This window comes from Medicago truncatula, chromosome 1 (genome assembly GCF_003473485.1).
Source record: "Medicago truncatula cultivar Jemalong A17 chromosome 1, MtrunA17r5.0-ANR, whole genome shotgun sequence".
NCBI classification, from domain to species: Eukaryota; Viridiplantae; Streptophyta; class Magnoliopsida; order Fabales; family Fabaceae; genus Medicago; species Medicago truncatula.
In genome coordinates, this window is record NC_053042.1 from 12199257 (window position 1) to 12308796 (window position 109540).

Consider the following 109540-nt stretch of genomic DNA (forward strand, 5'->3'; position numbering starts at 1 on the left):
TGTAGTGGGAACATTAAACTAAGACTGCATTTTTCCCAACTTTCGGGCTCTGCTTGCGTATGATCTCGACGCTTAAAAGATGGGAAGGACGACAATTAGTAATTTGTTTTAGTTTTGTGCTTCTCTTTTTATTATTTAGTTGGTTTGATTTTGGAGCATTTAGACTCAAAGTAGTTTAAATTTTATTCAATTTAATTTGATTATTGCAATATTCGAATATGTAAGATGGGTGGTAAATTTATTTATTTTTTGAATTAAGATGGTGGTAATTAATGGTTCGTGTATATATTTTATTGCTTATTGCATTGCTTGATTTTTCTTCTTAAGTCACTATTACATAGAATTGACCGGCATTATCAAAAGCATAGAGCTGTCCGGTAAGATTCAATACAATTTACTTATGTTCCAATAATCAATGGTTAGTGTAACATGTTTTTATCGACTCTTTCCATCTATCTACTTATCAAAGGGAACTTAATTTTTTTGCAGAAAAAATGTTGATGATGGCAGGAAGATTGATAATGCACCAATCTCCTTGACTCCAATGGCATGATTTGGCATCATTTTTGACGAGTTTAACTATTGTGCATGTATTAATTTCTTTATTACAGTGTGCATTAATTTAACATATAAAAACGGGTAAAGAAAAATATAAGATTGAGAAAAGTGGATGATATATTTTTATACAAGCAAAGGACTGACGATATTATTACATATCACCCCATAGTTGCTAAGGTTAGTGCATTGATTCAACCTTCCTTCTATTTTTCAAATATTTTCATAAATAATTTTGATATGTGATAGGTTGACAAAACAAATAAAAAGAGAGATAAAGTAATGGAGAGAATAGTGTTATATATGTGACAAGTTAATGGTGTGATGAAACTAAAAATAAAGAAAAAAAACATTAAATAAGTGTTAGAAAAATAGGATGTACAACTACCATTATTGTTAAAACATCTCTATTTTCATGACAAAAAGAAAAATCGCTACGTATACCCAATCTTATTTTTCATGGCATATGATTTTCATTTTTCAAGAATGCGATGATGCTGATTAGAATGTCTGAAGACTTTGATAACATTGATGTTTAGTAAGGATTTTCAGAATAGTCAAAGATTATGTTAGTACTATGTTTTATTTCAATTTCAATTTTGTTGTTTTTCTACGTGGTGTTAATTAAATTATAATGTAGTATAGATACAGTAGTAAAAAAAACGCGGACAGGTGCCCGTCTGGACGATAGTAAAAATAGAATATTCATGGAGTATTATTTTATTTTTATTTTGTTTTCACATTCACCTTGTCCCATCCATACACGTGCACATACTCACAGCACCAACCAATCTTAGCCCCTAGCAAGCAACTACAAATTCTCACGTTAAAACTAAATATAAAAAAAACCACCGGCGCGTGTGCCCCAAACTCCGTCGATCGTTTCCACCATGACCAACAACACCACGACGGCGTCGGTGGCAGGCGCGGTGGTGAACGCAGTGGCAGCAATTGAACTCACCGATTCCTCAACCTGGTGGAACGACATCGACGATTCTCCGCTGTGGCAAGACCGCATCTTCTACACCCTCGCCGGCCTTTACGGCGTCGTTTCCGCCATAGCTTTGGTACCTTCCCGTCCTATTCAATCTTAGGGTTCTTCCCTATGCACTTGTAACTCAATTTACTATTATTATTTTTTCCAATTTAGGGTTTTGTTTACTTAATTTACTTTAATTTTTTTAATTATGAATTTTTATTTTAGATTCAACTTGTTAGAATACAATTGAGAGTTCCAGAATATGGTTGGACTACCCAGAAGGTGTTTCATTTTCTCAATTTTGTGGTGAATGCAGGTTTGTATCAATTGAGCTTTTTCTCAAATTTATGCATTTAAGTTAATTTTATGTGTTTAGCAATTTTATTAATCAGTATCAATTATTAATTAGTGGTATACAAACTTTTTGGTTTTGCAGTTCGATGTTTAGTTTTCATCTTCTTTCGAAATGTACAGAGGTTACAGCCAGAGGTACTATATACCATTGATTTTAGCATTTTATTTGAAGTATTTACTAGCATTTAATTCAGTGTACTTTTTTTTCGCACTTCGGGGTGGTTGAAATGGAGGAGGGCCTCTGGTGTTTAATGTTTTATTTGATACAAAAGTACATCTTAGGCTGTGGGAAATTTTATAGTAGAACCGTAAGATGGGCGATGTTGTAAGGGATGGAGTGTTGGGCGGTAAAGAAAGCAAAGTTGAGATTAGAATGTTGCATTGGATGTGTGGTAAGACCATTGTTATCAAATAGCGGCTATAGCGATGCAAAATTTGAACAAACCGCTATTATTTTGTGATATGCTACTACCTCCGTTCCTTTTTAATTGTCACATTTTGACATTTTACATAAACCAAGACAATCAACAATTGATACTACTTTTGATGCAATAAGCTGTACTTTTACTATAATGACCTTATTCATTTAATATCCCATTTCATATATTTCTCTCTCCACAATAAATAACTAAGGACAATATTGGTAAAACAACATTTAATGCTATAGCAATGTCACATAGTGGAATTTGTGCAGACGGCTATTTTCCTTGATCCGTGGTTGACAACATTGGGTAAGACTAGACATGATATAATTAGACATGGAGACATTAGAGGGAGATTGGGGTACCACCTATTGTAGAAAATATGGTAGAAACATAGTCTGGGTGGTTTGGGCATGCAAAGAGAAGACCTATACATTTTGTCGTAAGGAGAGTAGATCAAATTAAGGGTAGTCAAATCACTAAAGGTGGAGGAATACTTAGAAAAACTATAAGAGAGACTATTAAGAAAGATCTCGAGATTAATGAGTTGGATAGAGATATGATAGAATATTACGGTGACGATCAATCCATGTAGCCGACCCCACTTAGTAGGATAAGGCTTGGTTGTTGTTGTATTATATGATTTTTATTAGGATTTACTTCATATACGCCAGTGTAAAAAAATTATACCGTTAATCAATTGTAATCATCAAATCATTAAAAGCATTTGACTTTAATCACAATTGCTTCTAAAGTCACATGATTTGTTGACATTGTATTAAAATTAAACACATTTTTATTTTATTTGTAAAGAACAGGGTTTGATATGGTCATACACATATCATTCACAATTTCACACTACTTGTGTTTATGTATGTAGATTGCCCAACATATCTTACTTGATGTGCCGAGTCTTGCTTTCTTTACAACATATGCACTCCTGGTCTTGTTCTGGGCTGAGATTTATTACCAGGTAAGTTTGGTATTGGAGTATTTACTCTATCGTCTATTTTCTTCTTTTTTCTTGGTGTGTTTTGTAGTTTGGTTTTGATGGGATGATTATTGCCTTGGTGTTAAATGTTTTTGCAGGCACGTGCTGTATCCACTGATGGACTGAAGCCAAGTTTCTATATAATTAATGTTGTGGTTTATGCTGTTCAGGTGAAAATTCTTGTGTATGTTTTGTTGTTGTTTTACCTTTTTGAGATCATGGAAGTTGCACAGTTCGATTCATATTTGATTAGTATATGTTGAAATGTCAAGTAATATGTTCGGTACAATAGTGATAAGAAGACCCTTTTGCCATTGTAATATAATCAAATGTCAAGTAAATTTTTTGGAGCGTTTATACAATTTGGATGTAACAGCGTTTATTTGGCGACTGGATTGATATGGAATAGTTTGGCACTAGGCTCTAAAGTCAAGGTGTTTGCATGAATAAACGATTACAGATAATATTATTTCACATGGCACCATTCTCTTTTTACTGAATTGTGGGACATTTGGCTTAAAATTAATTAAAACCTTGTTGAGGATTCTAACATTTCACACTTCAAGAATCTTTCATATTTACCAACTGCATTTATCCGTTTGAAGATTTTAAGTTCTAACATTACATGTTTGAAAAATTTGAAAAATATGGAAATACCTTTAAACTCTTCATCAATATTAAGGTCATTCTTTTTTGTCACAAGGAAAAAGTGATTTTCTAAACAAAGATCTTACCTGGGTCACTGTTGTCAAGTAGAGGCCACGTGGACTGTGGTGGAATTTTTTTTGAAGGCTGGTGGCACAATGGCGGAAATGGCCTATTTTTGGCCTTCCACCATGGCCAGCCATCCACAATCATAACATCATTTCTATCAAAAGCATATTAATCTACCTTTAAATAACGCAATGACAGCAATTTCATGCTTGTATGCTTTTATTTTTTTTTATTTCAACATAGTAATGATCTGATCCTAGTGAAAGTAAAACTGCTGCTTTAAGTGCGAAACTGGATGGCGATGTGAAATTTCTACATCCCCTTTTTTATTTTTATAAAATCAAAATCAGAGCATAATTAGCTTGTGATGTTTGATAGAAGCCTTCAGATTAAATTCTAGCACTAAAAACTACCTGATGATTGCATATTACCACAAGTTAAATTTGGCTAGATATCTAATACTGTTCATTGCAAGATCATGATTGTAGAGACAAAAGAATAGCGTTTAGTATTTATATTTTTGTTTTGTTTTGACAAAAGCGTTTAGTATTTATATGTTACAAGCCTTTTCTAACAAAGCTAGATTCAAAATTTAGATACGACTCTTGAGAAGAGTTTATAAAGAGGAGGTACTCCTCACCTTACAAGCCGGTTTTATAAGGATGAGTAAGGCCCCAAATTACAACAATAACTACTAACGAACACATGTCTATAAAAATAAAAATAAAACTTGTGTGCCATTGGTTCTGATTTCAACATTTATTTTAAGTGTTAAATGGCTGTTACTTTTTTGTTCACGAGTTTTGAGTTTGTTGAATGAGCAATCTTGTTTTTTGTTTTGATTTGTCTATGTATGTCAGATCATTTTGTGGTTGATATTATGGTGGAAACCAGTCAGCGTATTAGTCATTCTGTCCAAGGTGTTCTTTGCAGGTTTGTCTGTTTGAAATTTTGTCTGTCCTTTACTTCTTTCAATTTATCAAGACTTTTACGGGTTTTTGCTAAGTAATGCTATACATGTTGCAACAGGGGTTTCTTTGTTTGCTGCCCTTGGCTTTCTTCTCTATGGTGGAAGGTATTATTTTTTTTTGTTGGATTTTCAACTCCCCTTGATGTAATTTGGAATGAAACTTATTGCATCTAGGTTACAAGATACCAATCTATCACATATTAGGCTCATGCAAGTCCTTGGAAGTTTATTTGTTAGGGCCTTAGGGGCTTATTTCTCTTACAGTGCTGGTATTGGTGTCTATTTATTTCTTTTATGAGTCCTCCAATGTTCTTCTCATGGTTTTTTAAGGGTGTGTTTGGATTGAGGGTTTAGGAGGGGAAGGGAGGGTAGGGCTTAATTTTCTTTTTTAAATTACGGACTATATAACATGTTTTTCTAAAATAAATCAAGTGTGATTGATGTATAATATGATCATATATTATGTTAATATGCTAACTTTATAAAAAACATTTCGTAGTGTCCGTAATTTAAAAATGAAAACTAAACCCTCCCCTCCCTTCCCCTCCTAAACCCTCCATCCAAACACACCATAAAGGGCTGATTGTCAGCTATGCAGCAAGATTGAAGTGCTTTATATTTTTGATCTTTTGTGACTTGCTATTTCATTTTATTTTTTTAACTGTAACTTATCATTCTTTTTCTATTATCTTGTTAATTTTTTTCTTTATCAAAAATTGAAAAATTTAAGGCAGATAGACTAAATCAAGTAACTACTGTTCATTTAAGTTAAATGTTGAATTTTATCTGTGTACGCAAATATTATATACCCACTTTTGTAGTATCACTGATTTCCCTATCTGGTTTTGTATAGACTATTCTTGATGCTGCAACGTTTTCCTGTTGAATCCAAAGGGCGTCGTAAGAAGCTGCAAGAGGTATGCAATCTGACAGAGGCTGAATATAGTATTACTAAAACAAGCTCAATCCCACTAATATAATCGAAATACTAACTATAACTATCTGCAGTTCTAATAATCGGCACACACTGCATCCTAACAACTCATAATGTTAATTTCCTAAATTACCCTCATCTGACATGTATATATTCAATTTAGTCTTATTTGCATTTGCATTTATCTTTTTACAATCCTATTAATCTTAATTACTCTCTTATTTTTTACTCCAAAATTATTCTCTCCTCAGTCCTCAAAATCCAAATACAATTCAAAAACCCACAGCTTGTAGCATAAAAATATATATGGGAAATGCTAACAAATGCCCTACAAGTTAAGAAGTTCAAAAAGGAAATTTTGTCTCGGAAATGGTGCACTCAACACCTTAAAACTCTAAATTTTCGACATAAAATTTATCATCTATTTCCTTTTTCTGAATTCTTAAGTTAGCATGACCCAATACATATTAACATCATTAAATCACCTGAATTTCAAAACACAAGGTCGTCTAATAATTATAGTTATGTCATGGTCCGAGAAATAGGAAATACAAAAAATAACTTGTTAAAGTTTGAATGTTGATCAATAATGTAATTAGAAAAAAGAGAGGTTATTTTAGAAATATGAATAAATGCACCAGAATAGTAGACACCTGATATTGTGGAACGTTGGTAGAAAAATATTGACATAAAAGACAATCGTAATAACTGCCACCATAGCAGGGTCTATAGAAGGGTTAAACCTCCTGTGGTTTGGTTGTATTCAGCCTTACCTTCTATTAGTAAGAGGTTGATTTTACAACTCAAACTTGTGATCTTTTAGTTTCACAGTCGGAATTCCAGCCATTAAGTGAACCGTGAAGGCTCCCTTTCCAAATATTAATATATCTCTAATAAGTAATTATTTGGGGTAAGAGTTCTTTGGAAAATGATAATTAAGAGCTGTTAGTGGGGTGCTGGAATAGGTAATTAAGTGGATCAACAGCCTCTCCCCCTATAAGGAAACTGGTGAAATCACACATCCACCAGGGATTTAGCCTAATTAGTCCTTCCAAGGGTTGAGAAATTCTGGCCCCTGAGCTAGCTTTCGAGATTGAGTTGGATCATGCACAGATTCTTAGATGGTATCAGAGCTCATCTTTTTGGACCACTCATATTTGTATACACTACAAATGTCGTGTTTTCGGTATTAGCGGCTGTGTTAAGATCTTTGTAATTGAGACACCCGCATTTCTACATACTCCAGTGACAGTAATGTAAATTTCCGCTTCGCAGCCGTGATCTAGGTTATATATCTCATCACACCACAGAATAGCGGCAAGACAAGATATATAGAAGACGGTGCTATTTTCTTCCCATGTTTAAGTTATAGGAATTATCTAGAGATAAAGGAGAGAGAGTGAAAAGGTAAATGAGAGAATAGTCACTTCAAATAATGGAATTTTATACTGATATTTTGTAGATAATATAAAGAAATTGTAAATATAATTAACAATAATTGATGTATTTTTTTCAGGTTGGCTATGTGACAACAATATGTTTTCTATGTTTCCTTATCAGAAGTGTTATGGTGAGCCTCCTCTATTTTTAAATCAAAATTGATTCCTATTGGTTGGTTTTTAAATTGAGTTTGATTATATTTTGTTGTGTCAGATGTGCTTTAATGCATTTGATAAAAACGCGAACCTTAATGTGATGGACCATCCTATTCTAAACTTCATATATTACCTGGTAAGGTTTTTTTGTGTTCTCAATTGTGGTTCTTTACTGCCAATACTTATTACTGTTTAATTTTTTGTTTTTGGTAAGATTGGTGACCCCTTTTGGATCTAGTTAGGATATTGGGTGTGGGTTCATGGAAGCGACCACCTTGAACACCACATCCCCCTTGGCAACCAACTGAGATGCCACTCGGCTTAAAGGCCGTTTAATCCATAAATCTCTGTTTGTCTGGCTTCGACTTTGTTGGTCTCTCCTACTATTCCTCTTACCCTTTTCACACTTTTGTTGCAGTTGGTGGAAATATTACCTTCTTCTTTGGTCCTATTCATTTTGAGGAAGCTTCCACCAAAGCGTGGTATCACACAATATCACCCAATTCGCTGAAAAGATTGAACATACCGAGAAAAAGGAGCAATCAGTGGTTGATTATTTATTTAGCTGATTCTCATAGTCCAAGGGTAATTTTTATAACAGAGAAAGTCAATCTTTTCTTTGGTCGGAGTGACAAAGCTTGTATCATGGGTTTTATAGTTCATTAAGGCTTGTAGATTTCAAAACGTAACATTTCATGCATTCTCAATCGTGTTGAGCTGTGTTATCACTGATATTTGCTTTGTAACTGTCTAATCGTCGGTTCTGATGTTTATGCAATTAAATGTAATGAGCAACCATAATTTGAACAGTGGAACAGTAATGTCTTGTATAAACAGAGTGTTAACATGTTCGTAAATTTATTCTCAACTTTCAGTGATGAATTTTCTCTCTTCAGCATATTCTATCTCTTTTTGTTTGATCTTTCAAATTAAGCATCCTTAAGCAGTTGATAATGGCCAATTTTAACGAAGGTTTCCTAGAATAAACTCAGTAGCCATTACCAACATTGTACTCGTTACTAAGATACAACCAAATGAAAAACAACAGAAGCAATAAAAACTCAGTACCTTAATCGACAAGGAAGGCATACCTTGTTCAGATTTGCTGGAATTGCAGAGTGATTAATGGACAATCTTCAACTTGGTTGTGACATCCAGTGGTTCTAGCTTGATGAATACTTTGTTTGAGATGTTGTGAACTAATTATTTCAACTTAAACCGATATTAGTATAAGCTACCAGCCGGTTAGTAATTAATTGACTATTTGGTTTGACTTATTGGCCGAATGGAAGGTATGAATTATCATGATACATATTTAGATAGAAGTTGATCGAGAGCAATTCACTTCTATTTCTATCATACCACTCATCTTTTCCTTTTTCCAGTCTGACTAATTGCAACATGGATTTTGCTAGTGCCAAACAACATTAAAACCTATTCAATATGAAATGTTGTCCTTCCTATGGGTAACTTGCAGGTGATCCTAGGTAATAGGTGGTGGCTCAAGTGTCTAGGGCTCTGATACGTACGGGATGTGATTACTTTATTATTTTTCATTCCTTATGTATCACATTTTTGGATTATGCCGATGTAGCCCTTTATGTTGATTGTTGAATTAATTGATGAGGCTTTTATGCCAAGATTATTTTATGGAGAATTAAACGGTTGATGTTGGTTGTTGTTTTAAATAAAAACATTCTGCTGCAATTTATTGAGGTTAAATTAAATAGTTTTATGATCTATTTAAGAAATTTTGGAAACGTTGTGTGACATGTCCGTTTCGGTGATATACTCTGATATTTATTTAATATTTAATTATTTTGGGATAACGGAGTGTTACAATTATTCATAAAATAATTTAGTTGGAAAGTCCACTTCTTATAAAGATAGGAGTAGTATAGCATAATAAAACTTGCATTTTACGTGGTTCTAATATGTATGTGTGATGTATATAGACTCGCACACACACACACTTAATAATCATATTATGAATGTGAAGTATTCATGGATTTCATCTATGTTTTATCTTTGTTGGGAAATTTGAGTGACTATATTTAGTGGATCTTCCCTTGACCTATATTTTGTTCGTTCACAACGTATGAACTTGAGACTTTATTTAAAGGTTAATGATTATTTTGATTCAAATACGTAATAAATAGTCACAATAGTCTTTCAATAAATTGACATTTTAAAATAGTGTTATGTTAGTCAAAATAGTCATTTGCGTTAAAATGTTTCGTTAATATTGTCATATTAGTCTCTCAATATACATTCATATTGTCATATCAGCCCTATAAGTACAAAATGTTATATCAGTCCCTATATGAAAAAGTTAATGTCAGCATTCATGGATTGTTTTAACATCATGAACTATTTTGGCTCATAAAATGCACAATCAATGACTATTTTAAAATTTCAATACGTTGAAGAATTATTGTGACTCAAATGATTATTACCCAAAATTTAAGTCCAACTTACTCAAATCAATATCATATTGGTTTGTAGTTATAATATCTATTTTGTTTGTGGACCGATTGAATAAAGATGTTATTTGAATAACAATATTTTAGACAATTTGCTTTCAAAAAAAAAAAAAAAATTAGATAATTTATGAGACAATCAAATATATACAATGAAATATAGATATTGATACAAAAATCAAATCAATAGAGGAAAGATAGTTATTCCAAAACTTGTGACAAAATGATTATACAAATGTCATTTCTCTATTAAATAATAAGGTGAATAGGTCAAAATTTATGGTGATGCTATCAACTTAAAAAGTTTATAACTGAAAAATCTTGTATTCGTCTCTATTTTTATGAACATTTAATACGATTTCATCTATTTCATGTTTTGAAGAAAAATAGATTATTTTTAATTTAACTTTTCAAAAGTGAAAAAAATTAAGAACATGTTATTTTGATAAATCATGATTTTAAACATCTTTAAAACCTTCCTTAAAAAAATAAAGCAAAAATGGCTTACATAACATCTTCAACAGTTGGATACAGAGTAACGTGGCTTACACACATAAGCCAAAAAAGCAAAAATGTCTACGATTTTTCCATGCCACATGTCACTCTTCTAATGGCTATATTAACTCCACATAGTTGAGATATCCTTAGTTTGGATAGAACTATGATTATGTCTCAACCACAATTTTCATTCAACAACAAACATATTCTTCTTCACTTCCAACAATTTGTGTAACTAACCAAACTTGTTATGGCTATTTCATGTTCTTCAGATTGGTCTCTAGCTTATACTAAATATTCCACAACAAGAACATTAAACTTGCATGCATTCATCATTCCCACGTGTCATTTCCCTTCTAATCCTAAGTTTTTCCATGCAAACTTCTCAGCTTCTTCTCACACCCCCATTTTAGAAGAAACTTCTTCCAACACCCCCTTGATCCATTTAGATGTTAACTTTTCTGACACTACAAAATATTCCAAGCCAGAAATTGATCAGAATTTGAATGATTTTCTATGTGGGTTGTTTGAGGATCCAAAGAAGCATGAACTAGCTTTTGATTATTATCAAAGACTCAAAGATAGACCAGAGTTTAGACCAATGAAATCAACCTTAAACCATGTGATAAGGTATTTGTTAAGATTCAAGAAATGGGAATTTTTTATATCAGTTTGTGAAGATTTTAAGGTTTATCATGTTTTACCTGATGCTGCTACTTGTTCTAAGTTGATTAGTTTTTGCATTAAGAATAGAAAATTCAAGATTGCTGAGACATTTCTTGATACTTTTAGTTCTGATAGTGAAATTGGTGTTTTGGCTTTTGGTTCTGCTTTTGGAAGTTATAATAAGCTTCATATGTTTAGGAAAACTGTTACGGTTTTTGAGAAAATGAAATCAAGTTGTGTTGCTATGGATTCAAAATGCTATTTACATGTTATGGAAGCTTATTTGAGACTTGATAACTGTGAGAGAGTTGTTGAATTGTTTAAGGAGTTTGAAAGTAGAAAATTAAGTGACTCTGATAGTTGTTTAGGTCAGATTTATGGTGTTCTATGTGAGTCATTAGGGAAATCTAAAAGGGCTTTTGAAGCATTAGAGTACTTTAGAGTGATGAACAAGAAAGGGATTTCTGAGTACTCTATATATTCTACATTGATATGTTCTTTCGCGAGATTACGCAAGGTTGAGGTTGTTGAGGAACTTGTAAGAGAAGCTAAAAGCAAAACGACGATAAAGGATCCCGAGGTGTACTTGAAGATTGTGATAATGTATATTGAAGAAGGTTTATTGGAGAAGACATTGGAAGTTGTTGAGGCAATGAAGGATGCCGATGTCAAGGTTTCGGATTGCATTTTATGTGCTATTATCAATGGTTGCAGCAAAAGAAGAGGGTTTTCGTCTACAGTTAAAATTTTCGAGAAGCTGATATTGAAAGGCTATGAACCCGGTCAAGTCACCTACGCTTCGATGATAAACGTGTATTGCCGCCTCGGACAAAATATCAAAGCAGAGAAAATTTTCGACGAGATGATGCAAAAGGGGTTTGATAAATGTGTTGTAGCGTATTCAAGCATGATTGTGATGTATGGAAGAACAGGTAGGTTGCGAAATGCAATGAAGTTGGTTGCTAAGATGAAAGAAAAAGGGTGCAAACCAAATGTATGGATTTACAATTCCTTGATAGACATGCATGGAAAAGAGAAGAATTTAAGACAGATTGAGAAATTGTGGAATGAAATGAAGAGAAGAAAAGTAGCACCTGATAAGATTACTTACACTAGCATCATTGGTGCTTATTGTAAAGCACAAGAGTTTGATAAATGTATTAAACTTTATAACGAGTATAGACTCAATAAGGGTGCGATCGATAAAGCTATGGCAGGTACAATGGTTGGTGTGTACTCAAAAGTCGGTATGGTCGATGAATTGGTGAAACTTTTACAAGACATGAAAATGGAAGGAACAAGGTTAGATCAGAGGTTGTATCAGTCTGCATGGAATGCTTTTACAGAAGCTGGAATGCAGTTACAGGTGAAGTGGATGAAAGAGAGTTTCATTGTAACATAGTGTACTCTTTCAATTGCAGACAGCGGAAAAAAAAATCTGAAGCCGAGTTGTTTTAAACTTGCGAGTAGAGTACATACTCAAATTGGCGATTGAAATTGTAGGGCTGTATCAATGTAGTCCCTCACATTATCGATATTTTAAAATGATTCTTGAAATTGCAAAATTTTAATCAAATTCATCCCTCTGTTGGTATCTATGAATGACATTAAGTTGGTAATATCGAGGGGCGACCAAACTTGATTAACAATTTGCAATATTAGAAATCAATTTGGAAGATTGATAATGTTGGAGCCTAGTTTGATACAGTCCTGCAATTTCAGGGATAATTAGGCTACTTACTCCCTGTGAGTAATTTGATGCTTGTTTATGCTATCAAATGGAAGTAAAAAAAGCTCTTGTTTGTACAATTTAGCAATTTGCCTTTGCGATCATATTCATTTGCTTCAAAATGTAAAATGTTTCAATTGTGACTTCCACAACCCAAGTGAAAGGCCATTAGTAGTGGCAGAAGATGGATTTTATGTTTCTAAGACAAACATGCAGCATACTAGTATAGCATCCATTGCAGAATATTTTTCAGGTGAGTAGGATCAGAGACGATTGTCTCACGGTTTAAAGAGTGCTTACCAATTTCATCGGGTATTACGGAAATTTTTAACTAAAAAATTAGCAGAATATGATTTTTCTTTTAACAAAACTTATACTAAGAAGAGAATATAAAGAGTATTCCAGCCCAAATGCAAGAGCAACCACAAAAGGAAAGATATGCAACAAATTCAAAACTGAAATAGAGACAACCGACCGTTTATAATATCTAGATGATGATTGCCATTTGCACTAGTCTAAAAGAACAACAAAATTATAAGTTTGTCATTCGCACGGGTCTAAGAGCTAGCGTATTAAACGAAGAACAAAATGAATGAAAAGCAAAGCAGGAAATGAATGAAAAGTAAAACCCTAAATATTAATCTGAATTAAATGCTTTGAGGATGCACCATAATAGCTGAGAGATGTAAAAGAGTGAGCCAGCCAAACTAATTCCACAAGCTAAGAAGACTCGAGTGCAATAAACACCAAATATGCTTTTGCTACACAAAGGAGCATGAGGGTTTCCATTACATTCCATTGTTGCAACTGCTAATGCTGCTGAGCAACTTGCAGCCAGAAACACTGTCAAAACCTAATCAATAAAAACATCAAACAATTAGAAAAATGAGAGATCACAAGTTCTAATTCTATGCTTTTCAATATTTTTTCACCTATGAAGCACGGACACCGGACACGACACGAACACCGACACAGCTAATAATCCGAGAGATTCACATAATTTCAGTATAATTATATGTGTCGGTGACCAACACGACATGTGTCACCGGAACATGCCTAATCCGAAAAGTGTTTGTGCTTCATAGTTTTACACTTATGGGTACATTTTTTTTAAGGTTTTATATGCTAAGTTCACTTGTTATGAGTTTTGACATGCCTAATATCTTGATGAAATATGTATAATTTTATGAAGTTAAAAGTATTATATATATATATAGGAAGAGTGAGAGGTCTTACGAAATCCACACCAACTGCAACTTGCCACAATTTACTTTTTTCTGGAAGACAATTTAGAAAAACGAGCAAAAGGGTGAAACCAGCAAGAACCAAATTTGCAATTATAAAGCACCTGCAGCAAAATTCTCACCAAAAGTGAACAACATGAAATCTATGAAAGATGGAAAAAAAAAAAATTTAAGAAAGAAAATAAGAGAGACAGAAACAAAATGTATAGTAACTCTTGTATTATTAATTTATTACCACTGTATAATGTATTCATGAGCAAAAATAATTAAGACAGTGTTAAATCTACAAATGACTATTGTTGTTAGAATTGTACATATTTAAAGTTTCTCATATTGGAATATACAAATTAACAAATTTTAAAAAAGAGGTCAAAATTATGAATAAGACTAAATATAGATATTGAAACTATATTTAAACCTAAAAATATGAAATGAATTTTAATTGTTACATCTTTCACATATCCTATCATTTTGAATTTCAACCTATAAAGCACATATACAAATACAGATAAGACACACACGCCGCACTACTAATAATTTAAAGAAAAAAAAAAATCACATAATTCAATTTAATTATATGTGTCGTATCAGGCATGATATATGTCCAACATCGAATCATGTTTAATTCGAAAAGTGTCGGATCTTTATAATCTAAAATGTATTTAAATATAAATTTGTTATTGCACTTGCCAATAAGCTGGCATGTCATTAAACTCCACATGGACATAAGAATCCCTATAATATCCTTTTTGACGTGAAGTGAGCATCAAAGTAGCACCAGTGATGGCCAAACCAGAAGCAACAAGCTTCAAAGCACGTGACCAAACACCACTACCATCTGCCATTATCTGTAATAAAAAAAAAAATTGTCAATGAATTTCAAGAAGGATCATAGATAAGGACAACATTGAAATAATATTCACAAGCATATTGTAGAGTACTTCATTGATTTATTCATGAATAAATTGAAAATAAACCACTTCTACTCTTGCTTAAATATTCCCTTTTAATTCACTTAAGTTTATTCTTTTTATCTTTTTGAGGGGTTAAAGCAAAAAGAGTATATATTAGACTCAAAGTGTAATGATCGATTTTTTTTTTACTGAAGTCTGAAAATAAAAAACCCTAAAATAGTAGTGATTTAATAATAAAAAGTAATTTTTTTTTATGATAAAAATAGGGTTGTGAGATGGTGATCCAAATCAAGGTTTGTGAAAACCTAAGAGATTAAAAAAATAATTTACAATTATTTACTTTTAAATTGCGTTTTACATATCAAGAATTAGTTAGGCATGAATAGAAGGCAACCATACAATAAGCTGCGCCACTAGGCCTTTTTGTACTTTCAAATCGAACTAGCAAAGCTCAAACCCTAAATTTTTCAGATCTAAAGGATCTATGTGTTACTCAACCCAAAAATTTAAAGCAAAAATTAAAGAACATTCACAAAATTATTTGTGTTTATCTATGTCCAATCGATTGAGAGCTCAAACTCTAAATTTCTAGATCCAAAGTTATCTACCGATCGACTTTTTTGAATTAAAAAAAAAAAACTGATTTCATAGAGAAAAATAACACAAAATAACAAGACAATTGTAAAGGTATATAGCAGCAACATTAGTAATAATAAAAAAAAAGGTATAGCAACAACGTTACAAGAGGAATGAAACTCACACATACACATAAACCTAGTCTAGCAACAACAACATCAACCACTAAGATTATGATATGAGCAAAAGTTTAGAGATGAATCTGAAAAAACTAACCTCTTTGAAAAAGGGTTACTGATTCCTTAAACAACGATATGATTATCACCAAATTTCTTCTCATTTTTCATTCTCAAGGTAGGTATTTATAGATTTTTAAGGTGTGCCATGGATATGGAAATGGAAATAACGAGTAAATAAAGGAGAAAATTGATTATTGAATCAATATTTACAATTGCAATTAATTTGATTGCCACCATTTTTTTCTCATGAAATTTTTTCCTTCCTTTTTTAGTTTATTTCCTTTTTAATTTGGCTTAATAGTTTTCATTTTTCTTGTAGCGTACAACAACTGCAGGCAGCTTCTAAAAACATGGTGCTTATATATGCTGGCTCTTTTTATTTTTATTTTTTTGATAGTAAGAGTTATTAAAAATCGTGTTGGACCTAACACAACCCCACAAAACCGGCTTGTGAGGTGAGGATTGCCCCCACTTATAAACAAATTGCCAGACCAACTCCTAATCGATGTAGGACTCTTAACAAGAGTGCTTATGCTGCCTCTTTTCTATGGAAGTATTTTGAACAATATTGTTTAATTGACAAGACCTATTGATGCTGCTTCTTTACTACATAAACTAGTTACAAACCCGTGCTTTGCACGGGTTCAATAATATATTCGATAAAAAAATTCTTCGAAAGAAGAGATATTAAAACGACGGAACATTGTGATTCATCATAAAATATGTATGAGCTGATTAAGAGAGTTAGTTTATGAGATTATAATTTGACATAATATTTATGATGAAAACAATTGGAACCAATAAAGGAAACAATGATGTGTGAATTATGATTACATATTATTCAAAATTATAAAAAAGAGTGTTGTTGTTATAGAGTTACCAAAAAAAGGATTGATACCCATATTTAAAACAGATGAAATCAAGCAAATAAGTAGCATCAGTGAGTGAAGATAATCTAGTATATGATTAGAATTAAGGTGATATGTTGAACGTGCGGATCATGAATACCAAATCTTTATTTGGGAATGACTTGAACGTGCATATTTTTAGGTGGCTTCTTTAGGTAAAAAATTAGCTTATCACCTACCTCATATGTTCTCGGCAAAAGTTGAACCATTGGCCGCCTAAGTATTTTTTCGTAACTTGCTCTCTTTGCCGACACTTATACCTTTTTTGAGTTTGTTTGTCGATGAGTGTGATTGTTTTTCGTGTTCCTTTTAGAAATGTCCTTGATATCTCATTTGGAAAGTGCTAGGTACAAAACAAATTGCAGTACCAAAGCATTATAAAGATTTGTTGGAGGAAAAGAGCATGTTCTATTTTATTCAAGAGATTGGAAAAACAACATTATAATTAACATGATACTAATTGAAACCAATGAAGGAACCAACAATGTGCATATTAACGTTACATAATAGTTAGGTTTATAAAAGAGAATGCAAGCGTCATAGACTAACCAAAAAGGGATTTTTGTCAATATTTACATCAGACAAAATGAAAAGAACAAATGGCATCCCAAAGTCAATATAGTTTACGATTACAGTCCAAAGCGATACGTCAAAATAGTAGATGTTCAAATAGTTAAGCACCAAAGATCTACTTTTGAACAACTCGAACGTGCAAGTTCTTCGGTGACTTTTCGAGATCAAAGATGAGCTTACCACCTTCTTCCATCACACCAATCAACTTTCGTACGGCTCAATGATATAGGAAAGAATAAACCAAATATAAAAACTGTTACAACTTTAGGATTACTAACAAAAACTAAAATAACCCACATGCATAAAAAAAAAAATATATATATATATATATATCAACTACACTACCAGAACCTAAAATAACAATTGTGTCAAAACCTTACCATAACAAAGGAAGATTTTTCTACAGCTATGCAACACAATAATTTCTGGTACATAATTCACTAACAATTGAAAAAAAAAAAACCCCTTAAAATGCAGAATCGTGAAAAAATAATAAAACTATATATTATGAAGCAAAAACTAAAACAGTTTCGAAAAGTGAACCCCTCAAGCCATAAAAATCAGTCAACTCAAGTCATGCATGGTCTAAGTGCTTGTTTGGTTACACGTTTTCTGCAGCCAAAAGCACGTTTTGCTACTCAAACGCAGTTTGAACCAAAAGTGTGTTGTTTGGGTAACTTGAAAATCGATTATGGGAAACGTGATTCTACCGCCAAACGCACTGCCAAAGCTACAAATTGAAGCTTCCACGGCAAAGCAAAATCAAGTTGGGATTTTAACTTTCTGTGATTGGTGTTATTTACCAAATTACCCATTACCCATAACTTTGTTCTTCACTTCACCCAGATTCAACACTCACACCAACTACTTGTTGAATTTTACTTCTGAAACTTATAACAACACAGATCCGAATTTCCTTATCTAAATTGAAGGCCATAACAGAAGTACTAAATGATGAAGAAATTGTAGAATGGAAGAAAATTATGGAGGGATGCAGGAAAAAGAAACTATTGAGAGATAAAGGGTGTGAACCATTGTAGAAGTTGTGGAAAAACGGAAGAGATACACAGTAGAGGGTATAAATCATGATAAATTATTTTTGAGTTAATTGGGTTGCAGTTATTTCTTTCTGTTTCTTTTTTATTGGGTTGGGTCATAGTTAAGTTTCTTTTGTTGTTAAAAAAAAAAGTCATTTTTTTTTTGTTGAAAGTTGGGTTGGTCGTAGCTTATTTTTATTATCAGTGTTTCAAAAGTTAAATTGTCTTAATGAATTCTTCAAAAAAGAATTAACTTAATGAAAAAAGAAATAAAATAATGTTAAAAAAGGGTTATAATTAAATACAATTAAAAGGGTAATTTGGTCATTTAATGTTCAAAATCAATTTTGATTCAAATTCTCCAAACAACATCAACTCATAAAAATCACTTTTAAACAAGTGTATCCAAACATAATTAATTTACATCCAACTCACTTTTAACCAGAATCAATTCTCTTAAACTCAATTCTATTAAAATCAATTTTCATCACCGCTATACCAAACACACACTAAGAACCATGAAAAAATAAAGAAAATGACCTCTTATGAAGAAGAAAGTGAAACACTGTTCCCAGCTGAACTTAGATACGGCAAATGTTTTTTACGATCTAAAAGTTACTTTAAAACAAAGTTAAAATAAAGGCCTTTAAGAAAGAAACTAAAGTTGTTTGTTTTCTTTATTTTTTTAGTTTTAAAGCTACTTTTAAGTTAAATGTTGTTTGGAAAAATATTGTACAAACTTTGATTTTTATTTTTTTTTATGGTGTCCGGGGTTCGAACCCCGGACTTGGCATATATTTATGAATTGTTCTTATCATCTGAGCTAAACTCACGAGGGCAAAACTTTGAATTTATTATGAATGAAAATAATAAATAAAAAAAAATGTTTAAAATATTTTCTGAAGGCTAAAAATGTTAAAACATAAAAGATATTTTTTTTTACAAAGACTGCATTTACGCAATAACGTTTATTTTGTGTAACATGAATACAAATCTGTATCATCATATAAATGACTTGTTAAATATATTTTTTTTTTTTGTGGTGGCCAGAGTTTAAACCCCGGACCTTGCATATATTATGCATTGTCCCTATCAACTGGGCCAAGCTCACGAGGATACTTGTTAAATATTTGAATAGGAGAAACAATTTAAGGAGTCTGAAATAATAACATAAATAATATCAAAATAGTTGGTTTTTTCTATTTCAATTATACTCTATAACTAATTTCATTATAAGAATATCATATTTTTTGGTGTCTTTCAAAAAGATTATAATTTATATTATATGATATTATATTTGTTACATTGTTGGTGTCATGGAAACATATGTTTGTTTTTTTGAATAAGAAAAATATATGCATAGTTTGTTAATTACAATATAAAGGTGATATATATATATATATATATATATATATATATATATATATATATAAGTATAATTTTTTTAGGTATCTAGACCTTTTTTGACGAAAAGACATCTACAATTTTACTTTTAATTAAAATCAAAATTTTATAAAAATAATCATACGCATTATGCAACACCAAAAAAAATTATACGCATTAGGGTAACAAAAAAACATACAAACATAAGGTATTACTCTAAACACTAATGTGTTCGTGTGTGTATTTGCGAGGTTTGAAAAGGAAAATAAAAATATTTGGTATCATTAGATGACAGCGTGAATAAAAATATTTGTGAGGTTGTGATGATTAAACTATAATAAAATTAAATATATAAGTGGTAAAAAGATAATAAAATTCTTTTGAAAAAAGATAATAAAATTAAATGGAACCTTTTTAAAAAATTAAATGGAACGGTATTAAAAAATAAAAAAAAGGTTCCGGCGTGAGTTGAAGAGAGGTGCTTGTGAAATAAATTATTGAGAAGTAGATTTTTAAAGTAACATTCAAGAAATTTTGGCCAAAGCTCATTCCATTCAATTTTATGCATTCAAAAATTTTTTTTTTTTAGTAAGTACTTAATTGATACTGTGTTTGACCTAACTTCTCCTTAAAGATATAGAGAAGTTGGAAAAAAGCCGGGTCAAACGATATTTTAATCTTCCACAACGACAATGTAGAAGCAACTGAATTCAGGAGAAAAAAATTGAAAAATAGTTAAAAACATAAAAATTGGAAAATAGTTAAAAGTTATTAAAAATATAAAATTATAAAATAATTTAAAAAAATTGGTGAGGGGCAAAATGGTAAAATGCACTCATAAAAAGGTGAGGTGGCAACAACCACATCCCACCAAATATGAAATTACAAAAATGCCCCTCTTAGGGGCAAAATGGTAAAATTATAGGGAATTAATTTTTATATATAGTAAGTAGATAGATAAATAATAGATTCAAACAAATTTAATCTATGGTTTTTTCCCGTATTCCGTCTACTAGCTAGTATACATGTGTCTGACCTATTGTTTTTTAATGCATTTTTTTAACAATTTTATTTTATAAAAAAATATGTTGCTGTTATTTATAAAAATAAAATTGACAGCAAATAAAATTGTGGTAAAACACAAGCTTATGAGACAAATCTGAATTATAATGAGTTATTTGGTCATTTCACTATAAATTATGTCTAACCGATTGATAAAAAAAAAAAAAAAAATTGCAAGTTGATGAGCTGGCGAATCGGCCCGTTCATCCATTTTTTTTCAACGAGTTATGTGAGATGAACTAACTCAACTCAACCCACCAAAAATAGCGGGATAAACAAACCGGCCCGGCAGGTTGAACATAGTTTGTCACCCCAACGTTCAACATGTTTGAAATACTTCAAATTCAAATACCGCAGAAGATAAAATGAAAGAATCAAACTAATTTGTGAACGAAATAAAAAAAATTGTCCCTGTTTCCTCTTATTTCAAATCCAAATGAGTCGACACTATATATAAAATGTATATTACAACATAACAATTCTCACAAAATGAAAATAGAAAACAATATAATTATCTTAATAATACTATAAACTAATTAGATCCGGAAGTTCATAATTTTGAACAGGATCATATGGTACACTGCTATAACATTCATCAACAAAAGGGTTATTAGTGTGAATAACGCATAATGTAGTAACATTAGGAACATGTTGTTGAACATCAACAATAACATCATCAACAAATACCTCCCATTGATCCGTAATCACTGTAGTCTTCAAACCATTCTTCAATTGTTCATAATCATTTCTAACAACAATAGCTTTCTCTTCATCTTTATTCTTGATTCTCTTGAGTTCTTCAATTTCCTCTTCATTAATTCTTAAAATATTTGGACATTCTGATTTATTAAGAACACCAATTTCTCTACAAAAATCAAAGTATAAAGATAATTTATCACCTTGCAATTGAGCTTTTCTTATAATATCAAGACCAATGCATGCTTCTTCTTTTCCACCAATATCACAAACCCTTAACAATACACGGTTAATCTCTTTGGAAAATTTACCATAAACTTCCAAAATCTCATCCATCACACAATCCATTGCTTCTAGAATAAGAACAATTTTCATACTCATTTCACTCTTAGGTTTTATTTGTAACAACATATCAATCAATTTTTGTAACTCCTCCAAATTCTTCAACTCTTCAATCAATGGAATTTCTTCACTTTCCTTTCCTTTTTTGTTTTGTAATTTATTTGCCTCCTCCCTCAAAATTACCGATCTTTGATCCAAATAAGCAAAGTAAGATCGAACAAAAGCGTTAAAAACCCAACCTTTCTCGGGACTTAAATGTCCGTCGCTAAAATGTGATAAATCAAATGGTAACCTTCCCATGCTTTGAACCATTGGTAAATCAAAACTATAAACTCCATGAGTTAACATCAAACCTTTAAGTGCTACAACCCAACTACGTGTCCTTTGAATTCTCATTGAAAGTCCACATAAAAGTGGTTTAAGGTATAAAGGTGATGTTCTTAGCCATTGAAAAACTCTTTGAACATTCTTATAATCCATACATTGTTCATCATGGCTTGTTGCTTTAATAATAAGAGTTTCAAGATCAGGATTTCTACATGGTCCATATGGTGAAACCTTTGCAACCCAAATTCTGTATCTATCCTTTAGAACTCCCGATGCCCTTTTCCATAGCCTCATTCTTTTCATATTTGTTTCTTTTAGGTCTTTTGAGATGTGTGTGAAATGTTTACGATTTGGAATTATGTTAAAATTCTAACATAACAAAAGTCATGTGCATTCTTATGTGTTGTTTATCTTAATCATAATGAGTTGTAATTGTAATTAGGATGAGTTAGAAAAGAAAAACAAGTTGTAATCATTGCTTATATGATTTGTCTCATCATGTATTTTTAGTATTGATGTGTTGGATTTTTCATATTGAGGGTATCGTCAAAGTTGTTATGACGCGTGTTACAATTATAGGTCATATCTTAGACGCGTTTTTCAATGATTTTTTTATACAAGTTTAGAACATTAAAAAATTTGTAACTATCTTTAAACTCTTAAAATTTTCAATGATTTTTTTATACAAGTTTATAACATTACTAAAGGTTCGTTTACTAAAATTTAGAATTTTTTAATATGAAATAAATTAAATATGGATTTTTTTAATAGACAAAAGTTCAAAATAAAAGTAACAAAATTCTGGACGCAGAAATAAAATTTTGAGATAATTTTTTGCAGATGAACTTTTCGTAATGTTCTTAACACTTGTGCAAAAAATTGTTCAAAATCTTAAAAGTTTAAGCATAATTAAACAAATTTAGATTTAGTACGGACTAAAACTGAGTGCATAATTTTTTTATATGGACTAAAAACACTAATTAAGTAAGGACTAAACTTAAAAGATCCCAATTTTATAGAGACCAAAAACATATGATGTCATTTACCACATGGCAGCCATGTCACTTGAAATGTCCACGTGGCATGTCTGAGTCAACATTCTGTTAGCCTAGTCAGCACAATTTGACGGCAAGGACCAAACTTACAAACGGAAAAAAACGTTGGGGATGAAAAATTTAATAAAATTTAAATAGGGACCAATGTTGGAAGCTCGCTTATTTATAGGGACTTTAAACATAATTAACCCTTTAATTTATGCATTAATAAGGATAAATTGATCAATTTAGCTCAATTTTTTAGTCAGAATTTTCTTTTTTGGAGCTTATGGACTCGATAGTCAATTGAAAATTATATCATGGATGTTAGTTCTTGTGAATATTTTTCTAATTTAGATGGGATTAGTGATCTTTCAAAAAAATTGGTAGAAATTATTAGAAGACGTATTGTTTATCCGACGGTGTACTTACTTTCGAAGTTATCATCATAATTGCATGTGACAACTGCAACGTTGAAAGAAGTTTCTCTATTATAAACTTTGTGAAGAATCAATTGCACGACCGTAAGGGAGATGAATTTTTTATGATTGTCGGGTAACATGGAGAATGATATATTTGATAGTGGTAAAAATGAAAAATATCTCACAACACATTCAAATTATGAAGCCATACATAGAGCAATTAATATTAATATAATATTGCAATTCTTCAATATTAAGTTGTCATCATTTTACATATATACAATGACATGATTTTTTTAATCTCTAATTTTTGGTTAATGATAATGATGTCATCGTTTTATTGGTTATAAATTTATATATTTTTGTATAAATATTTATGATAAACAATTTTGACCCCACTTATTGAAATTTCTGGATCCGTTCCTGGTGGGCACATGATTCAGTCTCTTTGTGATGGTGCACCGCGTAAAGAAAAATAAGTTTTTGATTTCTCTGTTTTTTATGGATAGTAGAATTACCACATGCTTATATTTTTGTGCAATGAGAAAATTCATATTTGGCATGATCATCCATTTCATTTATCTGGAGGTAGAGGCCCAACTCTATCAAGAGTCAGAGCACCATTCTTTGATCTCAGTGAGTGTGAATTTAAAAGAAACTCATTCAAAAAAAACTATTTTAAATGAAAAAGTTTTTGGAACCGTGTCTATATCAAGAGTGTGTGGATAATGGCTTGGTCAACAAAACTAACTCTTTTTTTTTTTTGTTCCTTGACCAGTTCAACCATTTGGACTAGGTTTTTCGACCCTAAATAATTAATGGACCGTTACACTTTATGCACCATTCTTCACACTTTATCCCCTATAAATAGCCACAATTCTCATCCCATCTCACTTTCGCTCATTCTCTTTTCTTCTATAATGTTCTACCGTTGGTCTTTCATAGAAAGGTATCTTTTATTTTTATCTAAGGATAATATGAATGGTCAAAGGGTAATGCCCCCCTTCGCAAATTGATGGCCTTTGTTTGGGTGTAAGTTTGCTCTGTCTGGGTGTAGGGTTGCACATCAGAGTTTCCTTTTTTTTTTTTTTTTTTCCACCAGGTTTAGCTTTACCCTTCTTCTTAGAATGGGAGAGAAAATACAACTTTACCCCAACCTCCTTCCTCCATTTTCTTCTACCTGAGATTTAGATTTAGGTATCAAATAGTTTATTGTAATAATGTTTCTGTTAATTAAATGTATTATGAAAATATTGACCTATTAATAAAATGAGAATTTGTATCATGTCTATCTCTTTACATTTATGTTTTTCTATATTGATTTTATTTTTTTTATCATTTTTAATTATGTCATCTACTGATTATATAATCCGAAGATTTAGGCAAAACAAAGTTTCAGTTTATACAATCTAAAAATCTCTATAAAAGAATTCATATTATATAATCCCAACAAAATGTATTTTTGAAAAAGTAAAATAAAATAGATGAAAAACACGTAGGATGAGATAAGCAACCTTAAGGGTAACCAACAAAAAAAGATAAGTAACCTTAAAAAAAGTACTGTTACAATTTTTCTATATATATAAGCACTTTAAACTTTTAATATAGAGTTGAATATACTCTTTAAGACGCATGTTAAGGAATTTTAAGTGAAAATTATATCTAAAAAATTGTGTCAATTTATTTTTTTTAAAGATTAAAAATTAATATTTTGCAATAAATACTTCTTGGTTTAACCAAATTATGTAATCATGAATAACAATGGATTGAGAAATGGAAGTTATACTACATTACTTCATAGAAGAACAAACATAATAGACATAATCATTGAGTTTTCCACAGTCTAGAATTTTTGTGGGTTGTTGAATCATCACATATGTGGATGCAATTGGTCAAGTTATGAATTTCTTTTGAGAAAATGTGCTGCTACTTGCCAGCTAGCCGTAATATGATGTTATAACGGGGCCTTTCGACTTATGTTCATGTTCTGTAGTAGCTGACTGTGATTACAAAGCTTGAAGTGTTTGAATACATAATTACGTAAGTACTTATAAGATGTTAAAGTTAAAAAAAAACTTAAGAATCACACCATAATTATAACTAATAATTATTTTTCCTAAAAACAAAAACTAATATTTTTTTTAAATACCACCCAACATATACTATAAAATCATTATTAAAAATGAAAAAATTCATCGATTATCATTCACCTTATATTACAAAGGTGAAGACCATGCTAATTTATGGTCTAAAAGCATATGTTAAAGAATCAGAATGTAAAAATATTCTCTTAAATTTTATGTATTTAATTTAAAAATTAAATTCGATGCACGGATTCAAACAAAATATTTGTGTATTTAATCCATTAACTTGTGTTTTTAGGATACAAGTCAACATTCCAACAATACATGTGTCGTGTGAAGCCATTATTAGCTTTTTCTTGTAATCTAGGTAGAGCTGTCAAAACGGGCGGCCCAACCTGTTTAGGGTCGGCCCTAACGGGCTTCGAACTTTATCGGGCCGGGCCAAAAAACCCGGTTGAAAAACGGGTTTGAAATATACTACTTGAGTCCGGCCCTACACGGGCCGCGGGTTAAACGGGTCATCCCGTATTAAAAATTACATTTTTTTTTTTAAAAAAAAGTACTATAAAATACTCCTATACATTTTTTATAAATAATATTTTTAATATGTATAAATAATGTCTAGCACAAAAATAAATTGTAAACATTTTCCTACGAACATCGTAAACCAAAAACTAAAACGGCGAGGAAAACAATTTTAAATAAACTAGATATGTTATAATTATAGATATTTATATATTCGATCTTCAAAATTATAAATAACGAAACGAGTAAATATAATTTTATATTACATTTATATTTGTGTTAATTAATTGAAATATCACTTTTATTTTTTACTTTGATAATCAACTAATTAAAGAATTATTTGAAAAACATATATAATTTATAGGATTTTTTTTGTTATGCGCGCTAATGAGCTACCTGCGACCTGTTCGGGCTAGCCCTAATGGGTACCGGGCTTTTTAGGGCCGGGTTAAAAAGCCCTTCGGGCTCAATATTTAAGGTCCAAGTCCTATACTTAATCGAGGTAAACGGGCCCGGCCGTACGGCCCGGCCCGTTTTGACATCTCTAAATCTAGGTATAGGTGTTGAAAAATTGTGCTGGATTATGGAGTATTTACCATGGTCTTTCAACAATCAAGCAACATGGTTCAGCAGATCATTATAGAGTGATTATCTTTGCCATTAGTTTAATTGAAGAGGATGTTAGTTGTTCAAATGCATTTTATCATCTCTTATCTCAAATTAAGGCGTTATGTCATTTTTTCTTCGATGTTCGTTGGTAACAAATTAAGGTTTCTAGTTTTGCCCATGGCTCATTTTATTCAAAACAAAAAATAAAGTTAAATATACTTGATATATAGAAAATGAGGACCTTGTAAATTTAGTCCTTATTTAATTTTTCAGTCACTATAAATATTCCTACATTCGTTTTTAATCCCCACTAACACTTAATTTGTTTGATTATCCTTGACCTTATAAATTTTTAATGATATTTTGGCGTGTTTAAAACGTTGTAAAATGTTCATTTATTAAAATTTATAAGTTTTTAACATGCGATGAATTAAATATGAACTTTTCAATTGCTAAAAGTTAAGGATAAAAGTAATAAAATTATAAACTTAAAAATCAAATTTTAAACTCGTTTTCTAAGGATAAACTTTTAATAATGTTTTAAACTTGCTAGCAAGAAAAATTATTTAAAAATACATATTGCCTTAACATCAAGGACTAAAATTGTATAAAAAAACAATAAAAGTTAAGTAAGACCTAAATTTAGAAGGTTCCCTTAAATTAGAAAGAAAAGCATAAAAAACAAGCAAAAGCACTTCCTCTTGCAACTTTACCTTTTCTTCTTTTGTCAGCGGTATAGCTTCTCTTTATTTCAACGGTTATTTGATCAAACGACCACATTATTCAAAACCATATGCTTAATAACAACAACGACACAAGTAAAAGAGTTTCCTTTGTCTTTCTCTTAATCTTTATGTCGTCATCTTTGTCAAAAAATAATATATATTGTCTTCGTTTGGCTGAATGCATCTCTTTATTTTCAACGGTAATTGTCTTAAAATTCGAATGATCACATTATCAACCAACTTGTAGTTCTTCTAGTTAACAACTCAACTTTATGCTAATATCAATAATATTAATATTAGGTTGATATGGTGCTAGACTTTTGAATTACTTTTATTTTTATTTCAAAAAGGTTATTGGCGAAACTCATACAGGTACAAACATGGAGAGTTGCAAGTTCAAAAATACACATTTGAGATATCAAACATTGTTATAGGGCCTATTTGTATTAGCTTATTTTAGAGCTTATGCAAAACAACTTATGTAAATAATTATGCTTTTATATATTATTTATAAGATTGTTGATGTAGTTTATGAAAAACAATTTATGAAGGTACAATTTTCGTTAGTAAGAACTTATGAATTAAAATAAAAATTTATTTATTTGTATAAGCTCAAAATAAGCTCAATCCAAATAATTTGAGTAGTAATTACGAGTTAGGATCATCTCATTTGCTAAAAGTAAATGGATAATATCATATGATAAGATATAAATATAAAAAAAGTATGTAGTGGGTCCTACCACTAAGTGAGTCACACTACTAATATTAATTATTTTTAAATTTCTTTGTGTCTTCCTCTCTTCAAATGGAATAAATGGAGAGAATTTTGACTCAGTAATTACGGGTGCAGATCCCCTCCGGTGAAATTTTCAATGGAGAAAGTGCACTGGACATCAATACCTTTCAATTACTTCAATAGTGAGGGCTCCGTATGAAATAGTGAAAAATAAATGGTTTAGATCTCATTGGCTTCTCCAATCACATGAGAGAATTAACTCCTAGTAATTACAATACTTTTGAATACAAACTTAACTTGAGTAACTACTTATTTGGAAAACACCAAAAATAAAGTAAAAAATCACGGTGAAGCAAAACTCTACATTCAAACTTCTAAAAGTAATGGTGAAAAAGTATAAACTATTAACTCCATTTTCAGCCAAACACTTGCAAGTATTTACTCCATCTTTTAATTTACTAAATGTGAGACCTAATGTTGCTTGCTAGAGACAATCTAATCTATAGTAGCGTGCAAATAACAAAATCAAAATCAATTATAATAAAAATGGTGGGCTCCTTTTGACCAACATTTTGTACCATAGTTAGATCTTGTCTCTTCCTTCCTTATCTTAGGATTTGCTTTGTCCTCTCTTTCCCTTTCATTCCACATATAAATACATATATATTAACCTTATAAATTATTGTAACCTATAGTTTTCTAAAGTAGAATTGAAATTGAAATTGGTAGCTACTAAACATATATGATGGAGAAGGAAGTCATGGTGGCACTACCTTCCATAGATTTCAATTTCAATTTCAATACTAACTTCTCTTCAACCCCTTACATCAAAGATATTGATGAACATGAACCCATCAACAACAATGATGAAAATGATTTTGAATTCAACTTCAATACTCATCTCCCAAGATCTTCTCTTTCTGCTGATGAACTTTTCCATGCTGGAAAAATTCTCCCTCTCAACCTCATTGATTCTGATATTCATCATCATCAACAAGAAACAAAGAAAAAGTTAGTAGAAGATTTAGCACAACAAGAAAAGAAGCTTGCATGTAAAGAAAGATCTTCATCATTTTCAATTCTATCTTGTCGTAGTAATAATACAAAATATTCCAAACTATCCCATGATGTTTTTTCACATGAAAAAGTCAAAGGTAGTTCCAACAACATTAAACAATCCGAAACTTCAACTTTTTCATCCTTTTTGTCAACAATTTCATTCACAAAAGGGTATAGAAAATGGAGATTCAAAGATTTTCTACTATTTCGAAGTGCTTCAGAAGGAAGAGGTTCAGACAAAGATCCTCTGAGGAAATATAGAGTGTTGTCTAAAACAACAGTGTACGAGGATGTCGGTAACTCTAGCTTCCGGTCTGTTGAGAATTCCGGTTCGGTTTCTAAACGGAGAAAACCGGTTTCGGCTCATGAGTTGCATTATACATTGAACCGGGCTGCTTCTGAGGAATTGAAGAGGAAAACTATGTTGCCTTATAAACAAGGTTTGTTGGGTTGTTTGGGTTTTAATCATGGTATGAGTGAGATTAGTGGAAGATTTGGGTCTTTTGAAAGATCATAAATCCAAGATAACTTCAAAATATTTTTTATATTGATTGATTTGTTGTTCTTTATTGACAATTTTTTTTTTTTTCTTCCAGAAAACTCGTCATTACGTTTCTCTTAAGTGTGTATCGAGAAGCTTTTCTTATCCTTTCGGAAAACTCATCAGGTTATGAGATTGGAATTCCTATAGTGAACATATTCTAATGCCTACAAAATCAACACTTTATTAAAAACAAAATCGGTGATGAAAATGTTTCATTTCATTCATTTCTTCCTTAAAGAAAAAATGTTTCATTTCTTTGTTAAAAAAAGTTGGAACTTAAAAAAAAAAAAAAAAAAAAAAACTGAACCAGATAACAGCAAGCATCGATTCCAGGAAGGGATCAACCGGTGCATGAACCAGAAAACATATTGACTCCGTGATGAAATCAACCGGAACCATTTGCATGCGTTTCCAAAAAACAATGGGAACGCTTCGCTTCGAATGCGATTTTCGGGAATCAATGATTCAAAGAAAGATTTTAATCAACCCAGAACATGATTCACGAATCCAAAACAACCATATGGCAAAACAATTCCGGTAACCCAAAAACCCTTTTTGTTGCAAGAGTTATGTCGGTAAAATAAAAATTAAATAGAAGGGTTAATGGTTATGTTCTGCTGAGAACGTTTCCTGGGAAAGTGGGGTGAACAAGTATGAACGCTTTCCATAGAGTGGGGGTGAAAGAGTGAGAGTTTTATTTTGAATTAAGGATAAATTTGATAGTTTATGTCAAATATTGGGGTCAAGGTATAAATGTAGGGGTGTGAGGTTTAACTTCCTAGTTTCAACCCACTTGGGTTGGCATAGTGATATTAACTTGGGATTTGGGAGTGTGCTCCTCCTCGAAGTCTCAAGTTCGATTCTCACCGATGTCAATTTGGGTGGTTTCTTAGGTTCAAATAATCAATTATTTTCTCATTTGACTCTTTTGGTCTCTTTCATTTGATTACTCCTACTGCTTCCTCGAGACCATATTGAAATTTGTTGAAATTACATCCAGCTACAAACCAGTTTAATCGACGACTCGGTACGGTAAGAATACTAGGTCATTGGATTACTGATTGAACCACATGATTAAACTGGATTAAATCGAATAATTCAATGAAATAATTTAGTCTCTATACTAAATTTGTATAGATATTAAATCAAGTTGAATTGGATAACTCGATCTCTACAAAAAAAAAAAAAAAAAAAGACCCGATACTTAAAATGCTTTGTTATGCTTCTTTTTTTTTTGAAGATACATTAAAGAATTATAAAAGATGCAATTGGTCCACATGTGATGAAAATAATATTCAAGTTAACAAAAAAAAAATCATGCACAAATCCATTGTTTATTTTCAATGAATAACCCTTATTCTAAAGAGAAATGATATATGTACAATTATTTTATTACAACTTTTGTGATAAATTCTTTCTCATACTCACATTATGTTTTGTTGTTTTTGGATTTCCACACTGTTATATTTGGATTTCCAATTCTATTTTGAAAAATAATATCTACTGAAGTTGTTACTTGGTTGAGACACGACCATGTCGCTCTCTTTAAGACGTTTCGTGACACTGCCCAAAATTGTGCAAGACAGACTATCAACCACGCCGTCTTTAGGATAAAACAAACACATGTACAACTATGCGGTTAACTACTGCATAATAGAAAACAATTTGAAAATTACACCTCCAATACTAAGACCACTCTTAATACTGAAACTATTATAATATGGTATTGTGACCACTCTATTATTGTGCTGAGACCACTCAAATATGGTGTTACCATCATTCTAAGTTTTAACTTCTCCAACTACGATACTATAACTACTCAAATATGGTTTTACCACCATTCTAACCTTCAACTTCTTCAAGAGAAGAAAATATCGAAAAGGAACTATACTCTTAAGATCGTTCATAATTCTGAAGGGGCATTATTCCTAAAAAAGGAACTACGAGCTTAAAAATATTTTTTTGTTCAGAAGGAACGTATATTATCGAAGGGTTATGCTTTTAAGACCATCCTTAATTCTGAAGGGACATTATACCGAAAATGGACTATGGTCTTAAAAACACTCTTAATTCCAAAGGGATGGGAATAAGGAGATGAAGAGAAGAATAACTCGTTAACACAAGCTGAAGGGAGAAGAGAGAAAGAGTTCTCAACAACTCAATAGAATTCTTTGGTGTGTTTCTTGAACTAGGTGAGCTCTCCTTTTATAGGAGAGTTTGTAACTAATTTGGAAAAACTTAAGAATTAAGTCAACTTCAAAATTAAGCAACTCACATATCAGCTCAAGTAACAAATTAATCGGATAAATTCAAAAAGAAACAAACCCACAAAATTATAAGAAACAAACTAATGAAAGAAACATAGAAATTTCAGTTGGATTCTCAATCTTATCACAACCAACATAAGCTAAAATTATGAGAAGTGATATCCATGAATAAAAAATAATAATTACTATTATTTTTATCATTATCAAGTATTTAAAATTAAATACCACTATTTAAACACTACTAATGAGTGTGTTCTATTTTATGTGGGACCCCACACTCTATTTTTTTATTAACACAATACTAGATCAAAGTTTTAATTAACTGGTATTTAATTTCCCAACCTTCCAATTTATTTTCAACTTCACACCATTGTTCCAACATATTTTTTACTTTATCTTTTTATTATTTTTATTTTCGTGTCAATACCTATTCGAAAAATAGTATTACTTTATCTTTTTATTCGAAAAATCGGCGAATTCATCTGGTTCCTACTGGGTTAAATGCATGATCGATATAATTTAATAAATCAAAATGTTGACACATTTTCAACATTAATTCTTTGATGTTTCCTCTACAATAACCGGTTGAACTTCAAGATGCATCACTTGATCAAGATATGAATTCAAACTAGCAAGATTGTCAACAATCATCTCATGATCATCTCCTAATTGTGGACTAGTTGAAGCTTGATTTGAATTTTCATTTTCACCGATGACATGGTCAGCCTCCTCTACATTAACATTCACCGGAACACCCTGACCCACTTCATCGTTTTCTTTTGTATCACTCATTTGAAAGTTTTAAAGCATTGAAAACACAATAACCTCCTACACCAACTTCATTATGTTAATTCAACATTCAAGAAAAAATTGGTAAAAAAAAAACATAAAAATGAAATCAAGGAAAAAAAAACATAACTTTAGTCTCCATCACTACCAACCCACACCAATAAAAAAAGCACAAGAATAACAACAACAACAATCAAGCCTACTCGCGATTAGTGGGGTCATCTACATGAATCAAACGACATCACAGCGTTCTATCAAAAACCATGTCTTTCTCCAACTAATTAATCCCTAATTTCTTCTTACTAGTTTCTCTTATAGTTTTTCTAGGTCTTACCCCACCTCTAGTGATTTGACTCTCCTCCATCAGATCTACCCTCATTACTACAAAATCCAAAAGTCTTCCCTCCACATGCCCAAACCACCTAAGTCTAGTTTATACCATAGATCATACTCTAACTCTCTCCTGAATGGTGTCATTTCTAAATCTATCTCGTCTAGTCTTACCACATATCAATGTAACATCCTCATCTCTAATACGCTTAACTATGTTCGTGTTGGTCCTTTACCACCCAACATGTTGGTCTTACCATTGTCAAATAAAATTTTCCCTTCAACTTAAGCGGCAACTTTAGCAAAATAGAGGAGTATTAGAACATTGCCTATGGTTTTCGGAGCACTTTTTAATGTTTTCTATTTGAGTTATGTAATTCTAGTTTTTCCCGAAAAATAGCAGCCATAGGATGTTTTGATGTAATTTAAGAAGAAATCATGAAAATTGGCAAAACAATACATCTTGAAGAGTTGCGAAGATCTTGGGAAAACCATGAATGAAGATTCAAAAGGCATCGGAAGATATTACAAAGGGAAGAATTATGTCCCAAGTCCCAAGACATCTTATATGGACGGAAACACCCAAAGGACGAAGAAACAGGCGATTACGCACAATAATGTTTCCCAACCTGAGAGAACCCAAGAGAACACTCAACCCTAATGTTACCCCCTTTGATTTCCCAAATTTATGTTTGTTGAAGCTCTAGTCAAAACATAAAGAGTGAAGCCTTAAATAGTCTAAAGGTCCTGTCAAAATCGTTACCTGATTTACGCACACCGTACCACAATTTCATGTTTGTAAAAATTACATTACTAACGTTATCCAGAAATCGCGTCACAATTTTATCCCCTTCGGACCACGAATTTTGTCGAGCCAAATCCTCTAAAACCTTGACCAAATCGTGCCACGACTTCTCCAAATCATGACACAATTTTTACCAAACTTCGATCATCATTTTTGAGTCAGTTCTCAAAACATCTCATTTTTCTTTTACATGCTTTTTTATCATTACAATCAAACTAAAGATTAGACCATCTTCATTCTTACAAGTCATGATTAAGATAGCTGATGTCCATCCCATTCAACACAAACCAAATACTTTCAAATAATCATTTAACTTCACAAAATAATTAATACTTTAAACTTATCTTCTTGGTGGTATTAATAGTAGTTTTACCACTTATTGTATCTCTTGCAAAGCCACCGGATCAACCTTATCATTCCTACAAATATCAGTAAGTGTTATACGAATTTCTTTTCTTTTCATAAGAACCTCAATAATAGCAAGAATTCAAGAACACACAAAATAAAGAATAGATTAATTTATTCTCAATTTTTTGTCATGAGTCGATACCAATTTGTCCTTTCCAATCAGGGGTGTGTGCGTTGCACCCTATCTTTCTATATAAAGACTGATAACATATCTATCTACTATTATATAATATAGGATTAATTATAGTTTTGGTCTCTGTATTTTCACTCATTCTCAAAACCGGTCCCTCCATTTTAAAATCACATAGAATTCGGCCCTACCTAAAATTTTTGAACTTAAAACATATTTAAATTGAAATTTTTAGGAGATTTTTTTGTAATTTCATTGGTGTTAATCATTTCACATCGTCAAGTAATTCTATGACACATTATTTAAAATAAGCCACGTGACCCTTTTTGAGTTAAATTTTTTTAAGGAATTGACAATAACGGTCTGATTTTAAAATGACTCCATCCATTTTGGGCAACAAACTCCAAAGCAAAGATAAACCCTTGAATCTCCGGAAAAAGAAAAAAAAAAACAGAGTCGATACCCAAATTACAAGTAAAAGCACCGAGGAATGTACCTAAATGATCCCGGAATAAACCATCGTAAGCCACGTGAAGGCGCCTTCCAATGCATGGAGATAATATCCTTGAGACACTTGTGGTGCTGAGCAATAGATAAAGAATCAAGGAGTGGGACATTCGTCTGCAAACAGTGACCAACCGATAGGTTCCCACTCATATAGACACAACGGCATGTAACCTGACTTTAGCAGCATGCAGAGACACAACATCCATAGAGAACCGTAACGAATTGCACGATATCCAAATGATATGTAAAGTATGGACCAAAACAGCCACAAAATATCAGAGACATGTGAAGAGCAGGGAGCAGGGATGCACGAAAGAAGGGTAACAACCGATGAAAGATCAAGCAAACAATTAGCTTACCACCAATCCAAACCCAGAGCTCCACCGCAAAGGGATAACGTATAAGAACAAATGCACTCACGATTCATCAGCCTTCATACAAAAACTACAAATAGAGACAAACACTCAGCCCCGAGCACGAAGGTTTTCATCTGTGGGCATCTTTCCATGAAACAGACGCAAAAAAAAAAAATGAAAGAATGCGATGGAGGGATGCAAGACCTCCATATCAGATCCGCCCAAGGTAACTCAGATAAAGCATCTCTTGCTTCACAGACAACTTACCATGCAGAAGGCGAAGACGACAGACCACGCAGGCCAAGAAAGGATTCACGTGGGGCAGCAAACAATATAACAAGCCTACAAATAATTCTAATATCTAAAAATTCTAATATCTAAAAATAATTCTTTGTGATAAAAAGCCTACAATTAATTAATTCAGATTTTTTAAGATGATTATATCAGCAAATTTTAAAAACTAGATTTAAACTATCTTATTTTTTTTACTCTTAAAAGTGTCTTTATAAATTATAGACTTCTGAATATAATATGCAATATCCCTACTAACTGTGTTATGCTCGAAAAGAAGGTTTATATGACTAATTGCATTTCTCGTGAAATCCTCTAAATCATTCCTTTATTAATATTCCAATTTACTTTTTATTTAAAATTATAATAACAGTTATTACATTAAATAAATATTATATATATTTAAACATTTTTGGATTTGCTTTTTCTCTTTCCAAAAATGCCCTCAATTTTGAATACAAATAACACATGTAACAAATAGTGTAATAAACTAACTATATGAGTATATTTATACTCACTTTTTCATTATATCAATTATACCCTTAAACAACTTTTACTATAATAAAGATTGTTGTTAGTGTCATTAAAAAGAGAATTTATATTTTTTTTTTTTTGTTATATTGTTGGTGTCATTGAAATAGATAATCATGGTTAGTTTGATTTCTTATAACTTGAAAGCAACAAACATTTATATTTTTAGTTTTAATCAAATTAAAATTTCATAAAAAAAACACCGTTCATAATTTTCAAACGTAAATGAAATAAAAATAGCAGAAAGACGGGCACGTTTCGCTAGTATATATGGAAATTGCCGCAAGAGTACTTGATGGAAAGAATTTTGTATGAGATTGTAGGGGTTGTTAGGACGCTTTTACTTATTGATAATGTTACTAAATATCAATTGTTCGGACACTATGTCAGGGTGTTGGTGGATTTGGACCTTTCCAAGGACATATTCTATGAGGTTATAGTCGAAAGGGAGGGTTTTGGCTTTCCGGTATCAATTGAATATGAACGGCTGCCATAATTTTGTACCCATTGCAAGAGCATTGGCCATATTGTCACATCTTGTCGATGGTTACATCCAAGGGAAGCGGATAAGGGTAAGAAACTGATGCACTCACAGAAACGGAAGCAAGGATGAAAGCCACAAGATAACCCTGAAGGTGTTGGTTCCTCTAAGGCTTTTGAAATTGTGGCGTTCCAACCTAAACATGACACATGCAGAGACCCTTCCGGTTGCCGCAATTCAACATGAGAATGTGGAGGTCGTTAACACTTTGGCTAGCAGTCAATGTCGCAAGAGGAGGTTGGTCCTACAGCTGCAGATGCGACACAGTTAGAAATACAACTTGTTGTATTTTCCCCAAACCATGGTGTGAAGTCTGGTATTACCTTTCACATGTCACTGCAAAATGTTTCTGATGAATTTGTCAGGCCCCCGCTTCCGAATAATGATGTGCAACCAGTTCTCTCATTGATCTCAGATTTTCAAGATATTCGCAAAATCATGGTTGATCCGGATGATCTGGTGTTTTACAAGAAGAAATGGATTTCGTGCAAGATTTACAATTGCGTAGTGCATTAACTGAAGTGGTTAATGGAGTGGAGCCATTGCAATTAGAATCTCAAGACGATAATGCTCAAGAGATTTCATTTGTGGCTATTTCACACCCGTCATTTTTAGAGCACGATAACGTGCATGAAATTTCTGATGCTGATATTGTAATTATTGGTAGGGAGAGAAGTCCATCACCATTGCCCCAACTGATTGATACCTAAACAATGGCGGAAATCGACAACTCAGAAGTGCAAACAGCAACAACATATGTCCATGACGATACAGAGGTGCAGATTGTGAAGGACCAACATATTCAGCCAGTTCAGATTAGTTCAACACTTGGTCAACATCAAGAGGTTCACAGTAACAAGAACATCCAGCATGATTTGGAATTATGGGCAAGAATTTGATAATATGATCAAAGGACTGCAGACGAGGGATTTACACAAGTCTTAACCAAGAAACAGAAGCAAACAATGAAAAAACTAGTCTTGGGAAAGTCGCCTTATAGAACCCGTGCGAGGGGTGATCCTCCTCCATCTGCCCAATGAATTTATTATAATTGAATGTTAGAGGTAGTGGCAATTCGGATACAAGAAATGTATTGAAAAATTTATTTTTGTCACATAAGCCGTTGTTAGTTTTTATTTTCTTATTTTTTGATAAGGCAAGGGCACACTAACATAGAAAAAGGAATGGAAGACACTCCAACTAAGTTGGAATGTCTTACAGATTACAGTCCTTGCGAGGTGCTCGTATATATAAACACACTATTTATATAAAGAAAATATCATATTTTGGCTCTTTTAGGCTGACTTTTTCTCTTTTCAAATCTACCCTCAACTTTTAATACAAATAACACATATAACAAATAGATAAGAGTAAACTTAAATATTAAAATAAAAACGTAACAAATTATATGAGTATATATATGTTCAGTTTTTTTTTCTTTCATTTATCCTTTAAAAATTGTAACGAATAAGATGAGTATATCTATATTTACTTTCTCATTATTTCAATTATACCCTTAAACAATTTTTTCTATAATAAAAATATATATGTCAAGTTTTTTTTTTTTCATTTATCCTTTAAAAAGTGTAACAAACTAGATGAGTATATCTATACTTAATTTTTCATTATTTCAATTATACCCTTAAACAACTTTTTCTATAATAAAGATTGTTGTTGGTGTCATTAAAAAAATATCAATTTAGATTATAATTTTTTGTTATATTGTTGGTGTCATTGAAATAGATAATCATGATTAGTTTGATTTGTTATAATTTAAAAGCGAAAAACGATTATATTTTTACTTTTAATCAAAATCAAAATTTCATAAAAAAAACACCGATCTTTCATAAAAATAAAAATAAAAACACTGATATAATTTATAAAAGAATGTCCGTCTTTTCACTAGTGGATAATAATATATATATATATATATATATATATATATATATATATATATATTGTAAAAGAGTTCAATTATTTCAAAAAAAATATTAGTAAAAGAATGCTTATGAAATTAATTACATTCAACGTAATATCCCTTTCATTAATTAGCAATTAATTTTTCAATTATTTTTTAAAATATTAAAATATCAATTATTAAATTAAATTAATATTTAATATTCCCTCTGTCCCAGTTTAACCGAGCCAATTTTTCGTTTCACAAAGATTAAGATAAGTGTATAAAGAAAAGAGAAAGAAAAATAGTTTTGAGTGCATTTTTCAAGTATTGGTACATTCTTCTTTATCATAAATGTAAAGTAGAATATATTGAATTGGGAGTTGTGAAAGTAGTATTAACTAGAGTTATAATTGGAAAAAAGTAATTAATGTCGTATTGAAAAGTGAAATGAGTCAAGATTTTTACCACAATATTTTTTTACAAATGGGTCTGTTAAACTGGGACGGAGGGAGTATAACATAAGAAATTTAATATATATATATATATATAATAAAGATATTTTTAATAAAAAAGTTGAAAACGGTATCCACTTATATTTCTACTTTTAATCAAAATAAAAAATTCATAAAAAAATACTGATATAATTTATAAAAGAGTGTTCGTCTTTTTGCTAGTGGATAATAATACATATTGTAAAAGAGTTCATTTATTTCAAAAAAAAAAAAAAATTTAGACCATCTGCAACAGAGAACTCCATTTTGGGAGCTTAAGTGGGTCATGCATGTACACATCATCTATTTTTTTAATTTTCAATTATATTACTTAATAAGCACTCAATCTCTCCAACATAGCACCTTAGAAAAAAGTGAATAAATAGATCCTATTAATAACTCAATGTCATTGTATTTCAAAAAAGTTTATTGGTTTGTGTACAATTTATTACGTATGGCCAGTAAAAATTAAAGAAAGAGAGGGAGCTTATATAGCCACCCTTCTCTATAAGCACCAAACATTTTCTCTCCACAATGAGGGTGCTTATTAATTCCGGTGCTAAATAGGTGATACACCCACCATTTTGATGCTCTAAAAGAATGTTTATGAAATTAATTACATTCAACATGACATCCCTTTCATTAATCAGCAATTAATATTACAATTAATTTTTTAAATATTATAATATCAATTATTAAATAAAATAAATATTTAATATAATATAAGAAATTTAATAAATATATCTATATTTTTAAAAAATATATTTTTATTAAAAAAGTTGAAAACAAAATCCTTAATATTAAAAAACTTTCTAATGAAAATATGTGAACATGTATCTAAGGAAAAAAAATTCCTCAAAAAATAAAGGAAAAAAGTTATAGTTTTTATTTAAAGAAAGAAATAAAGTTTTAGTTTTGAATAACATAAAATTAAAAAAATAATAATAATTAGGACTGACTAAAGAAAAATAGAAAAAGAAAGTAGGTTAAAAGTAAATCCAAAATATTAATTTAATTGATAAAAATTATGACTCTAAAAGAAACTAAATATTAAAATATACCAAAATTTGAAAGTCAAAGTTGCTCTACAAACATGCATGAATATTTCAATAACAATAATAATAATATATTTCAATAATAATAAAAATAATAATAGTGGTCGGGGTTTGAACCCCGGACCTTGCATATATTATGCATTGTTCCTACCAACTGACTTAAGCTCGCGATGACAAATGCCTTTAATTTTCAATACAAATAACACATGTAACAAATATATAATAATACATTTAAATATTAAAAAATGTAACAAACACGATATGAATATATATATATGTCTGATTTTTTTTCTTTATCATTTAAAAAGTGTAACAAACTAGATGATTATATTTATACTTACTTTTTCATTATTCCAATTATACCCTTAAACAATATTTTTTTATATATTCCTAAATACATGAATATACGTGAATAAAGGAAAAAAAATACGTAAATAATATATTCCTAAATATTTTCTTTTTAAAACCGAAAATAATATCTAGTGTCCAAACAAAAGACTTAATGACGTAGAAGATATAGTCCTATAAAAGCCATGCCGATCAATGGAAATAACACAAGAAAAAAATCTGAATTTTTGTTACTTTATTTTCAATTGTGTGTGATCATGACTGGAAGGAACGGAAAACATGTCGGTCCTAAGAGAAAGAAGGGTGGCTCAAAGAAGGTGAGAAATTCACAAATGTTTATGATATTTCAGTAATTGTTATAATTTTCAATATTTTTCCTAACAAATAGTCTCGCATGATCCACAGGTAGCCAACCAAGTGATTGAGGGGAATACGAGCTCATCTGTGATAGATGAAATGAATTATGTCAACCAACAGAATTTCATCCTCCAAAGGATTGCTGAAGCTATGAGTCAATTGGAAAAGAAAAGAAAAGAAAATCGTGAGAATGAGCTGAATCTCCTTATGATGGGGTGCATGCACAACCCAAATATGCTGGCCAACTTGAAGACTGCTGAAGATTCGAATGACTTTGCTGAGGTGGTGGATAAGAAACTGAATGAGGTTGATACTAAGATTGATGAACTCAATCGATCAGATGTTATTTGAAACTATCAAGTAGTTTTAATGCAATCTAAATGTAAGATGCATTTGAATAAAACTCATGGGTATGAATAAAACTCATAATAAACTTTTTTTTATATAACTCTTCTATCGAAAGCCGCTGCTAAAATTTGACAATTTGAAGCAATGGATATTATATGTACCATTAGAATTTTTATCGAAATATAAACCTAATACTAATTCTAATTTTACGAGAATCAAGTACTTTATCTATCTTAGGCTTCTCTCTTTTCTCATTCAACACCAAGTCGTTTTCCACCAAATCCACCACCCACTCTCCCCTTCAATCCAAACACTTTAGACCTGGTGTAGCCCATAGCCTTGTTAGTGTGCTTTACCTTAGTCGTCAAGGGTGCTTTGACCTCTCACACGTTTTCCACGTTGAGAGGTGGTTCCATTAACGAGTGTGTTTTGCGTTTGGGATCTGCTCATACGTGTTTCTTTGAGTTGTCAATGTGTGTTTCGATGATAATTGATGTTTTCGCAGAGGTTGTGTAACACCCCGTTTTCCCAACTTAAAAATTTCATAACATATATCAGAGTATTCAACACATGAACGGAATGCTACACTTCTTAAAATCATAAATAGAATAATTAACTAATTATCTTTCCAAAATTCATCAACATATTAGTTCAAAACTTCGCAGCGGATTTAGTTCAACATCATAAAATAGTCTTGACACGAAGGCCTCATCAAAACATCTCATAAAATTCCGTTAACAACTTATTCATAAAAATTCATAATCAAATACGCAAGGAATAGAAAATAGCCACAAAAGTTTTCATCCCGTTACGTATCAGAGCACCTAAAGACTCAATGAGGGGTAGCCACTCACGACAGCAAAGCAACATCAACTACTCTGGATCACCTGCAAGTTACTCATACGAAGAGCAACATTTCCAAGCAGAAGGGGTGAGATTTCACAAAACAAGAATATCAAGCATATAATTCATTAATTATATTTAACAACATAAATAACTTCATCTATTAGTAATAATAATTTTTCATGTAATAATTCTTAATAAGTCAACCAACATAGATCATCACATCATAAATATCATCTTTAACACATAGCATAATCATCATCTCATAATAATATAACAACAACATATTCATCATCTTATAATAATATAAGCAACAACATATTAATCATCTTATAATAACATAAGCAACAACATAATCATTAATATTCCATGTTTTGTCTTTATCAACAACTTCAACGGTTCATCAACGACAACGTCAACCTGACAACACCACTACGTGAGAATACACCACCTCTTATAATACGACCATGTAAGAGTACACCACCTCTTAAAGAATAACAACGTAAGAGTACACCACCTCTTAAAGATCAACAACGTAAGAGTACACCACCTCTTATAAAACAACAACTTCAACTACAACTTCAACAACTTAGACAACATTAACAACTTAAGATTCCAATACTTTGGAAAGACAACTTACAACTTTACAACTTAGACCAACACCTGCAACTTGATCAATGTGCAACAGCAACAGAAACAGTACAAGCAATTCACAGCATAACAAAATTAATGAAAAGTATCAACAACTTAAACATCATACATTTTCCACATAAGGCATATGAACATTTCACATAACCAACAACAGCAACATAGGCAGCACTTAAACATCTCAAGATATAACAATATCAAATGCAAGTCATCAACATCTCAATATTTACGTATAACTAAAGTAATATATATACAATTATATCACATTATAAATAACATCAACTCACAGTCTTACTGAAACAATAACAGCAGGATAAACAACTTAGTTTCTTACCTCTAAGATCAACTCACATCAACTCGTGCGACAAAGGTCACATTTAACCTAACAAGGCATTCTGTCTCACAAGGACTCGCGAGGCGAGAGCCTCTACTCGCTATGGCGAGTTCAGAAAAAATGGGCACTCGCTATGGCGAACTCACAACTCGCCATGGTGAACTGAAACAGGGTGTTGTCGGGAGTTTGACATTCTTCACTCAAAATTTCATCTTTAAACTTTCTCAGGTTCAATCTTAATCTAAAAACTTGTCTATCCATTAATATACATGTTCAGGCACTCAGAATCATCCAATTATCAACTTAAGGGTCAAAACTACAAAATCATGTTGACTCTCTGGTCACACTCGCTAGGCGAGCGAACTGCTCGCTGTGGCGAGCTGCAGGGCATGGCTCACGAGGTGAGAAGAAGTTGCTCACGAGGCGAGCGATGAAGTTCATCCCTCGCTATGGCGAGGATCATCACTCGGGAGGCGAGCGATGAATGTTGGCTCGGGCAGAAGTGGAGTTTTCACAAAAATTCACTTAATCACATGGTTTAAACCTTAAATCTGATTCCTGTAATCACCCTATGGATTATCTAAGGTCTGTAAACATTTTCTACATCAATCTATCAACTTTTCAGCAATTAATCATCAATTCCTCACTTTAACCTAATTCTCCAACTTCTCTAAATTAATCCTACACTTGTTAAATTAATCATCAGAAGAAAAAACTTAATAAGATTGAATGCTAGTCGCACTCTTACCTTAGCAAAATCGAAATCGCAGCTCTCTTGAAGGTTCTCCTCTCTTCTCTTGACTTTTCTCCTTTTCCAAAACTGGTCGTATGTACTAACTTTTCTAAACTAGGTCTTCTCCTATTTATATCTTATTTCTCTTTTCCCCCAAAACTCTCTAAAATATCAAAACAGCCCCACCACTTAATCTTATTCTATTATCAAAACTTATTCTAATAAATAATAAAATAATACTACTTAATAAAATAGCTACACACCACTTAATCAACATAATAATATAAAATCATATATAAAAAGACTTTAAATCAACCAATAATAATTAAATAAAATTGGGGCGTTACAGGTTGAGCGTCTACATTCACATTCCGATGAAATTTGTTTATGGATATATTGTTATTAATCTGAAAGGGTCTGCTTTTGGGCTTGTTTTTCACAGATTTGTGGTCTTATCCGGTGGTCATGGGTTTAAGTGTTGTTTGAAATTGTTTGATTCAAACCCATTGAAAAATGGGTCATGGTGGGTGGTTTTTCAAAATTTGTCACTACCTTCGTCTTAGAGGTGGTGGTGGTTTTGGTTGTTTCATGTGAAAACGATTTTGTTTGGCATTCCTAATCTATAATTCTCTAATGTTCTAGATCTTTAAAAATGATCTGCAGATCTCACGGCTGGAGGTAGGCTCCAATACACCAACACTGCCGTATTATCCGTCTCAGACCCTGTGACTTAATTGGACTATTATGCTCAAAAGGGCTTTTATGCTTATTGTTGATTAGGAAGTCATTGGTATGTGGATTCAATTCTGTGTTGGTGGTCAACCCATTCGTCAGTTTTGAACCCTAATTGATGCCTCTAGATAGTCACTCTTCATCTTTTTTTAACCTAATTTTATGGGTGTACGCAGGTTCACTGGGTTGCACTCGTAATGAGTGCTTGTTTGTTAAGATAGATTAGGGTTGGTCCACTTTCGTTGAATTATCACACACTGTAACCCATTTGGGTTGAACTCTCACAATAACCCAAAGACATAAATCTAATTTACTTGGTACTTGTGTCAGACATACCAAATGATGGTTGTTGGAAGAAATAAAGGGTTCATAAAAGAACTAAAATACCAACAAACCAAAGGATTCCTGGACATGTGAACCACATTGGTCGGAGGATGTGTTTCTATCATGTTTTCTTTGTTAGAGGATCTTCGTTTTTCAAAGTTAAATCTTGGGATTAGACTACAACTTGGAGGGTCTACTTTCACTTAAAATTAATTTCATCCACAATTAATTAGAGTCTTTTGTAACACCCTAAACTTCACATACAATTTTCTAATAAGAATACAATAATTAAATAAGTATGTAGAGTCTTTTGTCACACATCTTAATCAATTCAATAGTATTTCATTTTATATAAAAGAAAAAACGTCGCAGCAAAAATAGTTTTCAAGTACGATCTGGTTAAAGTTGATAACTTAGATTATTCCACATGTGATTCAATTAACCGAATCATGCCATCTTTGTATTACTTTTTTAGCATTTTTGAATTGTTATTAATTATGTTTTTATACATATAAGATTTAATGTATTATGTTGGACAATATTCTTACAATAATAAGGGCATAAATTATTTTTGTTTAATTTTTTTATAAAACAAATGCAATGTATTATTATGTCGCGACTATGTTAGACATAGTCGTGAGATTAACCCCGAACTCAAGAATATATTATAGATAAATCCTCTCAAAGCACAACTCTAGAATTTGAAAGTCTAAAACTACATTTATAGGTAGACTTTATTGGGATCACGATCAACTTTCACTAGAACCAAAAATTATTTGGTAATTTATGTGTGATAGTGATGTGAAATTATACAAAGAAAAGAACTCAGTGGTCATATTTAATCATATTTTTTGCATTATCTAAAATACTTACAATATAATAACTAATACTATCGATAACAATTCATGTTGTGACCAATTTTATTAATACACTAAATATTATTGATTAAATTATGGTGTAAAAGATGCATTTTCCCATTACATGAAATTTGAATGAATTGTTCAAACTTAGACAATTATATAAATTACGATGTATGTATAGATTTTTTAATAGGATTTTGACCGTTGATTTTTCTACAGTAATAAGAATTTTGTATTTAACCTTCGAAAGTGCACGTTGTTGATTGAATTAAAAAATGATATTACAATGCAAAATTTATTATAAATTACATGTATCTTTAAATACGGCTTTGACCGTTAACTTATTTACATTATCATTGCATACTGATTAAATTAAAAAAGATATTACTTCTATAAATACTCTCACAAAATTACTCTCTTCCTCATTGATTATATTTTCTAACAATGGTGAATAATAGACTTTCACCCTTCTCTCTATCCTCAAACTCTGAGAATGAATCTTCAGAGAACAATGTTGTGAATTTTGTCACACCGTTAAGTGTCTCTCTCCCCAATACCACCACCAACATTAACCATGAAAAAATGATTATGATAGTTTCTTATTAACTCTGTTCCTTGGATTTTTTTTGTCTCGTTTTTTTTTTTGCTGTTGATGTGATTCTGACCTTGATAAAGAAAACATTTTCAATGGTTTTTCACCTTTGAAAAATCCAAATAAATCTCGTTAAAATGAACAAAATGCTATTACATGCTGTATTGTAATGAAAAAAAAATCATTGTATTTTCATGTTAGTTTATTTTCAAGTTATATATGTTTTTAATCCTGTAATATGATCGAATATGGGAATTAGTCCCTGCAATATGACATTCATATGCTAACCGGACAAATACCAAGTCAATGTTAAAAGCACACATGGCAGTTGTCCAATGAATGTATGCATGCCATGGTAGCTTTTTTGAGTGACATTTTTAAATGAGGAAATAATCTATTAGAATGTGATGTTATACGATAAAACATAAGAACTTTTTTTAGGAATTAAAACCCAGACTTACTCATATTACAGCGACAACTAACATATACTTTCTTCATCCCTTAATACTCGTACTCCTAAAAAAAAGCACATGTATTAAGAAAAATTGTTAGAATAATAAATTTGTTTAACAAGTGTGTGATTATTACTAATCACTCTTTATGTATAAATTTATTCAATACTGATTTTTCATATTTTACGAGACAAATTTTTAGTATTGAACAAGGATGTATTTAAAAAAGGAGTAATAAATGCATCTCAATTATTTCGCAAACAGTCATATATTTAAAGATAATTAAATTTTTGTAAATGGTCTTATATGAAAAAATTAACTCATTACCCATGAACAATTTCAAAGTTCTTTTTAGGGTTTCCAAGTCGGCGACTGGTTTCCTGAATGTTCTCTTTTTTCTGCTTATCTATGGTCGACAAAACATTGTTCATTTGTGTTCTTTGTGGCTCTCTTAAACCCTTTTCGGTAGGTTCCATCAACTCCGGATTTTCCAGATCAAGTTTCTTGTTTTAAATTTGTTCTCAAATCTAGTTTGTCCTTTAGGGAATCTCCTTGCCTCCTTCATAACTCGCACCAATTTTGTGGTGGTGTAGGTCCTAGTTTTCTAGGTGACTAGTATGTGATTGTTGTTTACTCAAGCATGGTTTGTTGTTCCCAATCACAGTGAGTAGTTGGTTTTGGAACCGTGATTGTGTTGGCGAACGGGTTCACCGCCATTATGCAAAGAGTTAAGTTTGTATGAATTTGTCTTTGGTTCTTACTTGTGTATTTCTTGCGTCAATATTTTTAGCAATTTGGTTTCAGGTAATTAAACTTAAAATCAATTTTTTTGCGATAATTTTAAGTGCTAGCAATTGAGATAGAAGAAGGCAATGGAGCACTGTCCTGTTACAAAGCTACAACGCTGAAGAATTTCTTTTTGGTGCTAGCAATTGTACTTATGAATTTGTTCAGGCTGCACTTTGCCAAACTTTTAATCATCCATTTCCTTGTCTCATGTTGTTTCTTTGATTCTCCTCAAGTCCATCAGTCTCAATTTCTTGGCTTCTTTCCTATGAAAGTCTTCATGTAGGCGCCTAGCAACATGTCTGTCCATCACAAATTTTATGATGGTTCTTTGTAAATAATTAATGGAATGAACCAATTTGATTAAGTGAAGCACGATTAAGGGACCTAAGATAAGAGTAACAAAAATTGATTACTGAGACCAAAATAAAATCAACAAATTAGTTAATAGACAAAAAAGTAATTTAGCCAAAATCATTCCAAATCCATAGAGTATCATCACAAAGAACGCTTGCCTAGGAAGAGTCGTGAATAATAGCAAGTTTTTCCTTATTTAATTGTTGGTTTTATGGAAATTTATTTTGATTGAAAGTGAATTGAATATAAAGACTTCATATTTTTATTTTTTGATAATCAAACAACTTCATTAAACAACAGAAGTATTACAAGAGACAAACATCATTCAAAGGAAGGGGATATCCCAACCAAGACTTGTTCCCTACTTGCATAGCATAACCTACAATTCTATGGGCTAAAACATTCAAATCTCTACCAATAAAGTTAACAGAAACCTTACTAAAAGCATTCATAATAGTTTAACAATCTGCCACAATGTGTTCAATACTAGCAATAGAATTAGAGCCCCTAATGCATTCCACTACAGCCAACGCATCTGACTGCACAACAATTTCTTTAATTCTTGGGTTAATGGTGTTTTACCTCCTGTAATATAGGTCATTTTTGGTTTTCCCCCCTGTAATATAGGTCATTTTTGGTTTTCCGCCCTGTAAAATATTTTTTTTGATTTACCCCCTGTAAAAAAAAAAAAATTGGAATACCCCCCTAATAGGTCATAAAAAAACGAAAAAGTTATGCAAAAAAAATAATAAAGTCGTTTTTTTATGACCTATTAGGGGGGTATTCCAAAAAAAAAATATTTTACAGGGGGTAAATCAAAAAAAATATTTTACAGGGGAGAAAACCAAAAATGACCTATATTACAGGGGGGTAAAGCACCATTAACCCTTAATTCTTTGATCCTTCGCAAGCTGCATACACCATCGGATGCCAAGAGCTTCAGCAGTTTTAGGATCAGCTGTCATTTGTTCCTTTTTGCAAGCTGAGAATGTTGTTAAACTTGTATAGTCCTTGAACACGCAAACATACGCAGTATAGCCGTCCGAGAAACAACCTGCATCAACAGAAATCACATGAGCATGAGAAATTTGAACTTGGCTCCTGTTGTGCGCCATGCTTCCTACTCTTCGTCTTCTTTGGGACAGCTTCATTAAAATCCACAACAAAATCCCTTGCTGCATTAGCTATCTCAGGGGGAAAGGGATTAGCTTGATTGAAAATAATTTGATTTCTAGCATACAACAGTTTCCACATAATTGAACAAAAGATTTGGGCTCCTAAAGTATCCTTGCCCATGAGCCATTTGTGAAGCCATTGATTTAAGGTAGAGTCTAATGGAACATGGACCCCAAGGCTAGATGAGAACCATACAACCTGTGCAAAGTTACATCGCATGAAGAGGTGTTCTGATGTTTCCGGTTCAAGGTTGCAAAGCGGGCACACAGAGTCAATTTTAATTCCTTTTTTACACAGGTTTCCTCTTGTAGGTAAGATATTTTTTGCCGTTCTCCAAAGAAAATTATTGACCCTATTTGGGAGGTTGATACTCCAAATTCCTTTCCACGGTTTGTCATTTGTAGTAGATGAAGCTGGTAATTCTTTCCTTCTTTCCTCTCCCAACAGGTGGTAAGCTGACCGGACTGAGTACTTTCCATCTTTCTCTCCATCCCATATAAATGTATCTTCTGGGAGTCTGAAAGATAAAGGAATACTAGTAATTTGCCTTGCTTCAAAAGTGTTGAAAATAGAGAAAATCAAGTCTCTTTTCCATTGCTTGGTGTCCTGGTCAATGAGAGCACTCACAACAGCATCCTCATGGAGAATCTTCACTTGGCTCTGAACTCTCAAAGTGCTCAAGCTTGGGAGTCAGTTGTCCTTCCAAATTTTGGTTGTCTCGTCATTTCCAATCCACCATTTTCCCCCTTTTTCAATTACTACTCTGGCACTCATGATACTCCTCCAGGCATAGCTAGGCATGTAACCTACTTTTGCATCCATGAAACTCCCTCAAGGATGATAGCGGCTTTTGAATACTTTCCCCATCAAAGTATGCTCCCCAGTCTGCAATCTCCAAAAATGCTTACCAAGCAGTGCACTGTTAAAGTTGCTAAATCCTCATAACCCCAGACCCCCTTTGTTTTTTGTAGTAGACATACGTTCCCAGCTCATCCAGTGAATTTTCCAATTCATAAAGACTTCATATTTACTTCAAAATGAGTTGAATAATAAATTTAAAGTTAAAATTCATTGGTAAGGCTAAAAATATATCTCAGTTTCAAGTTAGAATCTACTGCGTAGAAGTAAAAACAAATCAACTCATAAACACTCGAACATGTTAAAACTCAGCCTTATATTTCTAGAATAAATTTTACCACACAAAAGTTAATTAAAACATCAGGTACAGCTTAATGATGAGAAATAAAATTATTTATTTATTTTTTCCAAAAGCTATCTTGGGAGGCTAGAATAAAAAAGAACATATTTTTCCAGAATAAGCTAATCCAAACATGCACTAGATAAGATATCAAGTTTAGACTTCCAATTCATAATTCAAACTACTATCTAACTCAAGTTTCCTGCATCACGAAATATGTATCGTGTTCAATTAGTTTTCTTGAAGAAAATATTTTTCTTCTAGTCATTACTATACCATCAGAGTAGCTGGACACATGATAAATGAAACCATTTATTTTGGGCTGGAAATCTACATACAGAAGTGTTTTGGGTTAATAACACAATATGGTTGGATTGCCAGCTATAAGATTTACGAAGGATGAACAAAAGGTAAAATCATGATTCATGGAGGCAAAAGAAGTACACAAGGTTTCAGTCCTAGTGAAGAGCAAAATAATGAAGTGCAATTAAGACATTGTTTTCAATAAAACAATATTCTGCAGACTATATAGCCGAAATAAAACGAGGTAATAAAGCAAGTGTGTGACATCCATGTTTTAAAACTCAATACCTATTGATAAAACAATTGATTTGAATCCATCTTGAGTTCTCTAATAAAGGGGTCCCTACTCCCTAGCAGCAATAAGTTGATCAGTAGATACAGAAAAGAAGAAAAAAAGTCGAAGACATTTGATTTTAGGCATCGGACAAACTGTTACTTTAGGAAAAAACAGTTAAACTTGTGGCAACAGAATCTGAAATCTGAATTGACAATACAAACTCCAAAGGATGCCAGGTATATACAAGCATCACAAATAAATCAATTGTCCATGTTAAGTCGCAAAACCTAATCCACTATCCCGAGTTTCACTCAGAATTGCAGGCAAAACGTCCCATTGTCCGTGCACACGTATTAATGCATGTGGAAAGATAACATGAACATGAGAGACATAGATGAGGGAGTTGTATTAACCTGGTCAATGTGGTTATTGACAATTGTGGAGTTCCATTAAAAGAATTGATAAATTACTTCCATATCGAGAATTTCATTTCCCCAAGCACAATCGTACTGGATGTTTGAAGTAAGTGTCCGTCCAAATTTTGAAGTAACTAAGTACAACATGCAACATAAGAAATTACAATGCACTTGCTGAAGCACATGAATAATCTCCACCGTCAGGTAACAGGCCATTGTTGGCCATTTCCGTTAGCAAGTTTAAAACGACATCCATGTGACCTTCTTTAAAATTAATTCGAACAAGTGCTTTAGATAACTCGGCATCATTGAGCGTACAGCTGTTCAATATATTTTGCATTACCGAACTCAGCTCATCATTCATCCCTTCCTTCGACAGAGCTTTGATGAGAGCAATTACAGTCACCATATGAGAAACAAAACCGCAATGCACCATCTCAGTATACATATTATATGCCTTACGAACATTACCATGTCTACAATGTCCGTGTATTATTAAATTATAAACTGTTCCGTCAGGCTTAAAATTCCTCTGATGCATTGTCTCAAAAACTCGATCCGCTTCATCCATTAAACCCTTCATGCAGAATCCTTTAACAAGACCTACCACACTCTTAAACTCGTTACCACTGCAGTTTTCGATCAGAGTTTCGTACGTCACATCATTCGGTACAGACTCGTCATAAAACAACTTCAGAAGAAGCTTCTTAGCTTCTCTTGTCCTAGCTTTCTTATTAAGTCCATTAATAAGTACACTATAAGTAACAACATCAGGCAAAAAACCCTTCTGCATCATTTCATCATGCAAATCAAGAGCCTTACTCAGTTCACCTTCAACACAATAACCATTCATCAAAGTAGTATAAGTAACCTCATCAGGCGATAAACCTCGGCCCAGCATCTCCTGGAAGAGATCAAAAGCTTCCGAAAGTTTTCTCTGGCAACATAAACCTTGTATGAGCGACGAATATGTCACGGCATCAGGCAAAATTCTCTTCTCAACCATCTCCAACTTCATTTGAAACGCTTTCCCAAGCTCCCCATTTCGGCAAAACAGGGATATAACAGTACTATAACTAACAACATCAGGAAACAAACCCCTCTCAACCATATCCTTCAAAACTCCAACAGCTTCCTCAACTCTCCCCAAACAACAAAACCCGTTAACAAGTGCATTGTAAGTAACAACCGAAGGCACAAATCCACTATCAACCATTTCACTCAAAACCTTATAAGCCTCATTCATCAACCCTTGTCTACAAAACCCATCAACTAAAGTAGTATAAGTTCTCTCATTAGGACTAAGTCCCCTATCACGCATAAGACTCAAAATCTCCATCGCACGACTCAAATTCTTAACCTTACACATACCATTAATCAAAGTAGTATAAGTAACAACATTTGGCGACAAACCCTTACCAGACATCTCATGAAGTAGAACAAGCGCCTGATGAAAATTCCCATCCTTGCAAAACCCATTCACAAGCGTGTTATACGTAACACAATCCGGACTCAACCCCTTCAAACTCATCTCCTCGATCACTTCCATTGTCTCATTCATCCTCCCTTGACCACACAAACCATTAATAACGGCATTATACGAAATCAAATTCGCCTCAACGCGTTTTCCACCCATAATTTTCAACAAACCGAACGCTTCATCTAACTTATTCTCCTTACAATAACCACTTATCATAGTATTATAAGTAACCACATTTGGTAAACAACCTTTCGTCTCCATCTCATTCATGAAATGGAGACCAGAATCAAATCTCCCCACGGAAACCATTCCGCGGATCATTACATTATAAGTGTATATATTCGGTGACACATTGTTTCTAACCATGTCACAAAAAACACGGTTAGCCTGTTGAATTGATAATAACGAATGGGGTCCGCTACGTATGATTGAATCGAGTATTGAATTGTAGGATAACACGCCCGGGGAGAAGCCATGGCGAGTAGCGAGGTGGAGGGTGTGAATAGCATTGTCAATGAGGTTTAATTGGGAGTATGATTTGATGAGTAAGTCGAAAACGGCGGAGGATGAGTTAGTGGTATGGTAGGTTTCTTTGATGTGATGGAAAAGGGTGGAAGATGTGGTGGTGTTAGTGGTGATAAGGTTGTGAGCGAGGGTTTGAGCGGTTTTGAAGAGATGGAAGCGAGTGAGGATGTGGAGGGTTAAGATTTTAATATGGGGAGTGAAAAAAATGTGGGGGTGTGCCCAGTAAAAGAATTTGAGAAGTAAGGGTTTGGTGAGTTGAGAAGTGAGGAGGAGGTGGGTGGCTGCGTCGGGAGTGAAGTGGGTGGCGAGTGATGGGAGGTTTTGTGGGTGGCGGGTTAGATATGTGATTGCTTTTGTGGCTAAAAGGGTGGGGTTGGGATTGGGGGGTGGCATTTTTGCGTGGTGGTGGTGATTGGAGTTTGTTTGAGTGGTCAATCACCGCGGCGGTGCTCACGGCGGAGGTTGGCGGGAGGGGCAGCAGAGGTGAGAAGAATGGAGGCGACCAAGAGAGAGGAACATAAAGATGTTTTTTTTAAATGTGTTTTTGGTCCTTTTAAATGATGGAGAAATGTTTTCTGAAAATCAATTTTGGAGAACCTAACAAATTTTTGTAGTATCTAGAAGTCCTAGTTCAACTGATAAAGTGTCGAAATTGTTAGGCTGGATGCCATGACCGGGGTTCGAACTCGGTACCTCCACTTATGTGTGTAAGTTTATAATGGCTTTGCCATTTCGTCTATCTACAAAAAACAAAACAAAAAAACAAATTTTTGGACTTGATTTTACCGAGAGCTAAACCATTTGGTCAAGATCGCACGATCCAAATTTTAATTTCGAATTTTATATATATAAAATCTAAACTTGAAATTTGAATCGTCCGATCAAAATTAAACACTCTAAATGTGTTGATTGTGTGTATTCAAACTCCACTCAATTCTTCAGTTTTCTTCCATGATTATTTCCCTTATTATGCATAGTCTCTCTTATACTTCGTTATCTTTTTTATGAAATGGCAACAAGACCGAGAACTTTTCACTCTCATGAGGTCTTAGATAAGGTGACCCTTTCTCCCCATATCTTTTTGTGCTTTGTATGGAGCGACCTCGGGAAATGACCCAAGAAGAGGTTAGAACTGGAAGTAGGATACCCCTTCAAGTTTCGGCTAGTGGCCCTAGCATCTCCCACCTCATTTTTGCAGATGATGTGTTGTTGTTTACCAAAGTCAAGCCATCCAAAGCAAGGAAAAATTAAGAGGGAAAACTTGTTAGAATTATGGACAAAGTCGCCAATAAACTGGCTTCTTGGAAGGGAAAACTTATCAACAAGCCAAGTCATGTGACTCTTGTTAATTCCATTTCATTTGCTATCCCTGTTTATAACATGCAAATCCATTGGCTTTTGTAGTATGTGTGTGACCATCTTGATAAAACAACTTGTAGTTTTATTTGGAAAGGATCGACAAACAAGGGTATGCATATGGTTGGTGGGGAAAAAATTACTAAGTAGAATATGGGTCTTGGAGTGAGAATAGCGAGCAACCAAAACATTCCACAATTTGGTAAATTGGTGTGGAATATGCTTACGCCTAATATGAAGGTGAGAAAAACACAAGAAGGATGTTGAATTGTGTTAGCTTTTTCTTCGTTTTCTCCTAAGCTGAAAACACTGTCATAAGCAAGTAGAGTTCTCCTTCTGAAATGATATTCAGGACTAAATGCAGCGGATAAAACAGAGAGAGAGAGAGAGAAGAAGAAGAAGAAGAAGAAGAAGAAGAAGAAGAAAGACACAAAACAATTATACAGGTTCCTTCCACAAACCGGAAGTAGTCATGTCCCCCTTGCACTTCCAAGGAGAGTTCACTAAAAATGTAATATTTGATTACAACTGCTCACTGCTAAACTTAGCAAGAGACTTCAAATTACCCAAGCACAACTGCAAGAGATTTCCTATGCTCCTGAACACAATCAAGAGACTTCTAATGCTCAAGCACAACTGCATGAGACTTCCAAATTCAAACAGATTTACAAAGAAAATTGTTTGAGTTTGAACACTTGATATACAATCAGTGGTATTCACAATACAAATCAGATACAAACTCTTAAAACTCTAGAATTTCTAAGATATGAACTTTGATAAGAAATTCTAAGTGAACTTTTGATGCAGAACAATTTCAGCAGAGTTTTGGCACTTTCAAATTGTTGTAGAGTCTTGCCATTCTCTAAGTCTTCACTTCTTTATATAGAGGTGTGAAAGAGACGTTGTGAATTGCCAACACATCAAAATAGAGTCGTTTCGAGCTTTGATCAATCACCAATGATCTTTTGCCTAATATGGTTATTGTCATATGAAGAATCAATTTCAAATCCTTTCCCAGTATGTAGGAACATTGTTGCAGGCAGATATATTATTCTTGTCTTGTAGCAGAGACACAAACTGATTAGTGGAGATAGTGTTTGTACACTTCGTACAATTGTACTATGTCAACGCTCTTCAAAGAACAAGCATCCAATGCTTTCAAATCCTTTCAAAATAGTCGTTGCTTCACTCCTCTGGTCTTTTGCAATGCTTGGACGAGATTGAATTCATTGAACAACCTTTGAAGCTCTAAGTCTTGCATCTTCTGATGAACTTCAGCTTCTGGTGATCTTGCTTCTGATGAACTTCAGCTTCTGGTGATCTTGCTTCTGATGAACTTGCTTCTGATGACGTCATCACTTCAGAAGCACTTTGACTTCAGGAGCACTTCTCTTCAGATGTTTCAAGCTTCCTTTTTGTTGATTCCTTAACTTTTAATTTGCTCTTTCAGAACCTAATAATGATATCAAATTTTTGTCTATGATCCTGTACACTTGAAAAAATATTAGCAAATCCAATTGACAATTTTTAATACCTTATTATCATCAAAACTCTTAAAAGGTAATGTTAAACACATTTTGTTCCAACATAATAATCATTTATGTCACAAATTCTTTCAGAAAAATACTTAAAAGGGTCAGATATCTTCCTTGCAAGAAATAGTAAAGGCTCCCTATTTAGAATGTTGTTGTAAAATTGCTTAAAATATTGGAAGATGGTTTTAAGTTTAAGTTTGGTAATGGTACAACTAATGTGCGGTAGGAACCATGGTTGCTAAAAGATCCCTTATGTTGTCTTGTGTCATTTGTTCATACGCAAGATGTTGATTTTGAAATAAAAGATGTTATTAATCAGGAGGGTGAAAACTTGCATTTGTTTACATTATTCTTTCCCAAGATGTTCGAAGTAGAATTTTGGAAACCAAAACTCTTTTGGTGGATAATGCCAATGATAATTGGATATGGAGTAATTGTACCTCATGTGTTTATTTGCCAAAATATGCATATACTTGGTTGAATCATCAGGAAATGAACCCTTTAATACCTACAATTTCTTGGAAATGGATATGGAAGATTAAAATTCCAGCAAACATCCAATTATTCTTTTGGCAAGTGATCCATCTCGCGATTTTCACGTGAGCTACCTTGAACCATATAACCATCCCTTTAGATTTTACATGTCTTATTTGTGAAAATGAACCTGAGACATTGATCCATTGTCTATTTAATTGTAATCGGGCAAAAGCTATTTGGAACTCGATTGTCTGTCCTAGCTGCAATCTCCCTAATGAGGATAGTTTGATCTTCATTTGGTCACATGACAATATTGAGATACCCGGTATTGTGATCCCTATTACCATGTGACTCATTTGATGTGCTAGAAATCCTAAGGTTTTTTTAGTGACACGTGATGTTGCTCATGCTTTTAATGATACACATGGGGAGAGTACAAAACATCAGGCTCGATTTATCACTTGGAAGAGAGGAGCATCTGACACATATATCCTGAATGTGGATGGTAATGCTCAATACAACTCGAGAATGACATATTTTGGTGGCTTAATTAGAGACTCCAATGGAGGTTTCATGTGTGAATTCTATGGTAATATTGGTTACTCGAATATTCTTCATGTTGAAATGTTGGCTTTGCTTCATGGGATTCAACTTTGTTGGAATGAAGTTTTGCGAAACATTATTTGCTACATTGATTCCATTAATACTATTCATCTCGTACATTATGCAAATGTCTTCATCCATCATTACGAAAATGATATAGCTACTATAAGAAAGTACATGAGTAAAGATTGGACTTTTCAACTTTGTCGCAATCTTAGGGAAGACAATATGTGTGCCATAATAAGTTTGAGGGTCAAATAATTTCACCTAAAAATAGAAAAGAAGAAAAGAAGATTTCATTTTTTATTTTCAATTTTTATTACTTTTTTGATGTGCCAGGTGGGACCATACCTAAACTTGTGCTTGTTGTGCTTCATGTTCCCAAGTTCAAAAATATTGAAGCCGAAGAAAACAAAAGCTAAAAAGAAAAAGAAAATCGTCTGAAACTGAAGGCAGCAGAATGGGTGTACCAAAGACGACGGCGCGTGCGATCTCACAAGAAGCATTTAACGATCTAGTCTTCGAAAACATCAACGACCTTGAAATGGACCCCACCGAAGCTCTTCAGGACGCCATCCAAACTCTCACTCTCCAAGGCGTCGATCTCTCAGGTCCGTACGTATCACTAACACATTTCATTACATTCAATTAATCTATTTTATCAAATCATTACTTGTATCAGTGTCGTATCCGGTGTCCGTGTCAGTGACTTACGATTCAGTCATTGTTTTAACAGGTATTGTGACGTCGCTTCCCGGAGAGAGTAATCCGGTGATAGAGTGTTTAGAGAAGCTGAAACAGTTTGAGAATGAAGATATTACATTGGATGAGATTGTGGAAGTGTTTGATAAACTTGTTGAGTTGTGTGGTGGTGAAGATGGGAATGGTAATGCTGCTATTGCAACGAAAAATGGGGGTGTTGAGTTGGTTTGTGGTGTTTTTGAAAAGATAAGGAGTAGTGATGGATCTCGAGTTGTTCTTGTTTCGGGTTTGAATGCTCTGGCGTTGTTGCTTCATGGTTAGTTTTTTGAATTTCTTCTTTCTCGAGTTGCTCATGTGTATTTCTTTGGTTTTTGCTTAGATCTTTTTAATTTGCTTCTTTTTCATGCTCAACTATGTTCATTGTGTTTCATTTTAACTAGAGAGCCATTTGCATTGGCTTATTTGAGATTATGAGTTTATTTTGTGAGACTGCTTGGGAGAACTTGTGAAAATAGTCTTATGGCATTTTCATAAGTTGTTTTCAGCTTATTTTTGTAAGTTCCATAAGATAGCTTAAGAAAACAACTTATAGCATATACAAAAACAATATGACTATCTCTAATTATTGAAATAGCTTATATATAAGGGCTTATGCTATAAGATGTAAATTAAGCTTGTAAATGATTATCTTTGCACCAAAATATCTATTTTGTAAACATTTGTCTAAACCAATTAAAGACATACATATTAACTTCAATAGTCTCTTGTTGCATCATGACAAACATAGAACCTTTAAATTGCAGTGCTTAATTTGGAAAAGGAATAAACTGGGGGACTAAATTGCTATTTAACAAATTTGAGGGATTAAATTAACCAACTCTTACAATTTTAAGGACTGAATGCTGATTTACTTAATGAAAATGAACTACTTTGCTACATCAACCCACTTTTTTAGTGTATTTTGAAATTGATGGTATGATAGGGTAAAATGAAGCTCTCTCATTGAACGTCAATGTAAAATTGATTTTCATATTGTATGTCCATTAAGGTTATTGTATTTATGTCACAAATTACCTAAATTCATTTTGATGACTTTAATGACTATGCGGTGACAGTTAAAAATGTTTTACACAGTCATCCAATCCAATGATATTTCTGTTAGTGGCCAACACTCGGTGGGATTTAGTCCCACATCGGATAGATAGGATTCTTGAAAAGAGGTTATAAAGAGGAGGCACTCCTCACCGTACAAGCTGGTTTTGTAAGGATGAGTTAGGCCTCGATATTCGTTACAATTTCAGCACATAAATATATGTTTAGATGTTTTAGGAAGTGATATTATGGTGATGTATGGTTGAATGAGTGTGTAAAACTCTTTTACATGTTGGTGTGTAGTCATTATACTCATGAGTTATAAGTCCCTACTCCCTACCATCTCGGTGAATGATAAAAACTTGGACCTATTTGTGCACTTAATAATGTTTTTGATTTGGTTGTTTAATAATCTTGAAAAGCATCGTAATGTTGCATAAATTGTACTTCTTTTCTTTTTCTATAATATTATAATGTTTGTACCTCTGTTGCTGCAGATGTTCAAAGTACAGGAACGTTCCAGAACAGTAATGGACCAAGGATTATAATTGGTATCATAAATGATAACAAGCAAAATATAGATGTCTTAAATAGTAGCTTCCGTGTGGTGGCTTCAGCTGCGACTGGTGATGAGATTGTTAAGGATTCATTTATGGAATTGAAAGTTGATGAGCTAATTGTGGAGATAATGTCCGTACATAAGAACCCTGGCATTCAGAGTTTATATGATGCTATTCGTGTACTTTTGACGCCTGATGATAATCGTGTTCTAGCTTCTCAAGTAAGTTAAAGTGGCTTGAATTTGCATGTGGTCTTCTAAATTGAAGAAATCTAGTGTCATGCACACACACACAAAAGTAGAAGAAACATATAAAGTGAACTTAATTTTGGTGAACAGGAGAGTCTTCCAATTTTGTATGAAATTTCTATCATTTCAGTTTTGTTTACATCACAACTTAAAACTATCCAATACATTCTATTTTCAGGTATATGGGTATGCACGAAAATTCGCTAAGATTGGCATTACAGATGCCCTTGTGGATTCTCTTCACACAGGACTTAGCTCACCTGACCTAGTTTCAGCATGCATTACTTTAAAGGCCACTGCAGTAAATGTAAGCGAAGTAAAATCTAAATCTACATCAAGAAAATCAGTATTTTAATTGTATAGTTTTTGGATTCTCTCTGTTCCTATATACACGCATTTTGCGGTTGTATTGCACAAGAAACAATTTTGATTAATATAATAAAATTTCAAATGTACTGTTACTTTTCCTTAGCTGACTCTCTCTCTCTCTCCCCCTCCCTCTCTCTCTCTCTCTCAAATCATTGCTTTCATCCTTGATTCTCTTATCTTAGAATAGCCATTGAAAGCCTAAAAGCTTTTCTGCTCTGTTTATCTCTGTCTATATGATGCCAAATGCTGAGTTACTGCAATGGTTGTCATTCATTTTCTTGAGTTGGATAACCTTGGTGGCAACTTTCTGAAGGCATCCTTCTAAGATCTACTTCTTCATGAAGAAACTGGTTGACAATGCAAGTGGTCATATTAATGGAAAAAACTAACTTAGGGCCAGTGATGGGTGACACTTGCCTATGTTAATTTATATTAGACAATGACTTGAAATTTTTAAGAGTTTTCAACGAGGGTGACTTGAACTCGAGCTTTGTTCTGTTCCCACCCTTAGACTTTTAATGTTTTTTAAGGTTTAGATTTAGTATGTTATGTTGTGTCAGGCTGTTATAATCATCAAATTGAAACACTTTAACAAGTATACATTGTCTCGTATTATGTCTGTTGAGTTTTTATATTCTGTCCGCAGGATGAAATATGTAAATCCATTGCTGAAAAAGGTGGTATTGATGTAGTCCTCAAATGTATAGATGACAGTGGTGAACAAGGCAACACAGATGTGGCCAAAGTTTGTTGCTCATTACTTTCAAAGGTATAAGTTGTAAATGCTTCTCTAGAAATGCCGCTTGGACCTTCTATTATTATTATTATTATTAGTGTCAAGATGGGCTCTAACATTTCTGCTCTTGTTGGCAAGAAATGATAAAATAGTAAAAAATAATTAAGTAAATGGTAAAATGGAAGAAAAAATGTTACATCAAAACACAATATTTTTTATACAAAGTCAAAATAAGGTTTTTTTTTTTATAATGTCCAATATTGTTCCTATTGTTGTGGATTGTTCTTATTTTAACGAGATTTAACTATTTTTTTATTGATCTCTTAAATAATATGATAAAATAGTTAAAATGAAGGGTAAAGATTGAAGAGATGGTCCAGCCCAAAAAAGCTGTATTCGCTTCATATACCATAAAATATTATTATCATAGTCGTGGTGGTCGTCGTCCTCGTCATCATCTATATTTATTTTTTAACAATTTCTAAGCAAAATAGTAGTGTTTTTCACAGCCATTGGTTGTTTGAAGCGATTGATTGAATTTTCTCCTTTTTAGCAGTTTAATGGTTATTCTGTCACCTTTTCTTCTTGAGCTGAAAGTTTTGGAATATTTATAGTTCACGTGTTTTAAATTTTTATCATCAGTACCAGAGTATGATTTAATATTTGTGTCTCAGATATCCTGTTCATCTTTTATTTGTTCACTCAATATGAAAATATGTATATTACCCATTCTTTGGGGAATATATAGCTGATAAGCTTGCATAAAAGCTAGAGTTAGAAGCCAACTATTACAGAATATAAAAAAGTAGTATATATACTGGATAAAACCAATTTCATACCAAACTATTAAACCAATAATTGTAACTCCCTCCCCTTCTTTCCTCACACAATCTGTTTCGTTCGTGATGCTCATATTTGCAACCTATCCTTTTAAACCATTCCACACCTCCCTAATTCTGCAGCAGAGACCAGACCCTTCATACATGTACACACAAACACAAATCAAAAAAGAAAAAAATGGTACTTCCTAATGGAAAAATCACACCACCACTCACTTCATGAACACTATATGTTGCTGCTCTAGAAAACCACGAAGTTAAGCCAATAAAAAATCCAATGATAAACACTATGGCGAAAACGATGATGACTTTGATATCCGACTCCAATTGACATATTATAGACATTGATATTGCAAAGGTAACTGAATATCATCAGCCACACACAATGATTGGAAAAAGCATCAAAATGGCCTAGCCCCAAGATATTGGTATAATCTTAGGCTCATGAAATGGACCCCTATAAGAGGAACTAGTGATACCATCACTGTAGTTGTGATACTAACTATTTCACAACGAAACTTTGCACTCATTTTGTCAGGACCGAAGCACGCTATGAACTGCTGAAAAAGCTCTAGTGCAATCCTAAAACCACCCTGTGAACCATGAAAATTAAAAAATGATATGAATTAGAACAAATAAAACAAGGTGTGTCACAATTCAATCATAAATCAAATAAAGTATAGCTAATTAATTTCTAGTGTCACTTACATTGTGGCCTGACAAAGTGGAACTAATTTGCTGAATATCACCCATTGAGAAGTGATAGAAATTAAACAATAAAGCTCCTTGATGAAGAAATAAGAAAGTAATTAGTGTTCAAAGCTTGACTGACTCTAAGTAACTCTCAATCATGTGTTAATACTAATACTAATGTAATTGTATTCTGTATTTTGAAATAGGAGAGTACATTATACACATACAACAATAGATATAAGTAACGTGCAGAATATTAAATTAATTTCAAACATTAATATGAGATATAAGAGATATGAACACATTTGTGCGGAGTGATTTTACAAGGAATAACAGTTTTAACAAAAAATAAAAAAGATTTGGCCACTATCATAAGGAGATTTTTGGTCCTTTTACCGGCCTCATCATCCAAAATTGGAAAATAAAAATCTCCTTATGGTAGTGGCCAAATCTTTTTCATTTTTTCTAAAACCGTTACTCCCTGTAAAATCACTCGGCACAAATGTGTTAATATCTCATATTAATGTTTGAAATTAATTTAATATTTTGCACATTACTTACATCTATTGTTGTATATATAATGTACTCTCCTATTTCAAAATACAGAATACAATTACATTAGTATTAACACATATGATTGATTATTACTTAGAGTCTGTCAAGCTTTGAGCACTGATTACTTTCTAATTTCGTCATCAAGGATATCAGAGACTCTCTAAGCTTTATTGTTTAATTTCTATCAATGAGTGATATTCAACAATTCAGTTCCACTTCGTCAGGCCACAATGTAAGTGACACTACAGATTAATTAGCTATACTTTATTTGATCTATGATTGAATTGTGACACACTTTATGTTTTATTGGTTCTAATTCATATCATTTTTTAATTTTCATGGTTCACAAGGTTGTTTTAGGATTGCACTGGAGCTTTTTTAGCGGTTCAAAGCGTGCTTCGGTCCTGACAAAATGAGTGCAAAGTTTTGTTGTAGAATAGTTAGTATCACTAGTTCCTCTTATAGGGGGTCCATTTCATGAGTCTAAGATTATACCAATATCGGGGCTGGGCCATTTTGATGCTTTTTCCTATCTTTGCGTGTGACTGATGATATTCATACTTACCTTTGCTGTATCGATGTCAATTGGAGTTGGATATCAAAGTCATCATCGTTTTCAAATTAGTGTTTATAATTGGATTTTTTATTGGCTTAACTTCGTGGTTTTCTAGAGCAGCGACATATGGTGTTCATGGAGTGAGTAGTGGTGTTGTTTTTCCATTAGGAAGTACTATTTTTTCTTTTTTGATTTGTGTTTGTGTGTATGGTCTGGTCCCTACTGCAGAATTAGGGAGGTGTGGAATGGTTTAAAAGGCAAATATGAGCATCAAGACGAAATAGATCTTGTGAGGAAAGAAGGGGAGGGAGTTACAATTAATGGTTTAATAGTTTGGTATGAAATTGATTTTTATTCGGTATATATACTCCTTTAAGGTAAGCGGTTAGTAAATATTGCTTATAGTCGGGATTTGACTCCTCTAAAGTAAGAATTTAAAGGTCACTATAGTGGAGTCTGATCCCAATAGTTGAAAGAGTAGGTCACTTTAGTGGTGTCTGATCCCAATAGTTGAAAGAGTTTCCTATTACTATTTAGTAGTGAATCTCTTATTGCAAGTGCATGTTTAGATTGATGATGAATTCGACAAAATCACGATATGCCATCGTGATTTTGGCAATAAATACTCGTCAGACTTTTAACTAAATCACATTGTGACCATATGATTTCACCAAACACGCCATAAAATCCAAACACACACTTAGAGTGTGTTTGGATGAGGTAATTGGGAAATCTCAAAGAATTTAGAATTCTAGGCAATTCAATTAAATTGCCTTCATTTGTAAATATTCTTGTTTGGATTGACTAATAAAACATTTCAATGTCATCATTTTTTAACAACTTTTATAAATCTTAATTTTTTTGGGCCAAATTGAAATTACGGGTCAATTTGCAACTTTCGAGGGACCAATTTGTAATTTCCAAAAAATTAGGGGTTGATTTGCAATTTTTGAAAATTTCTTGAATTGAATACCACTTTTATATGTTTAATTGATCAGCTAGCAGGAAGTGACGCAAACAAAAGTGCAATTGTCGGGAAAGGGGGTATGGATAAGCTAATCAAACTTTCAGCCAGATATGCTGACGATCCTACTGTTTTGCAAGAGGTAAGAACTAATGGAAATAGTTGCAATTAGTGTATTAGTTAGTACCGGATGTTGTAGCAATCATATTCAGATTCATATACCTAGCTAGTCATGTATCTAGGAAATATCATTCATGAACACAGGAATTAGGAAGTAGCATTATTATTAATCTCTTTGTAAATGTAAATTGTATTTATTTCTAGGAGTATACATAAATGAAGGATCAGCTGAGTGCATATCACTCAAGCATTTCACAGATCCCTTAGCCTGCTCACTAAGGCTTTGTTTGGGAGTTTGGAGGGGAGGAGAGGGGAGGGTTTTGGAAAAAAGGAAGGATCAAGTGGAAGAAATAGAAGAAACTGGGAGGAGAGGGCTATGGAGGTTAAATTTTTACTCATAATAAAAAATCCCCCTCATTTGGGGGAACTCAAAAATTGTATTGGGGGAGGGTTTTGGGGGGTTATGGAGGGTTTATATGAATTTTTTCAAATTCAATATATGTTGTTATAATATTCTTAAAATTAAAAGTATATTAATAATAAGTATTAGTTTATCATTCTCTAAAAAACTGTTCTTTCAAAAAATGTGAAATTTTTGTCCATTTTTCTATATATTTCCAACCCTCCAAACTCCCAAACAAAGCCTAAGTCTCTCAATATGGTAGTATATGTAAATAAATGATCGACTGAGTGCATATCACTCAAGCATTTCACAAATCTCTTCAACTTCCTCAATAAGAACCTTGAATAGTTCGAACCATCAGTCTTAAACTTCCTACTCAAAGTATAGTGATTTTCATTGGCAGATTGATTTCATGGTAGTTTATATACTGATCTTTTCTTCCATTTTAGGATGCTACTTACCTTTACTCATCCAAAATAAGAAGCTTTAATGAGGATTTACTTTGTAGTTAAACTGGATTGATATACTTGATCAAGTTATGGGTGTCAACACTTACAAAATTCAGTTATCTATACTAGATATAAAGAAAGTAGATCGTTTTGGGCTGACTTTTTCTCGTTCCATTTATACCCTTAAGCAAATTTGACCATCAGAATGTTATTTTGTTGTGTCATTTTAAAAGATAAGAATTTATATTATATTTGTTATATTTTTTATATTTTTTTCAAAGATATTATATTTGTTATATTGTTGGTATCATTGAAAAGAATTAGTATATTTGTTACAATATAAAAGTCCAAAAATCTATTATCTATACCTATAATTTTAATTAAGAATTTCAATCAAAATTTCATAAAAACTACCGTTCATAATTTATACGCATTTGCGCAATAAGAGTGAACAGACGGGCACAAAGTGCCCGTTTACCCGTCTAAACGCTAGTATACAATAATAAAAATAACCACGTTTTATTCCAAAAAATTGAGGCTATATCCACTTAGGGGTCCACAGTGATAATTGTTGAAATATATATTATTTCCTTTCGTTATTATTCTATTTTAATGGTTGTTTATTTTTCATTATGTAACTCCGTAAATTAAGGAGTTGATTAGTTGTATTCTCTCCTATAAAAGGAGCACCATTCACATTGAAATAAACTACTCTTAAGTTATAGAGTAATTTCAGCAATCATGTACATGATTGGGAAGATCATATTCTATCCACTCTAGTTTCTGTTGTTTTTTATTTACTGAACCAAAAACAATATTTTGGTGATGAGATAAAATAACAAGTAAGTGTTATTTTGACTATACAATATGTATCTAATTAGCGTTGATGTATCCTATTCAAAACAGGATCCACAATTTTTGACGGGTTTGTTTCAATTCGACATCATGTGCTGTATCTAATTATCTTTTTATGTTGTATTTGAATTTAGTTAAATAGTTTTGTTTGTACTGTTTTACAATTAGGATCTGGATAAAGATTTAGATGATCATATTTTTTTTATTTCAAGTTATATGTTATATTTTTATTCATTATTCACTGTAATGCCAGTACTCTAATAGTATTCATGTTCTATTTATTTGTGGTAAAAATGTTTTAGAGTAGACCATATTCAAGTTAACTAAAATGCAGGTGATAAAAGCCAAGGTGTAGGAGAAATAAAAATACTATTCATGTGGGTGTGAATCTATAGAGGAGTATGTTTTTAAAATGCAGTTATAGGAATCGATACTATATAATGTGATCAAGACCTATCCATGGCTATCATTATATCCAGCATATAATTTTTTTCTATAATCTGTACAATTTTTGATATACTTGTTATTATCCTTTAAGTTTGTATATGTGCGTCTTATATGTTTTTACTTTATTTGTGATACAGATCATGTCTATTATTTCTGTACTTTCGCTAAGATCCCCAGAAAATGCAGCCCGTGCCATTGAAGCTGGTGCTGGTGACCTTGCTATTCAAGCCATGCAGAAATTTCCTGCAGCGCACCAAATGCAAAGAAACTCCTGTCTTATGATCAGAAATCTAGTAGCGAGAAACCCAGAGAACAGGCAAGTTCATAATTTGTGATGTTTACAATGCAAGACACTTTTTAACAGTATAATCCGAGTTTTTGCTAGCCCCATGGCTCTATCTTATCACTTTAAATCTCTTGAGACACTTGCCAGCATTTGCATCACTCTTACAGTGACCCAAACCCATTCACAAGGGTACTGTACAAATTTAAGCATGAGTGCTACACTTTTTTTCGTCTCCCTGTATTATTATCCAATCCTTGTATTACAATGATGCCCGCTTACACTCTTTATGTTATACAGAACTATTCTGCTTAATAATGGAATTGAGAAACACATAAGGAAAGCAAAGCAAACACATGCCAACTGTAAGGAAGCTGCTACTGATGCCTTGAGGGATTTGGGGCTCGATAGTTACAACTTGTAGCTGATAAAATTTTCATCTCTGTTCTTTTTTCATGTAACACCATCGGTATGCTCTTGTTTCTGAAGAAAATGTGAGTGTGTGACTGCATATTTCTATCATCTCTATACCAAAATATATATATGTACCTTTTTGAACAGAAAAACCAAACATTAGAAGTCTGTGTGATATATTAGCGGGATAGTTGAACTCGTGACCTCTTTACTAAATCAGTGGATATGCGCGATATTTACTCTTCTATCTATCATATTGCTTTGTCCAAAACCATAATCCAATAGTTATAAGTGGTAAATATCATTTATGGGCAAATTATACATATTATATTGGGGAGTTCTAGGGTGCACAAGGTGTTTAGGTGGTGTATGTACAACACTGTTGCATTTTCAATCACCAAACCACATAGCAAATTAGGTGCATTGAATTTTTTTGCCTTCTCATTCTCAATCAGGACTTTGCGATGGTGGTGTTTAGTGCTTCTGTGAATGTTCTTTCAAAAAGAACATAATGCAGAAAGGGATTTTATTCATTCCAAGTTTGTCATGGTTGAGAAGTTGTCCAGATTTATAGTAGTGCTTCTGTGAATGTTCTTTCAAGAAGACTGTCATTAACATAAGATAAGCCATCTTCCGATAGTTATGTAGAACTGAAATGATTTGATAAAGAGTAAAATAACGACATTATATGATTTGAAGCTTTGCTCAAACTGCATTGGTTACGAATGAAACTTTGTTTGCCAACAGCATGATATAATAGTGTAGCACGGCCACTGCACAAGCACAAGGCTTTTCAACTCATAGAATTCCCTTCCATTGTATAAAACATCGATTTCAATTTGATTAAGAACATCATTGTTTACAGCTCTATCTACAACGAATGTAACTAATTTTAGTTTGTAGAAATAGAATTGTACGAGCTTGTTGTCACCATGTTTGCCACACGATATCTCTCTCTAGGATGAGTCAAACAATGCTATCATATCATTTCAGTGCTACTAATGCAGTTTGACCTCAGTTTTAGCCATATAAATCATATCATATCATTATTTTATCAGAGATATTACTAGCTTGGGGAATGCTTCAAACACCATAGATGCAGGTGGAAAGATATCGTGAGTATTGGAACACAACTTCCGATGGCTATGTATAGCTATATTTTTGGAATTTCAGTCGGAGGTTTAGCTCTATAAGCTTTGTTACAGGTAGGGACCCCCCATTGGAAAGAATAGGTAAGTGGTGCTTATGGTGTAGGCGAGCAATAATAAGCCCCTCTCTTTCCACTTATGCTTATTAATTTTAAGATATAATGATATGAAATTATTGACAGATGTTATATGACCTATGCGGTAACTTTTTGTGAGATGCTCAATTCTAAAGATATGATGTTTATCAAGTACCATACACACGAGCGCACGCACACACGGGTGTTCTCTATTGTGGATACGTAGAGATCACTTAAATACTTAAATATGATGTTCTCTATTGTGGATACTCTAAAGCTTATGACAAGATTGAATGACCCTTTCTCAACATTGTTTTACTCTACGGATTTTCCCATAAATATGACTTCTTTAATCGTGATATGTGTTAATTATATGTCTCATTCTCTTTCTTGCTTATTGGCTGTCTTTACGTTATTTTAATTACCAAAGGGGTTTTAGACAAAGGAGATACCTTGTGTCCTTACTCCTTACCTCTTTATTATTTGATTTTCACGTAGCGTAACATTGTATTTGTCCTGTTGTATATATTAAAAATATCTCTTTGAATAAAGAAAGTATTTGAACATTGGTTGATAATCTTGTGCAAAATAACATTTTTTTACTTAATCATTTTTCCGTATTTGTTTATCCTCAAAAAAATCTTATAGCCACCTAGGGGTGGGAATAGGCCAGGCCAGGCTAGGTTTTGATAGGCCTGAGTCTGGCCTACGAAAAAAATCACAAGCCTGAGCCTGGCCAATGGCCTATCATAGGCCGTTTTTCTAGGCCTGGCCTGGCCTATTTAAAAGCCTGGACTGGCCTGAAAGCCTACTTACAGGCCTACTTCACATTAAGGCCATCAAATAGTTCATTTGGCCTACTAAATAGGTTAAACATGTCTTAAAGCCTACTTAAAAACTTATTTAACTACAAGTAAATTTCAACTAGATTAAAGCCTACATAAAAGCCTATAACAACAAAGCCTATTAAGGGACTAATAGATAGAGAAAAAGATGTTTATATTTTTAATATAAGCAATTATTTTAATATAAAAAAAAATATTTTTTAATAAATAAGTATTAATAGGCTGGCCTATTAGGCTTAACAGTCTTTTTTTGAAGCCTAAGCTTGGCCTATTTAACTAAACAGACTTTCTAAAAAACCTAAGCCTAGGCCTATCTACTAAACAGTCCAGGCTAGGCCAGACCAAAACAGGCCAGGCCGTAGGCCCCTGTAGGCCGGCCTGACCTATTCCCAACCCTATAGCCACCCTTCCAGCAGGATTAATAAAATATATATTAAAACTCCAATAATGAGTTGATGTGTTTTTCGTCAGCTCCCTTAAAAAATATTTTTCGTCAGCTTCTAAAAAATTGTTGCTATAGTCATAGTACTTAAAGAGTCCGTCTCTAAATTAATTGCTATAGGAATAAACAAATTATATCTAAACCAATCAATAAACAACAAATTTGTAGTAAGTGGGAACTTCAAAAGAAAAAACTTGCAACAGAAAAAAAATCTAAACGAAAAAAAATGCATGTGTATTTAAAAAAATTGTGTAAAACTAGATCTTTGTGTATTTTAAATGTGTTACAAATAAAAGGAAATAGTTCAACAATGTCAAAAAAAAAATAGTCAGTTGTGAAAAAAATATATCAATCCTTTTTTTTTAATGAAAAAATGCATTCCAAAAATACAAATTTTTTAAGACCTAATTTATTAAGCTTTGTACTCTACATATCATGTTGCATGTCATCACTACATCCACACCATTCAATTTCAAAAGAACAAATCTAAGGTTAATAATGTGTTTGTGTATGGGTATATAAATTTAACAATTTGTGCACCCTAAAAGTCACCAGTTTGTTCATTTTAATTTCATTGAATTCACAAAAAAACACTTTGCAAATGGATACTCTCCATCCTTTTCTCTCTTATGCTCTATCATTTTTTCTTAAATTATTGCTCTTAAATATTTTTTCTCCATTTATTTTATTGCAAGTCATCTCTCTCTCTCTCTCTCTTTTATGGTGGAGATTTCAATCAACCTTTCATACCAAACAAGAATAAAGGCTTGTTAATTTTAAAGTATTTGTTGGGAGCTTAAATTTAACCACTAAATTAAGAGTTCAAAATTAATATTTAGCTAACACAATCATTAGAATCGATCAATATTATTCCTTAACTTCCAAAATCATCTTGATATTGAGACAAAGAACTTCAAATTTTTCAATAAATTTAACAGATAATAAAAAAAAATGGACAGAACTCAACTTTGTGATAATATAGCATGTTTTATTTCCTTATAATGAAATCTTAATAACTTATTCCATAAAATAAAATGAAACCTATGACTTATTCATAAACCATAATGTTTTCTTCAGATTAGAAGAAAAACTCCAAGTTCAAATTAATTTTTGTGGTACAACAGCACATTGAAACATTAGGTGCAGTTGGCTTGCATACCCCTCTCCATTATGCACCACTATGTGTGCAATAGGTTGAGCTTCATGCAATACATAGTTGGCTAGACAATTACTTGTTACACAGATTTTCTTCATTGTGTTGATATCCTGCATGTTCAAACACCAAAGTTTTACAAATATGTCACTTTGATCCAAGATATCAACTATTTTATTCATTGAGATTGACATGTTCGCATTATTCACACGCTGAGAGAAGATAATAGATGTCTAACCTTCCTTGCTAAGCTAAGAGCTTCTTCTAGCATTGATATCTTGGTTCACCCCTCCCCTCAAGCTGGCATTTTACACCTTCTTTCTTTCTATGGACACTATGAGAACTTGATTCTCAAGAGCTTAGTTGTCCCTTTCCACAAAAAAAAAAGTCCAAGTTATATATACTACATATATAGAAAATAGGTTAAATATGTTTTTGGTCCCTATAAATATACCAACTTTTCGTTTTAGTCCCTCTAAAATTTTCCTTCAAGTTTTAGTCCCTACAAAATTTTCAATCACTACTTTTGGTCCCTATTTTTAAGTAAACTTTTGTATTTTTTAATGAAATTGTGCAGAAATGTATGGAATACTGTAAAAATCACTCACAAAAAAAATTAGAATTTTTTAACAAAACATGAATTAAATATGAATTTTTTACCTCCAAACATATAAAAATTCATATTTAATTCATGTTTTGGTAAAAAATTCTAATTTTTTTTGGAGAGATACTTATAATATTATACATTTTTTTGCAAAATTTTATTTAAAAATATGAATTCTACATGAGTTTACTTTAAACGGGGGACCAAAAGTAAAGATTGAAAATTTTATAGGAACTAAAACTTGAAGGAAAATTTTAGAGGGACTAAAACGAAAAGTTAGTATATTTATAGGGACCAAAAATATATTTAACCCTAGAAAATATCATGTTTTGATTTTTTTGGGTTGACTTTTTTTCTTTTCAAAACTACCCTCGATTTTCAATGCAAATAGCACATATAACAAAGATATAAAAATAAATTCAAATATTAAAATAAAAGTGCAACAAACACTATATGAGTATACGTATGTCCAATTTTTTATTATCTCAATTATACTTTTAAACAACTTTTTCTATAATAAAAATTGTTGTTGGTGTCATTAAAAAAAAGAATTTAGATTATATCTTTTTGTTATGTTGTTGGTGTCATCGAAATAGATAATTATGGTTAGTTTGATTTTTTAAAATTTGAAAGCAAGAGATATTTATATTTTTACTTTTAATCAAAATCAAAACTTCATAAAAAAAATACTGTTCATAATTGTTAGGTTTTTATAATGTGTTGACCGCATTTTGTTAAAACAATATGTTCTAGCAAGATGTTGGACCAGATGTCTTGACATGTGAGTACGACATCATACATTCTTTGTTTCACAATCTTGGAAGATTTGTTTTATGTGTGAGATCACTGAAGATTTTATTGAAAATATGATTCACATAGCTTGTACTCCAAGAAGCGTGTGTTTTTAGAAGCTGCAGAAATTGATTTTTACCATGATCCACTTTTAAGTGCAAATATCATAATCTCTTCTTCTTTAATACACTCTAAACCACAACAGATTTGTGGATCACATATTCTGAGTGTGTTCATATCATCATACCCTCAAACACGAGTTAAGTATTAAATTGATCCCAAACAATCTTATCATAATCATTGTATCCATTTCTCAAGTCTATTTGGAATAGTAGTTTGAGAATAAGTGTACCAACCTTTCTAGAGTGAAAGCAAGAGAATTGTAAAGCATGTTAAGGTTAATAATACAAAGTGTAAGAAAACTGATCTAGTGCGATCAAGAAGAATAGTGTTGCTCAGGACGTTTTGGTAGTTGAATACTATTGTGAAAAATCTCACACAACGTGTGGGGAATAGCTCATATTAGGTGAACCAAGATAACTCTCTTGTGTGATTCTCTTACCCTTATCTTTTATTATCTATCTTAAACACAAATCACACACAATCACATTCATAATATTGTCTTTACACTATCGAGAACAATCAGATCCTTATTAGATTAATTGCATAACATTTATCCACAACATTTATCATTATACTATCCAGAAAGGTCTGATCCTTATTAATTTAAATTGCCTAATATTTATCATTATATTATCCAGAACAATATAGTCCTTATTAATTTAATCGCCTAATATCATTATACTATCCAGAACGATTTGGTCCTTAATAATTTAATTGCCTAATATTTATTAATATACTCTCAAGAACAATATGATCATTATTAACTTGTCTAACATCTACCAAGAATTTCTTGAGTACACGAGTTTTGTAAGTTCATGACTAAATTTTGTAACAGTCGCAATTCAAACTACCGTTTTGTTGTGATTATTTCTTCCACTTCGTAAACTTCACCAAAATTCACAACCTGCCTGTTGCGAATTCGATAAAAAAAAACACACCAATAACAAACTTGATGTGTGGAGCAAGTGATAATCAGGAAACCAAAATCAAAGTGTATGGAACAATTATAAACACAAGTCAAAAGTAGAAAACAACGAGAGAGAAAAGAAGAGAGAACACAAAAGAATTTGTTGACCCAGTTCGGTCCAAATTGACCTAATCTGGGGGAGAGAGCAGCCCTCCGTTTCACTATATGATGAGTAACGTTACAAAAGAGATGTCAATGAGTTATAAGAATAAGTCTCCCGCCTAATTCTACCTAAAGTCCCAATCTCTTCCCGTAACCAAGAGACTCAATCCTAATAGTGTTTCCCAAGGTGAATCAACCCTCAAACCCTAGTGTTTGTTGCCAAGAGACAAACTCTATACAAACCCTAGTTTTGTTGTTGCATTTCTAAACCCTTGTTTCAGCCCCCTCTATCTCTCTCAAGGTTTACATCTGATACAAGGTCTATATTTATAGTAAAAGTAATCCCTCATAAATTGGAACCAAATCAGGCCCATAAAAATACATTTTATTTTTATTCTTCTGCACGAAATCGTGCTCCGATTTTTTACAAATGAAAATGTTAATTCTGCTCTAGAAAATCGTGCTCCGCTTTTGACAACTTTAGCAAACTTCAATTTCTCCAATTTTGAATCACTTTCACAACACTGCCCATTCAACCAAACACCAACTAGCATAAAATGCTTTTAATGGATAAACATCATGAGAAACTAATTAAATACATAAAATACTTAAATAGACACATATAAGGAGAAATGAGTCATCTAATCATTCGAAGACCACTTAAATTAGGGATAAAATTAAAGGTAATAACTAACACTTTTTTATAGGTTACCAAGCACTTTATTACCATGTTACAAAAAAGAACATACTAAAGAAACTAAAACATTATCATTATTTATTCCTGAAATAAAAGAGATAATGATACATTATTAAATATTTGACATAAAGCTTATTCATCTCTAGGGATTACTCTATTATTTCTTCAAGTTTAACGTTTGAATATGCAATTTATAAAAGAGGTCGGAGTGTAATATTAAAAATTGCTAAGCGTAATGTAATGTTTTTTTTGTATCAAACAACAAATTTAAACAAACATGAGCTGCCTGAACCACATACAAAGGAATCAAGTTAAAGAGAGTATAGAAAAAGGTAACCTAATCTATCTCTATCATAAAGAGACAAAATAAAAGAAGGTGGTGCAATCCACCATATGCTCGAAATGTAAAAGTTAATACTTTTGAAAATTGATAATATAGATCACCGAACCTTTGGACTCATTGACCCTCTGGACATACGAAACTTTGGATAAAAGTGACCCTCTATAAAAGTGATCATAAGTGATGACTCAAATGAGGTTTGAAAAAATTTACTAACATCGTTAGACAAAACATTAGCAACTTGGTTAGATTCACTGTATAAAGAATGATATGTTGAGTTGTATAGACAAACTGAGATATTTCTACTTTGACGATTTGTGGCTCTCAACTTCTTGGAGAACAAACTTTGAGACTCTGTTGATATTTCTCTAAACAAGATCGGTCAATTGAAATAATATCGAGGTTGATCGGGTTTGAGCTTATGTAACTTACAAGATTTTCAGAGTATTATATGAAACCTTACCAACATCGAGAATGCAAAACAAGAGGCTATTAATGTTAAGAAAACGGCTAATCAAAAGAAAATGGAGTAACTCGGTTTCATTCTATTGTTACCATTTGGTTTTGTCGCCTTCATCATCCATAACTCAAAACACTTCGTAGTCTTTAGTTTCTTTCCTTCTTATTTGTTTTGAGACACAATGAAATTTTGGGAGACACGACATTTTGTTGGTTAGCTGCTTAATAGTATTTTTGTTTGATTTGACAATTAAATCAAACGATTTGATGTTTTTCCCCTAATTTTATCCTAACTTTGGTATAAGTTGGATCTCTAGAAGGAGAGTTCAACAATTGAAACCCAAAACTTAAACCCTGAATTGATTGGTAAACAAGTAAAATTTATACCTTAAAATTAAATTGAAAAAGAGAAGCATGGAAAACTCTAGAAATGAGTTAGGGGAGGAAATTGAGAAAGGTTTGTGGTAGAAAATGAGTTATTAGAGTGAGAAGGTATGAGGTTAAGAATTTGTTGTGATAATAGAATGGAAGAATGGTCACACAGAAAGTAGTATACATTATAGGAAAGTGGTGTCCCAGGATGGTCGACTGTCCAAGGCTCTGTACATAAAAGGGCATCAAATTTTTTAAATAATATATATGTATAAATGTTTAGAGACAACAAAATTATTTATGGTACTCATGCGCTCACATAAGTGTCTTTTATTTCACGCATTTGTGCAAAAAAAAAAAAAATGAAAACAAATGGAAGACTAAAATAATTAACGGCGTGGTGTTCGTATATAATTTCAAAGTGGTAAATAGTATAATTTATAATTTTTCCATAAAATAATAGAATGCTACACAATTTTATGACATTATTTATAAATAAATAAAATTTTTGATATTTGATTGATGATAGGTAGATAAATATAAGAGGGGTTAAAATTTACAATCATTTTGTATTTCTAACATATATATAATATTTACTTTCACACGACATTTATGAATCAAAGATTCATATCTAACACACAAAGAATGAAGGAGATATGTATCATTTACAAGATATATTTATTGGTGGGTTGTGCATATAGAAATGACTTAAAAAGTCATATTTAATACATGAAAAAATGAGGGAGATATTTATTCTTTGCGTATATGTTGGTTTGTGCATGCATGTAGTAGGGCAGTGTTGTTTTTTTATTGAAATAAATGACTCCAAGAGTCATGTTTAATTCATGAGAATGAGAAAAAAATGAATTGCATGTGATTTATCTAATATCCAAATTTGATTTTTTAATTTAAAATTAATCATATATTAATTGTGTTTTAATCTTTTCATTATTTAATAAAATACACATTCACCAAAGTTTGATAGATTTATAAAATGATTCTATTTGTTAATTGATTCAAACAAGTTGTGAATCAATTCACAACAACATCAAATATCGTAATGACTAGTTTCTTATGAGAATTAATTTGTTTACATTTTATTTGTCATGTAATTTAGTGGTTAGAAATTTACATTTTTGAGGTGAATAAGTGGAGTGTTTGTGGTTTGAACTATGACGATAGATATATCATACAATGTTCCTACCAACTAAGACAAACTCACAAAGACTAATTTGTTTACATTTTAGGTCATTCAAAACATCTAAATGAATAAATTAGGTTGTTTATTGAGATTGGCACTTCGACAATTTTAGAAAAATAATAGTTGGTGGTGATATCTTGTGTTGTTTGTTGTGATATTTTTTAAATTTATTTCTATGTTCAGCGAGATGTCTTTCTATGTTTTAAATGGTATTACATGTAGTCATACTAACGCTATTATACAGATAACTCTAAAGTTAACCTTCACTTATTATTATTATTTTTTTTATCAAACCTTCTTCTAGGCGAAATTACGCTTTTTCTTGAAAATTAAATATCTTTTAGTTTAACATTTTTCTGTTTCAAATTTTTTGATAACAATCTGATATTTTTTTTCAAATTTATTTAAAAACACATAAAATATAAATATGACAACATACAATAAAAATACAAATAAAATATCTATTTGTTTGACAAACTAATGAACAATCGTATTTTTACAAAGAAAATTATGTATTGGTACGAAAATCAAAGAAATAGATAAGAAAAAAGTAAAAATATAATGTAAGTATGAAAGAGAAAATTATCACAAAAATTGTTATAAAATAATTGTACAAATATCATTTCTCCATAAAAAAATAGTTTATACCTAAGGATTTTTATGATAAACATTTATACGAGAAAAACTAAATAACTAAATTATTGATCCAAACATATTTTGTGCTTCAAATTTTATTATATAATTATGATATATTGGTATAAAATATAACTGATTATAATAATATCAAGATTAATCCTTCAAAAAATATAAAGATTAATATAATAATTTAAATTAATAGCAATAACTAAATTTAAAAAACAATGTAGAATTTTATTTTAAAAATATTAAAAATTATAATATTTACAACAAAAAATCAAAATATTATACAAAAAATATCAAAGTATGAAAATTCATTTAAATATTTTAACAAATTAAATATGATTTTATCAAGGATATTTTTGTCATTTCATATATGTATATATATATCATTTATTTAATTTAAAATAAATAATATAATTCTTATTTAATTTGATAATTATATACTTTTTTAAAATATTTTATCAAAAATGTTAATTAGATGCCACAGATTTATAAAATGTGACTGAGCATGACAATAACACAACTCTTTTTTTTTTTTTTTATTTTTTATATATATATTTGTCTCATTATTTTCAATAAAGATAATCCAATTTAAAACACGGTCAAAGATTAAATGTGAGTGCATAATCTCTTCCAATACATCAAATTCTTCGTTAACTATTAATTAAAACTAAAATAAATTTAAACTATATCATATAAAGGGAAATGCTAACCGGTGCCTCTGGGGCTCTAGTTAATGATACGAAAAAGAAAATTATATGTAGTTAATACATTGAAATTGTGTAATTAATTTATAATAAAGTCAAAAACAGATTCCTTTTATGGTAATAATTCTCTTTTATGGTATGCTTAACCAGTGCTCCTAACAATGGCGGAGCCAGAAAAAATTGTTTGGAATAGCCGCCATAAAAATCGATCATTCAAAATTTAAAGTGCATAATACATAAAATCGATAATTAAATATTTAAAGTGAGGTCTTTTATCCCTCCTGTCATATTGATCCTTGCTTCTACCCCTAATGTCCTAGCAGTGTCCCAATTGTATTTACAGAATCATGACAAGAGATCATGCATAGTAATCACATTAGGTTCTATATACCATATAATCTTTGAAAATCCAATTATGCACTTTTTAAATGTATTTTTTTACTCAATATGTTACCAGATTTAATTCCAACCGTGAATATTCTAAAGCTAGCTATAATATTCAATGATACACATAGTCAAAAATCAAAACCGTGAATGTTCTTTGAAAATGACATTAGATTTAATTCCAACTATAAGCTAGCTATAATAGTCAAAAATAAAAAAATCCCCTTTTGTTTTGATTAGGGTTATGGGAAAATTTAAATTGAAAACCAAATCAAATATCAAATTCATTAACAAACAAAAAGAAATCAAAGAATCAGAGATACGCTTACAGTCGTTTAACAGTTTTAGGGTTTGTAGAAAGATTGAGACAAATGAAGAATCATAGTAGAGATCGATGTTGAGAGAGGAGATGGAGGCTTTGAGTTCAAAGGAGAGTTCGTCGGTCATGACCGATTGCCAGTGGATGAAGGTGATGTTGCCGCCGGTGGGTGACTGGGTGAGGATGAGAAAAGATGCGCTTCCTTTTCTTTCCCGTTCTGAGAAAGAAAAAAAATAATACCAATGAGAGTGGGAGAGTGGGTCAATGGTATGGTTGTAAAATTAAAATTATACCAAAGGTATTATAGTAATTTCACAGAACTAATGGGTAGGCCATGGCCATACCCTGTCCCCATGCGGCTCCGCCACTTACTCCGAAGGCACCGGTTAGCAGGACCTTATATAATTATACTAGAGAATTAATAAAAATAATCTAAAAATAGCTCATGATTATGTCATAAACTCTCAATAAATTTAAACAACTCAATCTAAAGAGTTCTCAATATGTAATAAAATATCTAGTGCCACATTTACATATACATACATGTATCTAGATTCTCTGGTTTTGGATAAAATCAAAAACATAAACATTGGAGTGAGTGAGAAACAAACTCAACAACCTTCTACACACACAACACAAACATAATAGAAAGAGAAAAAAAGATCAAAGTGTTGTTCACTTCACATTCACGAGCTAACTATCACACCGCCCATGTTCTTCTGCAACATCAACCACTTCTTCAGATTTTAGTTGGTGAACCTTTTTCACGTGTCTTAACAACAATAATAACATCAATAACAATCATAAAAACTTGTTTTTTTTTTCTTGTAAAAAAAAAAATTGTTCAGTTTTCTAAAACCATAATCTAACACCAACCCACGTTTTCTTTTTCAAAGATCTGATATGGGTTTTTGAAGTTTGAATGAGAGTTAAATTTTCTTATGTTGGTATGTTGATAAATTGAAAAAAGGTGATATTTTTGGTTTTTTAAAAAAAACAAAGTTGAAGAAAAATGGATCCTACTATGAACCATGTTGGACATGGAGGAATGGATATACAGATTATGCATGAGAGTGATAGATATGAGCTTGTACGTGATATTGGTTCTGGGAATTTTGGAGTGGCTAGGCTTATGAGAGATAAACACACTAATCAACTTGTTGCTGTCAAGTATATTGAGAGAGGTGATAAGGTTTGATCTTAATTTCTCTCTGCTTTTTCCCTTTTTCAATTTTTGTGTTATTCTTTTTACTTTCTCTATTTTGGTTTATGTATAATGAGTTGAAATTTGGTAACTTAGTTATTGGTTTTTTAACTTTTGATGTGAAATATCAATATTTTTGTTGAAAGTGATTAAAGCATAAAGTGAGAAAATCAAGAGTTGTTATTTTGGTAACTAAGTTATTAGCGGAGCCGAATCCGTGGAACGGAAGATTTTGATGGATGGTATATTAGTTTTGAGTTGGTTAGTGAAAAGATGTGTTAATGTAAAAAATGTTTTAGTGATTGCTTGAAATCTTTCAATTTCATTGGGATTTACATGCTTAGATTAGAGGTAGAGTGAATTGAATTTTTGGAAAGAATTAGATGTATATGATTTTCAATGTTTGATATTGATTTAACCATACCTATTTTTTAACAGATAGATGAAAATGTACAAAGGGAAATTATAAATCATAGATCACTGAGGCATCCCAATATTGTCAGGTTCAAGGAGGTTCGTACTCTGTTGACGTCCGGTGTCTTCTAAGCTCTAAGCTTATAGTTCTATCTATATTATAATCCGTACTCATACTCGTCAAATATAGGTCATACTTACCCCTACACATTTAGCTATTGTGATGGAATATGCTTCCGGAGGAGAGCTATTTGAGCGAATATGCAATGCAGGACGGTTCAGCGAGGATGAGGTTCTAATCATATTCAATTCATGGATTTTGAATGCAGTACCGCTGCTGCGGTTAACGTTAGTGACCGTTATTTGTGCTGCAGGCACGGTTTTTCTTCCAACAACTTATATCAGGGGTTAGCTACTGTCATGCAATGGTACATAATTTCGCCATACCTAGTCTTTACTTTCTCAATATTGCATTTGCTTCCCAAAACTATATAGAGAAATGGCTGAATCGAATATTTCTATCTGTCTCTTTTTTAATAAAGCAAGTATGCCATCGTGATTTGAAGTTGGAGAATACATTGCTTGATGGTAGTCCGGCTCCCCGTTTGAAGATTTGTGATTTTGGGTATTCAAAGGTATACTAAGATTAAGCAAATTAATTTGTCTTTCATTTATCTTTGGTGGATTGGTTGTTGATATTTACGATGAAAATCTTTACTGTCTTGCTTCTGCAGTCATCAGTGCTACATTCACAACCAAAATCTACGGTCGGTACCCCTGCTTATATCGCTCCTGAAGTTTTGCTCAAAAAGGAATACGATGGCAAGGTAATTTGTTATTCCAATCCCTAGAAGAAAAATCAATTAACCAATGACATTCTGAAAATCTCCGATTATGATGCTAAATCAATTGTACCTAATTAGACCTTTGTTGTTTTGCTGTAAGTTTCAGTTAGTTGACATTTGTTACTACAACCACCGGTAAATATACTCGGAATATGTATGATTTTTCTACACATGAAGATTTGTAAATACTAGATGTTATTGCAGAAACACTGCTTTCAAACCAGCTAGTTTTTTCTTGTTTAAGAATCCTTCTTACTGATGTTGTCTTGTCGCTATGGCTCAGATTGCAGATGTGTGGTCTTGCGGGGTGACCTTATATGTCATGTTGGTGGGTGCGTATCCTTTCGAGGATCCGGAGGAGCCTAAAAATTTCCGGAAGACTATTCATGTAACCTTTTGCAACTTCTTTTAGGTCAATGCAGCAATAATATTGAATCACTATTTTTTAAATTCTGGATTTTGATTGTAGAGGATTTTGAAAGTCCAATACTCAATACCTGATTATGTTCAAATATCTCCCGAGTGCCGTCATCTGATCTCAAGGATCTTCGTTGGAGACCCTGCACAGGTGAAACTTAAGTGCTTTTTACGTAGCTTAAATATGTTTTTGGTCCCTGTAATGTGTCTATTTTTTCGTTTTAGTCCTTGTAAATTTTGTTTTCAAAATGGTCCTTGTAATTTAGAAAGACTAATACAAAAAAAGCTTAAAGATGACCGCGTTATCTTTCAATAACATTGTTTTGAAACAGAGAATAAGCATGCCGGAGATTCGAAACCATGATTGGTTTTTGAAGAACCTTCCAGCTGATCTTATCGTGGGGAATACAACAAGCGAGCAGTTTCAGGAGCCTGAACAACCAATGCAAACAATTGAAGAAATAATGCAGATAATTAGCGAGGCTACTATTCCAGCAGCCGGAACTCATCAGTCTCTCACTCAGTATCTTACTGGTAGCTTGGACATCGATGACGAAATGGACGAGGATATAGATACTGATCCCGATCTTGATATCGATAGCAGTGGTGAAATAGTATATGCAATGTAAGCTGCTATAGAAAACTAACTTTTAGGGTCAGTGAGCTTTTGAAGTAGCTGGAAGAAAAAGATACATCTACAAGGAAGGATTCTGCAATGTTGTGTATATTTTCTAAGCTGTGAGAGGATCCTGTTTACATGATGCTTTGTATTTATTTATTGATGTGTGAATTTGTTATATTATATGAAGTGATTGTCTTTCCTTTTCACCCTTTTTTTTCTTCTTCTTGGAAGTACATTGTGTTTTTTTTCCTCTGTTGATCCTTCTTTGTTTTCATGCTTATTTTAATTTCCAGAAAGTATCTAAAAAGGAACTTAATTCAATGATACTTAAAAATTTTAGCTTATTAAGTCCATTGGCAGTCCACATATCAACTTGTAGCTTTGATAAATACCATAAGGTGCTTGTACCACTAATAATTGCTAGAAAAAGTTTTTCTATGAGATATATAAGTCTTTGCATCTTGTGGTATTTTGCTTTGTACTCACCCTGCAACAAATCATTGAGTCATTGCTTCAACCATTGCGCGATAATAAGATACAAGAATTATACCACTAACAAAAAAATGAAGAATCTGAGATTTGAATTCCGACCCTTACAAGTAATGTCTCATGGTTACCAACTGATGTGATAAAAAATTTTAAATACACAATATTGAAGTTTGAAATATGAACCATCAGATCTTTCGATTCAGTGATCTTGACAAACTGATTGTGTGAGTTTGATGAAGTTAATGACTACAATCATTTCTTGAAATTTAGAGTTATGTAAACCTTTATGGTTGAAACTTTGAGACGATGATTTGATGTATTCCCTTATGGTTGAAATTTTGAGACAATGATTTGATTCATCGTGACACAACATAAACAAAAATAAGAGAAAATAAATGTAAAAAATAAATGTCAGTTTGGTTTATTATTACAGTATCAAAAAAAATTATTGTTTTGCTGAATCATCACGGGTAGGGTTACCTCAATTGTAAGTAAACATTTATGTTCCTAGTTGTTTGTGTGACACCTATAACTTGTAAATTGGTCAGAACAGTAGTACTTGATGTACACTTCTATTCTATATGTGGGATGGGACCGTCTCTTATCCTGACACTACTGACAAAGTTGGAAATTGGAACAAAGAAAGCCAATGATGTCTAAACATAAACAAATCAAATAATGCCATCTATAGTAGGGGGACAAGGTAAGGTGGCATCTAGGACATGATTAAATTACTTTTTATGGAAATTCTAGATGCTATAGAGATTTGGATTGTCTACGGTTGGGAAATGTAGAATTTACTGTTTATCATGCATTTAGGAATGTTTGATCTTCTGACCAAAAGGTCTAAAATGCATGATTTCTCCATTGAAATGAAACGTGATCATTAAGTCCCTAAGCTTAACATCAACCGACAATGCTCAAAGGTTGGATATATTAATTTGGATTCAAATTCAAGATCTTCCGGTGTATGAGTTTCAACAATGTTTACTACTTACGTGATTTTTGAATGAAAATTTTAACAATATGATTTTATATGTTAGTGAAATTTAAATTGATCTCATTACTAATTTAAAAACGACCCACTAAAGTATGAAGGTTCAATATAAATTACTAAAACTCATAAACTTCAATCATATGGAGGAATAGTATTTCAACATTCATTTTTTAGACAACGATAGATAAAGTGGAAAAAAGGAGAGAGGAGAGACTAAGAATACAATTTAAATGGGAGAATTGTCTTAAAATTTGTCATAAAATGATTGTATATATAATTTCTCAAAATTGAATAGTGTGTAGACAAAAGTGTTACAAAGCATTTTTTTTTTAGTTTATCTTTATTCTTACATAGGCATCAAGAGTATTGATCATGGCAAATTAATGTAATGTAGAAGAAGCCTAGAATGTGATGTGCAAATATAAAACTGTTCATTATTGTGACCAGATATTTTATTTTATAATAAGCCAGTCTTTATCTATCTCATGATTATGAACAGACAATATTCATCTGTATACTTCTAATAAAAATTGTTGCACAAGTTGTTGTCACATAGTGTTAAAAAAGGCATACATATCAATTATCATTACCCATTTTTCAAAGTTAAAACTATATACTAAAAGACATATTACACCAGCGTATGAAAAGAAAAGAATTAAAAATGATATGCGAGAAAACTCCAGAAGAAAGAAATAAAAAACTTCCTTTTCAACCACTAAAGTTAAAAATTGTTTTCCATTCCAGTTACCTTTATCTATGTTTCTGTTACCAAACAAACCAATTTGATGCTTAGAAGTAACAATAATCTATGGTCATGATAATCTTATCAAAATGACAGTACTTTAAACAAACTTCACTAATTTGTTCATATCAGCTCAAAATTGTGTACATTCTTCAATGTGAACATGTTAATTGTCACATTAATAATAAAAAAAAAAAAAACCAAACAAACAACAAAAACATTTTGCCATTTTGCACTACAAGTTTGAGAAAAATGATAAGACCAAAAACATTTTCTTATACAAAAAGGATGATGTGTAACCATTGACATCTATGTAATGCTTATCCACTCCACCTGATTATCTGGATCATTCAACACAACCAGCCATTCCTATGACCAAAATCAAGCATAGCAGTCTACATCTTTACTCAACAAAGTGAATTATAATTTCTGTGAAATTCTTAATCTTGATTTTCCAAAAAGATCTTCAATAGTAAAAAGGTGTTTCCTGTATCAAAATGGAATCTGAAGTTAATGATATATTCATCAATAACAACATTCTAAAGAAAATATTAACAAGCCAAACTAAGTTAAACTGTAGAATAGAACTAAAATACATTGGTCAATTCATTGTCAACATGAGGTCAGCCTGAACAAATATTGACAAATACACTTATATTTCGGACTTCCCAACAAAAAAAAAAAAACTTGAAACGACGCATCGAAAAATACCAAATGTGACTGGCAGTTATCCATCACAGTTCAGTTCTTTTTGGTGCAGTTCAGTTTTTAATATTCTGTTTTGAACGGTCCTAGTGATAAATTAATGATAGCAATTTGGATTACAAAGAAGCAGTTTTGATATAAAAAAATAAAAAAAAAGTACAGTTTTGGTTCGGTTCGGAACCACATGATTGATGCACCGAACTCATACTAGTTGGGTTCGACAAGGGACGAACCATTAATGGTTCAATTCAGTTTTAACGAACTGTTGTGACACTGTGACAGTTTAGTTTAGTTTAGTTCGGTTTCCTTCATGAACCATACCATGAACTATCCCTACTTATAGTTGAGGGATTATATAAAGAGGAGGTAATCCTCATCTTACAGGCCGGTTTTGTAAGGATGAGTTAGGCCCTGAATTTCAACATGGTATCAGAGCTTGTCGAATTCAAGGGCCGCCTAAACCTATTCACGCACTAAGCCCAAAGAGTGTTGGGCGTGAGGGGGGTGTATTGGGAAAAATCCAAGTCCCACATCGGATAGACAAGACTCTTGAGAAGAGCATATAAAGAGAAGGTAATCCTCCTCTTACAAGCCGGTTTTGTAAGGATAAGTTAGGCCCCTTTCAACAGGGATAAAGAGAAAACTTCATTATGTTGGTGTATTACATTCTAGAACTATAATTATTCTTGTATTTTATCAGTCAAGTTTACAAGGGAAAAAGATCCAGCTCATGAAAGATCATGATATACTATGTTGAAGGTTCGAAGCTCATAAATAAAGCATATGAAACAATAGCAAGCTACAATAAAAAAGCAGAAACAAAACAGAGAAATAAATAAAAACCACAAAATCCAAATCAGAACCATTCTGAGTTACATTAGGATACTCACTGACCTATACTTCCATGACATAATCAGAATGGTCCCTATAATTTAAAAACCACAAAATTACAAAATAGCATTCTAAAATAGCATACCCAATAGCGGCAGAGCAACACCTGGTCGCTAAGGACAAATAGTAGCGGTCACAATAGAAGCTGTCGCAATGAGATAGGGACGCACCAAAAATGAGATTGAAAATTAAAAAAAAAAACTTTATATTAAAAAGTTAGGGCTTTTGGTTGGTGTATTTTAGGAATTTATCAATTAGAAAACACCAAAACAGCATTTGGGCTTCTCCTCTACCACTGTGTCTCACTCCTACTGTAATTTTTTACCCTCCTCACTACACTGGTCAGTCACAACTAGTTGTTGGGTCTTAATGTGTATGGTATAAACTGTATAAAACTTTAAAATAGTGGCCATTCTGCTATAGCGTTTTTAGGGTCGGCTATTAACCACGCTCCGCTGTTTGAAACTGATAGCATTGGCAAAATTATGTAAACATGTTTGAAATCTCAAACTATGGTGACCTATTTGACAGAGCACAATTGAATAAGCCCCTATAGACTATAGTTTACTGCTGGTGACAGTGGCACTTTGAGTGTGGTGCACCACTGCACTAAAATATAACTTAATAGACTTATAAAATTACAAATTTTTGACACACAAGATGTTCTACAAATATGATATTTGGGTTGAAACTCTCCAATGAAGCACATGAACCATTTGGCAGGACAAATTAAGGTCAATGTGACAATCGCAAAATTATTAAACAAAATATTGGGGTTAAGTTTTGAGATGTATTTTATTTAACGTATTGCATTTCAATTCTGGGATCTGTTGTCTGATTGAGAAAGGGGAAGATGCAGAAGAAATGTAATATCCTAACCTAACTCCTCTAAATAAACAAAAGAACACCACCCATCTCATTTCCATGACCACATCAAAACTATCTTCAACCTCTTGAAAGCACCATCTTTTTACTCTCCCCAAAATTTTTGGCAAAATAACCACCTCTCCAGCCGCAAGACACAAGAAATCTCATCCTGTCATCCATTAGCATCAACCATGAACACCTATACCTATCCATCACAAACCAAATACCCAGCCAACACGAGCAGCCACCCCCACTAGAAGTGTGACCTGCAGGCAGCAGTAATGAAGGGTGTTCTGGTTCCATAGTAAACCTTTGCCTTAGATGATAACAGGGAAATAACTCCGATACAAACACCCAGTAATAAAAGATAGCAACAAAACCTCGTATAGTGGCATCACAATAATGTGATGTGGCAAAATAAGCACACACATGATGGCGTCTTGTGCCATGACTAACTAAAGATACACGAGCGACAGAAGATTCAACTTGTTCAAATGACCACCAAGAGGGAATGAAGATGAAGACCATTACAAATGAAATAGAAGACCGAAAAAGGGAAACAGAGAAAGAAAGACTGGAGAAGAAAAGATGCATGTACAAGAACTTTTCAAGTGCCTAATTAGAATACTATTGTAGTACTTTTAACAGTTCTTTTGTTTCTGATTTTTTAAGGAAAAAATACATGTGTTTATTCTCATTATAGCTGTGTCCAAAGAGTGTCTGTTCTCAGTCACACGCCTAATCACAGCGATGTCCCTGCTTCGTAGGCCACAACTGAATTGAGACATCCATGCTAGGATTCGCGGCCACAACTAACTGTAGACAGGCACGCCACGGAGGAGTCACACCCAACATTGGATTGAGAACCCTCAATAGAGGATTTCCAGCCACAGCTGAATGCATGAAGGAAAGGGGGGTTAGGATTAGGGCTAACAACCTTTGTTTTTTATAAAGGGGTCATTTTGGAAGTTTAGCTCTTCCCACTTTTTCCTATCATAGGACTAAATTACAAATAAAAAAAACTCACAACATGCTAAAATAGTGGGTAAAATGGGAGTTCACCGTAGTCTTGAATCTTCATAATTCATCTAAGTTATCAAATGGATCTTTATAGTTTAGCAAAAGTTGATGACAGTATTGGACAATAAGGATTCATTACAAACTTTTTAATAATAAAACTATTTGAAAATTTAATGAAACTATTGGGGTTAATCCACACATTTATTTGAATGCAACTTGAGCTTTGACAAAACTAGATTTAGTTGAGCACATGCATTTCCGCTCAATTTCCACAATGCATAACATTTCATCGTAAACAAGAAAACAAATTATAGCCTTTGTGTAAACTACCAAGGGTATAAGTTGTAGGATCTAGAATGAGTTTATGGAACTTACTGCTGAAATGGAAAATGCAACCTTGTATCATAGCTCAGTGGGTTAACTAACTATCGGAATCTGTCATCTTCAATACTTTAGGTCTTCTATTCCAGAATATTGCAAACCATAGAGCCCTCAACAAAACCCCATTTGCAAAGTGAGGAATAAGTATACGTCCCCAATAAGGGTAATATGGACCTGGTAATTTGATCAATGTGAAGACAATTGCAATGGCAATTAAATGCCATGGAACTTGTGCATCCTGAAAATCAGACATGCATAAGATCAGTAAAAGCAGAAGACCAAATACAGTAAATAAATGGGGAGGGAGGAGTATCAAATTGAGTTTCTCATATCAATGAATCCCACCTATATTCTTAATGTTTGGATAACTGTATTGTAGTTATAATGCTGTCAATCCATTGTCAAATAATTGAAAAGTGAAATTCAAAACGGAAGTGGAGCAAGGTCCATTGTCAGCAACTCAAAAAAACATATATTTACAGAGCTCGAGCACCATTCCTGTTACTTTTGAGGTGAACTATTCATTTTAAAAAATAAAAAAGCTTGGCCAACTAATTTATCTTCTATCTAGATTACAAAACGAGGCATAGAGAATGATTTTACCCTTAGCCGTGGAGATAACTCTAATGCAGTATCTTTAAGGATGCCAGCAACAGCAGCTCCTAAGAGAACGGGAATAGGAACAACAAATAGCTTCCTTTGATGCGCACAGTAGGATAACTCGCTGATGCAGGTAACTGCGAATACAGGTACAGCTAGGTATTTGACAACAGCCAAAGTAAGATCAAGAACAAGTTGAATGAAGTTTCCCAGTGTTGTGTTCCATGGGAAATTCTTGACTGGCTCAGGAGAACTGTCCCAAAGCTTACGTGCTTTGTCTATTAATTGGGCAAGTTGTATTTTTCTATCATCATCTGATTGATGTGCAGACATATTCATAGCACATGAGATCTTGGGCCATGTCTTCTGAGAAGCACGAAATGGCTTAAGACCTAAACAGCAACCGCGCTTCTCAACAGAACACGATGTACCCTGCAATAGTAAAATCAGGAGTTTCAAGTTAATGAAACAAATCACTAAACCTAAATTCACTATGTTGTGAATTCGGTAGCTCCAAATCTCACATCAATGAAATTTGGATGCATGGGGCAAGTATCAATGGCAACCAATAACCAAAATAAGCACACGCAACAACAACAGATCTAGATTTAACCTAGCAACCAATTGTAAAGCAAAATCATAATTGAACCAAAGAATAAACAAGATAAAGGGAGTAAAGAAAAGAGAACAACACCAAAAAATTGTTTACCTAGTTCGGTCCAATAATGAACTACTATGGGGGAGAGAGATCTCTCTGCTTCAGTATCAATGAGTTCTTAAAGAAGACATACAAAATGGTTACAAGAAATTAGCTTCAACAAGCTCTCCATGAACAAACCTAATTTCTACCCATTTCCAAATCTCTACCCATGAACAAGAAACTCAATGATTTCACTCACCCCCAAAGAGAACCAACCCTTAGCCTTTGATTTCCAAAAGATTTTCTATTTTGGTCTCCCAAGACTCACCCAAGTTGCTCATAAAAACTCTCCTTTGATGTGTTTCTCAATCCTATGAACTTCTCCCCAAAAGGCACCAACCCTCTCCCAAGAGCCCTCTCATTTGGTTCAGATTCTATCAAATTGTGTCATGATTTGCACCAATCGTGTCATGATTTCACGTTGGTATACAGTACAATACTAAACGTTATCCAAAATCGTGCCACGATTTTTGGCGTGACAAACCTCCAAATTATTGAACCAAAACCGTGCCACTATTTCTCCAAACATCAAATTTTGAGTCAAAACTCAACACGCTATGTGATGTAAACAGAAAAACCCTTCTTAAATGAATGTAAAAGTATTCTACAATTCAACATTCGAAAAACACCAAAACAAATTAAAACTAGTAATTTTCAGATTGAGTAGTGCTATACATACATACATACATACAAAAATATTATTTAATAACATTTTGCACTGTTTATCAAAATTCTCTACACTAATACTATAACCGCTGTTTAATAGTATTAAACAATAATCAAAATTATAGAGGTTGAATTCAAGTAACAATACAATGATTCTCTATGGGTTTTATAACATTGAAAGAAAAAAAAAGAAAAAACATAAAAACTGTAAAAGAGAAAGTTGGAATAGTAGTACCTTGAATCCCAGCAAGGGAGGTTGAAAACAAACGGAAGTGGAAGATAAGAGTTGAGACATTTTTGTGAAACCCAACAAGCGCTTCCAACTCTGTAATGTCCTCAAAACTCATAGATAGATTCTCGCTGAATTTGCTTCATTTATTACTACTTTTTTTATTTTTTTTTATTTTAAGGGAGTAGGAAATATTTAATTTTTTTTTTTTTGAAAGAAAAGAAAGAAGAAAATATTGTTGTGTAGTTCTTATATCTCAATTGTATAAGCTTTTTCAAAATCTCTCAAAAAAAAAAAGTTTTTCAAAAGATTGCAACTTAAAAATAACTTTTTTTACAAATACTATTGACATCAAAAAAAAATCTAATTGAGTTCGTGCCTTCACACACATTAATTGTATATAAGTAAACTCAGATTACTTAATTTATGTAAACTCAGTTTATATAAGTTAATTAAACTAAGTTTACGTGTATATATAAATTGAGTTCACGTGTTCACGCTCATAAATTATGTATACGTAAATTGAATTTACATTTGTGTTACGTAAACTTAAATTGCACTACATACGTAAATAATATTTGCTTAATTTAAATACACGTCTACCTTATATGTCACACTCAAATTAAAACAAAACGAAAAAACGGCATCAAACAAACAATAAATATAAATCTTCGATGAAGCAATTCATGAAATTCACTTACTTACTTGTATGAATAGAGTATCGATCAATAAAAAAGATGTTGATTCAATCTTTAATTTTGGTAGGTACTGGTTGCACATCTATGGTTTTTATGGTGAAAAGGGATGAAGGTTCAAAGTGATAATGAAAAAAAGATTTTAAAAATTTACATTGAGAAGACAATTTTGATATTATTGTAAAATTTTAAGTAAATTTAAGTGTAACTAGAATTATATATTGCAGTTGTTAGTAACTCTATCTACTTTTGTTTTGGTAGACAATTCAAACTATTTTTCATATCGTAATATTTTTTAGTGAATCACTGATTTGGTCCTCAAATTTATAAGGATGGATCCCAAATTTACAAGATAAAAATTAATCCTTAAAAATGAAAGGGGTCTATCATTTTATAGAGGTGTGACCACCATGATTCCACAATTTTGTTATCTTACTCCAACTAGCTATATGCACAAATCCTATATATCGAGCTGATCGAAAACATATATTCAAAGTAAATTGATTTTATTGAATTTTCATTCCACATGATGGTATGGATGGACATGACTACAATATTAGCATGGGTGACCCATGCAGGTTTATTGAGCAAACAAACATTTCATTGAACTAAAACAGACTCTAATAAAACGAGGAGCGAGAAAATGAGGAGCATTTCAAAGAATGGAGTGGATAATATATTAACAAACATATTGAGAGAATAGAATATTTATTATAATGATTTCCTGTAATTATATTCTGTGGGTTGTATTAGATCTAACCACGATTTTTAAGATATGTAGAACAAAGTAAATCATTATAACAATTATATCATTTTTAGAAAAAACAAAAAAAAAAAACCATCAGAAACTGAAATTATTCATGAGCCAACAATGCCTCTTTATTTAAGATAATACATTTTGTTCAAGACTTGTTCATATAAGCCTTATTCATACAACTAGCTTGATGAAGCATATTACACATTTAATAATTCATGGCTCCTTTTCCAAACACAACATCATCTTGATCACAACATTATATAGCAAAATGTTGAATCTAATCAAATCCTGAAATGATGTATTTGGATGTTTTCAACATCAAGTTTCATGAAGTTGCTACGCTTTCTAGTAGCTAAAAACTTTCCCCAATTGTAAGGTCTATACTTGGGAGGGTTTTGATCATTTGTGAGCTCTTTCAAAGGTTCCACCATTGTGTAGTGTGAAGGAAAGAGAAAGAATGGATATGAAAGTCTTGCCTTCTCTGCGTTCAGTATCACTCTGTGTTCAACACTCTCATATGCATCGTTACTCCAAACCTAAAAAATAATTAATTAATTATATTTAGTTATAACTTGTTCCGGTCATATTTATATTATAAGCAAAAAAAATTACTTTTTAGGTTTATTAAAAATCTAATGTATTTGGTCTATAATATATATCAACTACATTAAACATTTAACAGTTTTTATTTATAAATGTAACCGGAGGGAGTATGTTGCACTTGTTTAGCACAGTAACATGTAACAAAAAAATGTTTAGTTATATATTTTTAATCCCTCTAATTTAGCTATGTGCAATTTTGATCTTTATAGTTTTTTTGTCTGATGAGTTTTGTTTCTCAATTTTTCAATTGCTACCTTTAAATCTCTCATTTTCTTTTCATCTAAAATAATTCATTTTTTATCCTTTCATAATCAATTAAAATAATTGCAAATCAAAGTTGAAAAATTGATTTAAACATTATTTGTTGTGAAGCTCATCAATTAAAATATATTAAACTTAAGTTAAAAATAAAAAGTCCTTAATTCTCTTAAAAATCCTAATATTACATCCTATAAAAAATCAAATTTAAGATAATAAAAAAAAGAGACATTTTGCTGAATATAGTGAAAGAAAATTGCACTCATGAAAAAAATCTTATTTTCATTTTTTAAGGACAAAAATATATTTCTTTTTTATTATAAAATTGATAAATATGTTTCTTTTTTATTATAAAATTGAGGCTTAAATATGAAAATGGTCTCTGTAAATATCTGACGTTTTGGTTTTAGTCCCTATAAAAATATTTTTTTGGTATTAGTCCCTACAAATATAGAATATTTGGTTTTGGTCCTAGGTATATTGTTTTAATCCTTGTAAAATCATTTCATATTGAAATTGGTCTCTATAATATTCATTTTAGTCCTCATTTTGATTTACTAAATTCAAATATTCTACATATTACAAGGACCAAATCTAATATGAATCAATTTTACAAGGACTAAAACAAAATATCAAGGACCAAAACCAAATTTTTTTAATTTGCAGGGACTAAAATCAAAAAAAATATTTTTACAGGGATTAAAACCAAAATTGTCAGATATTTACGGGGACTATTTTCATATTTAAGCTTAAAATTGATCACTTTTGGAAGCTTGCACTTGTTACTCATATAAGAATAAAAATCTGTAAAACAATCTAAAACTACTTCAAACGAAAAATTGTTTTGGGTAGCTCCACTTGAAAAAATCATTTTGGCTAAAATATGGTTTTGATCCCTGCAAATATGTTTCGTTTTGATTTTAGTCCTTGTAATTTTTTTGTTTTTGTTTTTTGTCTCTGCAAATATGCCTCGTTTTGATTTTGGTCTCTGACCCCACTTTTATGATGATTTGCACATGTGGCACATGATAATTGAACCAATTTATTAGAAAAATAGTCCCTGCAAAATCTTTTGATTTTTAAAAAGGTCCCTGCAAAATATTTTACTTTTGAAATTAGTCCCTCCAGGTACTATTTTCAAAAACAGAATATTTTGCAAGGACCAAAAACAACAACAAAAATTTACAGGGATTAAAACCAAAACGAGACATATTTGCAGGGACCAAAACCATATTTTAGCCAATCATTTTCTATAATTCATCTTTATTAAAAATAAAAAAAATAAAAAAATAAAACTTTTTCATTTTAGTAAACAAAAACAAAATAGTTTCTACTTTTTTGAAAAATCTCCAAGATTAATCATTAAATTTCTTAGCACCAAAGTTGAGGGTCCTAAGAAGTATATAGTACCTGAATTACATCTCCAGCATTGATAATATAAGCATTAGGTAAAGGCTTAACCAAAACCCATTCACCATCAGATTTTCTCCTCACTTCTAATCCACTAACTTCATCTTGAGCAAGAACAGTTAAAGCACCAGAATCTTTGTGGCGACCACAACCTAGAACAATGTCAGGGTTTGGACAAGGTGGATAATGGTTGAGTCTGATCCAACTTGTTTCATCTTTGAAGAAATCATCAAATCTTTTTGGGGGTAATCCTAAGCTTAGGGCGATGAGTTCCATTATCTTGAGTGCTAGTTTTTTCATGTGTTGAGCATATTCTTGGAATGTCTCTCTGCACAATATATATAATAAATTAATGGTATAAGCTTAGTTTATTTATAATTTAATTAGGATCGTATATGAATTATATTTAAGCACAAAATAATTAACAAATTTAATTACTATATGCCCTGAAGGCGCACTAATTATTTTGTGTCTACGACGCAGTTTGTTGTCCATTTGTCTTTTATTTCTCTATAGTTCATCAATACTGTTCAAGAATTATAGAGAAATACGGTTCAAATGTAACTCATCAATACTGTTCAAATGATAATTCATGATAGTCTCACCATTCTTGATGGGATTGTACCCAAAAAAAAAGAGCAACGGTGCCAAACTTATTTCTTTTTATACATATACCGAAGAAATGGTCATTTAATATATTTGATCGTAGTTTATTTATTTTTCGGTCGAACTCTGAATTATCATACAGGAGAATATAGTCAAGTTACCTCATCTCTAGTGGAAACTCTGGCCACTGATTATACCAATGAGTGACCTCTTTGTCATCAGGATCAATTGAAGCTGGAACCAAAGTAGATTCCTTAACAGTAAAATCAAACACTTCCTTCCAATCTCTAACATTCTTAGTATGCTCAGTTTCATAATATCCCATAACATTCACAATATCTCTCCTAACTTTCTTCTTCTCCTCCATTTTTTGACCAAAGAATTTCTTTCCAACAGATTCAATCCTTTGCCTACTTTCAAGAGGAGCTCCATGATTGATCACTTGGAAGAACCCCCATTCCTTGCATGCACTTCCTATTTTCCTCACAAGCTCATCAATAACTAAAGGGTTTTTAACATTATTGGAATCATCTAATATAGGTGATAGGTCTATTACTGGAATATTTTCAGCTTCTATGATACTTAGTTTTGGTCTATGCTCTGGGGGTTGAATGAAATCTTGATCAATCTCTACCATGGTGATGATTTTTTTAAAGAAATATTGATTATTCAATGACAGCAATATTAGTGGAAGAGTTGTTTTGGCTGTGACATATTTGTGTTGGTGTCCAATTATATATACACACACACATTGCAAATTTGACATATGTGTTTTTTGTTGTCGTTACTTGGTTATAAAACTAACGGTGATAATAATAAGGTTAAATATGCCATTGACGGAATACAATGTAAGTAATTCATTATTTTTACTAATTAAAAAAAGATCAAATTCAACGTCGCAAACACTAAAAAGGACTTAATCTACGGACAAATTCACATCACCAAAGGTAATAGCTTAAAACGGGACAATTTCTACAAATGTGACAAAATTAGAGTGACCAGAATATTTATGCATTTAAATCAGCAACGTTGACACTCAAGTCATTGGTTTAATTTTTAACCAAACGAACGCCACATAAGACAAGAAATCTAACAATGTCTCACCAAGACGGTGAATAAAACAACGTAGCTCTCAAACGACGAAAGAAAACACAAATGAGATCTTTGTGAAAAACACATATTTAGATGATGATGATGAAAAGGGTTAACACCGCTTTTGGTCATTGTAATATTGAGCTAATTAGGTTTTGGTCCTTATTAATATAAAAATAAAAAATTGTCATTGTTATTTCAGGGTCTGCCACTTTTAATCCCTCATTTGACCTTGTCAAAATAAATGATGCACGAGTGATTCAGACCCCATAAAAAAATAAAAATAAAAACTCTCCTTTTTTTGAACAAGCAAAAACCACTCTCTCCTTTGATGAAGAAGAAAGAGTGAAGTTAAAGAGAAGGTGAAGCCTCTCTCTCCTTTGATGAAGAAGAACGAGAGAAGTTAAAGAGAAGGTGAAGCCTCTCTCTAAAAACTAAGGCAGACTATGTAAGTAAATGTTAGATTTTGATATAGGGTCTAACTCATCCTAAAAAAACCGACTTGTGAAGTGAAGATTGCCCCCACTTATAAACACATGTTTATGTCAGCTTTTGTTTGATGTGAGACTCTTTAACACACACCCTCACGACCAACACTATTGGGCTTGGTTCGTGGACATAAATGGTAGGTGGCCCGATAACAGAACCTGATAGCAGGTGGCCCGATAACAGAACCTGATAGCAGGTGGCCCAATGGATCTTAACGGATGCTCTAATACCATGTTAGAAACTGTCGTTGGACCTAACTCAACCCCACAAAACTGGCTTGTGAGGTGAGGATTTGGCTGGTGTTTGAAGAGCAAAATTGAGAGAGAAGGGAGGGTTGAGGGAGATGGTGGTGCGGTGAATGAGAAACCGAGAGAGAAGAGAGGGTTGAGGGAGATGGCAGTGCAGTGAAACCGAGAGAAAGGAGATTAGGCAGTTGTGAGAGGAGGGAGGAGAAAGAAAGTCGGTGCTGCTATGGGGGTGGCAGCGTAGCTTTGAGTAGAAGAGGAAGATAAAAATAGGGTTGCTATAGGGTTTAGACTCGTGATACCATAATAAAATTACAATGACATCCCATTACATAACCACTTATAGACACATGTTTCGAACCATCTTTTGTCTGATGTAGAACTCTTTAACGGTAATCGATAAACATTGGTTTTATGATAATTAACATTATATTGTATTGGTTGAAACTAGGTTTAGATCACTTAAGTTTGATCTCAAATTCAATTTTCGTGAATGAAATAATTGTTAGATAATGAGTATTTTAATTAAGGGAGTTGCTAACCGGTGCCTCCGGAACACTAATTAAGGAGCAATAAATGAACATATTCTACTTATTTTACTTTAATTAAAGTGATAAATAAGGTAACTAATTAAAATAAAATAAAAAGTTGTATTTAATAGTCCGTCAAATTTCCTTTTTCATTTCATATTTACATTTCTCTATCATTTTCATTTCTTAACAAAAAAAAAAAATTCTTTTGGATTTTACTCAAACCAATTTTTCTTTCCGTACATTTTTTGTGAATCATATTTTTTTTTCAAACCAATTCACGGAAGCCTATGCATAATTAGCAACATTTTCAATTAAAATAAAATCTAAAATAAATTAACAATTCCAAAGATAAAACATAACCAATTAAAATATCAAAAACAACCTCTCAAAAAAAAATATCAAATTCAAAATCATCAAATTTGTAAAAATTACAAAATAGGATTCCATGCTTGTATCACAAAATAGAAAATTTGATAGAGTATTGAATACATATTTTTCTTCTTTTAATTAACTGCCTTATTTATCACTTTAATTAATCAATTATGAATTAAGATAATTAATTATTGATGAATTATTCTTTAGGCTTTTGTTTGATAATGAACCATTATGGAACGATTTAAACTAATTAAGGTATCTTACACGCGCAATTGTAAAGACTAATCATTTTGAAGTAACCGTGGAACAATATATTCTATTATACCTAATGAGAGGTTTATGTCAACAACTATTTACTCCCTCCGTCCCTCATTATAAGCACACATTACGGAAAAAAGTGTCCCTAAATATAAGCTCTCTTCCAACTTTCAAGATGCATTTATTATTATTTTTCTAAATACACCCCTAATTAATACTACCACTTTACCTTTGAATTTAAAAAGCCGATATTGAATACACTATAGACAAAGGATAATCTAGTTCACACAAAATAAACACATTAATTACACTATCAACAAAAGGCTTATATATAAGGACAAATGGAGTAATTATTTAAGGGCAGTGCTAAATATCACGAAAAAATCTTACGAAATTATCACAAACGAGAGGAGACGTTGTTAAAAGAACCCCACTAACCAACATAGCTAATTTGTGTTAAATAAAATTATTATTTTAAGAGTGCAACACTGCTCTCGTGAGCGGTTCAGGATGAAATCTCTCGCGATAACAAGCATTATCCATTATTTAATGAGAGTTGCTATATGCAGCGAAAGTTTTATCCCGAAATTCTCACGAATGGGAAAATACTTTGGCAACAAAAAAACAAATACCCACTTACCAAAAATGTAGTTTATGTAACGTCCTCTTTAATTATTTAATTATTTTATAGAGTTTAGGGTCCACTTTGATGAATTATGTGATTTTATATGATTATATGATGTGTTGATATTTTATTTAAAGACTTATTTTATTATTTACTAGAATAAGATTTGAAAATAAAATAAATATTGAGATGTGGGGCTGTTTTGGAATTTAGAAGAGTTTAGTGGAAATAGAGGAAATAAGATAAAGTGGATTGAGGAGAGATATAAGGAGGAAACTAGGTTTAGAAAAGTTTTTACGTGAAACTGCTTTTTGGAGAAAAAGAGAGAAAACAAGAGAAGAGGAGAACCAAGAGGGAGAGAGACCGCCGATCATCAATACTAAGGTAAGGGTGAGACTAACTTTCTCTAATTCTAAGTTGTATGATTCTGAAAATGGATTTAACAAGTAGAGGGATGTAATTTTGAGAGTTTGAGAATTAGGTTAAAAGATGGAGAATTGATGAATTAAGATGAATAATCGGTTAGATTGATGTAGAAATAGTATCCAGACCTTAGACTATTCAGAGAACAATGTTTAGAATCAGTTTTGAGGTTAGAACCAAGAGATTGAGTGAGTTTTGAGAAAATCTGCAATTCTGCCCGAACTGACATTCATCGCTCGCCCTGGCGAGTATGAGTAGTCGCCTCGCGAGTGATGAAGTTCATCACTCACCTAGCGAGTAAACCCCCTCGCCTCGCGAGTAAGCCCAAAACTTGCTCACCATTGCGAGTAGTTGCTCGCCATAGCGAGTTGACCAGTGAGTGAAACTTGATTTTTAAGTTGATGATAGAGACCAAGTTTTAGATGGTTTTGAGTGCCTTAACCTGTTTAAGAATGATTGGGCAAACTTTTAGATCAAGATTGGACGTGGAGAATTATGAAGTGAGGTTTTTGAGTGAAAAATGTCAAAACTCCCGAGAGCACCCTTTTTCAGTTCGCCATGCGAGTAGTGAGTTCGCCATAGCGAGTGCACCATTTTCCTGAACTCGCCATAGCGAGTAGAGAGCCTCGCTTCGCGAGTAACCCTGTGGCAGACAACCTTGTTTAGGTTTCTTGCGATCTTTTGTCGCACGTGATGTTATGAGTCGACCCTTGGGGTATGAATGAAGTTGTTAAAGATTATAATGAGGTGCTGAGAGGATGAATAAGATGATTAATATTGATGATTTACTTTGATGATTAAATTTGAAAATATTTATATATTGTGAAAGACGTTGATATGAAGATGTAATTGTTATATATGATGATTATTATTGATGGTGACTTGCTGTGTAACACCCCGTTTTCCCAATATACAAATTTCTTAAACATTTATCAGAGTAAAAACCATAAACAGGATATCACATAGTAATGTAATCCAAAAACAGTTAAATAATAATTTAACCTTCACAAAATATCTTAATATAGCAGCGGAATATTAATTCAGAAGTCATAAATCAGTTTGGCACGTAGGCCCCGTCAAAATATCTCAAATGAGTTAAATCAACTTAACAAAACATAATAATTGTTCAACATCATAAAACATAAACATGATAGTCACGTAAGAGAATGAAGCATGTATAACATTAAACCCCATTCCGTTACGTATCAGAGCGATCTAGACGACACAGTGAAGGCAAGGCCAACTCACGAAAGCAAACTGCACACTAAGCACGATCACCTGCAAGTTACCCATACGAAGGGCAACATTTTCAAGCAGAAGGGGTGAGATTTCATAATCAAATAACATTAATCAATGTAATTGCGAATCATAAATTAACATCATAATCATTCCTTAAATAACATTGCATAATTGCTAAACAGTTATAACATAATCATATATTCAATTATCATAAACAACATAACATATCTGATAAACATTTATCACATAATCACGTAATCAATCATTATCAACAAGGCATCTTAATCATGACAATGCGACAATGCTCTTAGACTCCTTATATGCATGTGGTACCAATCGTCATCATAAGTATTAATATACTTTAATCGTGCGGAGGACAAAGCTCCTATAAAACGTGCGGAGGACAAAGCTCCTAATAAACGTGGTGAGGACTAAGCTCAATGATATGCTATGCATGGACTCTTAACAACAAAACACGTAATCATCGTAATCAACATGCATCCAATAATTTGGAGCTAAATGTCATCTTATTCATTACATACAATCATCATGCACTTAGTTAAATAACAGCAGCAGCAGCGTAATCAAGTTACATAACAGAATGATATCATTATATCAATAGCAAATCATTTGCATCATAATTAAACTTCATATCTTACACAATTGCACAATACAATAATCATGTTCAATTAATGACAACATGTCTTAAAGGCTTTACAGATTGCATTAGACTTCATCATTAGGTTTCGTTACCAATTAGGGGTTCACTCTTGGTCAAAACGTGCGACAGAGATCGCACTACACTCAACAAACTACATTCTGGGCTAGCTCGCGAGGCGAGAGTTCTCACTCGCCATGGCGAGTACCACTCAACTCCCAAAATGAACTTGTTCTGGGTTCCCTCTGATCCTACATTCATTCCTAATCAATACTAGGCATGTTCAGGCACTCAAAGGCACTCAAGGTCCAACTAAAAAGGTCGAAACACAAAATATGACATGCTCTCTGCCTAAGCTCGCGAGGCGAGGAAGGGTTACTCGCCATGGCGAGTTGCACCAAACAACTCGCGAGGCGAAGGGAAAGGGCTCGCGTGGCGAGCGATGAAGGTCATCACTCGCGAGGCGAGGATCATCAATTTTTAGGGTTTTGACCTAATTCCAAAACTTTTCTAAATCAATCATAACTTTTTCAATTAATCATCAGAATTACAGCAATCAACGTTATTGAATTATTAGTCTCACCCTTACCTTGTTTGAAGAAAATCGCAGCACTCTTCCTTGGTTTCTCTAGACTTGGCTTTTTCTCCCTTTTTCTCCAAAACAGTCGTACGTACAATGTTTTTTTCTAAAACTAGGTCTAACCTTTATATACCTCTTCTTAATTACTTATCTTATCTCACTTTCTCCCCCAAAACTATCTAAAATATCAAAACAGCCCTCAACTAAATATTTTATATTATTTTCAAATCTTTATTTTATTTAACAATAAAATAATTCTCATATCCTTATCAAATCTTCCAAAACTCATAACTTATCACGTCATCGATCAAATCATCAAAACATACCAAAATCATGCATATATTATATAATTATAATATAATCACCTAAACTCGATTAAATAAACGATTAAATGAAAGTGGGCGTTACAACTCTCCCCCACTTAAAAGATTTTCGTCCTCGAAAATTTACCTCAAGAAAACAACTCTGGATAAGACTCCAGCATCTTACTCTCAAGCTCCCACGTCAAGCTTTCACCAGTCGCTCCCGTCCAAACGACTCTCACGAGAGGTATCTCCTTGTCTCTCAACGTCTTCACTTTACGATCATCAATCCTCACCGGTAAAGTCTCTACCGTAAGGTTGTCTCTAACTTGCACATCGTCACTTTGGATTACATGAGATGGATCCGGAACATACTTTCGAAGTTGCGACACATGGAAAACGTTGTGCAAATTCGAAAGATGCGGCGGTAAACCCACTCGGTAAGCCACCGTTCCAACTCTTTCCAATATCTGATACGGACCAATGAACTTCGGGGTCAACTTCTTTGACTTCAAAGCACGTCCTACACCAGTCATAGGAGTGACTCTCAAAAACACGTGGTCTCCTTCTTGAAACTCAAGATCTTTTCTACGCTTATCATGATAACTCTTTTGTCGATTCTGCGACGCCTTCATTTTCTCTTGGATCATCCGAACTTTCTCAGTAGTTTGCTGAACAATCTCTGGTCCTAAGACCACTCTTTCACCTGACTCAAACCAGCACAACGGGGTTCTGCATCTCCGACCATATAAAGCCTCGAAAGGTGCCATTCCAATACTTGAATGATAACTATTATTGTATGTGAACTCGATCAACGGAAGATGACTATCCCAAGTTCCTCCTTGCTTAAGAACACAAATTCTCAACAAATCCTCTAGCGACTGAATTGTCCTTTCCGACTGACCATCTGTCTGCGGATGATACGCCGAACTCAACCTCAACTTTGAACCCAAAGCCTCTTGCAAACTTTTCCAAAATCTAGAAGTAAATCTTGGATCTCTATCTGACACAATGCTCGAAGGAACACCATGCAACCTCACGATCTCCTTGATATAAATCTCTGCCAACTGGGCAACAGGGAAACCAATATTAATCGGTAGAAAATGAGCCGACTTCGTCAATCTATCCACAATAACCCAAATTGCGTCGTTCCCTCTAGGAGTATTTGGCAAACTCGTCACAAAATCCATGGATATACTATACCATTTCCATTCTGGCACATCTAAAGGTACCATCATTCCAGCAGGTTTCTGATGCTCAACTTTCGATTTCTGACAAACTAAACAGGAATACACAAACTGTGCCACATCTCGTTTCAAACCAGACCACCAGAAAATCTTCTTTAAATCATGATACATCTTCGTAGCTCCCGGGTGAATACTCAAACTACTTCTATGACTCTCTTCAAGAATCATCTTCTTAATCTCTTCATTGTCTGGGATACAAATTCTTCCTCGGAATCTCAACACACCTTGGTCATCGATTTTAAAATCACTGTCTTCAGTCTGATCTCTAGCAACCAACAAGTCTACAAACTTGACATCAACCCTCTGCGCTTCCTTGATACTTTTCAAGAATTCACTATCAATTTTCAGCATACCCAATTTCACACTCTGAGGTGACCATTCGCAAACCAAACTCATATCTCTAAACTGTTCAAGCAATTCGAACTCTCTGACCATCATAGCGGACATATGCAATGTCTTCCTACTCAAGGCATCTGCAACAACATTAGCTTTACCTGGATGATAATTCAAACCAAAGTCATAATCTTTCAACAATTCAAGCCATCTTCGCTGTCTCATATTCAATTCCTTCTGATCGAACAAATACTTCAAACTCTTGTGATCACTAAACACCTCAAATCTCGAACCATACAAGTAATGTCTCCATATCTTCAATACAAAGACGACAGCCGCCAACTCGAGATCATGCGTAGGATAATTCTTCTCATGAATTCTCAACTGTCTTGAAGCATAAGCTACCACTTTACCTTCTTGCATAAGTACACCTCCTAAACCCAACTTGGACGCATCACAATACACCACAAAAGGTTCATCTGACTTCGGCAAAATCAAAACTGGAGCAGTCGTCAAACGCTTCTTCAATTCACTGAAACTGTTCTCACAATGGACGTCCCACACAAAAGTTTTACCTTTACAAGTCAACTGCGTTAGCGGAAGAGCTAACTTAGAAAACCCTTCAATAAACCTTCTATAGTAACCAGCTAAACCCAAGAAACTTCTAATCTCAGTAACTGACTTAGGAGTCTCCCACTGTGATACCGCTTCAACTTTAGACGGATCCACTGCAATACCATCACCAGAAATAACATGGCCTAGAAAACTCACTTCTTTCAACCAGAATTCACACTTAGACAATTTAGCATAAAGCTTCTTCTCTTTCAACACTTGCAAAACAATCTTCAGATGCTCAGCATGTTCTTCTTCAGTCTTGGAGTAAATCAAAATATCGTCGATAAACACAACCACAAACCGATCCAAAAATGCATGGAAGATGCGATTCATATACTCCATAAACACTCCAGGTGCATTGGTAACACCAAAAGGCATAACTTTATATTCATAGTGACCATAGCGTGTTCTGAAAGCTGTCTTCTGCATATCTTCATCTTTTACTTTAATCTGGTGATAACCTGACCTCAAATCAATCTTGCTGAAAACACGTGCACCCACTAACTGATCCATCAAATCATCAATTCTCGGAAGTGGATACCTATTCTTGATAGTTACCTTGTTCAACTATCGATAATCAATACATAGCCTCATACTACCATCTTTCTTCTTTACTAGCAAAACCGGCGCTCCCCAAGGTGAAACACTTGGTCTAACAAACTTCTTCTCAAGCAAGTCCTCCAACTGTTTCTTCAACTCAGATAACTCGGAAGCAGACATACGATAAGGTGCCATCGAGACCGGCTTCGTTCCAGGAACAAGATCAATAGAAAACTCAACTTCTCTCTCTGGAGGCACATCAAGAATCTCATCTGGAAAAACTTCAGGAAATTCACACACCACTTGTAGCTTATCAATCACTGCTTGATTCTCAACAGATAAAGTAGCCATTAACGAAAACATCAAGATACCGTCGCGTTCCAGTTGCTTCAGCTGCTTAGTAGATAAAAACTCTGCACCACTTTCCTCTTCGACGGAAGAGAAATGCACTGACTTGCTAAAACAATTAATAAGAACGTGGTTGCACTCTAACCAGTTCATACCCAGAATCACATCCATACCGCTCAAAGGTAGACAAACTAAATCCATTTCGAAATCACGACCAAACATAGACAAAGGACATTTCAAAAATATGAGAGAAGTAGTCACCGAACCCTTAGCTGGAGTTTCGACAACCATCTCTCCATTCATATCAGACAAATCAAGACCCAAAGCAGAAACACAATCGAAAGCAATAAAACAATGCGTAGCACCAGTATCAATAATAGCAACTAAAGGAGTATTATTAATATAGCAAGTACCTCTGATCAAACGATCCTCGTTCTCTGTCTGAGTACCAGTCAAAGCAAAGACTCTACCAGTAGTCGGCGCCCTCTTAGGCTGAGTACACTGTGAACTAATGTGACCCTCTCCATTGCAGTTAAAACACACAATGTCTGTACGCTTGCATTCAGCTACAATATGACCTTTCTTGCCACACCGAACACACTTCTTGATTTCTTCAGGGCAGACGTTGCTTTTGTGGCCTTTCCCACCACAATTGAAACACACAATCTCTGTAGCATCCTTCTTCTTAGGCCGCCTATCATCGACCATCCTCTGTTTCCCTTTATCAGCGGGGGCACTGTACGGCTTAGGACGACTCTGCTGTCCCTTGCCCTTCCTCTCATTCACTACCTTGTAGTGAGCCTTCGTATCCTCTTCGTAGATCCTGCAGCTATTGACCAAATCCTGAAAAACTCTAAGCTGTTGGTATCCAATCGCCCTCTTGATGTCGGGCCTCAAACCATTCTCGAACTTGATGCATCTCGAGAACTCAGCATTCTCAGCAGTATAGTGCAGGTAGAACTTTGACAACTCCACGAACTTGGCAGCATACTCTGTCACAGACATATTTCCTTGCTTCAACTCAAGGAACTCGATCTCCTTCTTCCCGCGAACATCTTCCGGAAAGTATCTTCTCAGGAACTCTCTCCTGAAAATAGCCCAAGTCACAACAGCTCCCTCCTGCCCAAGGGTAGGCAGAAGAGCAACCCACAAGTTATCAGCTTCCTCGGCTAGCTGATGAGTACCAAACCGCACTTTCTGATCCTCAGTGCACTGCATAACCCGGAAAATCCTCTCAATCTCCTTAAGTCACGTCTGGGCTCCATCAGGGTCATAACGTCCTTTGAAAGTTGGAGGGTTCTTCTTCATGAAAGTCTCCAACATCCTAGCTTCAGTATTCGCACCAGCATTTGCGTTAGGTTGTTGTCCCACAGCTTGGGCAACAGCTTGTAGAGCAGTAGCTAACGCAGCATCGTTTCTTCCGGCCATTTCTGATATTCTACAAAAGTAGCAACAACAACATAAGATAGTAATATAAATATTACTAAGACTCGACACGACTCTCTAATTGACCGGACGGACCAACCTGCTCTGATACCAATTGTAACACCCCGTTTTCCCAATATACAAATTTCTTAAACATTTATCAAAGTAAAAACCATAAACGCGATATCACATAGTAACGTAATCCAAAAACAGTTAAATAATAATTTAACCTTCACAAAATATCTTAATATAGCAGCGGAATATTAATTCAGAAGTCATAAATCAGTTTGGCACGTAGGCCCCGTCAAAATATCTCAAATGAGTTAAATCAACTTAACAAAACATAATAATTGTTCAACATCATAAAACATAAACATGATAGTCACGTAAGAGAATGAAGCATGTATAACATTAAACCCCATTCCGTTACGTATCAGAGCGATCTAGACGACACAGTGAAGGCAAGGCCAACTCACGAAAGCAAACTGCACACTAAGCACGATCACCTGCAAGTTACCCATACGAAGGGCAACATTTTCAAGCAGAAGGGGTGAGATTTCATAATCAAATAACATTAATCAATGTAATTGCGAATCATAAATTAACATCATAATCATTCCTTAAATAACATTGCATAATTGCTAAACAGTTATAACATAATCATATATTCAATTATCATAAACAACATAACATATCTGATAAACACTTATCACATAATCACGTAATCAATCATTATCAACAAGGCATCTTAATCATGACAATGCGACAATGCTCTTAGACTCCTTATATGCATGTGGTACCAATCGTCATCATAAGTATTAATATACTTTAATCGTGCGGAGGACAAAGCTCCTATAAAACGTGCGGAGGACAAAGCTCCTAATAAACGTGGTGAGGACTAAGCTCAATGATATGCTATGCATGGACTCTTAACAACAAAACACGTAATCATCGTAATCAACATGCATCCAATAATTTGGAGCTAAATGTCATCTTATTCATTACATACAATCATCATGCACTTAGTTAAATAACAGCAGCAGCAGCGTAATCAAGTTACATAACAGAATGATATCATTATATCAATAGCAAATCATTTGCATCATAATTAAACTTCATATCTTACACAATTGCACAATACAATAATCATGTTCAATTAATGACAACATGTCTTAAAGGCTTTACAGATTGCATTAGACTTCATCATTAGGTTTCGTTACCAATTAGGGGTTCACTCTTGGTCAAAACGTGCGACACAGATCGCACTACACTCAACAAACTACATTTTGGGCTAGCTCGCGAGGCGAGTACCACTCAACTCCCAAAATGAACTTGTTCTGGGTTCCCTCTGATTCCTACATTCATTCCTAATCAATACTAGGCATGTTCAGGCACTCAAAGGCACTCAAGGTCCAACTAAAAAGGTCGAAACACAAAATATGACATGCTCTCTGCCTAAGCTCGCGAGGCGAGGAAGGGTTACTCGCCATGGCGAGTTGCACCAAACAACTCGCGAGGCGAAGGGAAAGGGCTCGCGTGGCGAGCGATGAAGGTCATCACTCGCGAGGCGAGGATCATCAATTTTTAGGGTTTTGACCTAATTCCAAAACTTTTCTAAATCAATCCTAACTTTGTCAATTAATCATCAGAATTACAGCAATCAACGTTATTGAATTATTAGTCTCACCCTTACCTTGTTTGAAGAAAATCGCAGCACTCTTCCTTGGTTTCTCTAGACTTGGCTTTTTCTCCCTTTTTCTCCAAAACAGTCGTACGTACAATGTTTTTTTCTAAAACTAGGTCTAACCTTTATATACCTCTTCTTAATTACTTATCTTATCTCACTTTCTCCCCCAAAACTATCTAAAATATCAAAACAGCCCTCAACTAAATATTTTATATTATTTTCAAATCTTTATTTTATTTAACAATAAAATAATTCTCATATCCTTATCAAATCTTCCAAAACTCATAACTTATCACGTCATCGATCAAATCATCAAAACATACCAAAATCATGCATCTATTATATAATTATAATATAATCACCTAAACTCGATTAAATAAACGATTAAACGAAAGTGGGCGTTACATGCTGCATATGTTTAAATGATGCTTTCTTGCTGTTGTGATGAATTAATACCATTAAGATGTCTAAGTTATTAAGTTGTAAGATGTTGATCCAAATTATTGGAGTCATATGAGATGTCTAAGTTGTTAAGTCGTAAGATGTTGAGTCCATTGCATACTCATTTAAGTTGAGGGCTTGATGCCCTGTAATGTATATTTATACATATTATGTTGAGGGCTTGATGCCCTGTAAGTTGAGGGCTTGATGCCCTGTGAGCCTATTTACGCTTATATGTTGAGGGCTTGATGCCCTAGTTGGTACCACATGCATGATTAAGAGGTCGTAGTTGCATTTTGTCGAGATGGTCTAAGATGAATAAGAAGTCTAAGTTGCATTGTTAAGTTGAAGTTGTGTCGTTGTTGTTAAGTTGTTATTTAACCTTGAGTTTTTTTTTTGACAGAAAGATAATTATCTCATTTCATTAATAAAGACATCTTGAATATAATCAGGTAATACAGTGAAATAGTGGATACTAGCATAAAATGTGGCCGCCCTAGCAAGTCTATGAGCAACCTCATTTGCTTGTCTCCTAATAAACTCTACCCTTGAGTTTGTGAAAAATGATGAGAAGGTAGTCCTACATTCTCCTATGATAGCTCCTAAATCAGATACATCATTTCTAGTGCTGTGAAAACTATCTACTACCCTCTTAGAGTCAAGCTCGAAAGTAATATTATTTAAATTCTGCTCTTTTTCCCATCTGATAGCATATAAAAGACCAATAGCTTCTCCCTCAGGCACATCTAAGAGCGGCGTTGACCAACTGGTTCTGGCTTTCACCAACCTCCCGCTATCATCCCTGATGCATATTCATATGCCAACCCGGTTGCTTTCTTTGAAGAAAGCAGCATCTACATTGCATTTGAAATGACCTTCATCTGGCTTTCTCCAAACCGTGTCGTCAATACGCTGTTGCTGTAC

The 109540-nt window shown here is 32.8% G+C and overlaps 11 protein-coding genes across 17 annotated transcripts; 6 read left to right on the forward strand and 5 right to left on the reverse strand.

Annotated features, from left to right (window-relative positions):
- The first annotated feature begins 1315 nt into the window (after window positions 1–1315).
- On the forward strand, window positions 1316–8396 carry LOC25482642 (tobamovirus multiplication protein 3). The gene is made up of 11 exons (XM_013611229.3): window positions 1316–1622; window positions 1760–1850; window positions 1971–2023; window positions 3191–3283; window positions 3400–3471; window positions 4876–4948; window positions 5045–5090; window positions 5839–5902; window positions 7436–7489; window positions 7573–7650; window positions 7933–8396. The coding sequence occupies exons 1-11, from the start codon at window positions 1446–1448 to the stop codon at window positions 8023–8025; spliced, it is 894 nt and encodes a 297-aa protein (XP_013466683.1). The 5' UTR covers window positions 1316–1445; the 3' UTR covers window positions 8026–8396.
- Window positions 8397–10643: 2247 nt separating this feature from the next.
- Window positions 10644–13096, forward strand: LOC25482643 (pentatricopeptide repeat-containing protein At5g13770, chloroplastic). Its single transcript, XM_013611231.3, has one exon. It carries the CDS (start codon window positions 10743–10745, stop codon window positions 12558–12560), a length of 1818 nt encoding a protein of 605 aa, XP_013466685.1. The 5' UTR covers window positions 10644–10742; the 3' UTR covers window positions 12561–13096.
- A 428-nt stretch (window positions 13097–13524) lies between these two features.
- Window positions 13525–14976, reverse strand: LOC25482644 (CASP-like protein 1C1). The gene is made up of 3 exons (XM_039830082.1): window positions 14822–14976; window positions 14124–14235; window positions 13525–13740 (listed from the first exon to the last, which is right to left on the reverse strand). Exons 1-3 carry the CDS (start codon window positions 14974–14976, stop codon window positions 13525–13527), a joined length of 483 nt encoding a protein of 160 aa, XP_039686016.1.
- Window positions 14977–21348: 6372 nt separating this feature from the next.
- Window positions 21349–22482, reverse strand: LOC25482645 (putative clathrin assembly protein At1g25240). Its single transcript, XM_013611233.2, has one exon. The coding sequence runs from the start codon at window positions 22480–22482 to the stop codon at window positions 21349–21351; it is 1134 nt and encodes a 377-aa protein (XP_013466687.2).
- A 6423-nt stretch (window positions 22483–28905) lies between these two features.
- LOC25482647 (uncharacterized) lies at window positions 28906–30133 on the forward strand. Its single transcript, XM_024773464.2, has 2 exons — window positions 28906–29822; window positions 29979–30133. Exons 1-2 carry the CDS (start codon window positions 29066–29068, stop codon window positions 30002–30004), a joined length of 783 nt encoding a protein of 260 aa, XP_024629232.1. The 5' UTR covers window positions 28906–29065; the 3' UTR covers window positions 30005–30133.
- Window positions 30134–40902: 10769 nt separating this feature from the next.
- On the forward strand, window positions 40903–41387 carry LOC25482650 (uncharacterized). Its single transcript, XM_013611238.2, has 2 exons — window positions 40903–40992; window positions 41081–41387. The coding sequence occupies exons 1-2, from the start codon at window positions 40933–40935 to the stop codon at window positions 41381–41383; spliced, it is 363 nt and encodes a 120-aa protein (XP_013466692.1). The 5' UTR covers window positions 40903–40932; the 3' UTR covers window positions 41384–41387.
- A 6919-nt stretch (window positions 41388–48306) lies between these two features.
- LOC25482653 (pentatricopeptide repeat-containing protein At5g39710) lies at window positions 48307–53973 on the reverse strand. Of its 3 annotated transcripts, none has more exons than XM_013611241.3 (3): window positions 51409–53973; window positions 48928–50247; window positions 48307–48594 (listed from the first exon to the last, which is right to left on the reverse strand). In XM_013611241.3, exon 1 carries the CDS (start codon window positions 53807–53809, stop codon window positions 51572–51574), a length of 2238 nt encoding a protein of 745 aa, XP_013466695.1. In that variant the 5' UTR covers window positions 53810–53973; the 3' UTR covers window positions 48307–48594; window positions 48928–50247; window positions 51409–51571. The 3 variants fall into 3 exon arrangements, with proteins under 3 accessions (XP_013466695.1, XP_039689966.1, XP_039689964.1); XM_039834032.1 differs by having other exon boundaries at window positions 51007–53973; XM_039834030.1 differs by having other exon boundaries at window positions 48928–53973.
- A 3780-nt stretch (window positions 53974–57753) lies between these two features.
- On the forward strand, window positions 57754–69205 carry LOC25482656 (armadillo repeat-containing protein 6). Of its 4 annotated transcripts, none has more exons than XM_039834044.1 (9): window positions 57758–57998; window positions 58124–58405; window positions 59679–59962; window positions 60168–60296; window positions 61005–61127; window positions 64736–64843; window positions 67113–67291; window positions 67559–67727; window positions 68731–69205. In XM_039834044.1, the coding sequence occupies exons 1-8, from the start codon at window positions 57848–57850 to the stop codon at window positions 67680–67682; spliced, it is 1380 nt and encodes a 459-aa protein (XP_039689978.1). In that variant the 5' UTR covers window positions 57758–57847; the 3' UTR covers window positions 67683–67727; window positions 68731–69205. The 4 variants fall into 4 exon arrangements, with proteins under 4 accessions (XP_039689981.1, XP_039689978.1, XP_039689979.1 ...); XM_039834045.1 differs by lacking the exon at window positions 68731–69205 and adding an exon at window positions 68128–68146; XM_013611244.3 differs by lacking the exon at window positions 68731–69205 and having other exon boundaries at window positions 67559–67926.
- A 10338-nt stretch (window positions 69206–79543) lies between these two features.
- LOC25482657 (serine/threonine-protein kinase SRK2E) lies at window positions 79544–82751 on the forward strand. Its single transcript, XM_013611245.3, has 9 exons — window positions 79544–80235; window positions 80686–80760; window positions 80852–80953; window positions 81036–81089; window positions 81204–81296; window positions 81396–81488; window positions 81790–81894; window positions 81976–82074; window positions 82256–82751. Exons 1-9 carry the CDS (start codon window positions 80056–80058, stop codon window positions 82550–82552), a joined length of 1098 nt encoding a protein of 365 aa, XP_013466699.1. The 5' UTR covers window positions 79544–80055; the 3' UTR covers window positions 82553–82751.
- A 2103-nt stretch (window positions 82752–84854) lies between these two features.
- On the reverse strand, window positions 84855–90992 carry LOC25482659 (uncharacterized). Of its 2 annotated transcripts, none has more exons than XM_013611248.3 (4): window positions 90839–90992; window positions 89241–89669; window positions 88632–88875; window positions 84855–85260 (listed from the first exon to the last, which is right to left on the reverse strand). In XM_013611248.3, exons 1-3 carry the CDS (start codon window positions 90896–90898, stop codon window positions 88678–88680), a joined length of 687 nt encoding a protein of 228 aa, XP_013466702.1. In that variant the 5' UTR covers window positions 90899–90992; the 3' UTR covers window positions 84855–85260; window positions 88632–88677. The 2 variants fall into 2 exon arrangements, with proteins under 2 accessions (XP_013466702.1, XP_024633098.1); XM_024777330.2 differs by lacking the exon at window positions 84855–85260 and adding an exon at window positions 87812–88129.
- A 1376-nt stretch (window positions 90993–92368) lies between these two features.
- On the reverse strand, window positions 92369–95886 carry LOC25482660 (flavonol synthase/flavanone 3-hydroxylase). The gene is made up of 3 exons (XM_013611249.3): window positions 95323–95886; window positions 94556–94883; window positions 92369–92820 (listed from the first exon to the last, which is right to left on the reverse strand). Exons 1-3 carry the CDS (start codon window positions 95796–95798, stop codon window positions 92566–92568), a joined length of 1059 nt encoding a protein of 352 aa, XP_013466703.1. The 5' UTR covers window positions 95799–95886; the 3' UTR covers window positions 92369–92565.
- Between the last annotated feature and the right edge of the window lie 13654 nt (window positions 95887–109540).

What these genes read in the sequence shown, in the direction of transcription:
- LOC25482642 (XM_013611229.3), top strand. Translation starts at nt 1,446, where the DNA reads ATGACCAACAACACCACGACGGCGTCGGTGGCAGGCGCGGTGGTGAAC. An exon ending in CAATTTTGTGGTGAATGCAG is followed by an intron (nt 1,851 to 1,970) that starts GTTTGTATCAAT and finishes TTGGTTTTGCAG; the next exon opens with TTCGATGTTTAGTTTTCATC. An exon ending in TTGTGGTTTATGCTGTTCAG is followed by an intron (nt 3,472 to 4,875) that starts GTGAAAATTCTT and finishes TATGTATGTCAG; the next exon opens with ATCATTTTGTGGTTGATATT.
- LOC25482643 (XM_013611231.3), top strand. Translation starts at nt 10,743, where the DNA reads ATGGCTATTTCATGTTCTTCAGATTGGTCTCTAGCTTATACTAAATAT.
- LOC25482644 (XM_039830082.1), bottom strand. Translation starts at nt 14,976, where the DNA reads ATGGCAGATGGTAGTGGTGTTTGGTCACGTGCTTTGAAGCTTGTTGCT. An exon ending in AATGACATGCCAGCTTATTG is followed by an intron (nt 14,236 to 14,821) that starts GCAAGTGCAATA and finishes ATTTTGCTGCAG; the next exon opens with GTGCTTTATAATTGCAAATT. An exon ending in TTGCAGTTGGTGTGGATTTC is followed by an intron (nt 13,741 to 14,123) that starts GTAAGACCTCTC and finishes TTTATTGATTAG; the next exon opens with GTTTTGACAGTGTTTCTGGC.
- LOC25482645 (XM_013611233.2), bottom strand. Translation starts at nt 22,482, where the DNA reads ATGAGGCTATGGAAAAGGGCATCGGGAGTTCTAAAGGATAGATACAGA.
- LOC25482647 (XM_024773464.2), top strand. Translation starts at nt 29,066, where the DNA reads ATGATGGAGAAGGAAGTCATGGTGGCACTACCTTCCATAGATTTCAAT. An exon ending in TATGTTGCCTTATAAACAAG is followed by an intron (nt 29,823 to 29,978) that starts GTTTGTTGGGTT and finishes TTTTTCTTCCAG; the next exon opens with AAAACTCGTCATTACGTTTC.
- LOC25482650 (XM_013611238.2), top strand. Translation starts at nt 40,933, where the DNA reads ATGACTGGAAGGAACGGAAAACATGTCGGTCCTAAGAGAAAGAAGGGT. An exon ending in AGAAGGGTGGCTCAAAGAAG is followed by an intron (nt 40,993 to 41,080) that starts GTGAGAAATTCA and finishes CATGATCCACAG; the next exon opens with GTAGCCAACCAAGTGATTGA.
- LOC25482653 (XM_013611241.3), bottom strand. Translation starts at nt 53,809, where the DNA reads ATGCCACCCCCCAATCCCAACCCCACCCTTTTAGCCACAAAAGCAATC.
- LOC25482656 (XM_039834044.1), top strand. Translation starts at nt 57,848, where the DNA reads ATGGGTGTACCAAAGACGACGGCGCGTGCGATCTCACAAGAAGCATTT. An exon ending in TCTGGCGTTGTTGCTTCATG is followed by an intron (nt 58,406 to 59,678) that starts GTTAGTTTTTTG and finishes CTGTTGCTGCAG; the next exon opens with ATGTTCAAAGTACAGGAACG. An exon ending in GTTGCTCATTACTTTCAAAG is followed by an intron (nt 61,128 to 64,735) that starts GTATAAGTTGTA and finishes TTAATTGATCAG; the next exon opens with CTAGCAGGAAGTGACGCAAA.
- LOC25482657 (XM_013611245.3), top strand. Translation starts at nt 80,056, where the DNA reads ATGGATCCTACTATGAACCATGTTGGACATGGAGGAATGGATATACAG. An exon ending in AAAAGGAATACGATGGCAAG is followed by an intron (nt 81,489 to 81,789) that starts GTAATTTGTTAT and finishes GCTATGGCTCAG; the next exon opens with ATTGCAGATGTGTGGTCTTG. An exon ending in ATTTCCGGAAGACTATTCAT is followed by an intron (nt 81,895 to 81,975) that starts GTAACCTTTTGC and finishes TTTTGATTGTAG; the next exon opens with AGGATTTTGAAAGTCCAATA.
- LOC25482659 (XM_013611248.3), bottom strand. Translation starts at nt 90,898, where the DNA reads ATGTCTCAACTCTTATCTTCCACTTCCGTTTGTTTTCAACCTCCCTTG. An exon ending in CTCCCTTGCTGGGATTCAAG is followed by an intron (nt 89,670 to 90,838) that starts GTACTACTATTC and finishes TTACTATTGCAG; the next exon opens with GGTACATCGTGTTCTGTTGA. An exon ending in AGTTATCTCCACGGCTAAGG is followed by an intron (nt 88,876 to 89,240) that starts GTAAAATCATTC and finishes TCTGATTTTCAG; the next exon opens with GATGCACAAGTTCCATGGCA.
- LOC25482660 (XM_013611249.3), bottom strand. Translation starts at nt 95,798, where the DNA reads ATGGTAGAGATTGATCAAGATTTCATTCAACCCCCAGAGCATAGACCA. An exon ending in GAGTTTCCACTAGAGATGAG is followed by an intron (nt 94,884 to 95,322) that starts GTAACTTGACTA and finishes TATATTGTGCAG; the next exon opens with AGAGACATTCCAAGAATATG. An exon ending in ATGCTGGAGATGTAATTCAG is followed by an intron (nt 92,821 to 94,555) that starts GTACTATATACT and finishes ATTATTTTTTAG; the next exon opens with GTTTGGAGTAACGATGCATA.